The sequence below is a fragment of the Phocoena sinus genome, chromosome 8 (genome assembly GCF_008692025.1).
Source record: "Phocoena sinus isolate mPhoSin1 chromosome 8, mPhoSin1.pri, whole genome shotgun sequence".
Taxonomy (NCBI): Eukaryota; Metazoa; Chordata; class Mammalia; order Artiodactyla; family Phocoenidae; genus Phocoena; species Phocoena sinus.
The window spans coordinates 80,880,728-81,024,906 of record NC_045770.1 but is presented as its reverse complement, the minus strand read 5'-3'; the positions used below and the strand labels follow the sequence as shown (position 1 = coordinate 81,024,906).

The window sequence follows — 144,179 nt, the reverse complement described above, 5'->3', positions numbered from 1 at the left end:
TTTATTCACAACAATTCATTTTATCTTCATAGCAACTCACTGAGACAGGAGTCCATTATTTTCTCTATTTTTTTTTTTTTTGCGGTACGCGGGCCTCTCACTGTTGTGGCCTCTCCCGCTGCGGAGCACAGGCTCCGGACGCGCAGGCTCAGCGGCCGTGGCTCATGGGCCCAGCCGCTCTGCGGCATGTGGGATCTTCCCAGACCGGGACACGAACCCGTGTCCCCTGCATCAGCAGGCAGACTCTCAACCACTGCGCCACCAGGGAAGCCCTCTCTATTTTTAAGATGAGGAAATTGACTCCCAGAATGCATAATTTACCGAAAATTAGTCATCTAGGAAATGGCAAACCTAAGATTTGAATCAAGTTAGATTGGCCCAGAGAATGCCCTTGGTCACTTAAGATCCAAGGTCACTCTACTCCCCTGGACCCTAATTCAAAAACTGCAACCTTAGACACACACTTTTTTTTTAAAACTCTGACTTAATCACCAGGAAGTAAAATTCCAATACTATTATTATTGTCATCATTTTACTAAGTGAACTTTATGTATCAGACAATGTGCCAGACCTTAAAAATAACTGCTAATCCTTAAATTTTTAAAAGTGAGTAGTTTTAATCTTATTTTATAGAATAAAAATCTGAAGCTTGGAGAGGCTGAATGACAAACTGATGGCCAATAACTTGACGTGGAGACAGAACAGGAATCTAGGTCTGTTTGTCTTACGCTCCTGTTCTGCTCATACCCAGTGACTCTTAAAAATAAAATAAACTTGCCCTTCCTAGGCTAAATTGAGGCAATGTCAGGGTGGGGTAGTGAGATAAAACTGAGCTGTTGAATTCTTTATAGAAAACCTGATCTCTACTTGCCTGCAGTCATTGCTAATATAGCGGGACCAAGAAGAGAAATGTCATAACTTTTGATGATAGAATACATCAGTCAGTAATTCAACCATAGGCAATGGAGATACAGCAGTGAAGAGAAGAAAAAACACAAAATCCCTGCGCCTTTGGAGCTTCCATTCTAGTGGGAAGTCAAATAATAACATAAAATACATAATATGCTAGAAGATGGTAAATGCTACAGAGAAACATAATTCAAGGAAGTAATGTAGGGAATTCCATGGGTGTGGGGGAACGCTGTAATATAAGCAGGATGGACACAAAAGGCTTCACTGAGAAGGAGAGGAGCAAACCACTCAGCTAGAGAAAGAGTATTCCAGGCAGAGGAAACAGCAATTACAACTCTTCTGAGTGGAAGAATGCCTGGCCATGTTCAGGAGCAAAGCTAGCAAATCTGGAATAGAGGAAGGAAGGAGGATCTAGGAAAAGATAAAATCAAAGAGGTAATGTAGGTCAGGTACTGAGATGTACAAAACAGTGTGAAGACTTTGGCTTCATCTCTCTCACATGACGTCACTTCAGTTTTAACAGAACATTGTCCCAGCTGCCTTGCTGAGCACAGACTGAACAGAAACAAGAATGGAAAAAGACTGTTGGAGAAACTAAGCAAGAGATGATGCTAAAATGGACTAAGAGAAAAAGCAGTGAAGTTGGTGAGAAGTCATCAGATTTGGGGAATATTTTGAAGGTTTATGTGCAAAGAGTTTGTTGACATACTGGATGTAGGGTCTTAGAGGAGTGGTGGCAAGGATCACTCCAAGCAGATGGAGTTATTGTTAACTGGACTGGAAGGACTGTGGAAACTAGGCTAAGAGTTTGGTTTTGGACCTGATAAAGTTGACATTTCTGTTGGACATCTGAGTGGATGAGCTGGGATTTGGAGTTGTTAAGTCTGGTGGTCAGGGAAGAGCTCTGGAGTATAGATTTAAATTTTGAAATCATCTTCATATAGATGGTATTTATTGATGCTACTAAAAAGTAGGTTCAGATATAAAAGAAAAGGAGCCTAAAGATTGATCCCAGAAAAGTCCACATTAAGAAGTAAGGTAGGGGGCTTCCCTGGTGGCGCAGTGGTTGAGAGTCCACCTGCCGATGCAGGGGACGTGGGTTCGTGCCCCGGTCCGGGAAGATCCCACATGCCGTGGAGCGGCTGCGCCCGTAAGCCATGGCCGCTGAGCCTGCGCGTCCGGAGCCTCTGCTCCGCAATGGGAGAGGCCACAACAGTGAGAGGACCACATACCGCCAAAAAAAAAGAAAGAAGTAAGGTAGATGCATAGAAAACACAAGATGGACAGGATAAAAACCAAGCAGGTAAACTGCTTTTAATGTATGAGTTAGTTTTTGCTTGTTCTGAGAGAAGAATACGTAAGGACATTATTTAAGAATGCTTAAGGGGAAAAATTGGAATCTACTGTTAGGGATATTATGTAATTCAAAAAAAAAAAATTAGAGCAACTAGGTCTCAGAAAAGATGGTGAACTACATACCCCTAGAGCATCCACTAGGAGGTTTCCATGGCTTTCCTTCTAAAACTCTACCAGTTGTACAACTCAACTCCCAACTTTTATTCAGAGATCAAACTTCCAAGATTCTAATATATGATTGGCCCAGCTTCCCTCAAGTGTCTATCACTTTTCCAATCAACAAGAGCTAAGGCCATACTGTACAAGCATGGTTATCAGAAAAATGCTGTCAGTTCCCCAGAGAAGGGGAACTGTAACCATGGTAAAAATTAATAGGAAAAGTTAATTAAAAATTAATAGGAAAAAATATTGTGTATTGTTGACATCCAGGAATGTTGGTTTAGATATTTAAATTTATTAGAAAATTTTATATGGTTCTTATTATAATAAACTTTCCCACTACTGGTCCAAGGATAAACAATTCAGAGTTTTTTACTTAATGAGATTTCCCTTTAATGCCTGCTTCATGACAATTTTCATAATTCTGCAACGATAGTACAAAGGAGTATTTTAGCACCTTGATACATTATTTTAATTAAGATGTATGGCTGCTATGACCCCTATTTCACTTAGTTCTTTCATTAAATATATTAATTCCTTAGTTTGCTCAAAGACAAAGCATTCTTGATTAGTCAGACCTACTGAAAATAAATAGGCAGTGTGAAAAACTGGAAAATGCTAGTTTAGGAATCTAAAGCTTGAATTTTATCCCTGATTCTGCCACTAACCAGCCATCAGTGATCCTTCTTAAAATAGTTAACATTTTATATCTTAGTTTTCTCATCTCTATGGACAATCTTGAATTTCAGAAACGGCAAACTTTCAACTTCATACCAACTCCAGGTGATTTTGTGTTGAAAAGAGCTCATATATAAGATCTGCTGGCAAGGTAAGATTAACCTGATGAGTTACCAAGGTCTACTGGGAATTAGACCTGACCTGCCAAATTTGCCAGGTCCTTACCTTGCAAGAACTAGATGGTTTATTCACTCAAAATGCATTTATTTGAGTGTGCGCCAGTACCTGGCACTGACCGCATCATACATGGATAAAGACAGATTAAATAAGGTATGGTCTCTTACCCTGGTGAAACTCGTTTTCTAGAAGGTATGATAAGAATCATAAGAGATTGTTTCTAGGGCTTCCCTGGTGGCTCAGTGGTTGAGAGTCCACCTGCCGATGCAGGCGACACGGGTTTGTGCCCTGGTCCGGGAAGATCCCACATGCTGCGGAGCTGGGCCCGTGAGCCGTGGCCACTGAGCCTGCGTGTCCAGAGCCTGTGCTCCGCAACGGGAGAGGTCACAGCAGTGAGAGGCCCGTGTACCGCAAAAAAAAAAAAAAAAAAGAGATTGTTTCTAAAAGTATATTCATGCTCTGGAACTGCATGAATTCCTGATATCTCTGGAGGTAGAAAATATGGATATTACAGAGAAACTCTTCAATCCTTTACTTACTCTCAGTTTCCTATTTCCCATATAAGTATTTACGAGGAATAACTACACACAGACAAACAGCCTCATGGCTGGGTGGTGGCTCTGTGGGCAGGAATCTGCAAAGTGAATCAAGTGAAGACAGCACTGATGCCACTGCCTCATGGGGCAGGGCCTCAGCTCTCAGGGCCCACAGCACTGATGCAGGGCCCTAGACAGTAACCTGAAAATTGCTGCCTTTCGACACCAGATGTGGCTCCCACCAAAACTGACATTCTAGAATGGACTTTGCACAATCCCTGTTAATGCACCACTAGTTTCTTATTCAAAGGTGGGCCTAAGTGTGGGTGTGTGGGGTCATAATAAAGTACCTGTGCATGAGCTGCGAGGTGGATGGTATCTTCAGTTTCCACAGTGGGCTTTCGTTACCTGGAGAATCCTAAAACTTCCCTAGCCCTTCCTCCTACCCAATCAATATTGACCTGTCTGGGTCTCTGCTCTCAGCTATATTTTTCTTGTCAGTTAAAGTGATATTGTTTATACATCAATTTCCTGTGAAATGAATTAGCATGATTCAAGACATCCAAATCTAATCATTTCTTTGATACCAAAAAACCCCCAAACAACAACAAAAAAAACCCTGAGTTTAGAAGTATATAATACCCAAACTGTGACGTACAGCAACTGTATCAGGGAAAAATATTACCTTATAAGGTCTCTTGACAGCCATCCAGCTGGACTTCTAGTAATACCTCTGCATTAAAACATGCTGGAGAATGTTTTTCTCTTTTCAGACTTCGAAAATGGACCGGTATCAGTGCCCTTGAATGAAACCAGCTAGAGCCACTGACACCCTTCTTATGACACAAACTGGAAAGGGGGTAAAAGCTATAAAGGAAACACTTGATCGCTTTGCCTACTGGAAAAATTACCTGTAGGCCACGAGTAGAACTTTGTTCCCTCCTAAAAGGCATAATATATGTTCCCCTAGGCAGCCTTTCTTCCATTTGTCTACTCCAAGGAGCCCAATATCTCTGTTTTCTCTGCCTTCTGTTTAGTCAGCAGGTAACTGTCAGAATAATATTCCTAAAGGAGTGCTTCAAGTGTACAAGTCTTCTACACTGAAACCCTCCAGTGGCCCTTCTTTTCCCCTAGAAATTAGGTTAAATCTCTCAGAAGGGTATGTAAGGCCTTTTACAATCTGGCCCCTGCGGTCCCCTCAACAATCCCTCCCATCACCTCCTCTCCGCATACTCTTCCTCCTGCAAGCCCTCACCTGGAACGCCCTCTCCACCCCTTCTGCTTAACACTCGATCATTCTAGCTCCCACATGAATGCTTCAAACACTCTCCTCATCCCCTCAGCTAGACTTACTTTCTTCCCCTTTCAAGTCTTCATAGACACATATACTTTTTAAAATTGTCATATTTTCCATGTACAAAATGCAGAGTTTAGGTGTTCAGCTTCCTGAGTTTTGACTTAGGTAACCACCACCCCAACTGAGGCACAGATTGTTTTCACCACACCAGAAAATTCCTTCATGCCACTTTCCAGCAAGTCCCTCTGCCTCAGAGGCAGCCACTGTTATGACGCCTATCACAATAGTTTTGCCTATTGTAGAATTTCTTATAAATGGAGTTACACAGTATGTACTCTATTGTGCCTGGTTTCACTTGCTTATTAGCATAATGCTTTGAGACTTTTTTCTGTTACTGTTGAGTGTAACAATAGCTTGTTCCTTTTCATTGCTGAGTAGCATTCCACTATGTGAGTATACCACAATGCATTTGCTCTTGTTATAATTCTGATTTTTCATTTATTTATTTGTTCACTACCTCAATCCACCAAAAACTGAGGCATGTCATGTGTGATTTTTACCTTTCTAGTGAACAATTACAATGATCTTGGAATTGTCTTATGTCCTCTCTGCATTATGTTCTCTGTAAAAAAGAAGGAAGCCATTTATTTCATTCCTGCTATACTCCAGGTACCATGCTAAGGTCCCTCATTTGATCCTTACCACAGCCCTATGAGGTAAACATCACCCTACTGTACAAATGAAAAAACTGAGACTTGAGGCTTTAACGGTCCTGCCTGGGGTTATGCATTAGATGGAGGAAGCAGGATTTTAACTTAGATACTCCTGGCTCCAAAGCACATATGTTTATTTCTGTGTCATGCTTTGAGTCTTGTAAAAATCTCATTACTATGGCTAGCATATAATTATCCCTTGAATTGGAGATACAGTCTACTTTTTGTAAATGTCCTTAAGAAGATCCAGTAAGATGCATTATATTAGGCAGATAATAAATAAAATGAAAATACACGGCAAACACATGTGATAAAGAATCTTCACTAGCCAGCACTACCCAGATGGATGGCAGGCTACAAAGCAATGGCCATCAGCTTTCTCAGAAAAGCCATAGACACCTGTTCTTCTTCCAATGGTATCCATGGAAGCTGTTATTGACATTACTGTTATTATAGCTATTTCCCAGATTCCATCTACTGGACTTTCCATAATTTCAAACTCTTCTTCAGTGCCATATTTTCAAAATACTCCTATTTAATATAGTAGAAATAATATGGATTTAGTATCTGGACAGATCTATATACAAATTTCATTTGCATCCATTTACTACTTCTGTGAGCTTGGGTAAATCACTTAACCTCTCTAAGGCTAATTTCCTTATTTTTAAAATGAATACGTTTATTATCTTAATCTGCAAAACAGAGTTGATAGTAGTGGAATCTCTTCATAAGGTTGTTTGAGAATGAAATTAAATCATATATGTAACAGACATAGCATATTGCCTGGCACACTGTGAATTATTAATAATTGCTTTATATTTTTTTATAATGATAATAATTATTATCATTGTCAGTACAGTTGGGTTATGAGTGAGGGTGTGCTTGAGCCAACAGTTAAAATGATAACTGGGAAAGCATCTGTTTGGTCTTCCCTAAAAGATGTGATTTTATGTTTCTTCCCCAGGAGTTAATCTTTCATGCCAGAAATGCACAGGGCAAATGAATTACCTATCCTAATAACAAGGAAAATGGTTGTTTTCCACAGGGAGATGAGTTGACCCTCCACTGAAAAAAACCACAGTGGCTGGACAGCCCCACAATTGGAGAAACAAAGAGTAATATGGTACCTGGTATTAAGTGTGGAAAACAAGGGCACTACCAGAAGTAAGCACTGAGTAAACATACACAAGGTCTCAGAGGGTTTATAATTACCAAGAACCTCCAGGAAACTCACAAAATGAGTCATGAACATTATAAACAGAAGCCATGAACACAGAGGGAACACACCTCAACATAATAAAAGCTATATATGACAAATTCACAGTTAACGTCACCCTCAATGGTGAAGAGCTGAAAGAATTTCCTCTAAAATCTGGAATAAGACAAGATGCCCATTTTTACAAATTTTATTCAACATAGTATTGGAAGTCCTAGCCACAACAAACAGACAAGAAAAAGAAATAAAAGGAATCCAAATTGAAAGGAAGAAGTAAAACTGCTACTCTTTGTAGGTGGCATGCTACTATACATACAAAATCCTAAACACACCACCAGAAAACTACGAGAGCTCATCAATAAATTTGGTAAAGTTGCAGGATACAAATTTATACAGAAATCTGTTGCATTTCTATACACTAACGACTAACCATCAAAAGAGAAATTAAGAAAACAATCCCATTTGCCATTGTATCAAAAAGAATAAAATACCTAGGAATAAACCTACCCAAGGAAGTAAAAGTCTTGTACTTGGGAACCTATAAGACATTGATAAAAGAAATTGAAGATAATACAAACAGATGTAAAGACATACTGTGTCCATGGATTGGAAGAATTAATATTGTTAAACTTACCATACTACCCAAGGCAATCTACAGACTTAATGCACTCCCTACCAAAACACCAATGGCATTTGTTACAGAACTAGAACAAATAATTCTGAACTTTGTATGGAAACACAAAAGACCCAGAATAGCCAGAATAATCTTAAGAAAGAACAGAGCTAGAAGAATTATGCTCCCTGACTTCAGACTATACTACAAGCTACAGGAAGCAAAATCGTGTGGTACTGGCACAAAAACAAACACATAGATCAATGGAACAGAATAGATAGCCCAGAAATAAACACACACACTTTTGGTCAGCTAATCTATGACAAAGGAGACAAGAATACACAATGGAGAGAAGACAGTCTCTTCAATAAGTGATGCTGGTAAAACTGGACAGCTACATGTAAAAGAATGAAATTAGAACATTTTCTCATACCATATACAAAAATAAGCTCAAACTGGATTAAAGACCTAAGTGTAAGGCCAGAAACCATAAATCCCCTACGAGAAAACATAGGCAGAACACTCTGACGCAAATCGTACCAATAGTGTTTTTAATCCACCTCCTAAAGCAAAGGAAATAAAAACAAAAGTAAACAAATGGGACCTAATTATACTTAAAAGTTTTTGCACAGCAAAGGAAACCATCAACAAAACAAAAAGACAACCTACGGAATGGGAGAAAATATTTACAAATGATATGACCAATAAGGGGTTAATTTCCAACCTATATAAACACCTCATACAACTCAACATCAGAAAAACAAACAACCCGATTAAAAAATGGGCAGAAGACCTGAAGAGACATTTTTCCAAAGAAGAAAATGGTGGGCCATACAGATGGCCAACAGGCCCATGAAAAGATGCTGAACATCATTAATCATGATGTTGATTAATTAGGAAGCCACCTAAGTGTCCACCAACAGATGAATGGAGAAGAAAGGTGTGATATACACGCGAGCGCGCGCGCACACACACACACACACACACACACACACTGGAATACTACTCAGCCATAAAAAAGAAGGAAATTTTGCCATTCATGATAACACGGATGGCCTTGGAGAACATTATGCTAAGTGAAATAAGCCAGACAGAGAAAGACAAATACTGTACAATATGTGGAATCTAAAAAATAAAACAAACTAGTGAATATGACAAAAAAGAAAAAGACTCACAGATACAGAGAACAAACTAGTGGTTACCAATGGGGAGAGGAAAGGGGGGAGGGGCAAGATAGAGGTAGGGGATTAAGAGGGACAAACTATGATGTATAAAATAGTAAGCTAAAAGGATATATTGTACAGCACAGGGAATATAGCCAATATTTTACAATAACTATAAATGGAGTATCACCCTCAAAAATTGTGAATCACTATGTTGTACACCTGTAACTTACATAATATTGTACATCAACTATATCTCAATTAAAAAAAAAAAGAAATAGAAGCCATGGAAAAGAGAAGACTGCTATCTGGGGCCTCCGATTCCCTGGAACACCTGGGGCCTTCGATTCCCTGGAACATCAAGGTTAGACTACTTGCCCTGAAGCCTAGAGCAGATAGGGCCTGAACTCCACCTATCTGATATCCATGTGATTAACTATAAACAAGGACATGATTTAACAGTTAATAAAACCTGCAAATAGATCACAAATGTGGTAAAAATTGTTCCTCAATTGATTTCTTTAAAATCTAAATTCAAATGATGAATGTCATTTAAATACTGTTGAGCAGCAAATATCATTGAGTTGGCCCAGGTAATTGTTAAACAAACCTATAGTAAAGTTATCACTTGGAAATAAACTGTTTCAGAATAGATAATGCCATTTTAGGACACACTGCAAACACTTCAGTCATAGGAACTTTGAAGAGAATGTACCTGGACGGTCACTTTCTACACAAATAAAACAAACAAACATAACAGTTCTTCTTTAACAATATGAATATGCAGACTCTCAAATGTAAAAACTGTTTGAGTTTAAAACTAGGTGATAGAGGAGAGCATCCCCTCTCTCATTAACTAGCTCACTGACACTGAAGTGCTCTGGGGAACCCCAAGGCAAAAGCTACTACCTCAAGCCATGAGAATTAGTACCCCTCTGTGACTCTCTGAGAAACAGCAAATTTGGTGGAGTGAGGACTAAGAAAGAAAGGGTCCTTGTCAGAAAAGCCTCCAAATTGGAGTGAAACAGGAAAGGTGCTTATTATAAAGACAATCTACAGCTATGTTAAAAGGGAGACTCTGAACCATGAAGTGCTAAGACTGTACGGGAGAGGGGGAGAAACAATTAAGTATCAAAATCTAATCTTAACAAAAGAAACAATCATATCCAGATAGCGAGGGATGAGCTGAGCTGCAATGAGAATCAGGCCTAAGGCATGCAGGGACTAGCGTTGGGACTAGCGTTTACATTTACTCATTTGCAAACTATTTTTGAGCTCTTATCATATGCAAGGGAGAAACTGGTGTACAAGACAAAGACCCTGTTTACATGAAACCTGCATTCTAATAGGTAAAAAGAGTCAATAAATGAGAAAATAAACAGGATTTTCCCAGATGAAGATAAACATTAGAAGTAAAATTAAAAGGATGATATGATTTATATTGACAGTGGGTAGGGGAGCATCAGAATAGGTGGTCAGGGAAAGCCTCAGGAGGCGATGTTTAAGTTGAGAAATGATGAACAAGTGAAAATCTGGAGAGTGGGTGCTCCAGGCAGAGAGAAAAGCAAGTACCAGGGCCATAAAGTGAGAATGAGATTCCATATTCAAGAAAAAGAAAACTATAATAATATGCCTGAAAAAGAGAAAGGAAGCTTGAAAGGAAGTTCAGATTTTATTCTTATTGCGATAAGAATTCATTGGACTATTTTAAGAAGGAAGTGACTTAGTTTGCATGAAAATCTGTATGACTGCTTAGGTGGCAATAGATTTTAATGGGGCAAGTATGGAAACAGGAACACCCAGTAGGAGGGTCTTCCAGGATTCTAAGCAAGTAAAGTAATATCTTGGCCAGAAGTGGTAGAGATGCAAAGAAGTGGCCTGTTTGAGGCTATATTTTGGAAACACAGAACTTATTGACAAATTAGATGCAAGTGTGATCGAACAGAAAGAATCAATAAGATTCTTTTGATTGGGATTTGAATAACTAGATGTTACCATTTGCTAAATGGAGAAGACTGGAGGAGAAACAGGTTTAAGTAGAGAGGAAAATGAAGAGTTTGTTTTGGGCACCCCAGTGGGGATAACTAAGTCATTGGACACACATATTTATAACTAAGTAGACAGGCCAGGACAGGAAATTTTTTAATTGGAAGTCAACAGCCCACAGGATGACATTTAAAACCACAAGGACAGATGAGATCACCTAGAAAAAAAAAAAAAAAACACTATAACTGAGGAAAAGTAGAAGAACCTAGTCAAGCTAAGTCAAGAGGAAAACCAATAGTTAAAGGAGACTGCAAAGGAATCAGAGAAGGTGCCATGAGAAAGGTGCCTAGAAAACCAGGTAGTGGTGGGATTACAGTAATAAAATTTTAAAAAACCCCTCAGTGTTAGTCTGTTTTTGAAGAAGATGGCATGATCATTGTCAAAACATGCTGAAATATCCTGCAAAGCAGCAGAAAAATGCCACTGGATTTGGAGATGGATCGGTGGCTTTTCAAAGATGACTTGGCAAGGGGTAAAGAGGTAGGGAATGAAGCCCAACCAGAGTGCCCCGAGGAGAGAACGGGACATGAGGAAGTGCAGATATGAACAACTATGATTCTGAGGTTGAAGGAGGACAGAGAAATGGAGTAGGATCTAGAAGAAGATCTGTCAAAAGAGTTTTTTGGATTGCTTGCATGTTATCTGAGATGGAAGTTATACATACTATTAGTTTCTACCACTTCGTGATTACTGTATGCAAGGTGCTCTTCTAAATGCATTCCCTGATTTTAATTCCAAAACTTCACAAAACCCCTATGAGGGAAGTACTAATCCACTCCCCAGTTTATAGATGAGGGGAGTAGGACAGACAGACAGAGCAATGTGCTTCACCTAGTGAATGCTAGAGCCAGTGTTTAAACCAAGGCAGTGTGACTCCAGAGTCTGTAATTTTAATCTCTACTCTGAACTGTCCCTCGCTCTGCTAGTCTGCTCCTAATACATATATTGTTATGCTGATGAGAATCAACCAGTAAACAGAGAAAAAAGGCAAGACTGAAGGAGATCAAGAGCAAAATGGTCCAGATGAGGAAGGGGCCTCTCACTGTTGTGGCCTCTCCCATTGCGGAGCACAGGCTCCGGACGCGCAGGCTCAGCGGCCATGGCTCACGGGCCCAGCTGCTCTGCGGCATGTGGGATCCTCCCGGACCGGGGCACGAACCCGTGTCCCCTGCATCGGCAGGCGGACTCTCAACCACTGCACCACCAGGGAAGCCCGGTCCTGGTATTTTGATACTAGAGGAGAAGTAGAAAATGTGGAGAATTCCAGAGAGCATACCCCAAGAAGCACAGTAGGAGAAGGTGGCACCCTTTTGAGATTGGTGATCCCGAATTTAAAGTTGGTCCACACAGTTGTGTCTTTTTCTCCAGACCTATTTATCTGCCTGGGGACAGATGAAAAATTGTTGGGTTTATCTGGGTGAGGCTTAATCAGGCATGTAGGATGGAGGGATATAGGAAGAAGTTAGGCTTGTCACAAGGTAAGTTCTCTTCATTATCAGAAGAGGTGAGAGCTATTTAACTTTAAGGAAAATGTCACTCGCCTGGGATGACTTAAATGTGATCCAGGTACAAACTGAAAGAATAAATTAGACAAACTCTTAAATTATCTTCCTCTCTGATGATGTTTATGTTTGCACTTTAATCCTTTTTTCACGTACACAAGTTTAAGGAAACAGGAGAAAACATTATGTTTGAAGATGATTTAATTGTGAATTTGGACTCACATTTAGAGAGTAGAGTTAAGTCAGAAAATAATATCAAGAAAGCCTCTTCCTTTCCTCCCACATTATGGTGGGTGATAGAATATGCACCATATCACACCCTCCTCATGAGGGTATCAATCACCTTGGAAATCAATGCTGAGGCTCCTGGTTACAGACCCCATCACCTAATGTGATTTCTGCCCACTCTACCCCCCCCATCCCTCTAACTGGAAAGGTTCACGCAACACATTGTGACTGTGTCGTCTATTAATAAGAGGAAAACCATGCTGTACTGCCCTCTTTATTTTCTGGAAATTACATGGCTAAAAGCAATAGCTTCAGAGTCTAACAAAAGACTGTTTCATCTGACTCTGCGATAGTTTTGCACTAAGGAAAAAAAGAATTACTGTAATGACAAATTTAACAGCCTGGGCTATTAGTGTCTAAGTTTAGACTAAGTCTTTACCCAAGTTACTATATTTAGACCCGAAAATGAAAATACTATTTTAAGATGGAATGGAAATGCTCACCATGCTTCTCACATGGGAAAGAAACTGTTGCTGAAAAGAGTTTGAATTGGTTATGAATACAATGCAATTATTCTATTGAAAACATTGGCTGGGACAGTATTTTTCTAAAGATAGAAACCAAACAGGCTGAAACGACTTCAGTGAGATTCCTCCTCGCTGCCTCCTCGCTGCACACAGACTTCAACTACCCCTAACACGCACACAACCAAATGGAAGAAATTTAATATTCTTTTTTTTTTTTTTCCTGTACGCGGGCCTCTCACTGTTGTGGCCTCTCCCGTTGCGGAGCATAGGCTCCGGACGCACAGGCTCAGCGGCCATGGCTCACGGGCCCAGCCGCTCCACGGCATGTGGGATCCTCCCGGACCAGGGCACGAACCCACGTCCCCTGCATCGGTAGGCGGACTCCCAACCACTGCGCCACCAGGGAAGCCCAGAAATTTAATATTCTTAATCACTCAGTCAATGACAAGTATTTACCACTGAGCACCTTCTCACTGCTCAGAGAGGGGAAATGTACTGAGTTAGGAGTTTGGACTACTCCAGCTACTGTCACATTTGTGACCTTGAGGAAGCCACTTCCTTCTCTTTGAACCTGTTTTCTTCCCTGTAAACTAAAGCCCCTACATATCTAAAATTCTATCATACTCCCATTCAAATAAAATAGCCACCTCTGATATTCTTGTCTGTGACTTTAAAAGCAATACTCTCTTTGTGGAATGAGCAAAGGGTCTATTTAGCCAAAAAGGGGTAGAAGTCAGGCAGGCACAGGACCAATAATTTGGTGTGTTTGCTTTGGGGCGGACATAATCCAAGGCACTTTACAAACCTTAGGTCTCCTTTCATCCTCTCCAAAAACCCATGAGATTGTACTATCAGATGGACCAAAAGGTCAGATTGCCAGAGCACTAAACATGGGATCTACTAGAGCATTCAAACCCTGGGCAGGGTCACATTGATTTTATGATTCAAAGCTTCCCCAAATGTTCTTTGTCACATATACCAAACGTACCCCTACTTATGGAGTAAATTAAGCCATGAGAACTTCACATGAGAAATTCATTCCTTTCTGTTTTAGCCTTTCCAGATATCTCCTTTGGAAATGAGACATTTCAAAATTTTAAATGTAGCATATATTTAAGAGTCAGCCTGAGTTGGAATTCCAACTCTGTGATAATTCACTTAAGTAATCTGAGCCTTAGAGTCCTATCTGTAAAATGAAGAGAGCAACGCTGCCTTCCATTTCCGTGAGAATTTAATGAGCTCGTGTGTGTGAAGTATTTTCTTTGCTTCTCTACCTCTTTCCTTATGGACCAACATACTAATTCTCTACCATGAATTCATTGCTAGTGCACAATATTTGAATATTGTGTGAGGACAAATTTCCAGTCCTTGAGAACATAAAAATGTGGGTTATAGAGAAAGCAGTCACGTAAGCAAGAGCACTAATTTGTTACCGGTTATGTGTAAGAAAGTAATGTTCACCCAGCCTCCTTAGAGTTCAGCTGATGCCTTGTCCTAACTTGCAGACCTTGCAGTTAGGTCGACTGTGGCCAATAGGCCAAAAACAGAAGCGACGTGGTCACTTCGGTCCAGGGCATTTGGAAGCTGGTGTGAATTTTCCATACTTTCTCTTTTCCTATCAAGGTAATGCTAGATGCCAGCTGTAAATACGGCAGCATCATGAGATGGTAGAGCTTCTTTCAGCTCAGGTCCCTGAGTGATCCACTCTGTTGAGGAATGTCCCCCACTAACTGCACCAGAAATGTGAGTGAGTAAGAAATAAGCTTAGCTATGCCAAGTCACTGAGATTTAGGGCCCACCTGCCATAACTTACTCTATCCTGACTCTTACCCTGAAACTACTGTAGTAGTATTGTAATAGAAGTTTCTACAGGATACAGAGGGGGCCAGAGAGGAGGCAGTTCTGCTTGGATTGTCTAATGCTACCTGGAGTACCTGCCTGGGGGATGCTCTTGTTTCCGTTTTGAATGATAAATTGCTATGTTCATCAGGGAGCCCTAGGTGGTTGGGGGGCTAGAGACTGTCATTCTAAGCAGAGGTAACAGCACAAGGAAAGGCATGAGCTGTGAATCTGCATGACACAGAGATTCACAAGTAGTTACTTCTGGCAGGTAGTTAAGTCTTCAGTGTGGTACTGGTAGCAGAGCCCCAGTGAGAAATTACATCTCACAGATGTATGCACGTCCATTCCCTCTGAGAGTAGAGGAGAAAGAGGGAAGAAAAAAACACTGGTAGAGATGGAATCCCAATGAAGATACTCTTCATCTACTTCATAATTTTGCCTCAGGTTGGACCTGCTTAAAAACAGGAAAGAGTTCAATTTCCAGGAAAGAGTTCAATTTCAACACTGGTATTTATTTTTGCTGATACCAATGTAAACTTGCAACACCCATTCAACCTCACTCCAAGCGGTTTTCAAGTTGAAGTGCCAATTACCCAAAATGGCTTCCTAGTATGAAATATCCATATTTCCACTTGGGGCTCCCTTATTCCATAAAACTCATTTAATGTATGAGCTTAATTACATGGAGATAGATTAAGGGCCTCAGAGGTGAAAGGCTAACGAGGGCATTAAATCCAGAACCACTTAACAGCTGCCCCATCACTTGGCAGAAATGTATTTTAAAATAGTGTTTGAAATATATTTAAACTGAAATAAATAAAACATATTTTCCTGTAAATGATGCCAAGTCCTCCCAATTAAACTCGGATCTATTTAAAAAAAAATCTTTAGCTCTCAACAAATGCTGGCTGCTTTTTCCCACTAAAAGCAATTCTGAGCATTCACGCTCGCACTTTTTCCCTGTATCATTATGCTGTGTTCCTCCTGTTAATATTTAAAGCCTCTGAAACTGTTTTTCCCATATGCTTTTGGAGTAGAATGCAAAACTTAAGTTTTCCATTTTTATGAAGCTTTGTAAAAAATAATCTCACGTGCTGCTTATTAAGGGAAGATATTATTAATATCTACAGGCATGAAGTCTTCACTAAATAACAAGAAAAAAAAGACTTGGTAGAAAGTCATTTATCTTTATCATACGGCACTATTCACCATTAAACTTGATTAATAATAATGGTATAGCAATAATCATAATTTTCGAATGTGATACACTAGGTGCTTTTCTAAGCACTTTATATATAGTACTATTTTACTGTATACTCACAACTACTGTACAACTATTTTTCACATGGGGAGACTGAGTATCAGTGATTAAAGAAATTTGCCCAAAATTTCAGAGCTTTAAGTACCTGAGCTAGAATCTGTATCTACATCTGTCTAACATCAGTTGAAATCTCTATTCTATTCTGCCTTTAAATTTTATAGTTAATTTAGTTAACCACAAAACATATATATTTGTTTGGAAACAAATATTTGAAACCACAAAATATATATGTGTATTAGTTTAGCTGTTGCAGATTCAATAAAAAGTGACTATTATTTGAATCATGGATCCCAGTTTATGGGGTGAAATTAAAAAGTAATAAAATCAGAATAACTATCTTCCCTGACTAGGGAGACTGAGAGATTAATACAGGCGATTTTAAGGACAGTGAACACAGAGCAATGAAGGAGATGCATTTTGTCCATCCTGGACAAAGTCAGCTGGAATTTAATGTGTTGGTACTCAGAAATGGCTGGGCATCTTTGGTGTATTGCTAGGACAGTCTTAACCAAAGTTAATTTTCATGAGATGCTTTCTACAAGGCCAGCCACAAAAATGCGGACTCAACCAGAAATCTACAGTTGTCAGAGGAGAGAAACAAATCTGACTACAACACAGTTGTTCCTTAGATTTAACTCTAACCATAGCCCCCTCTTTAGACTCACTCCTCTGTCCTGTTGAGAATGTGGGTGAGGGAAGGAGGGGAGGTGGGCTTTGTATAAAACATGAAAGTCTTATTTCACTTAAAATAAGTCCTGCCTCTTTTTTTTTTTTTTTTTTTTAGGTACGCGGGCCTCTCACTGCTGTGGCCTCTCCCGTTGCGGAGCACAGGCTCCGGACGCGCAGGCTCAGCGGCCATGGCTCACGGGCCCAGCCGCTCCGCGGCACGCGGGATCCTCCCAGACCGGGGCAGGAACCCGCGTCCCCTGCATCGGCAGGCGGACTCTCAACCACTGCGCCACCAGGGAAGCCCCCCCCCGCCTCTTTTTAATCAACTCTCCACAGTAGTCCACAACTGTGACAAAGACACACTGTAACACTTTACTCTTGGAATGAAGACTACAGACCTTAACAAGGCACACTCTGGTCCTTATAGACTTATCCAGCATCAGGCTGCACATTCTCTTCCTTACTCTCTGTACGTTAGCCACGTTGGATTTCTTCAGATCCTGAGAATCACTATGCTTCAACCACCACAGCCTTGGGACAGTTCTTTCTGCTACAGTAACCTACCCCTCATTCCCACTCTATCCATTCCACTTTACCTAGTTACTTTTCACTGATCCCTCCAATCGTATAGTAGCCCTCCTTTTAGAATCCTTTCCATGATTGTAGTCTTGTACTTGCACGTGTCGTTACTGGAATTTATTTGAGTAAGGTCTGGCTCCTCTAAGAAAGTGGCTGTTTTTGCCCATTATTTCATACTCAACTCAACACCAAGTGACTTGCCTAGAATAAGTCAACATTCCACATGGATCTTGGGGCCCAAGGAGTGCTGATTTAGCGCCTTCTAACAGGATATGTCAGAAGAGAATGAGAGACAGGACTTCCTCTTTCACAAGAGAAAATCATGCAGCCCAGTGATCACTTTTTGTATACCATCAGAGCATGAGTCTGGCAAGAGTTAGCCACGCCCTCCAGCCTCACACTGCAGAACTCTGCAGAAGCCACGGAGGTTCCTAGCAGTGTCCAACAAGTGTAGAGATACACAGTGATGAGGGCCCAGTCAGGAGACAAGTGGAATATCAGTAGTACCACAAGGTAACTAACCAAACTCATGACTGATATCTTCCCGAACATATTTTAAACACCTTCTGCGAACTCCCAAAACATAACTCTCTAAAGTGTTGTATGATTTCGTTTTCCTGACTAGGTAGATTGAGGCTCATCTATATAAGCTTTCAAGAAGAAGCACATGTTAGTTTCCCCACTAATCCAAACTAAGGACATAGTCCTGTTAAAAGAAGAAAGTCAGTCATTGCTGACTCACAGCCAGAGATTAGAGTATAGGTGTTGGCTCTTTGCTCATCAATCACATTATTCATGAAAACTACATGATAATGTTGCTTTGGGATTTCTACATTTAGCATCTCTTGTTTTAATACTTCTTAATTACTCTTCTATATTTGTAAATAGGTTTCATAACTTACTGAGCGTCAATATTTAGAACAATGTATTGTTGCTGATCTGGTTTGTAGCCATAATCCTAAACCTTTCCATCTGTCTATTACTTGGATACCACATTAGTTAATGTAGCAATTTCATAAGATTCCAGAGATTTAAGACATCAGGCATATTATTCTAATTTGCCTCTTAGAGTAATACGGTATGCTTTCTCTCCATAATTTTTTTCGAACAACAATTTCAAATGCCCTTGGATGCAATTTGCTATCAAAGGGGCCAGAGTGTGGTGCTGGACCACCAGGATCATCTTTGCTGAGCTAATGTAATGGAAATCAAGTCTTTTCACCACTGTCAGGCCCCAAGCCTTCCATTCCTTTCTCTTTTTCCTTAAATTATTACCAACTCCTGTTGTTCATCTTTCAAAAGTACTTTTATGGGCCCTTCACCTTGTGCTCATCTCTTCCCCCATGTCCTTAATCCCAGCAACATCTGTTGCTCCTGAAAATCTTGCTGGCTAATATACCCAGAATGTTAATATAGTTCTAACATTCAAACACTTGGTGACTCAGGACCAATCAATTTACTTTCAGCTCTTGTTCCTTTAGTTTGAAAATGACAAATTAAAAATGCATCACATGTGAATTCCAGAGACAGGAACAACCTTCTGTTAGGTGCAAACAAATTTCCCTATAGTCTTATTTTCAGTGATGTTCCCAACCTTTCCTTCCTCCAGCCCACTCCCTTTATTCTCCAATTTTTGCCAAGGACTTTTGCATTTTCTTCTTATCCTTCTGAGTTCTCTAATTCATGCCCATGAAGCATCTCAGAAATCTATATTTTCTGTGTAACTCTCACTCGTGAATGCAATATTTGTAGGTTCCATACTAGGCATCCCCACCTGGATGTGCCACAGCAATTCAAGTCAGTACCTTTAAAGTTGAATCCATCGTTCCTTGCATCACAACCAGTTAGCTCCCTTCGCACATTAATTATTTTACTGAGCACCACAGCCTGGTTCTCCAAGACTCTTTTTTTCTACCCTCAATATCCAATCACTTGATTTTTACATTCTGCCATTTTGACATGTGTATCTTTTTCCTCCATTCTACCTCCACTTCTCTCCTCCCACTTACTATCTTCAGTGTTTCATCATCGTGCTCCAAAATGTTTACAGGATACTCAAAAGATTTCTCCCTATACCTGTACAAACCTTATTCAATCTATTCTTCTCAATGCATCTGGAAAAAAAGTTTTCTAAAATGGAAAATATAATTATGCCATTTTCTTGCTTAAAATCCTTTAATCCACCTATATCGTACTCAGGGAAAAAACTCAATCACATTAACATAGCAATCAATGTCCTTCCAAATCTGACCCTTTTCTACTTCTGGAGCTCATATCTTTCCAACCCCCTCCACCCAAGAAAGACTCCTACCATTCTTAACAACTTTCACTTTACTAAATGCACCATGTCTGAAAAACATTCACTCTTTCTTTGCCTTTGTAAATTCTGTTCGGTTCTTGAGATCTATCTCAGGTATTGCTCCTTCCAGAAAGATTTCTTTATTACCCCACACTTCCATCAGATTGCCTTATCCCTGTTTCTCTTCTACCACAGGACCAAGCATAAGTTATTATATTTTCTCACACACATTAGAATCATCTGTGCATGTGTCTGAATTTGAATTGTAGAACATCACCTATCATTGCAAATTCCATGGCTTAAATTGTCTTTAAGTACTTACCAATGATAGCGATAAGCATGTTAGTTTCTTAAATGTAATTTATGAATTATCTGCTATCATTGCTTAGTAACCGGGAATGTCTCCTCTCTGTGTTGGCAGTCCAATGACCTTCTGCTTTTTTCGACTTCTGTGTTTCACCATGCTTGGTGATAAGGTGGGCTTTAGTGGGTTAATGGCTTCCTGACTTTACACAAAAAAAGTATCTTCTGGGGCTTCCCTGGTGGCGCAGTGGTTGAGAGTCCGCCTGCCCATGCAGGGGACGCGGGTTCGTGCCCCGGACCGGGAAGATCCCACATGCCGCGGAGCGGCTGGGCCCGTGAGCCATGGCCGCTGGGCCTGCGCGTCCGGAGCCTGCGCGTCCGGAGCCTGCGCGTCCGGAGCCTGTGCCCCGCAACGGGAGAGGCCACAACAGTGAGAGGCCCGCATACCGCAAAAAAAAAAAAAAAAAAAAAAAAAAAAGTATCTTCTTCCTCCAGAGAAAAACATGAATTTGAGATCTACTCTTTTGTGTCAACACAAAGTATCCTCCACGACTACTTCTGTTTGGCTACCTCCTATTCGTTATTCAGAGATGCTACTGTTATTGACACATGTAACTTCCACTAGAAAGAAGCCTTTTTGATATCTGTACGTCTTTTACTATGAGATGCCTCAAATTTTTCAAAGTACTACTGAATTTAAAAAAAATAATCAATGATATAATCAATTAATATAGGCACACTTAATGAATAATAACCAAATAAATGACTTTACCCTGACTTGATTTAATGCAGTTTTAAAATAATTCTCCTCAATTATCCAATACAAATTAACAGTGTAAAAATGGACTTTTATGCATTTTAATAGGTGTAGAAACATACGAGACCTTTAGGCATCCTTCAAATGATGCTACCTGAGAGCATCATTTTTACACCATAACGATAAAGCTCAATCTGTTTGGGGATCACTTTGGTTCAGATGAATTTCATCAGTGACAAAATCATCTTTTATTCTCCTTTTGGAATGCATTTATTAAAGATAAGAATATCAGAGTCAGGATACATAGTTTGTGTAACACATTTTTTGTTTAAAGGGAATTTTTTTTCCCTCAGTAACACTGTGATCCAATATGATCCTATGGTAAATGTGTAAAGTTGTACAGACTTTTATTTGTGCTTGAGAACAACAAATTTTTAAACGTCAATTATGTCCATTTCCTGTGCTCTTAGGAAAAATTCTTATATACAGTGAGAGAATCTAAAAATGGTATTCTTTCATTGTCCAGAGTATTTGACCACCAAAAATCATTAAGAAAACCCAAAACAAAATAATTGTGATTTTTTTTTTTTTTTTTTTTTTTTTTTTTTGCTGTACGCGGGCCTCTCACTGTTGTGGCCTCTCCCGTTGCAGAGCACAGGCTCCGGACACGCAGGCTCAGCGGCCATGGCTCACGGGCCCAGCCGCTCCACGGCATGTGGGATCTTCCCGGACCGGGGCACGAACCCGTGTCCCCCACATCGGCAGGTAGACTCTCAACCACTGCGCCACCAGGGAAGCCCAATAACTGTGATTTTTGAAACAGTATCTCAGTAACTTCTCTGTCAAAATTTTTTCTCCTTGTCTAAGCTGTGAAGAAATCAATCTTCAGAAGGACACTAACATAATCAATTAATGAGCTAGTAATTTTCCAATCTCCTATTCTTTTTTCTGGTGACATTATACTGCCAATTGAGGACAAATTCCCTTCCAAAGAATGTAGGTCACCATAGATTTTTATATGAAAGGGAAGAGAAATCTTCTCTTTTATGCTCATAAAACAGAATACATACAGTTTTCTGTAATCTATTGTCAAGACAGTGAAAGTGGATGGAAATAAAAGAAAGCAGTAGCTTGAAGTATTAAGAGTGTGGGCTTTGGAGTCAAGAAAAATGGATTTGAATTAGGACTTTGTTACTAATTAATTTTCAAACCTTTGACAAGTTACTTAACTTTCCTGAATTTCATCTATGAAATGAAGATAGCACAGTAGCACATATACAAGCCTTAAAGTGTTTTCTGTCTTCAAGGATTTTTTGAAATGATGTACGTAGAGCACAAAGTATAGTGCCTGGTAGGTACCAAATGCTCATTAACGGATAGATGTCAATCTTCAAGGAGTGGATTCTTTCAGGCATCAGTTGTGTTGGAATGTTACTGTTATCTTATCCTTTCGACTACTATAACATTCCTTTCTAAATTATTACAGTTGCATCAGTAGTACAGCCAGGGGCATAAGCCATCTCTAAAACGAATTTCTTTTTCCAAATAAGCCTGGAGCACACAAAACGGCTAGAAATTTATAATTCCAAAGTCATTCTTTGTCCCCCTCCTCCAAGGAATTTAGGCAAGAGGAGGAAATTAACCCTGATTTATAGTATATTTGCTCAAAGAATGATATCTCAATTTTTGGGTCAGACATTAAGTGGAGTAGGTTATATAAATCTGAATTAAAAAGCACAATTTATAAAGCCTCCAGTGATTTCCTGAAACCAGACAGCATAACTTCATTAAGGATGGAAATGAAGCTCCTCGATCCCGCTGCTTCAGAAAATGTACTTTAAGTGCACAAAATGGAAAAGCTAGAGAGAAATAAACATGCAGAGAAGAAAAAGAAGGGACAGAAAGAGAAAGAGGAAGAGAGAGAGAGAGAGAGAAGTAAGGTCTGCCGATCTCAACAGTGGCCTTTGTTCTACCCAGAAGAATTATGTCACTTCTGTAAAAAATCAAAGAAGCTCAGAGTCATCACACATAGAAAAATAGCTGAGTTTGGAACTGCCCTCTACTTTAAGCATTATCACACTTCTCAAATAGATGAGTGTTATCACCAGATGCCACTAATGGAAAGGCATTTTACAGACACATTAAATTCTACTTAAAATAATATAGCAATGCATCAATTCCAGATTCACTTACATTGAAGTATTTTAGGAGTTAGAAACCTACTTTAGATTTATAGGGGGAAAATGACCTAGCAAAAAACTAACCTTCAGTCTGTAATATGTTAACTACCTATAAGCAATCCATGGTAACTTGGCATATACTAGTTATGTCCCACCCTTTAGCTGGAAAAACCAGCCATGTAAAGTGAGTAAAGTTGACAGTCATCTCATTGATGTGATGTTCAGTCACCTAAAATGTACCTTACTCCCATGAACCCTGTGATATGCCCCATCACAGCATCTAAAATTGGAGCATTTGAAGAGTTATTCTTTTTACCAAATATATATTATATGTCCTCAAAGTCTACCTATTACAACTCTAATATGTTACCTCCTAAGACTGTGACATTTGATATAACACCTTGCTGAAGTTAACTCATCTATTCATGTAAGTATTTATTCTTTGATATATACCAGGAACATTTTATATGACTGGGGATAGAATAATGAGAGAGTCATGGCCCCTGCCCTCAAGTAGAGGTGGTTCCATCCCAAGAAACTCAAATGATATTATTGAAAGAATGACTATTGTCAGGACGGGCACCTGAGAATATGATGAAAGAGAGAAGAAAAATATAACAGTAATAAAGAAGCAAGAATGGTTTGAGGACTTTTTAAACACATTTCTGTATGATTCTAATATGTCTAAATATCTGCCTACTGAAGACATACCCTTGATCTAGAAAGTGTTCAAGTATATAAGCCACAGATTAATTTCTTACCAACACTATGAATGCCTGTTATCCTTGGCACTTTATTTACAGTAAAGTTATGACTTTATGTATGTTTACATGACTTTACTGTAAGTTTAAATACTATTCCCATATTTAGTTATAATTTTAAAAATTAGGCATATTGAACGTACAAATATTTTAATAGACCCCTATGTGCACAAACCACTGAGAATATATGTTAACATGTCATCATATCTGCTTTCTTTCCCCCCACCACTATTTCAAGTATAGTTACAGCTAAAGATTCACCCTTTTATATCCATTTTTGCCTTCTTCTCTCCCTCTCCAAGAATAACCAATATTCTGATGTTATTTCAGTTATTTTACACATTCAACAAATATTTGATGAATGCCTACTATGTGTTAGACATTATTCTGGGTATTTGGAACACATCAGTAAACTAAAGAAATAGAGATTGTTGACCTTCCACAGCTCACTTAGATGGGTGAGACAGATTATAATCAACAAATATAATTAATTAATATGTACATTTTATATTCAGTGAGTGACTAATGCTCTAGAAAAATGAAATAATGGAGCAGAATAAAGAAGATTCAGAGCCGGGGCCGGCAATTCGAAATTGAAAGGTGACACTAAAGTAAAAATCTGAAAGAGGTGAAAGAGTAGGAAGTGAGCTTAAGGGATATCTGGAGGAAGTACTTTCCAGGCAGAGGGAACAGGCAATAAAAAGACCCTGTGGAGGGTTCCAGGACAAGATGGCAATATAGGAGTCTCCTGAACTCACCTCCTCCCATGGACACATGGAATCTACATCTACACACACAGAAGTTTCCTCTGAAAGAAATCTAGAAACTAGCTGAGTGACTCCTACACATCAGGCAAACAAGAACACCCACATCAAAGTAGGAAGGAAATGCTGAAATACACTCTAACCATAAACTCCACCCCAAAAATAGCATCGTACAATTAGGGGGAACTCTCAACTCATAGTTTCACCCTGAGGAGCAAAGAGTCTGGACCCCATGTCAAGCACTCCATCTTTAAAGATTCCCACCTGAGGATGGACCCCAGAGCACCCAGCTCTGAAAGCCAATGAGGCCTGAGTCCAGGAGACCCACAAGATTATTGCAAACAAAGACACAATTATTAAGGGGTTCATGAGGACTGGCTGTGGCTACCCCTCCCCAGGACTCAGTGCAGAGAAAACAGGCAAAAAAAACCCATACCTCCCAGGCTTTCCCTGAAAAAAGCCTATTTGCATACTTTAAAAGCTTCTGCTTGAGGGTCAGTCTTCTAATTTAATATGCATCTAGGAGCTAACTGCAAGCCCCAGAGAACAGGGAAGCCAGCAGACACAACCTCTGCCTTCTCACCTGAGCCTACTCTGAATCACAAACACCTCCCTGGGAAGGAGCTTATACATGTCTGGTGCTCCAGCTTTTCTGGCTGCTGCCCAAAGACAGGCCCCAAAGAACAGGTCAAAAGAGAAATCAAAAGAGAAATCCAAAAATACCTTGAAGCAAATTAAAATGGAAATACAACATACAAAACTTACAGGATATAGCAAAAACAGTTCTAAGAGGGAAGTTTATAGTAATAAACACCTATGTTAAGAAGAAAGCAAACTCTCAAATAAACAATCTAACTTTACCCTACAAGGAACTAGAAAAAGAACATACTAAAACCAAAGTTAGCAGAAGGAAGGAAATAACAAAGATCAGAGTGGAAATAAATGAAATAGAGACAAAATAAATAGAGACTAAATGATTTCAGTAAATTTACAGGATACAAAGTCAATATACGAAAATCAGTTGTATTTCTATATACTAACAACAAACTATCAGAAAGAGAAATTAAGAAAACAATTCTGTTTATAATTTCATCAAAAAGAATAAGGTACTTACAAATAAATTTAACCAAAAAGGTAAAAGATCTGTACACTAAAAACAATAAGACAATGATGACAAAAACTGAAGAAGACACAAATCAGTGGAAAGATATTCCATGCTTATGGGTTGGAAGAATTAATATTGTTAAAATGTCCATACCATCTCCAAACAATCTATAAATGTAATGAAATCTCTATCAAAAGTTCAATACTGTTTTTCACAGAAATAAACCATCCTAAAATTTACATGGAACCACAAAAGACCCTGAATAGCAAAAGCAGTCTTTAGATAGAAGAACAAAGCTGGAAACATTATACATTCTGATTTCAAACTATATTACAAAGCTATAATAATCAAAACAGTATGGTATTGGCATTAAAATAGACACATAGATCAATGAAACAGAATAGAGATCCCAGAAATAAACCTAGATATATATGGTCAATTAATACATGACAAAGCAGCCAAGTTATACAATGGGAAAAGGATAGTCTCTTCGATAAATGGTGTTGGGAAAACTGGACCAGCCACATGCAAAACTGGACTCCTATATTACGCCATACACAAAAATCAACTCCCAAATGGATTAAAGTCTTAAATTTAAGACCTAAAACCATAAAACTCTTAGAAGAAAACATGGAGGTAAGCTCCTTGACATTGGTCTTGGCAATGATTCTTTTGTACTTCGCATTAAAAGCAAAGGCAGCAGAAGCAAACGTAAACAAGCAGGACTACATCAAACTAAAAAGCTTCTGAACAACAAAGAAAACCATCAAAAAATAAAATAAAAAGGCAATCTAAAGAATGGGAGAAAATATTTGCAAATCATATATCTGATAAGGAGTTAATATTCAAAATAAATAAAGAACTCTCAGAACTCAACAGCAAAAACAGAAACAATTCCAATTTTAAAATGGAAAGGGGAACCAAATAGACAATTTTCCAAAGAAGAAATATAAATGGCCAACAGGTACATGAAAAGCTGCTGACATCGCTAATCATCAGAGAAATGCAAATTAAAACCACAATGAGATACAGCTTCACCTCCACTAGGATAGCTATAATCAAAGAGTTGGGTAATGACGTATTGGCAAGGACACGGAGAAATCAAAACACTGCAGGTGGGAACATAAAATGGGGCAGCCACCTTGGAAAACAGTGTGGTACTTTCTCAAAAAATTAAACATAAAATTACCACTTTACCCAGAAATTCAAATTATAGATATATAACCAAGAGAAATGAAAATGTATGTCCATGCAAAAACTTGTACACACATGTCCACAGCAACATTATTCAGAATAGCTAAAAGGTGGAAACAACCCAAATGTCCATCAATTGATGTATGAATAAACAAAAGTGGTATATCCATACAAGAGAATATAATTCAACCATAAAAAAGAACTGATGTACTGATTATACTACAGCATGGATAAACTTTGAAAACATTATTCTAAGTGGAAGAAACCAGTTACAAAATATCACATATCATATGATTTCACTTAAATGAAATTGCCAGAATAGGAAAATATATAGAGATGGAAAGTAGATTAGTAACTGCTTTAGGCTGAAAGTGTGGGAAAAGGAATTCGGGATGATAGCTAATGGTTGTGAAGTACATTTCAGAGGTGATGAAACTGTTCTAAAATTGACTGTTATGATAGTTGCACAACTCTATTGCTATACTGAAACCCATTAAATTATGTGCTTTAAATGGGTGAATTGTGTAGTATGTGAGTTATATCTCAATAAAGCTATTATGAAAAAAAGCAACACATACACATTATTCCTTTATTTTCAAACATTTATATGTTTTCTGTTATCTTTTTATTAATGATATCTAGCTTAATTGGTCTAATTGTTATTTCTTGTCCTCAGTTACATTTAGATTTTCACCTTATCACCTTTATCTTTTTGTTCTACAGATTACACAAAATGTTTTTATTTATTTATTTGTTTTCTTGTTTTGATTATACCTTCTTTTTTTCTATATCTCAATAGATGCAGAAAAAGCTTTTCATAAAATTGAACATCCATTTATGATAAAAACTCTTCAGAAAGTGGGCACAGAAGGAACATACCTCAACATAATAAAGGCCATGTATGACAAACCCACAGCTAACATCATACTCAATGGTGAAAAGCTGAAAGCATTTCCTCTAAGACCAGGAACAAGAGAAGGATGCCCACTCTAGCCACTTTAATTCAACACAGCATTGGAAGTTCTAGCCACAACAATCAGACAAGAAAAAGAAACAAAAGGAATCCAAATTGAAAAAGAAGAAATAAAACCCACTGTTTGCAGATCACAGGAAACTATACATAGAAAATCCTAAAGATGCTACCAGAAAACTACTAGAGCTCATCAATGAATTCATTACAGTTGCTGTATACAAAATTAATATACAGAAATCTGTTGCATTCTGCACACTAACAATGAAATATCAGAAAGAGAAATTAAGGAAACAATCCTATTTACCTTCATATCAAAACGAATAAAACACCTAGGAATAAACCTACCTAAGGGGGTAAAAGACCTACACTCTGAAAACTATAAGATGCTGATGAGAGAAACTGAAGGTGACACAAACAGATGGAAAGATACACCATGTTCTTGGATTGGAGGAATCAGTATTGTTAAAATGAGCTTACCACACAAGGCAATCTACAGATTCAATGCAATCCCTATCAAATTACCAATGGCATTTTTCACAGAACTAGGACAAAAAATTTTTAAATTTGCATGGAAACACAAGAAACCCTGGATAGCCAAAATGAACTTGAGAAAGAAGAATGGAGCTGGAGAAATCATGCTCTCTGACCTCAGACTATACTACAAAGCTACAGTGATCAAACAGTATGACACTGGCACAAAAACAGATATACAGATCAATGGAACAGGATAGAAAGCCCAGAAATAAACACATGCACTTATGGTCAATTAATCTATGACAACGAATATACAATAGAGGCAGGAATATACAATGGAGAAGACAGTATCTTCAAGAAGTGATGCTGGGAAAACTGGACTGCTACACGTAAAAGAATGAAATTAGAATGTTTTCTAACACCATATATAAAAATAAACTCAAGGGTTTCCCTGGTGGCGCAGTGGTTGAGAGTCCGCCTGCTGATGCAGGGGACACGGGTTCGTGCCCCGGTCTGGGAAGATCCCACATGCCGCGGAGCAGCTGCGCCCATGAGCCATGGCTGCTGAGCCTGCATGTCCAGAGCCTGTGCTCCACAACGGGAGAGGCCACAACACTGAGAGGCCCGTGTACCGCAAAAATAAATAAATAAATAAACAAACAAACTCAAAATGTAAGGCTGGATACTATAAAACTCCTAGGGGAAAACATAGGCAGAACACTGTAAATTGCTGTGTAAATCACAGCAATATTTTTTTTGACCCACCTCCTAGAGTAATTGACATAAAAAATATAAACAAATGGGACCTAATTAAACTTAAAAGCTTTTGCACAGCAAAGAAAATCATAAGTAAAATGAAAAGACAACCAATGAACTGGAAGAAAATATTTGCATATGATGTGACCGACAACGGATTAATTTCCAAAATGGGCAGAAGACCTAAGTAGATATTTCATCAAAGAGGACATACAGAAGGCCAACAGGCACATGAAAAGATGCTCGATATCACTAATTATTAGAGAAATGCAAAACAAAATTACAATGAGGTATCACCTCACACCAGTCAGAATGGCCATCATTAAAAAGTCTACAAATAATAAATGCTGGAGAGTGTGGAGAAAAAGGAACCCTCCTACACTGATGGGAATGTAAATTAGTATAGTCACTACAGAAAACAGTATGGAGTTTCCTTAAAAAACTAAAACATAGTTACTGTATGATCCTGCAATCCTACTCCTGGGCATATATCCAGAGAAAACTCTAATTTGAAAAGATACATGCACCCCAATGTTCATAGCAGCACTATTTACAATAGTCAAGACATGGAAGCAACCTAAATGTCTACCAACAGATGAATGGATAAATAAGATGTGGTATTCATGTATGTGTGAGTGTGTGTATGTGTAGATATATATATATATATATTCCACACAAAATGGAATACCACTCAGCCATAAAAAAGAATGAAATAATGCTTTTTGCAGCAACATGATGGATTTAGAGATTATCACACTAAGTGAAGTAAATCTGAGAAAGACAAATATCATATGGTATATGGTATCACCTATATGTGGAATCTAAAAAAATCAATACAAATGAACTTATTTACAAAACAAAAACAGACTCACAGACATAGAAAACAAACTTATGGTTACCAAAGGGGATAGCAAGGGGTGGAGGGAAGGGAGGAGATAAAGTAGGAGTTTGGGATTAACAATATACACACTACTATACATAAAATAGATAAACAACAAGGACTTACTGTACAGCACAAGGAACTATATTCAATAACCTATAATGGAAAAGAATCTGAAAAAAGAATAGCCTTGTAATAACCTATAATGGAAAAGAATCTGAAAAACAATATATGTGTATATATATATATATACATACATATATGTATATATGTATGTATAACTGAATCTCTTTGTTGTACAGCCAAAACTAACACATTATAAAATAACTCTACTTCAATTTAAAAAATGGCTTAAAATGAATTATAACTTCTTAATTGAAGGATTTATATCTTTCATAAAGGAAAATCTATAACCATTCTTTATTCAAATATCTATGCCCCATCTCCCATTCCCTTTTTTATAATCTTTATTATGCATATGTTAAACATCTCATTCTGTTCTCTTTGCCTATATACTATTTTTCTGCTTTTTTTAATTTTTGAATTTCTTTTCTCACTTTCAGGTAATTCGCTTGGTATCATTCGTATTCATTAATTTTCTTTCCAGAGATGCCTAATCTACTTAATCTGTTTAGTTTTTAATATCAGTAGCTATTTTTTTCGTTTTTCAAGGTTCTATTTGCTACTTTTTCAAGTCCTTTTATGTTCTTTTATGTTTTTAATCATTTAAACATAATTATTTTATATTCTTTTTTAGAGTGTTATTCTAATTTTTATGGAGCTCCAATCTTCTATTTTGTTTTGGCTTCCTCCAAGTCTCACTCATGTTGAACTGCTGATCATACATTTCAACTTTCCGACTGAGGGTTGATCTTCATTAGTGGTTGTTTTAATGTGTGAGATTCCCAATGGTCTACATTGTGAAAGTATCCTTCCAGAATGGTTTTTCATTGCCCAGGCCTATTTTTATGGTCATTCCTGAGCGCAAAGGATTTCAAAACCTTTTAATAGTATAAATTCAAATTTTAAACTTCTGTGAATACAGACTTAAGTCTTCAATTTTTCAGGTGACTCTTCCCCCACTCCGGTCAGGAACCAAGGCCTAGATATAGAAGCTTTCTTGCCAGTTCTCTGTGCTGTGGCAAAGTATGGTCAATTTACCTTTTGATGAGGTTTCAGCCTATTCAGACATCTTAGTTTTAATTCTTTACCTCATTCAGACCCAAGACTCCCTTTCCTATTAGAATATTGGGAGTGAGATGCCCACAGCCTTAATAACCAGATTACTCCTACCTCCTACCCAGAAGAGACATTGTCTCCGAAGGCTGCCCAACGCATTTAGTTAAAAGGTAGGGGGGAAAATCATTTAAACCACTCTCCTCCCACAGAAACTGTTTTCACGACCCAAATAATTGATCTTTCTCATTTCATTGAGCAGATGTTGATTGCGTTAACAAAAATATGTGGCTACTTGCAAATCTGGTCAAGACGACCAGAAGGCATCAATCAATACAATCTGAATCACTTTCTCTCCATATTTCAAAGTATGTCAGAGAAATTTCCAGTAGTCTCTCACTCCTCCTTCTGAGAAAATGAACCCTACTTTTTAAAGGTAGATATCTAACCAAAATATTACAATGATGCTAATCATCTTACAAACACTTAACAATAACTTCCTAATTATTTTCAAAACCAATCAAAATGATACTTCTGCTGAGAAACCAAGTTATGCTAACCCTGACCATTTCATTGACATGCTTTTTCAACCTGAAATATAAGGAGATAACTTACTTTCTTTGCAGGCCATAAAAAAAAAAAATTACCATTCTTGTTTCACTTTCAACTTTCTATCAGCACAACCTCCTAAACTCCTTTGTGTGAGGTACTAAGAACAACAACAACAAAAGTACAGCAACTTTAAGCTGTATTTCTGCAAGTTCTTTCTCTTTTACTTAGCCTTGATTAATATTTTAAAGGAGAAGGGAAAGAGAGGAGAAGGAAGAGGTTGGAGGGGAAGAAGTGGCCATTTGTTGAGTGTGTTCATAATAGGTCCTTAGTTATTTCTGTTTTACATGTACTGTCTTATATAATAATCACAATTCAATGAGATTAAATTAATTATTATCAGGGATGTTATGGTAGAATATGAGGGTAAAAAGCACAGATTGTACTGAGACTGACTGAGTTTGAATTCTGGCTCTACCACTTAAAAACTTTGTGATTACTGGCAAATTACTTAACCTCTTTGTGTCTTAATCACCTTTTCTATTAAATAGGAATAATGGTAGTAGTTATTTCAAATGGTCATGATTAAGGATTAAACAATTTATTATACATAAAGAACTTAGAACAGCAAGTGGTTTATAGTTAGTTCTCAATATGAGGTAGCTCCAAAAGCATGCAAGTATTTAAAAACAATAGCAGCTAGTAAGTGGCTAAATTTGTACTTGAACACTGGAATACCTACTTCCAAAAGTAGAGCCCTTTAACACCCTTCAATTGAAACACAGGTATCACCAATTCTATAGTTTTAATAAATATTCATTGGTTTTTAATGTCAGAAAGGAACTTTAAAAGATAACTGTTGCCCAAAGTATGTAAGAAGAGAGAAGAAACCAAATGAGTCTGAGTGTCCTATTGTTTGAGCGTCCTGGTCCAAATGAATTATGTTCCATAGCGGTAAATTTGGAAATGAAACATTTCAAAGCCATGATTAGAGATTTATAAGAACAAAAAGATTGGAGTTAGGAAAATCTTTCCCTAGTTTTTAACAACAGTGAAGATTAAAAACTGCATTATCAGTTAAGTCAACACTGACCCCGGGAAAACCCCTGGATAGCATCATCAAAAAACATGTAGGTTTCAATATGGATTCTATATAAAACACAAACATGGGGCTTCCCTGGTGGCGCAGTGGTTGAGAGTCCGCCTGCCGATGCAGGGGACACGGGTTTGTGCCCCAGTCCGGGTAGATCCCACATGCCACGGAGCAGCTAGGCCTGTGAGCCATGGCCACTGAGCCTGTGCATCCGGAGCCTGTGCTCCGCAACGGGAGAGGCCACAACAGTGAGAGGCCCGCGTACCGAAAAAAAAAAAAAAAACCACAAATGTGAACATGGGCAAGCCCTTTAACAAACCTATACTTCATTTCTCAGAACTAAAAAAAAAAAAAAAAAACACAAATGAAGGAGTTATAGCAGAAGGGTCCAATGAATGCCAGCTCTTAGATTCCAAGATGTAATTCCTCAAGGCTTGCAAAGTTGCTAAGTGCTCTATTTGTCAAGAACAGAAAAAAGAAATACTGGTTCTATCGGTGTCAATAAATGTGTTAAACAACATTTAGTCTGATCCTTTGAATTTTAAAAATAAATACAGAGATAAGACTTCCAAATGAAATATAAATAGGCATGGAATTAACCGTAAATGTGATGGTCAAACTTTATCTAACACTTAAATTCAAATGCTGTCCGTTCAAAGGAGTCTAAAAGAGGAGTACCACTTTTAGTCGTTGCAACTGTTATTTGAGCATTCGTGGTTTAATTTGATACACCCTGATTTCACTGCATAGATCATTATAGTAAATGCAGCATATCACATGTGCTTATTAACTAGATGTTATCTGTTAAAAGATGACAACCTATACATTTTGAAACTATGAAATTAAGATTCACTGAAGACAAATTAGAGTAATTAATCACATTATCATGTGTCACTCAGATAGGCAAGAATAAGACAGCAATGAAAGGAAAGATGGAATCCAGTTACAAATTTGTAATTTCGGTGAAAATCTGATACCGGCTGAGCAACATTCAGATTTCAAACATGACTCAGCGTCACTTTATTCCCTTAATTGAACAGTATTATCATAATGTTTTAGTTAGCAGGAGAAGGTAGTTTTGAGGAAAATACACGGCTGCTAGCAGTTTGGTTGTCTTTACATCTAAAATACATTAGCTCAGGGAACATAGTCATTTCTGCCCTTCATAAGCCTAGTAAAAATATCTAGTAAACTGCCAAATCTTAACTCATTTTTTCATCTTTTCTTCAGTGACTTTTTTTCAAGATTATTTTATTTTCACCCACCAAGCATGTGCCTAGGATGTTGCAACCAACTGATCACAGTGCTTTCTCAATAGAATAATCAGTACATAAATACTTCTGAACCCTTCACCTCCCTCATACATCATTAAGGCCACTACCAGATTGATACTAGAAAAAGCCATTTATCCCTCCTTTGATTTTATAACATCGTATAGAATGTGTAATTTGTTATCCATAGTGCAGTAATTTGAGTCTTTGTGGAGCTATCTACAAAGAATTTTCTTTATTGGAATTAAACTCTCTGAAACTGGCACTTTTTTATCTTAATTATCCTTACAAAGTCTACTGCAATGTATTGAGGATATTCAAAGAATACGTAATAAGTAAACATGGCATGATACATCTGCCCTGTTGCCAAAGAATTCCAATCATGGAATTAAGATTAGACCTATGGAACAATCAGAAGACAAAAATAGTAACTTAGAGCATCAATCTGTGGTATCGAGAATACATTTTGAGAGTTCAATAAAGGAAATGCTCATAATGATATATTATTTGACCCTCGATGGATTAGTAGGATGTGGGTGAAAAAAATAGGAAGATATAAGCAACAGAGAAATTAGCACACTGTGTTTCTCCTTATTGGTGCATTAAGTTTTTACTGGGGAGCAGTGAAAAGCATCATTTGATAAGGGCAAGTGAGTTTACTTTATGGAGGACCTTGATATTCAAAATTATTACATCATGAGAGAGGTGTAAGAGTAACTGGCTAGTTCTCCATGACAGAGCCACTTTCAATTTCCCACTAAACTATATCTAAAGATAGTAAAAATAAAAGCAAAATCTCATAGCAAGACTACTGCTTACTCAACTCCTGTCAAAATCTAGGAAAATTTCTGTAAATTACAAAAATGAAAAATTTTACTGAAAGGGCAATCAATAGTACACTAATCCTGCAAAAAGTAGGCAAGCATATCTTTTGTCTTTCTCTACCTCCTTCTTCAGTGGCTCAAAAAAACAAAATGTGTATCCAGAAAAGTCACCATATCCCATCTGTCACAGTATATTACTTTTTACATTCAGATGGAGATTTCAAATACAAGAAAGGTACGGAAAGGTTTGTTTTTTGGAACATGACACCCTGGGAGGTGTGAAACCTACAAATAAAGGAGTATATAGGGAAATATAGAAAGAGAAGCACTAAGAAGTGTTACATACTTAGGATTCTAGTCTCTTTTTCATATGCACCACCTCTTTCAAAGTTCTAGAGAACCAAACTGTGAAACAAGAAAAAAGCAGATGTGGGCTAGTACTGCACAAGAAGTTCCCATCCAACTTTATCTGTTGGAAAGAGAGTCACCCATCACCGGGATGGAAAGGTATACCAATAAAAATGTCTATACTTGGATGCCAGCCCAAATTTGATCTAATAGATCTACCATTGTGAGACAAAAAGCCATGACCTTTTGAGACAACATCAGAAAGTCATGAAAATAGAAGATGTTGAGAATGAAATGCAACGGAATAAGATAAAAGGAGAGCTGGAATTGATAAGGAAAATAATGAGGAAATTAAAAGTCAAATAATTGAATTAATATATACAGAATTAGTAAAAGCAGGATATAAAAAATAAAATTGAATAAAATCCAACATCAAAATAATAAACAGAATGCCTAGATAAGAATAAAAGTCAGAATTTTTTTCAGATGCTTTTGAAATATTATATGAAAAAAATGAAGCTACATAGCTCTATTTCAAAATCGAGTTTTGAAAGACATAAATGTGAAACTCAGTCAATTTGACTTAAATAAATGTAAAGACAAGAACAAGACTAAGACACTATCAAGGGAACAAGGACTAAGAAGATATACCCATTTACCCTTCCTGAAGAGAGACTGGAGATGGCCCAGAGAGTAATCAAAATTAAGTATTTGAAAATAGAAATTTTTGAATTGAAGAGAATGGAAGTGAGCAGTAAAAATAAATATCTGAGTTGATGCTGTTTTTAACTTAAATGAAATACCAAATTCAAATGATAAAATTAAGATTGGAAGGGAACATCTGTAATTTGAAAAATCAATTACAATAATATGAGGATACAAACTAATGTTATATTTATAAAGATAAGATGTGGACAAAAACAAAGTTTTATTAAACCCCTTGCTTTCTGTAGAGAAGAAAGAAAAGAGAACATTACACTTGTGACTTTAATGATTAGGAAACAATTTGAAAGCTAAGGAAACCACTTATATAATTAAAACCATAAAATACGTTTTACAAAACACTGAAAGTATTAAAAAATATCTTTAATATATAATGTTAAAATATATATAGTTATTAATATTTTAGTACAAATGGTTTAAACTCCTCTCTTAAAAGAACAAGATTTTAATTAGGTCAAAAAATAAATAATCTTATGAGGCACAGCTAAACAATATCATACAGAAAGGTTAAAATAAAAGAATGAATAAATATGGTTTAGGCAAACATAAAGTAAAGCAGCAGTTGAAATATATACATTAAATAAGTAGAATCTAAGGCAAAAAGCAAACTGAAAAATTTTTACATGGATCAAATCTATTTTTAAACATAAGTTGATAAATTCATGGACTTTCATAAGGTTAAAAAAAAAGCCCATAACACTGAAATATGTGCATCAAAAATAGCTTGAAATGAAAGGAGATAATAACTCAATATCTAAGAGAATTTAACAAAATTCTTTCATACATTACCAAAGAAAATATCTGAAAAGATAAATAAGGGCACAGATAATTTAAATGATAAAATAACAATGTCAAATTAAAGCATATATATTGAATTTTGTACCAAGATGGCAGAATAGGAAGCCCCAGATCCTCCATTCCCTAAGGAGAAACCTACTTAACAGTAATACATGGACAAATACCTTTGTGAGATATTCATAAACCAGTTCATCTAAACCAGTGGAATCCAAAAAACCAAAACAAATGAACAAACATAACCAAACAGAAACAGAGTTATAGGTACAGAGAACAAACAAGTGTTTGCTAGAGGGGTAGGGGGAGGAAAGCAATAGGTGAGTAAGATTAAGAGGTACAAACTTCCAGCTGCAAAATAAATGAGTCACAGGTATGAAATGCACAGTGTGGGAATACAGTCAACAACTATATAATATCTTTGTATAGTGACATACGGTAACGAGACACTGTGGTTATCAGTTTGAAATGTATAGAAACATTGAATCACTATGTTGTGTAACAGGAACTAACATAGCATTGTAGATTAATTATACCTCACAAACAAACAGAAAAAGAGATCAGATTTGTGGTTACCAGGGTCAGGGGGTTGGGGGGGAAGGGGAATTGGAAGAAGGCAGTCAAAAGGTACAAACTTCTAATTAATAAGATAAATAAGTATTAGGGATGTAACGTACAACACGATGAATTTATTAACACTGCTCTACGTTATATATGAAAGTTGTTACGACAGTAAATCCTAAGAGTTCTCATCACAAGAAAAAAGTTTTTTTCTATTTCTTTAATTTTATATATAAATATGAGATGATGTTCACTAAATTTATCGTGACAATCACTTCATGATATATGTAAATCAAATCATTATGCTCTATACCTTAAACTCATATAGTGCCGTATGCCAATTATATCTCAAAAACAGAAAGAAAATACAAAATGCACACACACACACACACACACACACACACACACGACAGGATGTCAACAGGATGGCAGAATAGGAAGCCCCAAACCCTCTTTTACCTAAGGAGACATCTATTCAACAGCAATACATGAACAAATTCCCTTGGTGAGATATCCATAAACCAGTTAAGAGGGTCCCACCACTTAGTTGTGTGGAAAACTAGCTGTATCTAAGCTGGTAGGAAAATTCATGGCACTCACTCACCTAGTGCTCCCCTTGGCGCTCTGTGGCATAATCAGGAGAAAACTCCGAGTTCCTGGCTTCTCCCTGGGGAGGAAAAGAAAAGACAAATATTCATGCAACATGCAGACTTTTGGGGAAAGTACCCAAGGGTCTGATTTCTGTCTTGCCTGAATCTAAGCACTAACTGGAAAAGGTGTCAAGTTGCGAGCTGCTGAGAACAAAGGCAACAATTTAGACTAGCACCTATTCACTTGCCATAGTCCCTCCCCCACAGCTCAGCACAGAAGAAGCAGGAAAAAATCCTCAACTCCTGGCTTCTCCCTGAGGAGGGAGAGTTGGAACATGCAGCCAATGTTCTAGCTTTTTCCTGAGGGCTGCTCACGAGACTGGTTTCTGTTTGGCCTATCTCAAGGCCCTAATGGAACCCAGAATATTCTAGGTGCCTGGGTGCCACAGAGAAAAAAACAGAGCTGGGAGCCTCCCTGCTGTTCCTGAGGACCAGTGGTATAACAGGCAGAGCTGACACAACTTGGAGGCCTCTCCCTGGGGGGAAAGTGAAGAGTAGAGCTGGCACCCAATGTTCCTAACTTCAAAACTATTGGAAAAAAAAAAAAAAAAAAAAAATATATATATATATATATATATATGGCCCCGATATAAAAACAGATCTATAGACCACGGCACAGAATAGAGAGCCCAGAAATATGAACAGAAGACATGAGCCCTAAGTCACCAAGAACACCCTGCAGACTCTGTGCCCTGTGCCTTCCTGGGAAATTCCACACTCCACTCACCTGGACCAGGCCCTCAGCTCCTGCCGCGGGCGTCCCTGACGGTGTTCAAAGAAGAAAATAGTTCCTGATGGAGGAGACTGAGTGGAGGAGGCAACTTCCCCAGGCTGCTGCCAGATGGGCTGGTTCAGAAACAGAGAGTAATGCCCTGAAGCTGCCCTTAAAGGCAAATGTTTGAGGGACAGGCACAGTTGGTCTTCTGGCACGAATTTTAGATACCTCCAAGCTCCCAGCAAAAACTGCTTGACTGGGGCTTCCCTGGTGACGCAGTGGTCGAGAGTCCGCCTGCAGGGGACACGGGTTTGTGCCCCGGTCCGGGAAGATCCCACATGCCGCGGAGCGGCTGGGCCCGTGAGCCATGGCCGCTGAGCCTGCGCGTCCGGAGCCTGTGCTCCGCAACGGGAGAGGCCACAGCAGTGAGAGGCCCGCGTACCGCAAAAAAAAAAAAACAAAAAAACTGCTTGCCTTGAGGATAGTGGAAAGGCTTGTCGAGTTGCTGTAGCCTTTACCTTGACAGACTTAGCATGGGAGCTCTAGGTGGCTGGGCCAGAAGCGTCCGCGCTACACCAGGCCCTTTGGTTCCGTTCCTAAGGAGCCAGAGATTTGCCGCCCGCGCATGCGCAATTCATTCCCTCATTCTGGCTTCTGCAGCCCTGCCCGTCCCGGGTGTTCGAGACGTACATTTTGCACAGATGGTCTGGCCTCTGGGGCCCGGCTGGCTTCTGCAGCCCTGCTCGGGCTAGGTGTTCGAGACATACATTTTGCACAGATGGTCTGGCCTCTGGGGCCCGGCTGGCTTCTGCAGCCCTGCTCGGGCTAGGTGTTCGAGACATACATTTTGCACAGATGGTCTGGCCTCCGGGGCCCGGAGCTACTGCCCTGTGGCTCGGATTGGGCGGCAGGGCGGGGCGGGAGGCAGCAGCACTCAGGACTGTGATAGGTAATGTGAGCTAAACTCCTTATACAGGAGTCTGGGAGGAGGTGGGGCCTTAGCACTCCTGCTCCCAGGTGTTTCTCATCCCAGGACTCCCCTGCCTGCCCATAGATTTTTTTTTAAAAAGCAGCGAAATTTGGACAAGAGTGCAAACACTTCCCAATGCGGAAAGGATAGTCTCTTTAAAAAATTAGTGTTGGGAAAACTAAATATTTGCATGCAGAAAATGGAATTGGACCCTTCTCTTACACCATACACAGAAATACACTCAAAATGAATTAAAGACTTAAATGTAAAACCTGAAACCATAAAACTCTTAGAAGAAAACATAAGGAAAAAACTTTATAACATTGGTCTTAGAAATGAATTCTTGAATATGACACAAAAAACATGGGCAAGAAAAGCAAAAATAGACAAGTGGGACCACATCAAACTAAAAAGCTTCTAGGTAGCAAAGGAAATAAGAGTAAAAAGTCAATTCACAGAATAAAAGAAAATAATTGCAAACCATATATTTTATAAGGGGTTAATTTCCAAAGTATATAAGGAACTCTTACACCTTATTAGCATAAATAAATAAATAAATGGATTAAAAAATGAGCAAATGACTTGAATTGACATTTCACCAAAGAAGACATAAGAATGGCAAACAAGTATATGAAAAGGTGCTCAACATCACTAATCATCAGGGAAATGTAAATCAAATCAGTGAAATATCACCTCACAAATGTTAAAAGGGCTATCTATTATCAAAAAAAAAAAAAGAAGAAGGGAATAGTAAGTGTTGGTGATGATGTGGTAAAATTGGAACTCCTGTGCGCTGTGAAAAATGATGCAGCCACTATGGAAAATAGTGTGGAGTTTCCTCAAATTAAAAATAGGACTAGCATATGACCCAGCCATCCCAATTTTGGGTATTTATCCAAACATATTGAAAACAGAATCTTGAAATGCTATTTGCACTCCTATGTTCATTGTAGTATTATTCACAACAGTAAAGAGATAGAAACAACATAAATGTCCATCAACGGGTGGATAGATAAAGAGAATGTAATTTTCATTTATTCAGCCCTAAAAAAGAAGGAACTCCTGACACATGCTACAACATGGATGAACCCTGAAGACATGGTAAGTAAAACAGGCCAGTCACAGAAGGACAAATTCTACATGATTTCACTTGTATGAGATATCTAAAAGTAGTCACACTCATAAAATAAAAAAGTAGAAAGGCGGTCACCAGGGAATGTGAGGAGGGGGAAATGGGAGTTGCTGGTCAATAGATATAGAGTTTCAGTCATGCAAGAGGAAAAAGTTCTAGAGATCTACTGTAAAACAATTTGCATATAGTTAACAATGCTGTACTGTATACTTACAAATTTGAATTGACTTCATGTTATGTGTTTTTTACTACAATAAAATATACATATATGAATTTATGTATCACATTTATTTTGGGGAAATTTACAAAATAAAATCGGTCTCAAATAAATTTTAACTGATCACCTAAATCACAAATTTTACAGAATAATTTATCTGGCCATGCCATTATAAAACCAAAAATTTTAAATAAAAGTCTAAAAAGGGAAAAGTATGCTATCCCGGATAAATACTGCTGTAAAAGCATAAAGAAAACACAACTAAAAACTAAGGTGTATTTAATAATGTAAAGGAAAATTATATATATATTTTAAATCTTATATATGGGAAAAACTTCACTATTCAGCAAATTCCTACCCTTCAACCTCTCACATTACAGAAAGTTATGAGGACAATAAAGTCCAGTTAAGAAAATAAGGAGAACAGAAATTTGTTGAAAAAAAAGTTGTAAAAACAATAATTTAAAGGTTTTATCTTAAATACTATAAAAATATGTAAATCAAACATATCTAATAACAGTACAAAATAAAAATTTAAATAGCCAAGATATAACAACAGATGTGGGATTTTTCTTAATTTACAAAGAATTACTGTAAACCACACTTGTCCTCTCATCTTCGGAGCCTGTATAGTATATCATGGAGAAGTTATGAGCAGCCAGGCCGAGAGGCCAGTAGAAGAAACCTAGATGTATGAAGATCCTTTGGGAATTCCCAGAAATATTCAGGAAGGACTTGGAAGGATCACAGTTGTGAATAAATTGCAACATGGAGCCAAGGTGATTTGAGAAATGGTTCTTTGGTGGCTTTGTTCATAAACATTGATTGATTTGGTTGATAACACTGAAATTAATTTGAGCATGGGGGCATATCTCATTCAAGATGAAATTCTGAAAATAAAATGCAATTTTTTCTAATAGAAAGGATATTTCAATATAATTGTCTCTATAATTTTCCATCACCATATCTCTAAGACATCCATTTTAAAATTTATATATAGAAAGTACCTGAAACCAGGTTTGACTAACATTAATATTGGTATTTTCTGGATCATTGAATTCTGTGTGAATTTTGGCATATATCTATACACTATTTTTTTCACTGTGTAAAATTTTTATAATTACAATGTATCATTTTTATGAAAACCATAGTTTTTACTGTACAAATGCTGATATTTGGAACACAGGCATTTGTCTTCTCTCCCTCTCAAGACTCCATTGTAATGAGAGTGTACAATTCTGAAAAGTAATACATTCATAACACAGAAGAAATCACGTCAGAGACATCAACAGGGCAAGGTCTATAGCATAAGAGAATGCAATAAATTACTGGAAAATGGATTGTAGTTGAAGTGGGTTGACAAAACAGTTGAAGTACTTGCAGTCCAGAATAAATACATGGGGGAGGTTCAAAGTTGAGAATGGAACACCATGGAGTCAGTAGATAAGAGGAGATGTGAGAGGGAAATGTTAAACAAGAGAATTTGTTATAGTTCTGAAAACAAAACTGCCATATGCTAGTCAGCCCTCTGCCTATTCCCCATAACCCACACTTCAAAATGAAGGATTGTCAACCCATTATTTTCTGTCTAAATGAAAATCAAAAGGCTTTACTCAAAAGGAAAGAAAGATGAAGGGAAGGAGGGAGAGAAAGAGAGAATGAGAGAGAAGGAGGGAAGAAGGAGGGAAGGAAGGAAGGAAGGAACCACCCTGGGATAGCTAAGACTTGAGGTTGAGACTCTCATTCCAGCATTGGAAGCCAACTTCTTATCCACACACCCTACCTGAAAGCCTTCCTATCCATAAACCCTGTCCACCGACAATGAACTTTCAGTAAACTTTCCCATTTTGGAGAAAAGGCTATGGTTAAAATTGATCTCCATACCCAGCAATAGAAGAAACTCAGATTAGCTACTGAGAATATTTAAACAAGTCCTTTATTCTTAAATATGAATATCCATGAGCCAAAAGAAAATATGAGAAAAATAGTAGCACAAAGGAATAATATAAAATTAAAAATAAACATAACAATAAATCCCAAAGGAAATATAATTTATATAGTTTAAGGGAACAATTTTTACTGCGTCCTAAAAGAGATTTAAAGTTATACCACCAATAAAATATAAATACAATGCTAACAAAAATTATCAATCTGAAAAGAAAAAGACCTTTTGGAAGTCAATAGATTAATTGTTAAAAAAAAAAAAAAACACAAAGACCTGGGAGATATATATATTTTTTAATCTCTGATCTCAGAGCAAAGAAAACAAAACAAAAAATAAATAAACTATGAAAAAAACAGGGAAGAGACATAAAGGACCATTCAGGATGTTCAATATCCTACTGACAATCATTCCAACAAGAAAAAGTAGGTGAAAATGAAGGGGAGGAAAGCAACAACAACAGTGACAATAGCATATTCAAAAGTGTTAAAGGAAAGCATTATTATTTAGAATGAATGTGTCCAGGGAGTGAAGTACTAGACACCGCCACAGATTTTCAAAATTAAACATGAGACAATAAAAGTTTACAGGGAAGAGAGAGAAAAGCAGGTCACCTATAAAGGTCTAAAAGTCAGTTACACCAAATACTAGAAGATAATGGAGCAATGGCTCCAAGGAATGAGGGAAATGCCTTTGAATTCTAGAATTTTATACTCAATTAAATAATCATTCAAGAAGAAGAGTAAATTAAGGTATTTTTGACATGTAAGGTTCAGAAATTTGAGCACCCACGATTCTTATTTGTGTGTATTTGAGGATATACTCCAGGAAAATTAAGGATAAAACCAATATACAGGAAGACATAGCTGGGAAACTGTAGGCAGAAAGACTAGAGCTTAAAAAGCCCAAAGAAGGGGGAGGGGATTTCACGTAATGGAAAACATGGTTGAATTGGATAAATCTGACTAAATTGCTTAATATTAAGTAATTAATATTATTAATATATGACTGACCTATCTGAATCTAAGCTAGGTTCAGAATATAGCTGAACCTGTCCAGCCCACAAACTGGTGGCTCCCAGACATCCCTTTGACTTGAAATGCATTGTGATACTTCAGGATGTAAGCAATGTTGCTGCAGTGTCCCAGAGACAGTGTTCAGAATCCCTATTTCTTCATGAAATTCAATATAGAACTGGTAGTGTAGAAAAGTTTCAAAAATTCACAGAGATACTTAGTGTTTTGAGGGCTTTCATCTGTAGGCATCTGTGGTATGAATCCATAATAAACTTTCTCTCTTTCAAGAGTATCATTCCTATAAAAGGAACTGCCAGTAGAAGAGAGAGGGTGACCACACACCTTTCTCAACATCAGCAAGGAGACCAGAGAGGAAAGCCATGAGATTAATTCTTCCTAAACACCCACTAAGTACCTTCTGAAAACAAGAAATCACTAAAGTTTGGGGTAGGGTAGTATCAGGTTAGAACTATCAGTGAAGCAGTGTTCCTGATCAATGAGCCATCAACCTTTAGATTATCAATATGAACATAGCTTAAATCATACTCACAAGCTCATGAAAATAAGGAACATTCATTTTACATTAGGGAATTTATTAAAGATTACATTGCAAGAGTAATTAAAAGGAAAAAACATATTTTTCCTTCTCAGATGATGGTAAAAAAAGCATTTGATAAAAATTAAACACCTGCTCCTGGCTAAAACTCTTAGAAAGCAAAGAAAAGGATACTTACTTAGGAACAAAAATCATAAATCCATACCTAATATGATACTTAATGAAACACTGGAGTCATTCCCACTGACATCAAAAGCAAGACAATGATGTGGACTATTTCCATTATTAGTTAGCATTTTCCTGGAAGTTCTATCCAAATTTAATAAAACGTTGAACAGAAAGGGGTAGAAAAATTATCATTTTTTGAAGAATATAAGATTATGTGCCCAGAAACTCCAAGAAAAATAGACTTAAAATTCCTAGAATCAGGGCTTCCCTGGTGGCGCAGTGGTTGGGAATCTGCCTGCTAATGCAGGGGACACGGGTTCGAGCCCTGGTCTGGGAGGATCCCACATGCCGTGGAGCAACTAGGCCTGTGAGCCACAACTACTGAACCTGCACATCTGGAGCCTGTGCTCCGCAACAAGAGAGGCCGCGATAATGAGAGGCCCGTGCACCGCGATGAAGAGTGGCCCCTGCTTGCCACAACTAGAGAAAGCCCTTGCACAGAAAGGAAGACCCAACACAGCAAAAATAAATAAAGCAATTAATAAACTCCTATCCCCAACATCTTCTTTAAAAAAAAAAAAATTCCTAGAATCAGTGAGCGTTGAGCATGTAAAAAATTTTTTAAATTAACAGATATCTACATTTTTATATAAAACAATGATAACCAGTTAGGAAATACAAAAGAAAAAGTTTTGAATTACAATAGTGTCAGTACTTTTTACTTTTTCTATGAGTAGGCAAAACTCTTATAATGAAAGAAAGGTGATAACTATACTGAAGGAAAAATAACTCAGTGAGATACAGTTGTGATTCATTGTGTGCTCTGCCCAAAATGAATGATGAACAGAAACTGTGATGTAGGAAGATCATCTAAGGGTGTATGCATGGTGAACCCGAGGGGGAAGAGACCAGAGTATGAAATGCCAGCAAGAGTACAGCTGTGGCAAGAACTAAGAAAAAAAAGAAGGGGGAAAGTGAAAAGGAGAAACATCTTTGAGAAAGAATTGATAGAATTTTATGAGAATAGAATAGAGACTGAAAGGGAGAAAAGGTCTAAGATGACCGCAAGTATTTCTTCTCCCTGATGGACTGGAGTATGGAGTGGGAGAAAACCAATGTGAGGACCCGGGAAGAAAAGCAGATCATGAGAACCAGTTCAGATATAGTGTGTTTCAGAAGTGGTAGAGTGTTCTTAACAAGTTCAGGGTATTAGATATGCTGTTTATGTAGATGTGTAAGTTAGGTACGATGATAGCCGCACTTAAAATACAAACCTCATGCAGCAAGTAAAGAGCCTTCAAAGAAAGAGGGCAATAGACAAGATGGTGCCTAGATGCTAGTGATAATGAGAAATAGAGGACTGTATACTCAAATATTATACGTTTCAAAAGGAAGAAGCAATTGTGGTCTGTAAGACAAATATGGGGGCTATTGATTAATTTAACAAAACAATTGTTATTTCAAAAAATATTGTATTTTAATACAAAATACATTATGATTCTGGTTTAAAAATGTAATCTCCGTATGACCCAAACAATTGTAAGTCTCAAAGTCAGTCTGTTTTATACTTCTATTAGATTAGACACTCCTAGAGGGATAAGGGTAATTCTATTTGGACTTCATAAATTCTATATTCTATAGCGCAGGGCTACGTTTCCTTCTGAATCGTAATGAAGAAAATCTGGCAATGCAAAGTCCCACGTACTTATAATATCTTTGAGTCATCACAGCAAAAACTCACAAAGTTATTTAGCACAGGTGCTTCTGAAGTTGAGACACGTTTGGGGAGTTCAAAGGGCCTGTGGTCCTCAGACTCTTACCTTCTCCTGGAGTGATTTTGTTCTAACATTAGTACACAGAGATATAACATTAATTGTGCCATATTTCTGGGTGACCCATTAGCTGCTAGGAGTTTGTTGTAGAGAGCCAAAGCTTTCCAAAATGTCTATATTTATTTGGTAGTTTCTATATTTCTTCATTTAAAGAAAATTTAAGAGAATATGGAATCACATGGAAATCATATGAATGGATTAAAGTCTTATACACCACATACTATTTTGATATACTCCTAACACTGAAAGTAGAAACTCCTTGTCTGTGTTCCTAAAACCTAAACCTATCTTTGCACTTAGATGATACTATATTTAACCACATCTAACTTTTTTACTATACTGAAAGACCCTTGGCACAGAGACCATGTTTCATTCATTTCTATATTATTGTTTACAAAAACACTGTCTTGTTATCATAAGCATTCATTAAATATTTCTCAACTCAGTGGTTGAATTAATCAAGTTGATAATTTTAAAGTTGCATTCTTATGAAGCAATTCAGTAAGAATCCCTAAGACAAACTATATTAATTATTCAATTTACTGAAATGTAGAGTTTGATTAAGGAGTTTTCTGGCTACCTCATCATTCTAATTTCCAAATATCATTTGGTTTGAATCCCAGTTTAGAAATTCTTTTTGTATCCTGCTTTCTTGCCTTGAACTCTTCAAGCAAGAGCAATGTATTAAGGTGTTTACTTATTTTATAACTACTAATTTTGTTCACTATTCTTGGCCATAACTTTTAGTTGTAAATGATATGAGATAAAGATACAAATTGTGAAGGAGAAAGAGATTTGAGTGAGATTCTATACTATGTGAGTCATGAGAGTCAATGACATCAGATTTTTGTAGAAAAAATATTATATATATATATAATGAACTTATATAGTACTGAATGAGTTTTCTTGGTATTTGTATCACTCTGAATAAATCTGACTGTCCATATGCACAAAATGGAGGACTTAAGGTTGAAATTCAGTTCAATAATCGTTCATTCAGCACCCATATGGGAAGGTCTGTGCTGGGTGTCATGGTGTGCAAAGATGCAAGCCCTGTTAGAGCTTAATGTTTATTGGGGAAATCAGGCATGTGAATTACAACTAAAACTAATAAGTAATACAAAATGTTCTATCTCTGTGACTATGAGTTGTTTAACATCTATGATCCTCAATTTACTCATTTACAAAATAATGCAAGTAGTAGAACCTATTTCAGATTATTTTTATGAGAACAAAGTAAGATAATTTATATAAAGCTCTTAGCATAATACATGGCACATTAAAATCACTCAACAATGATATCTATTACTAGTAATTATTTTAAATGATGCATAGAGAGGTGTCATAGACAAGAAAATGATTAGCTCTGTTTGTAAGATTAGGGTTTGGGGATTGAATCAAACAGGGAAGAGTTTATGGAAGAAGGGATATAAATTTTAAAAAGATGAAGAGATCACAGACACCCAGGTACTAACATTGGGTTTCCCACTTACTAGCTATGAGGTTCCACAAACTTTCTTAGACTGTTTCCTCACCTGTAAAATGAAAATTATATTTTATAGGGCTGAATGAGGGTTAAATAAGACAATGTATGTGAAAGTACTGCGTGACTTATAGCAAGCATTGACAAAAAGGAAAGAAAGAAAGGGAAAATAGGGACTTCCCTGGCAGTCAGTGGTTAAGACTCCACGTTTCCAATGCAGGGGGAATGGGTTTGATTCCTTGTAGGGGAACTAAGATCCCACATGCAGCATGGTGCGGCCAAAAAAAAAAAAAGGAAGGAAAATAATAAATAATAAAAGTGCAGAGTGTTGTATGAGGTCTCTATGACTGTGTAACAAATCACTCCAAAACTTAGTGGCTGAAAATATCTATTATTTCACAGTTTTGGAGAGGAATCCAGGTGCCATGTATCTGGGTCCTTTAGCTCAGGTTCTCCCACAGGAGAGCACAATTGCAAGGGAGCGATTACAGTGTTGGCTTAGTCTGCGGTCTTTACTGCAGTGGAAGGATCCACTTCCGAGCTCACTCACATGGTTGTTGGCAAGATTGGGTTCTTCACTAGACATTGGACTGAAAACGTTAGTTTGTCGATGGCTGTTGGCTGTAAGCCACCCTTAGTTCTTTGCCAAATAGGCTACTCCATAGGACTGCTCACAACATGACAACTTGCTTCATCAGAAGGAAGAGCCATAGAAAGAGCCAGAGAGAGAGAATAAGATGGAAGTCACAGACTCCTGTAATCTGATCTCAGAAGTTATTATCTCCTCACTTTTACCATATTCTATCTATTTGAAGCAAGTCATTAGGTCCAGTCTTTACACAAAGGGAAGAAATTACAGAAGGGTTGAGTGTCAGAAGTCAGGGATCATTGGGGGTCATTTTAGATGTTGCTTACCACAGGTGTTCACACTGATGAAGGATGTTTATAAACATAGTGGTTAGGTGCATGGACTCTGGAGCCATACTGCCTGCATTCAAATCCTGCCTCTATTACATGATAATTTGTTATTCAGAACAAGTTATTTAACCTCTTTATTCCTCTGTAAGAGAAGAAAATAATTCCTACAACGTTAGGAATAAATAAGTTAATACATGTAAAGTTTCTAAACAGTACCCAAGACAAAGTAAACCCTCATAAAATATTAGCTTTTGTTGTTGCGCTCATTACTGTTCTAACTGTAGAAAACAGAGGCAAAACGTACCAAGTCACAGAATGATGGAAAATAAAGGAGAAAAATGACTCAAGTGAGTCTATCTGCTCTCGTAACACATCTCCCCAAGTCATCATGGGAAGACTTGTTGTGTGGATCAGGCTGGCTGCTTGAAACAAGGCCTGCAAATTGGGAAGTGCATTATGTTTTGTTGTAACAGGAACTCATATGGGGGCAAGGAGGCAAAACTTCCCCACTACCGGGTAATGGGATGAGCCATATCACCATAGGCAAAGGAGAGCTTTCCTGGTAATACCTCTGAAGCAAGTCCACAATTTTAATTAAATAGATCAAATCAGAATATTGCACACTCCCAACCTCCTCATTCAAAATAAAAAAATCTAGAAATATGGGAGAAGAAGTTGCAGTTTTTATAAATGGTAAAAGCTGTTAATTCTGCAGTGAATTTTATACATGTTTTATCACAGCAGAGAAATCGTGTTATTTCCAGCTCTCCTCTTTATTGCTAGTAAGCCTCACAGAATTACAACCAGTGAAATATTCCCCATTTCTCTTGGGTGGTAATGAATTTCCCAGTGAAAAAGGAGTAATTTCTTGTTCTCACTACATAATAACTCAAATATTTGGCCATGTTGTAGCATAATATTTTTAATTGTCTAGTCAAGATGGTGTCTTATATGCTAAAAAAAATCTAGATATAGTTCTTCTCTACACTAACAGAGAATTGTATAGGTAAAGCAGACTCTTCACATGAAATAGCCTAATGCTCTCATTTTTTAAAAATTAATTAATTAATTTATTTATCTTTGGGTGCATTGGGTCTTCGCTGCTGTGTGTGGACTTTCTCTAGTTGCAGTGAGTGGGGGCTTCTCTTCGATATGGTGTACGGGCTCCTCACTGCGGTGGCTTCTCTTGTTGTGAAGCATGGGCTCTAGGCATGTGGGCTTCAGCAGTTGTGGTTCGTGGGCTCTAGAGTGCAGGCTCAGTACCTGTGGTGTACGGGCTTAGTTGCTCTGTGGCATGTGGGATCTTCCCAGACCAGGGATTGAACCCATGTACCCTGCATTGGCAGGCAGATTCTTAATGACTGTGCCACCAGGGAAGCCCAGTTCATGTACTTTTAATGATAACATCAAGCCTGGGTCGGACCCTCTACCAGATCCTTCCCATTTCTATAATATCTCACCTAAATCTCACTCCAAGTGTTATTATTATCACCTTTACAGATGAAGCAAGTGAGGCTGGGAAATGCAATTGTCCAGTGATTTAATTAATATATATATAGGGGGTGGGGTCAATATGGCAGACTAGGAGGTTGTGGAATTCGGGTCTCCACACAACTAGAGCACTTACCAGGCACTGGTGGGGGACCACAGACACCTAAGGGGATGGGAGGAACCCCCAGCGACCAGGTAGGACGTGAGAGGGAGTGAGGGGCAGGAGAAAGGGACATGAGGTGGAACAGGTCTGGCACCCTAGAGGGGCAGCTAGGGGAGGGGAAGGGATCCCATGCCTGGAGGGGAAAAGGGCAGGGGGGACCATTGGGAGGGCAGAGGATGAGAAAGGAGCAACATGGCCAGCTTTTACCCTGCCCACTTGGGCCCTGGGAGGCCTGCTGAGATACTCTCCTGATCCTCTGCCCACTGAGGTCCCCTCCAGCTGTGGGGGGTCCTGCGAGAGTGGGAGGGAGGGGAGCGGGAGCAAAACTAAAGGCTGGACCAACAGGACCAGCAACCCTGAGGGGCAGGGGGTGGAGGGGAGGAGTTCCCACACCCGGTGGGACCCACCCACAGTTCAGCAGTGAGGAGGGAGATACTCGGGAAAGTGGAAGAACAAAAGGGAGCACAGCCAGCACTTTCCCTGGCCACTTGGGCACTGGGGAGCCTCTTGGGCTCCTGGGCCTAATCCTCTACCCTCAGAGGCTCCCTCCAAAATTGCAGAGCCTAAGCCCCGCCCCTACACACCCACCCAGTGCCCTGTCTCTGCAGGCGGCACTCTAAGACTCCCTCTGAGACCTCTCCAACAGGGCTGGGCCTAAACCCTGCCCACACACCCTCACCCAGGGCCTTACCTCCAAACTCAAGAACTCCACAATCCTGAGGCGCCCCCCCGCCCCCGAATGTGCTGCCTTTCCCCTGCCATACAAGTTCTAAGCCTAGGCCCTGCCCCGTGCTTAAACGTCACCCCCACCTAGGCCTCATCCCCACCCTAGATCCCACCCCTGCCTAAGTCCCACCCCCAGCCTAAGCTCTGCCCCCCACAGCCAATACCTTTTCTGGCCTTGCTTTTTTTTCTTCTTTTAGGTTGTGGTTCTGCTTTACCTTATTGCTGTTTATTCATTTATATTTTTATTTTTTCTAATAAATCTTTTATTTTTCTAATTTTATTTTATTCTTTATACTTTGTTATTGTTCTGCTCTTTTTGGCATGCTCCCTTTTTCTTCTTTTCTTTTTTCTGTTGTGGTTCTGTTATACCATGTTGTAGTTTCAATTATAATTTTATTCTTCCTAATATATTTTTTATCTTTCAAATATTATTTTATTTTTTATTCTTTGTTATTGTATTGCTCCTTTTTTTCTTTTCTTTTGTCATGCCATGCGACTTGCAGGATCTTGGTTCCCAGACCAGGAGTTTGGCTTGAGCTCCTGTGGTGGGAGCACTAAGTCCAAACCACTGGACTAACAGAAGGCCTCAGAGCCCAGGGAATATTAACCAGAGTGAGGCCTCCTGGAGGTCCTCATCTCAGCACCAAGACCTGGCTCTACCCAGCTGCCTGCAAACTCCAGTGCTGGATGCCTCAGGTCAAACAACCAGTAAGACAGGAATACAGACCCACCTATCAAAAAAATAAATACATAAACAACAAAAAAATATGTTACAGATGAAATTGCAAGGTAAAAATCAACAAGACCAAATAAATGAAGAGGAAATAGGTAAACTACCTGAAAAATAATTCAGAGTAATGATAATAAAGATGATCCAAAATCTTGGAAATAGAACGGAGAAAATACACAAAATGTTTAACAAGAACCTAGAAGAACTAAAGAGCAAACAAACAGCAATGAACAATACAATAACTGAAATTAAAAATACTCTAGAAGGGATCAATAGCAGAATAACTGAGGCAGAAGAACAGATAAGTGAGCTGGAAGGTAAAATGGTGGAAATAACTACCTCAGAGCAGAATAAAGAAAAAAGAATGAAAAGAATTGAGGACAGTCTCAGAGACCTCTGGGACAACATGAAATGCAACAACATTCGAATTATAGGAGTCCCAGAAGAAGAAAAGAAACAGAAAGTGTGTGAGAAAGTATTTGAAGAGATTATAGATGAAAACTTCCCTAACATGGAAAAGGAAATAGCCACCCGAGTCCAGGGAGCACAGAGAGTACCATACAGGATAAACCCTAAGAGAAACACACCAAGACACATATTAATCAAACTGACAAAAATTAAAGAAAAATATTAAAAGCAGTAAGGGAAAAGCAGCAAATAGCATACAAGGGATTCCGCATAATGTTATCAGCTGATTTTTCAGCAGAAACGCTGCAGGCCAGAAAGGAGTGATAGGATATATTTAAAGTGATGAAAAGGAAAAACCTACAACCAAGATTACCTAGCAAGGATCTCATTCAGATTTGATGGAGAAATTAAAAGATTTACAGGCAAGTTACGAGAATTCAGCACCACCAAACCAGCTTTACAACAAATGTTAAAGGAACTTCTCTAAGCAGGAAACACTAGAGAAGAAAAAGCCCCACAAAAACAAACTGAAATCAATTAAGAAAATGGTAACAGGAACATACATATCAATAATCACCTTGAATGTAAATGGATTAAATGTTCCATCCAAAAGACACAGACTGGCTGAATGGATACAAAAACAAGGCCCTTATATATGCTGTCTACAAGAAACCCACTTCAGACCTAGGGACACATACAGACTGAAATGGAGGGGATGGAAAAAGATATTCCATGTAGATGGGGATCACAGAAAAGCTGAAGTAGCAATACTCATATCAGATAAAATAGATTTTAAAATAAAAACTGTTACAAGAGATAAGGAAGGACAAAACATAATGATCAAAGGATCAATCCAAGAAGAAAACATAACAATTGTAAATATTTATGCACTCAACATAGGAGCACCTCAATACATAAAGCAAATGCTAACAGCCATAAAAGGGGAAATCAACAGTAACATAATAATAGTGGGTGACTTTAACACCCCACTTACACCAATAAAGAGATCAGCAATACAGAAAATAAATAAGCAAACACAAGCTTTAAATGACACAGTAGACCAGATAGACTTAACTGATATTTATAGGACATTCCAACGAAAAGCAGAAGAATAGAGTTTCTTCTGAAGTGCACACGAAACATTTTCCAGAACAGATCACATCTTCGATCACAAATCAAGCCTTGGAAAATTTAAGAAAATTGAAATCATATCAAGCATCTTTTCTGACCACAGTGCTATGAGATCAGAAATCAGTTATACGAAAAAACTGTAAAAACACAAACACATGGAGGCTAAATAGTGCACTACTAAATAACCAAGAGATCACTGAAGAAATCAAAGAAGAAATTTAAAAATACTTAGAAAAAGAAAAAGAAAAAAAATACCTAGAAAAAAATGACAATGAAAACATGACAATCCAAAATCTATGGGATGCAGCAAAAGCAGTTCTAAGAGGGAAGTTTACAGCAATTCAAGCCCACCTCAAGAAACAAGAAAACTCTCAAATAAGCAATCTAACCTTACACCTAAAGTAACTAGAAAAAGAAGAAGAAAACCTGAAGTTAGTAGAAGGAAAGGAATTGTAAAGATCAGAGCAGAAATAAATGAAATAGAAACAAAGAGAAGAATAGCAAAGATCAATAAAACTAAAATTTGGTTCTTTGAGAAGATAAACAAAATTGGTAAACCTTTAGCCAGACTCATCAAGAAAAAAAAGGAGAGGACTCAAATCAATATAATTAGAAATGAAAAAGGAGAAATTACACCTGACACCACAGAAATACAAAGGATAATAAGAGACTACTACAAGCAACTATATGCCACTAAAATGGACAACCTGGAAGAAATGGACAAATTCTTGGAAAGGTACAACTTTCCAAGACTGAACCAGGGAGAATTAGAAAGTATAAACAAGCTAATCACAGGTAATGAAGTTGAAACTATAATTAAAAATCTTCCAATAAACAAAACCCAAGGCCAGATGGCTTCACAGGCAAATTCTATCAATCACTTAGAGAAGAGTTAACTAACTCCTATCCTTCTAAAACTCTTCCAAAAAACTGCAGAGGGAGGAACACTCCCAAACACGTTTTACAAGACCACCATCACCCTGATACTAAAACCAGACAAAGATATCACAAAAAAAGAAAATTACAGACTAATATCACTGATGAACATAGATGCAAAAATCCTCAACAAAATACTAGTAAACAGAATCCAACAACAAATTAAAAATATCATACACTATGATCAAGTGGGATTTATCCCAGGGATGCAAGGATTCTTCAATATAGAGAAAACAGTCAATGTGATATACCATATTAACAAAATAAAGAATAAAGACCATATGATCATCTCAACAGATGTAGAAAAAGCTGTTGACAAAATTCAACACCGATTTATGATAAAAACTCTCCAGAAAGTGGGCAAAGAGGGAACATACCTCAACATAATAAAGACTATATATGAAAAACCCACAGCAAACATCATTCTCAATGGTATAAAACTGAAACCATTTCCTCTAAGATCAGAAACAAGACAAGGATATTTGCTCTCGCCACTATTATTCAACATAGTATTGGAAGTCCTAGCTATGGTAATCAGAGAAGAAAAAGAAATAAAAGGAATACAAACTGGAAAAGAAGTAGTAAAATTGTCACTGTTTGCAGATGACATGATACTATACATAGAAAATCCTAAAGATGCTACCAGAAAACTACTAGACTAATCAATGAATTTGGTAAGGTTGCAGGATACAAAATTAATGCACAGAAATCTCTTGCATTCCTGTACACTAACCACAAAAGATCAGAAAGAGAAATTAAGGGAACAATCCCATTTACCATCGCAACAAAATGAATAAAATACCTAGGAATAAACCTACCTAAGGAGGCAAAAGACCTGTACTAAAAAAACTATAAAACACTGATGAAAGAAATCAAACATGACATAAACAGATAGATATGATGCTCCTGGATTGGAAGAGTCAATACTGTGAAAATGACTATACTACCCAAAGCAATCTACAGGTTCAATGCAATCCCTACCAAATTACCAATGGCATTTTTCACAGAATTAGAACAAAAAAATTATATAATTTGTATGGAAACATGAAGGACCCTGAATAGCCAAAGCAATCTTGAGAAAGAAAATTGGAGCTGGAGGACTCAGGCTCCCTAACTTGAGACTATACTACAAAGCTACAGTAATCAAGACAGTATGGTACTGACACAAAAACAGAAATATCAGTGGTACAGGATAGAAAGCACAGAGATAAACCCACTCACCTATGGTCAACTTATCTATGACAAAGGAGGCAAGAATACACAATGGAGACAAGACAGCCTCTTTAATAAATGGTGCTAGGAAAACTGGACAACTACCTGTAAAAGAATGAAATTAGAACACTCCCTAACACCATACACAAAAATAAACTAAAATAGATTAAAGACCTAAATGTAAGATTGGATACTATAAAACCCTTAGAGGAAAACATAGGAAAAACACTCTTTGACGTAAATCACAGCAAGATCTTTTATGACCCACCTCCTAGAGCAATGAAAATAAAAACAAAAATAAACAAATGGGACCTAATTAAACTTAAAAGCTTTTGCACAGCAAAGGAAACCATACACAAGATGAAAAGACAACCCATAGAATGGGAGAAAATATTTGCAACAAAACAACCAACAAAGGATTAATCTCCAAAATATGCAAACAGCTCATGCAGCTCAATATCAGAAAAACAAACAACCCAATCCCAAAATGGGCAGAAGACCTAAATAGACATTTCTCCAAAGAAGATACACAGATTGCCAACAAACACAAATGAGATATCATCTCACACTGGTCAGAATGGTCATCATCAGAAAATCTAGAAACAATAAATGCTGGAGAGGGTGTGGAGAAAAGGGAACCCTCCTGCACTGTTGGTGGGAATGTAAGTTGATACTGCCACTGTGGAGAACAGTATGGAGGTTCCTTAAAAAACTAAAAGTAGAACTACCATATGACCTAGCAATCCAACTACGGGGCATATACCCTGAGAAAACCATAATTCAAAAAGACACATGTACCCCAATGTTTATTGTAGAACTATTTACAGTAGCCAGGACATGGAAACAACCTAAATGTCCATAGATGAATGGATAAAGAAGATGTGGTCCATATGTATAATGGAATATTACTCAGCCATAAAAAGAAATGAAATTGGGTCATTCGTACCAATGTGGATGGACCTAGAGTCTGTCATACAGAGTGAAGTAAGTCAGAAAGAGAAAAACAAATATCGCATATTAATGCATATATGTGGAATCTAGAAAAATGGTACAGATGAACCTATCTGCAGGGCTGGAATAGAAAGGCAGACATAGAGAACAGACATGTGGACTTGGCAGGGAAGATGAGGGTGGGATGAACTGGGAGATTAGGTTTGACAAATATACACTGCCATGTGTAAAATAGATAGCTAGTGAGGACCTGCTGTATAGCACACCGAGATCAGCTCAGTGCTGTGTGATTGCCTAGTTGGGTGGGATGGGTGGCGGGAGGGAGGTCAAAGAGGGAAGAGATGTGTGTGGCTGATTCACTTTGCTGTGTAGCAGAAATTAACAGAACATTGTAAAGCAATTATACTCCAATAAAAATATATTTATATATTTATATATATAAAAATATATATACAAATATATATATATATTTGGCTGCCCCATGTGGCTTGTGGGATCTTAATCTTAGTTCCCCAGCCAGGGATTGATCCTGTGCCCTCAGCAGTGAAAGCACAGAGTCCTAACCACTGGACCGCCAGGGAATTCCCTTTAATATTTTCGAGCCCCTTCCGTATGTCACTATAAGAGGCATTGGGTTTAGGGTTGTGAGATAGACCTAGTTTCTGTCCTCAAGGAGTTTGTCTTAGTGTAGAGTTTGGGAGGGTAAATAAACAAATAAACCAATAAATACGTTCATTCAAATCGTGATAGGTGAAGAAAGCAGCCAGAGAGCAGTGGTTAACTGAAGGAGGAAGGGAGGTCAACCCGAAACCTATCTTTCTGAAAGAGTAATACTTAAGCTGAGCCTGGAAAGGTGAGAAATGGTCAGTCAGGAGAAGAGGGGTGGGGGGCGTTACAGAGAAGGAACGGAGCGGACAAAGGACCTAAGACAGGAAAGAATCTGACTGTTCGAAGAACTGGAAGAAGTCTGCTCTGGGCTGAGTGACTTGCCTGAAGGCACTAAGATACGTAGCATAGTGGGAGACACCCAGGTGGCCGGGCTCTGATAGCCATGCTCTTCCTTCACTGTGTCCCCAAGTGAACTAGATCCCAGGCAAGGGGGGTAGGGAGTAAAAGGACCATAATCCTAAACGTCTGAGTGCTCATAAGTTTACCTCCTAAAAATCTTAAGAGACAACAGTGATCCTAACAAAAACCTTCACTTTTACAACTGACCGAGAGGAACAAACAGCCATTAATGTGGTTTCCTCATGAACACAAATTCCTAACATGACTGTAAAGGAGAACGGGCTTCCTTTTACACACCTCAGAGTAAGACCATACAAGAGGTGACAACAACAGCAGAGTGACCTTCTCCTCTCTCCCTGAGGCACACCAGTTCAAGATAATGCTAGTTGCTCAAAATTCAAGGCTGGGGCGACTGCTATCAAAAAAATTTTGGTGGGCTTCCCTGGTGGCACAGTGGTTGAGAGTCCGCCTGCCGATGCAGGAGACACGGGTTCGTGCCCCGGTCTGAGAGGATCCCACATGCCGCGGAGCGGCTGGGCCCGTGAGCCATGGCCGCTGAGCCTGCGCGTCCGGAGCCTGTGCTCCGCAACGGGAGAGGCCACAACAGTGAGAGGCCCGCGTACCGCAAAAAAAAAAAAAAAAAAAAAAAAAAATTTTTTTGGATGCCCAGTGGCAGTTTTGGTTGCAAGAGTAACAAGTGAGTTTTAACACCGAGGAGAGAAGAGCATGAATATTTCTTGACTACCTATGCTCATATCATCTCATTTTCTCCTCACAGCAAACTTAAGATATAGGTCTTTTAAAAATGTAGCTCAGAAAAAGTAAGATTTATTTTACTCAAACTGACACAAGTTAAAATTTAAACTCATGCCTAATTTACTCCAGGTTATAGTTTTTACATTTTCTCAATACAACTGCATTTCCTGAGGTAAAATATTGGGGTAACATGGCAGAGTTCACAGCATGGATGAGGGAGGATTACATTGCATATTACAGTAGACAAATAGCCTCCTGTTTAGTAATCCCTTTGTTGGGAACATTAACAAGAGAAGGTCAGTGATGGATTATATTCCCCCTAATTGGCTAACAACTGGATACATTTGATATATCATGATTATTGGTGGGTGATTATATCTGGGCAGTCATAGATAAAATGGAGAGAAACCGTGTGCTATAACTTAGCATTGAAATAAAGGCTCCCTAAATTCCAATCTGCAAGCAAAGGCAGATACAACAAATCTCTTAGGACAGCCTCTGGTGTAGGCAAACAATCTGGCACTGATGCAAACACCCCCATACATCCTACATTTGTGTGCTGAGTCAAAATGCTATGGGGATATAAATTCCTGCCCAGCAGACTCTGGGGCTCCGTGCTTGCTTTCAGAGATCATTTTATAAGGTGCTGTCCCAATTCTCCTTTCCTACACTAATGGGCAGATTGCCTTACAAGTACAAATCATTATCAAAATAGACCAGGGATTTGACAGTACCTTTCATCAGCAATTTCAAATGCACTAGCTGGATGCTAGTAAAATGAATCAACCTGTTCCTAAAAGCAGGTGAGCTGAGCTACAAGTTACCTTCTGGAAAAGGCAAGTGTAAATGAGGCCCACCGTCCTCTGAACTGAAGGAAAAAAAAAGTATTTTAATGTAGAAAGGTGTTATTTTTCTCCATTCCACCAAGCAGTTCTTAAAATTTAGATTTACTTTTTTTTACCCTCTTTTAGCTTTCTTACTCATTTAAAAAATGCCAGAATATGAGTGTTAGATTTAAATAACCCCTTAAAAAGTTATATAAGTAGTTGCATTACAGGAATACCCAATTGAGAGTTTGCAAGTAAAAGTAAAAACAAACAAAAAAACCCAATACAATGAACATTTCTGAGTCCCATAATATGCCAGGCACTGTGCTATGAAGTTCACATACGAGCCTGAGTGTAAAATGGAATGTTTACTGTTATCTGAGCATTTTGGCTAAAATTACATACTATTCATTAACAGACAATGGGAGACAAGTCCCTCTGCATTCTGAAGGGAGCAGTAAAGGAGGCATATTAGATAGTGGCCACACCAGCCCAACCTTCAACTTATCACTCCATTCAACTCATGTAAGGTCAGGTGGAGGAGAATTGCCAGGCTAGTTGGCAGTGTGTCCACTGCTTCTCCCTAGTGGGAGAGAGGAGGTAGGTGGTTCTCGAATGCCCACCAGTTAAGAGATGCAGAACAACAAAATGTAAACTCACAGACACTGGAAAAAAAGAAAAGATGGACATCTCCCTCCAAGACTGGATGCTTGATGACCTAGATAAATCCTTAGGCCCAGCTCAGTGCTGTCATGAGAGTACAGTGTGGGGATAAATGCCTTAGGATCTTGACATGTATCCTCTAGAGTTTTGTCCTAAATCAAGATTAGTATCTTCTTTCCATCAGAAAATTCTGACTGTGGGAGGATGACTAGAGATGCTTTAGAGTCTAAGACAAGAAGAGAGGGTAGCAGTGATTGTGCATGTCCACATTTGTCATGGAAGAAATGAAGGAGTCTCTTTGGGTCAGCTGGATCCCACAGAAGATAACCAGCTTGAGCTGTGTTACTGAGACTCCCCAAGACAAAGGGGTACTATAAGTATCTTGGGGTGAACTGCTATACAAGAGGTAGACTGGTTAGTGGATATGACAGGCCAGGTGTCAAATGCGTCATCTACATCAGTAGCTGCCCAGTACGGAAGTCTAGGATGGGCATTTAACCACTCATGTTTAAAACCACTCACGGTTTTGTGCCTTACACAAACAGGAACATTTAAACATTTGCCAAGACAGAGGGAATGACAAGTAATATAAGCCAAGATAGAACTTCAAACAGGACAAGATAAATAAAAAAAAAAACTTTGACCATTTTCCTCCTCTTCTTCTTAACCCTGGAGGAGTTGGAAGGTGAAAAGTGGGGGTTAGGGAATGAAAGAAATATTAAGGAATACTAAAAGTAGAAACCATGCTATCTCCCCAATATAGATGGAATGGAATTGAGACTGAAGTTTAGAATTTAGATTTAAGTCTAGATGAAACATTTTAAATGCCTGAAATTTAATCTTTATGATCAAAATGGAATTGATTCCTATTAAAATGAGCTAAAGTTGTAACGTCTTGCCTAAATATTGTTGGAATAAGGGAAGTACAACAGAGCACATCTGAAGACTGCAGAAAAATAAAACATTGATAGTTTCTGATTGATCCAAACCATCTTCGGCCTACTCAATAAATGTCATGTGTTACCTTATATTGACTTTACAACATTCCTACTACATAGGGTTGAAAGCAATACAGAAATTCATTCAAGGTCACATGCTTTGTCAATGATTGCTCTAGGGTTCACACTTAGGTCCTTCTTATTCCCGATTCTCTTCTTTTCCCATTACACAGTGGAATCCACAAAAAGAGATATGAAATAAAACCTGGTATATCTAGAATTTAGGTCTATGTGGGCAAGTGGTTAAGAGATGTATTTGGAGAAGTAAGCAAGGAAAATCATAAAGAGTTTATACATCATGTAAGAAGACTTTATTCTGTCCTCATCTTATTCTTTCAATAAAACAGAAATGGAGATTTGACAGGTGGCCTAGGAATGGGGACAGGAAGAGAGAAGGGTCAGATATGGCAGAAGGTGGGGGGACACTCCAGGAAGAACAAACAGCAAGAGCCAACGAGACATGGGGGTCTCCCCTTTCTACCTTTTCTTCATTTTTAACTGAAATGCCATCCCCACCCTGCCCTTACCCATCACATCCAAAGTTCATATTTGCAGTGAAGTTTTTCTGACCTTCTCAACCAGAGTTAGGGCTTGTCCCTCTAATTTTATAGTTCATAGTACTTTACTTTAAACCATATTGTTATTCTTTTTTGAAATTTATTTATTTATTTATTATTATTTTGGTTGTGCCAGGTCTTATTTGGTCTTTGTTGCGGCATGAGGGACCTTTTTTAATTTTTTTTTTAAGTTACAGCATGATGTGGGCTTCTTAGTTATGGCATGCATGTGGGATCTATTTCCCTGACCAGGGATAGATCTCCAGCCTCCTGCGTCGGGAGCGCGGAGTCTTATCCACTGAACCACCAGGGAAGTCCCCATGTTGTTATTCTTTAATTTTATGTCCTCTTCTCTGTCTTCAGATCCTGTTTAAGCGGATGACTATGTGTTCTATCCATCTTTGAATATCCTGTACCTAGCAGAGTATCTGACACATGGTGGACTTGTTGAACGTGAGAATGAATGTATAGGGATAGGGTGGGAGGAAGGGTGAAGACATGAATTTAAAATTACTGAGGCAATTGAATTCATTTTTAAGAAGCAAAATCTCCCTTAAGAATTCAAAACTAATGAATTCAGATATTTTTCCAGGAAAAGCAGGCATATTTTTGAGAAAGAGGCATTAATAGGTTTAGTTGGTTGATTGGTTGGTAGATTAAAGTTTGAGAATCATGGAGTAATGCAGCATCTGCACATGTCCTAAAGCTTGGATGATGTGGTCTCCTCTGTCAAGACACATTTGAATTAAAAATGCTCTGCATGTAAATAAGTTAATTTAATATTCAGTTATATGTTGTGCTGGTCAAAATGATTCTCTTGAAAGATGTTCATGTCTTCATCTCTGAGCCCTGTGAATATGTTATGCTACATGACAAGAAAGGATTAACCTGACAGATGAAATGAAGTTTGTTAATCAACTGACCTTAGAATAAGGAGATTATTCTGAATTATTCAATGTGCCCAATATAATCACAGGTGTCCTTTGAAGTGAAAGAAGGTGATAGAAAAGGAAGTCAGAGTCAAAGAGATATTAGAAGATGCTATGCTGCTGGTTTGAAGGTTGGGGGGGGCGGGTGTCTGTAAGCCAGAGGATGCAGTTAGGTTCTGGAAGCTGAAAAAGGCAAAGAAACAAATTCTCTCCTAAAGCTTCCAGAAGGAACTTTGGTTTTAGCTCATTGAGTCCCATTCGGACTTCTGACCTATAGAACTGAAAGATAATAAATGCGTGTTGTTTTAAGCCACTAAATGTGTGGTAATTTGTTACAGCAGCAATATGTAACTAATAGAGACAGTAAATTCCACATTAATGTAACTAAATGGTAATGCTTGATGGAAACCTAAAGACAAGAAAATAGTCATTTCCTGTATTACTAATTGATTTACAAAGTTAATCACGTAAGAGATTTTGCACCGCAGGTGGCAATGTGTGTGTGTGTGTGTGTGTATGTGTGTGTGTGTGTGTTTCCTTTATCAATGGTTGGCCATTGCCTATCCAGAATCCTCCTCTCTTCCTTATCTATAACACCGAATCTAAACTTGAGGACCTGGCTATGCTGATTCCAGATAATGGTATCCTTTTCTTTGCTGTACATGCAATCGCTAACTCACTTGCTGTTTTGGGATAATTCTTTCATTATCTCCAAATCAAAATCCATATTTTTAGCTGAACATCAAAGCCATTTTCCAGCTAGCTAGGCCTTTTCTTTGTTTGGCTCTAAAAGACAATTCCTGGAATAATTGGAATCCATTGTGTATATAGAATAATGTGAAGAGATGTCCCCAAACTAGGTCATGCTTTATTACCACGTGCATGAAGCTAAATTGACTGGCCTACTCCCATTCCATCCTGAGGACAAGTGTCCAGAGAAACTGGAGGAAAAATGGCAAACTAAAGCACATCTTGGTAGAGTGCACAACTAGGCTCAGACTCTATCCCATTTCATAAGGGGGCCCTAGGAGAGCTAAAGGAGAGCTAAAGGAACTGCATTACTCTTGCAACATCTAGGTACATAATAACTGTTTCTGTTTGTTCTGATTACCTAAAATCCAACCTATCCCAGCACAAACTGGATATCCACACAAAGCGTGCTGACTCATTTCTTTTCCTTCTGTGCAGTATCTCACTGATGTCATTTTAAGTCCTCTATGGTCTTTCTTATTGTCATTATAGCTCCCTGAGAACGTTTGTTCTCACTCTAGACAGTAACCTGTAACATTTTGTCATGGTTTAGGTTGGTTTGTGGTCCTGTTGGGAAGACTTATTAATCATTTAGGTTCCACAAAGCATCATCTTTTTTTTGTTTTCCTTTTGCGGTACGCGGGCCTCCCACTGCTGCGGCTCCTCCCGTTGCGGAACACAGGCTCCGGACGCACAGGCTCAGCGGCCGTGGTTCACGGGCCCAGCCGCTCCGTGGCATGTGGGATCTTCCCGGACCGGGGCACGAACCCGCGTCTCCTGCATCGGCAGGCGGACTCCCAACCACTGCACCACCAGGGAAGCCCCACAAAGTACCATCTCTTGAGTTGGGTTGAATAAAAATGTTGGCAGGAAACGACCTGAGCAGAAACATTCGATCCCGTTCCTGCCTCTCACTTCACACACATGGCCACTCTTTTTTTCCCATAAGCATCTCGAATGTGCAACTTACAGCTGCCTCTCCATCTCTTTCCACCGATGAAAGACGCCATCAAATTTAAAACGTTAGTATCTTCTATAACCAAGTGTCCACATTCATTCTACATGCAATAAATGGTGAACCCACAGAGAGTACCCGTTCTAGAGTTTGTGGGAAGAGAACAATTTCATGACAGCAAAATATATGAGCATTTTCCCCAACACGCTTCTGACCTTTACACTGAGAAAGGCATTTTGGTGGTAATGAAATCCTTAGTCTCTATTGACAGGAAAAGCATCTACAAATGACAGTTTTTATGACACAGTAAATTGTCCCAAATGCAGCTAAGCTAGTAGTACTCTTGTCAAGTAGAAGTCTCAGAATTGAGCTTAACTGCCAATAAAATCTTTAAAAATAAAGTAAAAACAGTAAAGCCATCCTTGGCACTTATTTAGCTTTATGCCATCTGCTCTGAGGTTCAAATACTGAAAGATGCTTTATGCCTAAAGAAATTGCTCCCTTGCCATGAATGGGATGGCTGAGTGTAACAAATTCCATTTCGTTCGTAAAGGCCTCTATGAGTTTCCACTGAAAACAAGTCAGTATAACATCACTCTATCTGTGTCTCCCATACTGCACTTTATACTTTGGTTATTTATATTATGTCTTATCTCTCCTGTTAAACTTAACCTTCCTTTTTGGCACAGGGACCTAAAGAGTGATAGTTGTGATGGAAAAATAGTTTTGGCTGTATGCTTAAGAGACACTTTCGAGACTAGGCTGAACAATTAACTGAGTACTTGGTCTTCAGGAGATCACTGTGACTTCTGAGACTCACTTTGTCCTGTTTCTGTTATAGGTTATTTTAGTCAGAATTGGGGGAGCTACTCTGGTGTCCCTTACCACTCAGTGATGATTTGCATTGACTTTTCATTAGAATGTCTTGACTTAACTTTTGTTTTTCTAGTTGACCTATATAATCTGTACTCTTCTGTTGCTACAGGACATGGTGGAAGACCCCATTATACCTTTTACATGATATAATTAAATATGAATTAAAACCTGGATTCCTTAATATTTTGTGGTATATGCTGGTGGTCGCAGGATGAATCCCCAAGGAGAGAGTATCAGAGAAGATGTCTGGGGAAGAATGTCTCTGGCAGACATCCTAGTGAAAGGACTTTAGCCCTATTACTTCCAGTTGTAATGCTGATAGGACACAACTAAAACTCAGAGAAGACCAAGGAATGTTACAATGAGAGAAATTGCTGTTCCTATTGTTCTTGCAATTATTTTAATCACATATGCTTTGTTCATAATTGAGCCTTTGGACTGGGCAAGGTGAATTCTTAACTTAGTTCCTATGGTTCAGTTGACTGTTAATAAAATTGCTTTATCCTCCATAAGCCAGAGAGGTCTCTGCCTTTATTCTAGTTCCCCCAAAGGCCACGGTTTTCAAAAAGACAGTCCTTATCATCCATGTAAGATATGTTTAAGGATATCTATTTGCAGAGTCTTGTTTTTTGGTGTAGTTGCACTAGTATCTGATTTTTAAAAAATGACTTATAAACTACTAAGTGCAAAATTAATTTATTGGAGGTATTATATTACTTGTTTCTGTTTCTCTCATAGTGCTTCAAACCTCGAACTTTAATATGTTGGATAAATAAACAAACAGATATATACAAATGTTGTTTACCTTTTCCTATAAACAGGCATTTTCACACACCACAGAGCACTTAGCATCATTTGAGCTACTTACCTTAATTATCACTTCCTTGACCTCCCTGACTAGGTTAAGTTTCCCAATTTAAATGTTGTCATAGCAAACTGCATTTTTCCTTTCTAGCACTTTACACAGATCTAATTAATTACTTTGCTAGATTATCAGTTTAATAAATTATCTTTCCTACTAGATTGTTTGCACCCAAAGTACAATAATCATATTTAGCTTGTTATGACTAATAAGATTCCAATATACTGTTAAATATTTATTGAATGAATAAATACATGTACAATTTGACTCTGCAAAATAGTGAAAGAAACATATGGTATGCTGCTTCTATTTTTGTTTTGGGATTTTATTAGTCTTTGAAATACAATTAATACCTCTTGTACTTACCAAGATGTTCATCACACCTGCATGAAGTCCTAGTAGGAGAAAAACAACCTCCTAGCATGGCATGTAAATCTTCATGAACACATCCTGAACCGGCCTCTGCAAACTTTGACTTCCCATCCTGCTTCTAATTTTCTAGCCACACTAGGCTATTATTCTCTAAACACTTCACACTTTTTGTCCTTCTGTGAACTACTTCAAATTCTTTGTGAAATAAGGAATATAAATAAGTGAAGTTATTTAGATAAACTGGTGCCCTTGTTAAGCCATTTCCTCTGCTTTCCTTCCCCCCTTCTCTCCGCTAACCTTGAAGGTCTAGCTCAGATACCCTCTTCTCTGTGAAAGCTTTTCCTGATATTTAGCCCACACTGCCCCTGGAAAACCAGGCAGAATGATTCATTCCCTTTTACTTTTCCATGTTTCCATGGCACTAAGATGCTTCTATGTTTTAACACATCATGTCATAGTCTGTTGTTAATTAATCAATTTCTCTCTCTCTCTCTCTTTTTCTCTTTCTCGGTTGAGAAAGCCAACGACAAGAAGGTGTTGTATCTACCACCACAGTACCAACCACAGTCATGGGCACATAATGTATGCTCAATAAATTACTGAAGCACCATCATCCATCCAGGACTAAAGGCAGAAATGTGTTCCTCATCCTTAACCCCTCCCTTTTCCTTATCCCAGCTGTTTCAGCACATCCAGTCATTCTTCCTCCACAATAGACCTGTCATCTATCCATCACTCTATCTCCTCTGTCTCCACCCTGGTCCAGGCCATCATTGTCACTCACTCGGCATACTGCAATTACCTCCTCATTGGTCTCTTCTTATCCACTTCTATCCATTTCAGACCATTCTCTGCACAGCAGCCAATGCATTTCCCCGTGTAAAACACCCTGTGTATTTCACTAAGAATAAAGTAAACCTCTTTGAATGATCCGACCCTCACATCCTGCTCCAATATCACCAGTGCTCATTGAAGTCTGGTGGCACTGGCCTTCTGTTGGCTCCTAGAATATGCCAACTTTTTCTCTATTAATGAATTTTTCCCTTTTGTTCATTCTTCCAGAACTGCACTTCCCCTGGCTATTTGCATCTTTGGGTTCTTCTCATCTATCACATAATAACTAAAGTTAATCTCAGAGAAGAATTCCTGATCACCCCACCCAAAGTAGGTCCCCCTGTTTAAGAACATAAACTCTGGGGCAAGATGGCCAAAGCTTAAGTCTCAGGTCTGCCACTGACTCACTGGGAAAGCTTGGACAAGTTGTTTAATCTATCAGCCCCTTAGTTTCTTCATCTATAAGATGAAAGTGCTAATAGAAATACTGTAAAAAAAAAATGTATTAATTTACTTAAAATGCTAGAAATTAATTTACATTCCTAAAATAGAGTACAGATTAATATATTTTTTGAAAAAAGTACTCGACATAAGTACTCAATGATTATTAACTATTATTATTGTTATTTACCACCATATCCTATTTATGTGTTCTATAATATTTATTGAAGCCTATGGTTATTGGCTTTGATTATTATTAGCATTTTCACAGCCTATTAACTATTACTCCCTCTTACTGAATTGTTCAAACTGGACAGTTCACTTCCTTCTTTGTGTGTCTACTGGACATGCCCAAACTCCGTTCATAGTACCTATATGACATGATGGTATTTCCCTCATCTTCTAGACCAGGACACCTTGCAGCCTTATACATCACAAGACCTTTATAAATATTTGTGCAATAAATGACTAAACAAATGAACCCTGATATAAGGAACAAACATTCTAATAGAGGCCACTGCTTTAGTGATCTATTACTAGTGGCAATATTACTACAAACTTGTCTGTTTAAGACAATACATATTTTGGGGTTTCTTTTTTTGTTTGTTTGTTTGTTTTGCGGTACGCGGGCCTCTCACTGTTGTGGCCTCTCCTGTTGCAGAGCACAGGCTCCGGACACGCAGGCTCAGCAGCCATGGCTCACGGGCCCAGCCGCTCCGTGGCATGTGGGATCTTCCCGGACCAGGGCACGAACCTGTGTCCCCTGCATCGGCAGGCTGACTCTCAACCACTGTGCCACCAGGGAAGCCCAACAATACATATTTATTTTCTCACAGTTTCTATGGGTCAGGAGTTCAAGCACAGCTTATTTGTGTCTTCTGCTTCTGGGTCTCACAAAGCTGCCATCAGGGTATCAGCTAGGGCCGTGGTCTCATCCGAGACTCAAATGGGGAAAAGATCCACTTCTATGCTCACATGATGTTAGCAGAATCCAGTTCCTTGCAGGCTGTTAATGGATGGTCTCAAGATTCTTGCTGGTTGTCAGCTAATGGTGGACCTCAGTCCCTTGTCACAGGACCTTCTCCATTTAGCAGCTTGGAGTATTGCATGCATCTTCAAAGCCAACAAGGAATAAAAAAATGTCTCAGCAAGGTAGGGGTTACAGTCTTATGTAATGTAATTATGTACACATCATCATATACACCCCTTTGTCTTTGCTGTATTCTATCATTTAGAAGCAAGTCATGTCCTGCATATACTCTGGAGGAGGGGATTATACAAGGGTGTGACCATCAGGAGATAGGAATCATGGGACAACCCTAGAGACTCTCTGTCACAGCCTCCCTGGGAAAGGAACAGCATGGGCCAGAGGAAATGATTCTGGAGTCTGAATAATTCAACATAATGAATCTAAACCAGGCCAAAAAAGAGATATCCCAAACCAAACAAGCTAAAAGTCTTTCAAGTTCATTATCTAGTGCTCATATCTGTGTAGATAATCATGCTTAATTTAGATACAAACAGTACCCAGTTTTCATTCCTTAGTGTGACAGAGAAATCATTATTATCAGTTTTAATCTATAATAAAATTCTGTATTAATCTATAATTGTTTTATTTTTATATGTATATTTTATATTTACTATTCATAATTTTGTTTTAATTTAATGAAAAATAACTTTATAGTTTCTGGTGTGGAGCTGTAAACACGTAATTTTCTCCCTTAAATTAGTTTTTTTTAAAAAGAGCACAAACCAGGTTCATCTCGGAGAGAAATAATTATTTGGCTGCTCCTTAATGGGTCCACGTAGATATAGTTCAGAAGTACCCTGGCATTTTAGGGATGGACCATACAGACACAAGAAGCTCCCAGTCTCCCCAGCTTCCCACCCCGGCCTCCCCGTGTCCTCAAGTCCATTCTTCATGTCTATATCTCCATTCCTGCCCTGCCACTAGGTTCATCAGTACCATTTTTTTTTTTTAGATTCCCTATATATATGTTAGCATACGGTATTTGTTTTTCTCTTTCTAACTTACTTCATTCTGTATGACAGACTCTAGGTCCTTCCAAGAGGGAGGGAATATGGGGATATAGGTATGCATATGGATGATTCACTTTGCTGTATAGCAGACACAAACACAGTACTGTGAAGCAATTATACTCCAATAAAGATGTATTAAAAAAAAGGAGGGCTTCCCTGGTGGCGCAGTGGTTGAGAGTCCGCCTGCCGATGCAGGGGACACGGGTTCGTGTCCCGGTCTGGGAAGATCCCACATGCCACAGAGCGGCTGGTCCCGTGAGCCATGGCCGCTGAACCTGTGTGTCCGGAGCCTGTGCTTCACAACGGCAGAGGCCACAACAGTGAGAGGCCCGCATACCGCAAAAAAAAAAAAAAAAAAAAAAAAAGGAAAAATAAAAAGGAAAAAAAGGTCACAGTCTCTAGCAAACATGTAGGCACATAACGGTCTCAATCATACCTTTCAAACATAACCTTTGTGCCTAAATGCCAACTACTATGTGATGATCAAGTTGCAACTGCTAGTTTCTATATTAAAGTCCAGAATTTTAAAATAATTCAGGGGAGAATCCAATGACCAAATAAATGAGAACTTTTGTTAAAAAGAGGTATTTTCTTGGGAGAGAGGAATTTAGTTTCAGGACTTCTAAAAAGATATTTGTCCCCAGAAACCTCTTACTAGGGCAAGCACGAAGTTAAATATCCCTTCAGGTATTACTAAAAATAGAAATAACACCAAATAGTAACCAAATAGCTATTGCAGTTCAGAGGATATGCTGAGGATGAACAATACTGGATAAAGTGTGCATGTTTATATTTATGGGTGTATACTTACGGGTGTGTGTTTTAATGGTCATTTAAAAGTCTTAATTCCATCTAGATATACCATGTTAAAATGACTGAATTTTTCATAGTATGTCAAGTCAGTTTAAACATCCTAAGATTTCTTCCCTTGGTTCCCTGGATATTGAAATGATGTTTATACTATAAAGAATGGTGGCAACATAAAATGTAGAGTTGAAAATGCCCCGGGCTTAGAATAAGGAGCCTGGGATGTGACTTCTAATGCTTCCACTAATTAGTCTTCTGATTTTATCAAACTCCTCCTCTGAAAAGTAGATGAAGAATTGAACTTCAAAAATCACAAAGGCCATTTTCTGCTCTAAAAGGCGACTGATAACACTTTATACCAAAAGTTATCTTGGAAATACTCAAACATCATATTTTGAAATATGTCAATATTTATGAAACTGCAGAAGTTGTCCCACACATGCATTTTAAAACCTCCTTATCTGATAAATTCCATGACTCACATTTACTGTAACAACACGGTAGTAAGAATTCTTTTTACTTATTTATTTACTTTTACTTTTTCCCAAGTAAATTTTCTTTCCCTACTGCTGGCTAATCCTTTCAAATAAAGTATCTTAAAAGGAGTTTTCCTTATAACCAGCTCAGAAACACTTTGGCATCAAATTCCTTGGAGAATATCAGATATGGGATTATTATGTTTTACTTTCCTCCCCACAAGGCCATTCCAGGGTAATTTAGTAGAGAATAACGAGCAATGCCCATGTGAGTGGGTGTTTTCTTGGCATCTTCACTGTGGAGTAAAAAATTGTGGAGGCCCATAACAGCCATCTTAGGAATCAAGGTGCACAAAAGGCTTATCATTAATGTATTGAAAAAGCATTTTATTTCATCCCCTAAGAAAACAGTCTTTTTTTTTTTTTATGTACTTGTCATCTGCTTCAGAACAGAAAGCCAAATAGCAGAATTTGACATAAAGCCACAGAAAATTAGTCCTACTAATTGAATGGCCTTTGACACACAGAAGTAGGGCAACACTTGATGCTCAATTTATAAACGCGAAAATTATATGTACAACCTGTGAAGAGACACAACCCAATTTTTCTCCTATTCTAAGGTTGCTTAGACTGTATATTCCTAAACAAAAGAAACCACTAATTGATACACAGGAAATTTACTCTTGCTTCAAATAAACTATATGACTAGCAAGCGAGACTTAAAAATACTGAAATGCTTATGGTGTACTCTCAAGATAGACACCGAAGATCAAGTAACTTTGAGAAAATGAGTCCCATTTAACTTAGGAACATTAAATTCACAGAGTCTAAATAAAATGTAGATAGGTCAACACTGATAATATGCATTTATAGTTAGAGAGATCAAACATCTCACTTTACACCTCCTGCTGAGAGCACCCCCTTTTCTCCCCAGATGTGCCCATGTTTGATTGCTAAAATATATGGTCAGCCTGTTTACAGATACCAAAGTCTTACACGCCAGTAGCTAGCAAAGGTTAGAAAACATTCTTAGGCATTGATTAGATGTTTTCATGAGCTACTTCTTCATTTTTCCAATTGTTAACCTTTATGTATAGTAGCACAGAATGTCAAAATTATTCATCCAGGAATCTATGGGGAGAATCTACTCATGAATATGGAAATGGAAGATTACAGTAGTGGGTCCAACCAGCGATCCTCCTGGTCCAGGACTCTTCTCATCATGGATGCTAAAGCAGATGTTGGAAATTGGCAGCCTGTGAGCTGAAAAAATCCATAGACGCTCTTCGTGAAGCTTGGAACATTTTAAAATTGGCAGATTTCATATAAAATACATATTGATATCTGGCAACATTGACCCAAATTCCCACAGGGCAATAATAGGCGGGACCTAGATAGCAGCTTCGACTTGTGGACAGGGTGCTCTCTGCCATATGACAGTCCCCATGTTTATCCTACACCCAAGCTTCTCTGCTCATTAAATTACATGCCTGGTTCCTATGGGTCATTGAATTTGCTACTTCAGGGTTAGAAAACGAGAGTAGCAGTTGCCGCAATGTTTGCTTCATATCCTAAAGCTATTCCCTTATTTCTTCCTATTTTACCAGGCTTTAGACCTTTTAGTTGCGTGTCTTCCTTTTATTTTTAATTTTTTTTCCTCTAAAGAGTAATATTCTGTAGACATTCATACTAAACTATTTTACTCTTCTTACTTCTCTTGGACGTATCTAATCATACCTATGGCCTCAATTCTTAGTGAATATCTAATAAATATATATATCTCTATGCCAGGCTTCTCTTCTGACCCCCCAGGCCAATATATCCAACTATATAGATGACATTTCCATTGCAATATCCTATAGGTACTATCAGCTAAATAAGTCCAAAAACTTATTCATTATCCTTTTCACAAAAACTGCCTGTTTTCTTATATTCCCCATTTTAGTCACTACATTATCATCTACCTGAAATAAATCCTTGACTCTTCTCTTTTACTTCACTTCTCCTGTTTTGTTGAACCTACATCCCTATCTTTATTTTGCCACACATTCTCATGCCTATTTCTATTCTCTTAGTCAGTATCCTTATTACTTAATTGAACTACTGCAATAGTATTTTAGTTAGTTGTTTTCCCTGTATGTAATCTCTTTACCATATAATCCAGTCTTGATATGCCACCAGATTGATTTTTTTCAAGTCACAGATATTATTTTATTCCTTATACTTGAATTCATTGAATTCAGAATGAAAGTCCAATTCTCTAACACAAAAAGTCATTCTCAACTTAGTGCTAGTTGGCCTCAAAGCCTATCACTCTATCTTGCCATGTGAAATAGTTCCCTGGAAAAATTATGCCAGTCTATACTTTTGACAGTGATGTGAACTCTTCTTAACAGAGGCAATTGCTACTTTTCCTTGAAGTCTCAGGCCAAGCAGTACACACAGGAAGCCCTACCTTCTTGTCCATTTTGAAGTTAGGTGTTCTCATACTATATATATTCCTCCACCATAGTACATATTATCATTGTATACTCTTTTTTTTTTTTGCTTGTTTATTTATATGATTTTCAACTGGACTCTCAAAAGTCTTAAGAGACAAGAGTGGTATCTTATTTATATCTGCATTTCAAAACATTTACCAGAGTGCTTGACACAGAGTAAGAACTCAATATAAATATTTTCATTTGATTGATGAATAGGTATTTTAATATTAAATAGTTCAATGGTCTTCGAAAATTGGAGGAACTTACTTGACGATGCTACTTAAGTCTGCCAACCCATTCTCTGAAAATGCTAGCCTATTTAGAGTTCCCTTTTAGAAAAACAAAAATCCTAAAATTACGTCTTTAAAATTTTAGGAGTGAGGATGGTGCCTTTACTCATGTGATAATATTTTTCAATAATATTTATAGGTCCCCTACACATAACAAAAGTGATTTTATAGAGATAAATCATATATCCATTCTCAGTTCTTATTTTTACTGACTGAATAGCTCTAACTAGTTTTTTTTTTTTTTTTTTTTTTTTTTTTTTTTTCAGTACGCGGGCCTCTCACTGTTGTGGCCTCTCCCATTGCAGAGCACAGGCTCCGGCCGCGCAGGCTCAGCGGCCATGGCTCACGGGCCCAGCCGCTCCGCGGCATGTGGGATCTTCCCGGACCGGGGCACGAACCCGTGTCCCCTGCATCGGCAGGCGGACTCTTAACCACTGCGCCACTAGGGAAGCCCTTTTTGTTTGTTTTTAATTTTTGGCCATGCCCTGCGGCATGTGGGATCTTAGTTCCCAGACCAAGGATCGAACCTGTGCCCCCTGTAGTGGAATCACGAAGTCTTAACCATTGGACCACCAGGGAAATCCCAGCCCCAACTAGTTTATGTTCACCAGTGCAAGATGATCTCTTTACAGTCATGCTTTTTCTCAACTCTGGCTTTAGAGTGGTTATGGCACCTGCAACCTTGGATTATAAACTTAATCTGGTGCACTTTCTTTCTTTATCCAAAAAATGTCATTATATAAAACGAATTTAAGCTGAAGCAAAATTGCTTTTTACTCTCATTGTTTTGTAAAATAAAACTTAAAATATGGGGTTGAGGATAAGTGGTCATCTGAGTACATTTTTCAAAACAACACTTTGAAAAATGTAGCTCAAATTTGATTCAGCCAAAAACGTTAAGGAATATTTATTCTTCCCCTTAAAGTTCTTATCATGGTTTTCCTTTAACCCAGTAATACTTACAGTCTAACATTTGTTGTCTTGAATCTCTTGACATGTTTAGATGAGTACTGTATCCTAAGTAGGCATCTTTCTGGCAATAAAATTGGTAATTAACAAATATCAGATCTTACAGCAGCCTTGGTAAGCAAGTATTTGGGTAGAGAGAGTGAAAGATGAAAGGGTATCAAGAGTTTTATAGAAATTTTCTCTATGTCCTTTAAATTTATGCTATTTAGAACGTTTTCAAAATAACATGACTTAGTATCTTTTAATCTAAACATTGTATTGTAGGCTGACTAATGCCTCCTTGGTGATGTCCATGTTCTAATTCCCAGAAACTGTGAATATGTTGCCTTACAAGGGAACTTTGCAGATGAGATTAACTTCAGGATCTTGCTACAGGAAGATTATCTTGGATTATCCAGGTAGACCCAGCATAATTACAAGGATCTTTATAAGAAGGAGGTAGGAGGGTCAGAAAGCGTGAAGGCAATGTGATGACGAAAGCAAATATCTGAGTGATATACTTTGAACACACAGAAAGGGGCCATAAGCCAAGGAATGCAAATGACCTCAAGAAGCTAGAAAAGGCAAGAAAACAGAGTCTCCCCTAGAGCTTCCAGTAGGATCCAGCCTGCAGACACCATGTCTTTATCCCAGTGAAACTGATTCCAGACTTCTGGCCTCCAGAATTGTAAGAGAAATAAATTTCTCTTACAAGCTGCTAAGTTTATGGCAATTTTTACAGTAACAATAAAAAATTAATATATCTTGTTTTTTCTTAAAAAGTGTGTTGAAATAAAACTTGTATAGCTTGTAACTTAGTATAAAAATTATAAATAAATGACTTAGAATAATACCATGACCTGATTTTTTTAAATTAAAATTTGAACATTAATTCAAGTGGCATTGAATGTCTAATGACATAGGTGGCACACGCTAACAACGGGAGAAACTTCAAAACAGTATCATGTAGAATACATACTTTGGAGTGAAAGTCATAGTGCTTTATGCCTGGCCGTACTGCTTACTAGCTGAATGACATTGTGCAAGTTATTTGCCTTTTGTAAGTGTCAATTTTCCCATCTGTAAAATTAAAACATTAGCTACCATTAATAATGTTATAGGAATTAAATTATAATAATGGCAACTTAAACATAAATAGTAATTTTTATGTGCCAGGGAGTGTTCTAAGCTCTTTCTATCTATGAACTCACTTGATATTAACAAAAACTTTATCAAGTAGGGACTATTTTTATTCCCATTTTACAGAAAAGGAAACTGAGGTGTTTAGTAACTCTTCCAAGGTCACATAACTAGTAAGTAACAAAGGGAGTATTCTAAACCAAAGTTTGGTAGCATACTCCATGCTATTAACCACTGCATTAAACTTGAGCCAGTACCCATAGAAAGAGCATAACTAGCTGCATTATTAAAGTTCCTTATGTCTGAACTTAAGAGTTCTTTACCTTTTTCACCTAAACCCACTTTAAGGAAAACATTTTCAGAATCACAGAGATCTTTAAATAATCCCTGCTAGGTTGATCTCCAAGGTACTTACAGGCTCAATGAGCCTATAAAATGGTCACTGTCAGCTCTCAAAGGTGTTGGGTGGTCAAAGTTCCCTATCCAAGGAGATAAAACTCTTGTATGTCCAGATGTTTTGATTAACTGACCACTTCTATCCTTTCCAGGCCACTGAATCTATAATTAATCTACCCAGAGAAACATTTTTAAAAATCTTAATTTAAAATATCATTGTTCCAAAGGATAAAAATGATTTGTCATTGGAAAAATATTTGGTCATGAATTAATTCCACCTTGTCTTTTCTAGAAGTATGCTTATTTTAACATAAGTCAAAAGTTCCACTTCAGTACAAGATGTAGAAGGAAAAATACAACCACCCCTAAAAAGGTCTTAATGGGATTTTTAGCAGTTTATTTTTATCTTCAAAGGAACTGAGAGAATATTTCTAAAGGAAAGCATAAAATGTTTCCCATTCTACCCAAAGCAGTTGTATTTTCAGAGTGGCACTTTAGCCCACTGTGTTCGTATTAATTTTCAGTGCTGTGAGCAAGAACGGCAGTGTATATTAACACCTCATCTATAAAGGGAATGCTGAAGCCTTTCTCAAGGTATTAGTCACCGCACCTTGGGAACACTGCTTGTGCTTCTGCTGTTGGCTTCAACGCGGAAGGATGCACATGCTTTGATTCTTAATGAAACATGCATATGATCAAATTCGTCACCAAGAGCCCTGAAGCTTCAACAACTTTTCCCAAGCTCAGAAGGATTTTCCAGGCATCTTCTGTTGTTTAAACACCATTGTTCTATGCTGTATAAAACATCACTTCCCATATAGAATGTTGGAAAGAGAATTATAATGTGAAGGAGGGAGGTCTTTCTTAAAGGGTTTTGTATGTTTAGCACCCTTATCAAGATCTTCAAACCTGATATTCCCTAAGGTTTAGTTTTCACAAATCAGAATTAAAACTTCAGTTCAGCTTATTTGTCTCTCTTATTTTCTAGGTTGTAAATTATTAAGGGTAAAGACTATACCATATTCATTTTTGTAACCCAAGCACTAAGAATTAAAGATTCCACCATAAAAGTCATTCAACGACATTAAGTGTAAAGAAGAAAGAAACCAGAATCAAAGAAATCTCCTTTCCTTAGGTATTTGCTATCTATTAGATATTGATTTATATATTCTCTGCCTAAATAAATATTCAGATCTTTCCAGTCTAAAAAATATTCATAAGCTTTCCTTAACACTGACAACTTTTTGGTTGACTCAGTTCCATTTCCTTTTCCTTTCACTATCGAATTCCTGAAAAGAGTAGTCTCTACTCTTTGGTTTTTTTTCTTCAAAATGTGTTCACTTCTTAGCTCCTGCCAACTGTTTCCTTCTCTCAATTTTCTACACAATTATTCTACTCAAGTTTACCAACTACTTCCTGGTTATTATTTTTATTTCTACTCCTTAATCATTGTTTCATAACATTTCACACTGTTGCTCACACATTTCTCTTGGAACTATTTCCCCTTGGCTCTTCATCTTTGCTATCTCAGCCCCCCTCACCCTGCAACTTTCATAAAAGAGCAATCTTTCTACTGATATCTTTAAAGCTTTTGTTCTTACTCTGTAATCTCTCCCTTGGCAATCTCATTTATCGTTGTCTATCTCCTGACTTTTTCTACCAAGTTTCAATGCCATATTGTGAACTGGCTACTTCTCCCTTGCCTCTCCCAATTATAGAAGCTTAAACATTAAAATATTCATCTTGCGTAGTCCCAGTGCTGGTTTTATAAGTGACAATATTTGCTGACACACCTTTTCAGCTTTTTGTTTCATCCTTCTCCCTTTTTTTGCTCTAAATATGGATGTGATGGCTGAAGACACAGTGGTCATTTTGTGGCCATGGAGACAAAGGCTAGGAATGGTGGAACAGGAAGACATATAGTACTTGTGTCCCGATGTAAAAGGTGAGGATCACTCAGCTTTTAATCCAATTCATGTATTTCAAAGCCTTTCAATCCATAAGGCTAAAGCAAAGGCTTGAATAACAAAATCAGATTAACACTGAAGCACTTACACCAAGCGCAAAGAATTTTTCACACAAAGAATACAAAACTCAAAGATCTTTCTGTTTTGGATTGGCTACCCAAGCTGGGGATTGTGTACTGCAAATGAGTCCCATGTCATTAGTCCAGTACCCATACAGACCAAGTGAACATTTACATATGAAAAATTGTATGCTGTATCTTCAGATTAAAGCCATATCCAAGCTTGTCTCCTTCTTTTTTTTTTTTTAATTTCTTCACTGATCAAACTTGTCTTCTTCAAAGGTTGTGCCACTTACTACAATGAATGCTACAGATTATTTGTATGTCTCTGTTTTATTAGTTCATAAATTCCTTCAACAAACATTGAACACATGCCATTAGACTATATGCTAGGTAGTGAGGATACAGAAATGAGTAAAGCATGGTCTCCTCAACCACAGCGGGCAACTCACTTTAGCTTATGTAACGTATTGATAAAGTGGTGAGGAGTATTATTGACTGAACGTTGATGTGCTTGTGTAAATTCTGGGCTTAGTGGATGACCATACATAACCCAGTACTGCTAAGGGAACTTCATATTTCCCCAACTACATTGATTCAGCCCAGATAACTTTAAATTTACTATTTCTGTTTAGTTGTTTGATGAGAACATCAAGTTCACATACCAATAAAAAATAAAGAGGTGGGTTGGGAACAGATTTGGGTCCGAGGAGAAAAAGCAATTGTTATTTATGAAGATTGATCTATCCATTTATCTATCATCTACATATCCTGTAATTTCTTGGGGTGAGTGTATTCCTTTACTCAGTTCTGAATATGAAGAATTTCAAAACTTTCCACTACTATTCTTTTCATTTTCTTCATCTCTGTATGAAATAGATTTGCTGTCTCCACTGAGTTATTAGATCTTGCAGACAAGCTCACTAAAAAAATGTTGTCAAGAGAGGGGAACTTGACTATACCATGAACTCTCTCTATATATCCTCAGCCTGTTAATATAGTGGCTCATACTCTAGGGGGAAAATGGCCAGATTGATATGCTATCTTCCTTGCATAGTTGTCCATGTATGAATTTATCTGTCTTCAAGTATTAGATGTTGAATCAGAACAAGAATGAGTATTGCATAGTAATTAACAATTGCAGGTGAAACTTCATTTTTGATGATGGAGATGACAATGATGGTCATCCCTAAAACAAAAGACTTATGATTTGTGATTATATAACCATCTCATTTGTTTACCTCTTCCATAAAGCTTGCCCAATGATGTCAGTTCCAAGTATTATTTCTCCTTTCTGACTTCACGGCACTGATTTCTTATAACTCGTCATTGACAACCATAGTTATTAGCACTTCTCTTCAAAACAATGAATATATATTCATTGTCAGTTTTAAGCAAGGGAGTTTGCTAGGCACTGTGGGGAATGTGGGTTGACCAATTAAGGAGTAAATTGACATATTCATAAAAGATTAACCTAAAATGGATTATGAAATATGATATAAAATATACAAAAGGGGGCTTCCCTGGTGGCGCGGTGGTTGAGAATCTGCCTGCCAATGCAGGGGACACGGGTTCGAGCCCTGGTCTGGGATGGGATCCCACATGCCGTGGAGCAACTAGGCCTGTGAGCCACAACAACTAAGCCTGTGCGTCTGGAGCCTGTGCTCCACAACAAGAGAGGCCACCATAGTGAGAGGCCTGCGCACCACGATGAAGAGTGGCCCCTGCTTGCCACAACTAGAGAAAGCCCTCGCACAGAAACGAAGACCCAACACAGCCAAAAATAAATAAATTAATTAACGAAATCCTACCCCCAACATCTTCTAAAAAATAAATAAATAAATAAAATAAAATATACAGAAGGGGCACTTGACTTTATAGAGAAAGACACTGCAGAGTCAAAATGTACACTTAGAAAACACATTCATTGTAGATATGATTCCATTTCCTGAGAGCTTTACTCCAAGCATATTTAATCTTATGTTAAACACAGTCATAAGTAACTGGTTCACTTGAAATTTGGACTGGCGAAAACTCATGATATCTAATAATACTCAAATGCTGTCCCTTTCTAAGGGTTTCTATTTCAATGAATAGCCAAGTTGGCACCAAGCCACTTTCTCATCTTTTATTGCACCATTGTTGGTAGATTCCCTTAGGCATGATCATCTGGGAGATGTTTCTGCCTTTGTTATTTTCACATGCTCATAATGAAAAATCCTCTAGAATTTTAGATATAACAAGTGTTTCAGTTCCTTGAGCTAAAGGAATCCAACAGACATATACAAATACATACACACACACACACACACACACACACACACACAGATATACTCATACATTTATATATAAACACCCACTCCCACACCACACCTTATTTCCTAGTCCAAAGAAGAACAAGTAGAAAATACTCAAGGAGCACATCAGGAGACAGAGAAAACGCAACAACAAAAAGAGACACAACCACTAAAATATTGTCATTAGGAGTTACTAAAGATAAAGGACATACCATTCCCTGTTTTATAACATTGACATTTACAACCACAATTTTGAATCACCAAGGAAGATGTAACTTATGGTCATTGTTACGGTTACAAAGTAAGGGAGAGGTATGTGTATAACACTTCAGCTAGAACGCCATCAAACTATTATAAAATTAAGAATACTTCACTACTCAAAATAATAAAAATCACTTATAATATTTAGGAGATTATTTCCCAAATTTTCCACAAAAAGGAGGTTTTAATATACTGCCTTGAGCTTATCTTATCATTTTCAATTTTTACTGCTCTCCTGTGTATTTATAGCTTGGCTCTCTGAATTAGATTTTGAGATCTCTGGGCAGGAACTAATATATATTTACATCATTCCTCTTTAGGAGAAAGTATAGAAATGTTTACTTTTTAATATTCTCTTACAGAGATATAAAAACACAAAACCCATATGTTATATTATTTTAAAGCACACAACTCTGAAATAAACTCTAGTTCAAACATAACAACGAATACTTTTTAATCATTAGATTAAGCCTGCTCATTTTCAATGACATGAGGGTGAGATTGGAAATAGAATATCATTAAGTCAATGATTTAGATGAAGCATAATAATTTGCATTTGTAGTGCAGAGCACATCTCATTCACGAAGAGGATGAGTAACTAGATTTGTTTTCCTTCCCCATAAATTACTAGAATTCAAGTGGCATAGTAATTATGAGTGGACTGACTGCTTTTCATGTTTGCCACCTTGGTTTTCAGAGCTACTTGCAGCATTTAATATAGCACTTATGTGAGCTCCCAAATTTGGGTTTCAATGATACTTTTCCACGTTTTGAAAAAATCCAACTTTAAGTCAGTTGTACAGTAAAATATTTGGTCCCAAGTATCAACTATGTGCTTTGTTTATATAGTTTAGGCTGGGCTTTTTAAAGGCCTGAGTGCTTAAATAACGTAATTTATGAGATAAGTTTCTCTCTACCTCCTTAGTACAGTAAGGAATGAGTGAAATTAGAATATTAACAGAGACAAAAATTCGGTCATCAATGCATAGATAACCCCTTTTGTAATCCAAAGACATTTTCCAAAAGCAATCAGAACATGTTAAGTTTTGAACTGAAATCAAATGGCTTGATTTTCCAAGGTGAATTGAATGTTTAAGAGATATTTGTAAAACTCTGCCATAGTTTTTCCCCTGTATATTTTACCAGAATTTTACTTTGTATCCCAAAATTGAAAAAGCTTTTGGATTTGAGTTCCTGGCGTCAGTGAGGTGGCATTATAAAACATATGTGCAACAGTGGCATAAACTGAGGTGCACCTGCAAAAGGAGGTAATCATCTCTTGCTGCTCTTAGGTCTCAAATTATTTCTCAGCTTCTCTGAAAAATAAAGAGCAGCTCCATGAAGGTTTGTTTTAATTTCCACTTTAGTGTCCAATGGACATCCTTCATTATTATGTTACTTACACATACGATATACCACATAGCATGATTTAAAAATACATTAATATGGAAGCTATTGTTTTACTAAAATAGGGCTTTGTGACATGGGCATTTCTCATTATTTACTTCTCCCTGTCTAAATATATTATACATAATTGACTCCTTTTATAGAAACACTATTTTCCTCTTTGAAGCCTGAGATAGTAATTTTCAAATCTCTCTGAGATCTGCACATCTTAGTTAATGGCTGATATCAGTTAAAGTCATTATTGGGATAAATCTAAAGATGAAGACCTAAACTTGAATAAAAGAAAATCATTACAAGAGAATCTGTTCTCTTAAATTCACTGAAAAAAAATACAAAATTTACATTTTCCTATTTTTTTTAAGGTTTGGTGAGAAAAGAGAAATACATGAGTCCAAGAGGAAAATCTTTTGAAAATAAAATTTGTGCCAATAGGACAATAATTTGAATTAAGTAGGATTAACACTATCAAAAGGTGATGTTTAAATGTTAGTTTTTAAAGTGTTATGTAAAAATCATGATGTATCGACCCTAAGAAACCATCCAAATCAAAAACAATAAGAAAAAATAGAATTGTAATTTCATCTTTAATGAAACTAAAACAAATTTATAACTCTCAATATATAAAAAAGGGTTGCAAATGCAGTGAAGATCAAACAGGTAAGAAAACTGTACCTGCAGCTGCAGATTTCAGAAAAACAAAGGCATCAGAATATAATTCTCCAAAGTTGATGGCACACCATGAGGGGATGAAACTAATGACTCCTTGTTTTATACAACAGGAATGAAATTTACCAGTCAGCAGTAGAATCCCCAGAAGCTCAACTTGATACCAACCTAAAGCACAGGGAGATGGGCTGAAAGAGAACTCAAAACTACTCCCACTATTTGCCCAAAACAGTGTCAATAGAGTGAAGGTTAGATACTCTTTAAGCCAGCATCTTTGGACTGAGAGGGAATAATGGCTTAAAGAACTCACTAACGGTCAATGCTCTGTCTTGGAGAAGTTAAGTTTAAATACTTCCCAGCATAGAATACAGTCCTGGTTTTGAAATAACACAAAAGCCAGCCCTTTGCTGTCTATAAGAAAGACACCTAAAACAGAGTAACACAGAATGACTGAAAATAAAAGGCATATCTGGAAAAGGAAAAACACTCCTCCCCCCAAAAAAGCATGGGTTACCCTTAATATCAGTTCAAGGTAAACAGTAAAAAACAAGTCAAAGAAAGGTTCTATAAAATGATAAAGAGTATAATCTCCAATAAGTACTTTGGAATATTTATTCGCCTAATAACATACGATCCAAATACATAAAATAAAAACTTAAGAAATGTAAGGATAATTGTCAAAAGTACCTTAGAAGTAGGAATATTTAATTTACTTCACTTTGTCTGAGATAAATCAATGAGTTAATATATAAGTTAAAAAGCAGATGATCAAAAGCAAACTTCACATGCAGATGTCAAAAATGTATGTGCTCTTAAAATTAAGGCCTCATTTTTAAGTGCTCATGGAATATTCAAACACACACACCTAAATTTTGCCTATATATGAGTAATAAAAAAACCTATAAAGGATTTTTTGAAATAGTACTAAGATAGTTATGGTAAGTAAAGTAAGTCAGACAGAGAAAGACAAATACTGTGTGATTTCACTTATATATGGAATCTTAAAACAAAATATGTAGAGTCTTTAAAAACAAAATAAACAAACAAACAACAAAACAGAAATAGACTCATAATACAGAGAGCAAATGGGTGTTTGCCAGAGGGGAAGTGGGTGGGGGGATGGGCAAAATAGGTGAAGGGGATTAAGAGGCACAAACTTTCAGTTATAAAATAAATATGGGGGCATAGTGTACAACATAGGGAATGCAGTCAATAATATTGTAAAAACTTTGTATGGTGACAGATGGTAACTAGACTTATTGTGGTGATCATTTTATAATGTATAAAAATATCAAATTAATATGTTGTATACCTGAAACTAATATAATGTAAGTCATTTATACTTCAATAAAAATAAATTTTAAAAAACCTCATCAACCATGAATTACAAACCAGATAATAATAACAAAATAATATCTTGACATTTTATTACTGTTTCTTAAACAACTCTTCTGTCAAAAAGAAGATAATATTAAAATTATGACATATTTCAAAATACTTATAATGAAATAATAAATATCAAATGATATGGGTTATAGCTAAAGAAGTATTAGAAGAAAAATCATAGCCTTAAAACATATTTATAAACAGTACAGGATAAAAATAAATATAATAATCATCCAACTTAGAATGTTTCAAATAAAGAAACATAAATAAACTAAGAAAACAAAGTGAAGGCATTAACACCAATAATTAATAAATGAAGAACTGAAAATATAACATATCTAATAATTTGTCTTAAAAATACTTTGCTTAACCTGATCAAAAAGTGAGCAAACACAATGCATAAAATCAGTAATGGGGAGAAAACCACAAATGAAGAGGAAATTAAGGGAGTCATAAAGGGACTAATTTATAAACTTCATATATATAAGCTCTAAAGTAGATAATTTTCTAGGAAAAAATAATTACCAAAACAGACTTTATACCTTATTTCATGGGAAAATATAGCTGTCAAAGATCAATACCATCTCCAACACACCCTCTCATGCCAGGACTAAAAGTTGCAAGGAAGATTTCTACCAATTATTTAAAGAACAATTAATGGCAAAGTCATTTCCAGAACACAGAGAAAGAAGCGATACATTTTCAATTTTTTAATAAAACTAACATAACATTAATATCAAGACCACACACACACACACACACAAACAACTACAAGGAAATTTCATCTGTGAATGTCAATGTAAAATAAAATAAATAAATAAAATAAAATTAAATAAAATACTGACAAACAGAATCCAACAGAACATTAAAAAATTAACATAGGGTCCCTTTGGCAGCACGTATACTAAAATGGGAAACATACAGAGATTAGCATGGTCACTGCACAAGGATGACATGGAAATTCATGAAGCATTCCATATTTTTCTTTTACAAGAGAACTCCCATAAGTGTATCAGCAAATCCCTCAACAGAAACTTTGCAGGCCTGGGGAAGGTGTGATTATGCCTTCAAAGTGCTGAAAGAAAATGACTGCCAACTAAGAATACTTTACCAGAAAAGCTGTTTTTCAGAAATGAAGGACAGATAAAGACTTTCTCAGACAAACAAAAGATGAGGGAATTCAACACTGGACCCACCTTACAAGAAATGCTAAAAGGAGTTGTTCAAGCTGAAATGAAAGACACTAATTAGTAACATGAAAACATATGAAAATATAAAACACACTGTTAAAAGTAAGTATATAGACAAATTAAGAATATTCTAATACTCTAATATGGTGGTGTGTTAATCACTTAACTGTAGCATAAAGGTTAAAGGATAGAGTATTAAAAATAAATATAGTTACAATAATTTGTTAATGGATATGTAATATAAAAAGATGTAAATTGTAACATTAAAAACATAAAAAAGGGAGAGGAAAGAGTAAAAGAGAAGAGTTTTTGTATGCAATCAATGTTAAGCTATTATCAGCTTAAAATAAACATATCTATAAGATTTTTAATGTAAGGTAAACCATAAAGCAAAAACCTATAGTAGTTACACATAAGATAAAGAGAGGAGACTCAAAGCATACCAGTAAGGAAAATCATCAGTTCACAAAGAAAGACATGAAGGGAGGAAAAATGAGAGAAAGGAATTACAAAACAGCCAGAGAACAACTACTAAAATGGCATTAGTAAGTCCTTATCTATCAGTAATTACTTTAAATGTAAATGGATTAAACTCTTCAATCAAAAGGCATAGAATGACTGAATTGATATATGACAAGCATCATATCAACAGTGAAAGGTTGAAAGCCTTTTCTCTAAGATCAGGAACAAGAGAAGGGTGCCCACTATCCCTACTCCTATTCAATGTACTACTCCTAGTACCAGAAGTCCTAGCCGAAACAATTATGTAAGAAAAAGAAATGAAATACATCCAAATCAGAAAGGAAGAATGAAAGTGTCTGTTTGCAGTTGAAATGATCGTATATATAGAAAATGCTAAAGATTCCTCAAAAAATGTTTTAGATTCAGTAAAGTTGCAGAATACAAAATCAACATACAAAAATCAGCATCATTTCTACACACCAACAATGAACTATCTGAAAAAGAAATAAAGAAAACCATTCATTTACAATAGCATCAAAAATAAGAAAATATTTAGGAGTAAATTTAACCAAGAAGGTGAAAGATCTACATATCAAAAACTATAAAACACTGATGAAAGAAATTAAAGAAAACACAAATAAATGGAAAGATATTCCATGAGCATGGATCAGAAGAGTTAATATTGTTAAAATGTCCATATTACCTACACCAAAGCCATCTATAGATTCAATAATCCCTATGAAAATTCCAATGGCATTTTTCACAGATATAGAAAAAACAATACTACAATTTATATAAAACCACAAAAGACCCTGAATAGCTGAAACAATCTTGAGAAAGAACAAAGCTAAAGGCAAAACATTGACAGGGGAATGGATAAAGAAAATATGTATACATTATATATATGTATACATATAATACATAAATTAATTTAAAATATATAAAATACATTTGGACATGTATATGTGATATAAATACTATATATATAATAATTTTATATACACACACAATGAAATATTATTCAACGATAAAACAAAAGGAAATCCTGCCCTTTGTGACCTGGATAAACTTGAGGGCACTATGTTACATGAAATAAGTCAGACAGAGAAAGATAAATACTGTATAATATCACTTTTATATAGAATCTAAAAAAGCCACACTCATAAGAACAGAAAATAGATTGGTCAATTCCCGGGGCTAGGGGCAGGGAAAATGAGATCTTGGTCAAAGGGTACAAACTTCCAGTTATAAGAGGAATAAGTTCTGGGGATTTAATGTACAACACAATGACTGTAGTTAACAATGCCATACTATATACTTGAAAATTGCTGAGACAGTAAATCTTAAATGTTCTTACCATAAAAACAACAAAAACATGGTAATTATGTGAGGTGAAGGTTGTGTTAACTAAACTTATTGTGGTATTTATTTTGCAATATATATGTGTATCAAATCATCACATTGTACACCTTAAACTTAAACATTGTTATGTGTCAATAATAGCTCAATAAAGCTGGGGGAAAAAAGATTAATACACGATAATCCACGACATGGGATTGATACACTCAAAAAGAATATCACAAAACATCATGACAGATGCTAACAATATATTTGATAATGTTTAAAAAAATATATGCTTTTTTTTTTTGCAGTACGCGGGCCTCTCACTGTTGTGGCCTCTCCCACTGCAGAGCACAGGCTCCGGACGCGCAGGCTCAGTGGCCATGGCCCACGGGCCCAGCCACTCCGCGGCACGTGGGATCTTCCTGGACCAGGGCACAAACCCGTGTCCCCTGCATCGGCAGGCAGACTCTCAACCACTGCACCACCAGGGAAGCCCTTAAAATATATTCTTTTTAAAAATTTGATAAAGAAGGAATAGAAGAATACCTTGTTAACATTATAAAAATGCATATCTGACAAAATAAAGATCATATTTACTGATGCAGCTCTACCAGTATTCTCCTTAAGGTTCAGGGAGAAATTTTTGCCCACTATTATTTAACATTTTTCTAGGTAAAATATGGAAGAATACATAATGGGTTGTTGATATGGGTTATTTAGGATGGAGAGACGCTGTGGAATAGGGGAGAAAAAAGGGGGAAGAAGGAAGGCAAATAGAAAAAAATTTTTTTAAATCTACAAGGAGCATGCATATGATTATGTTTATGTAAACATGTATCAGCATATCTATGTGTGTGTATATATATATATATATGCACACATAATCAAGTTAAGCTATCCTCAAAAAATAATAATAATAACCACAGAAACTGCTATCATGTTTTGTAGCAATGCTTCTCAAACTGTACTGGTGAAAGGCCAATCTTATTTTCACTTTATCATGGTTAGATAATTTTAAACAACACAATAAAAATGAATTGCTAAAAGAGTGTCACAACAACAATGGATGTCACAAACGTGTCAAATTGCTCTAAAAGTTTCTAAATGTTTGCTTTTAATTTTTATTCTTATCTTACTAGAGACCAGTATCAGTCTATGGGCTGTTTTACACAAAGGAAGACTCAAAAAATGCAAAAACATCCTCTTCTCTTGCCCAGAAAGATTCAACTTCAAAATGAAGCTAATTCTCTTTAAATAAATCTTTATATATTATTAAGTCACCTTAAAAGTTCCCAAGAGTTTTTGGAGCTATATAGATTCCAAATTCACATGAAAAAATAAGCCAACTGATTTTGTCAAAAATAACTCTGGAAATGAAGACCAATGATGAGGGATTAGACCTACCAGCCATGAACATATTTTAGATCTACAATAATTGAAATAGAACAATAATGGTACATGAATAGACACACAAATCAATGGAATTATAATAGAAAGTCCAAATATAGATGCAAACATTTTTAGAAATTTAATTTAGATAAAGTTGGCCCTTCAAATAAGGGGATATATTAAAGACTGGATTATTAAAAATTAATGTTGGGACAATATGGAAGAAAATAGACTGGATTTGTATATCAATTATTATAGAAATTATATCTTTATACAAAATATTTTAATTTAAAATATTAATCCATAAATTCTCTAGAATAAAACATAGGGTTTTTAAAAATAATCTCAGTGGGAAAGGCCTTTCTATGTAAAATACATAAACTAAGAGGTGATTTAAGAAAAGGGTGGTAAGTTTACCTACACTTTAAAAAATTTGCATAGTAAAACAAATACCTTAAACAAAATTAGACAGTAAACTGCAAACTGGGAAAAAATTGCAACTCATATCACAAAAGTTTCAATTATTTATATGTAAATAATATCCACAAATCAATATAAAACATAATAACAATGGAAAAAGTAGTCAAATGCTATTAAGAGTCCACAGAAAATGATAAATGAATAAATCTTAAACATATGAAAAAATGCTCATCTTTACCCTTACAAAGAGAAGTGTAAATTAAAATAATAATGAATTACCATTTTGATCTTTGGCAAAAATGAAAAAGTTCAGTAAGGCATTGTGTTGAAAAGAGCATGGGAAAAACAGTACTCTTATTAACTGTTAATGGAAATATATAGCATTATATAGATAAATTGTCAATATTTATTAAAAATTTCAAGATTTACATACTCTTTAAATCAGTACTTCGATGTTTAGGAATATCCTTTAGATAGAATCCCACATGGTAAAAATAATATAGTATAAATTATATTTATTGAAATATTTTTATCATGAAAATGTTTGGAAAAAAATAAAATCCCTTAGACAGTGAATTAATTAATTTAATGAGGGCACATCCATGCAATGGAATATTATATGGCTAATAAAAAGAATGAGGCATTTCTCTCTGTATATATCCATATGAAATAATCTCAAAAATATATTGTTCAATGATAAAGCAAGGCAAGGTAAAATATGTAGATAATGCTAACATTTATGTCTCACAATGTGTACACACATATGTAATATATATTTGCATATATGTAAGATGTATCTTGACAGATTACATAAAAATAGCATCAGGGGAGGGAAACAGTGTGGCCTAGCAAAAGAGGTGGAAGAGAGACTTAACTGTAGACCCTTTTACAACTTTTGGATTTTTACACCATATTTATGAATTAACAATTTTAAAAAACAATTTATTAAAACACATAAAATATATAAAGTAAAAGTAATAATACTATAAGTAAGGCTTGTATATAATATAAATTAAGTGATATTCTCTCTGAAGGTGGCAGTTTCCTCATCTGTATAATAATTTTGATCCCTGTGGACCTTTCCAACTATAAAAGTTCATGTCTATGTTATGGAATGTTCTTGAGAATGACACACGTATATTATATTTTTGGATAACAACATATATTATGCTGAGGGAGTTAGTTATGAAATAATTAACTTCTTGTTGTATTTTGTAAATGTCAACCAAAGCAGTTCAAATGCAATAAAAAGCTCAAGTGAGTTAAAATTAAAATCAAAATTGCAGTCTTGAACTTGGTACTGTTTACCCCGAATTTTTAGCTGGCCTCTAATTATTTGGGTTCTAAGAGAAACAAATCTTATCAGATATTTGAATTAAAAGGATTTATTTGGACATGACCAGAATATGTTACCAATATTATATATCTGTTGGAGAGTAAATGAATGAGTGAGTGGGTGAGTCATAAATAAATGTACCTTATTATTAGGAAAGGCAAGGTAATTAGTTGAATCAAAGAACAGAGTTAAGGGGCCATTCAGGATCAAGATTCTGAATGAACAGAGCTCCATCCGGCCTCCCTTCAGGCCCCTGGGGATCAACCTCAAGTCTTTTCCAACACTTTAAATTCTTTTAATGGTTTCTGTTTGTCGTTAGGATAAAGTCCATATTTCTTAACATGGCATTCAGTGCTCTTGTGACATTACTAGTGCTTACTCTGGAGACTCATTTCACATTACTCTCCTTCTTCCAATCCATACTTTAGCCATTTTAAACTTTCACTTCCTTGAATGTACCATGTTCTCACTTCCTTCTGAATCTTTGAACTTATTTTTTCCTGTGCTGACCCTCAACCCACTTCATTTCTCCTCTGGCTTATATTATAGTTTGGTTTCAATGTTAACATCAATTCACCCATGAAACCATTCCTGATCCCCCTAGACTATTCAAAGTCTCCTTTTCCTGTGTCCTCATCCATAGCATTACATATACCTCTTATCCTAACGTCACAATTTAATATAATTACCTGTATAATCATCTTTTGTCTCCACCAGTCTAAGATCTATGAGTACGTGTCTCATTTATTACTCTTTCTCCAAAATCTAACACAACTGTCTGTCACTATTCTATTTCAAACTGCTGCTCCTAACACACACACACACACACACACACACACACACACACACACACACACACACACAAATAACCCACTTTCTTGCCTTATTTTTCTCCATAGTTTTTTTTTTTTTTCATTTAACTTAATGTATTTTAACTTCTTCATTTTATCATCTGTCTTCTCTCACTGTTATGAAAACTCCATAGGGCAGGGATTTTTCTCCATTTTGCTCATTGTTCTCTCCCCAGAGACTAGTACAATGTCTGGCACATAATAGACACCCACTAAACTTTCTTAAATGAACAAATAATTGAATGAATGATGACAGATGCTCAAGAAAACAACTGTGTTTTGAATGAATGCATCATGCCAACAGGCAAGACTGAGAAGTGGTCTATACTTAAGATGAGTTAGTTTGGATCCTCAAGGTTAGCAAATACCATATTCCCACTTAATCAATAACTAGACCCTCCTGGAGAGCTAAAAGATGGTTCTACTCCATATCTTCACCTGATTCCACTTTAAGGTTAAAGCTTTGGTCTTATTCCTTTTGAACCCTCAGCTGCACCAGCACAGTGCTTTGCATATACTACACAAGATACTCAGTAAATACACGTGGAAAAAAGTAAATGGAATCACCAATACACTTTTGGTATTGTTATAATTTTAGGAGTTACTGAAATAGAATGATTGCCTATAAGAAAGTTCGGTGGGGAGGAGGTAATTCTAAACTTTGGCCCTGGCTGGAAGGTTCCTTGAGGGCAGCTCATGTCCTCATAATTCCCACACAAACACTGGAGAGGCTTAAAGATAACATAAATCTGATTTTGACTGTATATAGTTAGGGATACCTATAAGCAAACATCCCACTGAAGGTTACAAATCATGTTGAAATCCAAGGCTGTTCCCATTGACTGGTGAAAGAATTAGGGAAGAGGAGAAATCGATTCTGAGCTACCACACCAGGCACAGTCAAGACTCTTGTTTGATTCTTTAACCAGTTTTTACTGGACACTGAAAAGAGAGCATTCATCACTAGAACCCAGGTTTGGAGTGTCTTCTTAGCAATGGGCAGAAAAGAGTTATTCTTCTCACACATCCTATCAGCTCATTATAGTCAGCTGGAATCTCATTCCAAAGTTCCAGATGCCTTCCCTCTGAGAAGCAGAAGGGAAATTGGAATTTTACAGGAATTTTAACCTGTAACTTACTAACTACAGGTCAAAATTCGCTTTATCCACAGTTAAAACAGAATATCCTTCTCTTACTCCTTTCCCCTATTGATACAAGCAGTCCCAACTGAGAAAGAGTTAAGACAATATATTCCCTTGAGACATCTCTGTTTCCTGCCACCTCTATTTCAGAAGTCAATGGATTTCATAAGACGTTGCCCAGAGTTAGCCAGTAGCACTTTCAGTAAATGCTAGGTACATTTATTTTGGAAGGAAAAGTTTGGAGAGAATTTGAACTGAATTGCCCAGAATAAAGGGATTCACAGAGTCTACTGACTTCTAAGGAAAACACTACATGTTATGTATCATATCCAAGGGGTGTTGAACTAAAAATGATGAGACATTTGCCTGAGTCTTATTCTTGATAGTTTAAATTTTTCAATCTATGGAGAATTCTTACCAGTAACTATTCAAAACAAGCTACCGTAGGAGCCATTGTGACCCTATTCCCACCCTTGCAGGGAACACTGGTTCTATGTTGAATCTGGATATTTGCTTCTAAAGAATGCCACACCAGTACTGCTTTATGCCTAGTCATGAAACTAGCACTTTCTGTCAACTTCTCCACAGTTCCTAAGATGCGAAAATTGAAATAATTGACATCACAATACCAGACCAAAGAACTCCAGAACTGAATAAATTGCACATTTATGTACCCCAAAGCACTATCACATGACTGAAATATGATGATAAAAACAAAGAAGAATTTTTATAAGTACAGATATGATATATAATTAGGCACGATCTTTCTGACCATAGATTACCATGCTTTGCCATTCTTCCCAAACATGTCTCTGGCCAATTTTCCACCAGAAAACCCTTTCGAAGGCATAAAGGAGAAACAGCAGAGCAGTAAGACATAAATACATGCATGTGTATGTACATATATAAACTAACTAACTTTGAAAGGGGTTCAGGTAACACAGTCAAACAGATGAAAATCCTGGAGAGAACTCTGTATGTGAGGACAATTCCCAGGAATAACAGACGATGAGTTGTTAGAAATAGCCTGAAGGTGGAGGAGAGAAGACATTAATCTATTGGCCCTGGGATGTAGTATAAGATAAAGCTGAGAATGGTAGGATTTAGAGCAAAATGTCTCAAACAAAGAACTTTATAAATTCTAAAAGTAAATTGACCTTTAGCTCCCATCAGGAAGATATTGTGTAGCTTAAATGTTATGAGGTTCCTTCCTTCTCTTAGACAATTTTGGTCTCTTTTGCATTTTTTTATTCTTCAATGCCATATCAAATCCATGTGGCAGATTAACCCTGAACAGTTGAGAAATTATTTCTTTTGCAAGTTTGAAATTCACTGATGTCATGAAGTTTTCAGTATATATGTTAAGTGTTTAACACCTGTATCATTGCTAGATCTAAAAAAAGAATGTCAACATCTGATGTTTTCATTAAAAAAAAAAAAAATTCCTGAATCTAAAATAATGAAAACCAGAAAGTCCAAAGTCAGTTTTATTTTAACAACCATGGAAAGGGTGTTAGTAGTCTTTCCCAGTGAATCTAAAGGTTCATTCAATTCATTGACAATGAGTGGGGTAAATCTGAGGAGTTTCTATAGATTACCCTCTGAGGGTAAGCAAACCAATACCGGGTGAATGATGATGCAACTACTGGGACATATTTTGCCATTTAAAAATCCAGCCCAAGACTTAATGTCTTAAAACAACAAAGATTTGTTATCTGTCATGATTCTGAGAGTTAATTGGGCAATTCATAGTGGGCCAGTTCAGATGGGGCTGAATGGTGTTGGATGGCCTCACTGACATGACTGATGATTGAATCCATGTTAACTACAGTGATGGAGATAACTTGGTCATGCTTCTTTCATCATCCAAAAGGCTAACACAAGCTAATTCATGTGGTGGTGGGCTCAGTGCTCCCCAAAATAGCAAGAAGATAAACTCCAAAGTGAAAGCACTTTTCAAGACTCTGCTTGCATCACATTTGCTAAGAACCCTTTGGCCAAAGCAAGACATGTGGCCAACCCAGAAGCAAGGGGTAGAGAAACAGACTCCACCTCTCTTGATAACAGTTGAATTGTTAAAGGCATGCATACAGGAAGGAGAAAAATTGGGGGTCCTTTGGCAATCTACCATAGGAACAACAGAGGAAGGATGGCTTGTGAAACTGACCTCGTTCTAGGTACCCTACAGAAAGCCAGTGTCCAAAAGTTGTTTTAGAAGACTTTTTATGGTTTCTTGGTACTGGAAATTACTCTAGAATTAGAAAGATATTTTCCTGCCGTGATTCAAGGACATTTAACAAGTCATCATCGTTCCAAAAACAAACTTTGATGTGTAAATGAGTACAAACATAGCCCAATGGAAGACAATGGAAATCTCCTGGGTAGAGAAGAGATGCTGTTAGCTAGTTGGAGCCTAGCAACTCCTGGACTGTAGTCTTTCCATCTGGTGTCACTTGCCCTACATTGTGAATCCATCTAGTTTAGGCTTGAGATGTTAAAGAAAGCTCTAAATACAAAGTCTCACTAATAAAATAGAAAAACAAAACAGTACTAAAGAAATATGTTTATTTGGTCACAACAGCTGAAACTGCTATTAGGTTTAGTAACATACCCTAATGAATTTAGATTTTTGACCCATTTAGGATCCTGTATTTTATAAATTTTAAAAGACTACTTAAATAGTAGTTCCTTTACCGTTAACAAAATAATTCATGGTTAATGGTAATTTCTTTACCATTAATAATATAATGTTATATTCATTTACCCTCTATAATATAATTCACAGTTTTAAACCTCAGACTGATATCATGTTTTGCTGTTGTTCAAAGAATAGTCTTTATGAGCTCAGGACTTTCTTGGATTGATGACAGAGGGTGATCAGCACATTCTACAATGAAACAAAGAGATCCTTCTACATCTCAACATTCATAATGAAAGCCAGTCAAATTTGAAAATACTTTCTTTCACTTCATTCAGATTTTACTGGATTTGCTGCTTTATGAGTCTATTCCCATCTGGTCTAGGTTCTTTCTAATTTTCTAACATAATTCCACTAACAATACTTTTCAGTCCCGGAACTTCAAAGAACATTAACACTTTAAGAAAATGTAATTAACCTCTAGTTCAGAGATATTTGAAAGGTTTATCTCATTTGTTGACTCAATTTAGTAGTTGCTGCCAAAACACTGTATTGAGAAGGATTCTGAGGTCATGTCTGGTCTCAGGAGAAAAGAATACAGTGATTGATTAATGATGTCTGCTACCGAAACTAGCATAAAGACAATGGAACTTATCTTGCTCTAAATCAAACTTGCCATTTTAAAGACTGAGGAACAGGCAGCAAAAGGGACTTATCCAAGGTCTCACAGTATTCAATGATAAAAAAGTCCAATCTAAGAACCCATCATGACTTCAAAGCCAATATTTATTTGGACATTTGTCATTCTTCAGCTGACCATAATCCACTTCCCACTATTTTTATCAGTTCCTCACTGTGTGCCAACATAGTTGGAAGACAATACACAGTGCTTGCTTCCTATGGTTGTTCCTCTCTCAAACCACAGTAGCTGGGACCTTCCTCTACCACTCCTGGCTGTACCACAGAAGAAGGCAATGAGTTAGGCTTTGTTGATCTGGCCTTTGTTCTTGAACTCTAAATCTTGGATGGATAGTGCAAAAAATGAGGAAATGTAGGAGAAAACAGATGATTCCAACCATCACAAGAACCCATGAATCACAGAGTTGCTGTGGTATGACTTTGACTATGCTTCCTGCAGCCTGGCCTGCAAAGCTCCATTTTCTAAGCCTAAGGCTACCAGCCAATTGTCAATTATGGGCATCCCTGCTATTTGTCCAATGCATCTCCTTTTGGCTAAGGCCAGAGATGGTTTTTGTTGCTTCAAACCAGGGACTCTGAATGATGTTTTACTCAGCTCCACAGTCATGAGGAAGTATTAGCTTTCCTAATACTTTCCTCAGTCAAGTCATACATTTACCCATATAACCTCCAAAATTAAATAAAATGTGTTCCATTGAAAAAGATGGAAAATATGGTCATTTGACAATTAAAAACATCTACAACCATGTCATCTCAGAGGTGGAAACAGCACAATTATTCCATGGTGTTGATCTTCAAGTTTCATCAACATCATCTTATTCTTTCAAAAATAATCATGAAAAAAAGCAAAAATTAAATAACTGAAATGAAACAAAGACTTTCTACATTTAAAGAGAACTGCCTGGGAAAAATTCCCTTACTTTTCTCTACCCTATCTATGTTCATAATATATCACATTTGTTAACTATAGGCTGTAAAGAACATGTGTTTCTAAGATTAAAGGCTGGTTTATAGACCTTTGTTCATGTAAGATGTAGCAAACTCATAAAACTCTTGCTACATACAAAGTCTGCGTTAATGTATTTTTGGCAAATACTATACTCCTAAGCCCTGGTTTACTTATCTGCTGTCAGTAAGAAAAGGTAAGAGGACATGCTGTCCTGGAAACTCATAATGTATTTCCATCGCGCTGGTATCACTTTGGGGCCAATTCATAGAGTATATATTACTCTTCTTGGCTATTTACATTAAGACTCCATTTAAAAAATTTTTTTCCTTTAGCCTTTCTGTCTTCATTAATGAAAAATGCTACATTAAGAAATTTCTGCTTGGTTTTCCTTCCTGTTTCACATAGAGATTCATGTGTAATCTGCAAAGCAGCCTGAAAAGAATGGCATAAGCAGTCAAAATATTTACATATTTTCCTGTAAAATATTTCATAGAAAGATTTAACAGGCATAAGTAAGCTATGACAAGCATGTTCACTTATCTGAATAGAAATACTTTGAGCTAATTTCTTGGCACTGAGAGGAAAGCTGGTTAAGTGACATCTCCTTTTATGGAATGCAATGATTAAACCCATGAGTTGTGCTTACCTTCTCTAAGAGGGTCAGTTTGATATGGAGTTGTTTTCAGTAGAGCTCAGTGTACTATACCTGAAATCATAGAATATGTCACTAACATCAGCAAGTAAAGCAAAGCTAAACATTGAAATTAAAACAAAAGAAGAAATGAAAAAAAGAAAAGCAAAAGCAATAAACCATCACTACCAAAAACAAACATAAGTTTGTATGAGAGTGTAGTAATATATAGATGAATAATTTCATAGAAAACTGAGAAAACAGTGAGTGCTCATATATTAAGAAATATCTTACATTTGAAGATGAGAAATAGGGTATCTCAAAAGAGGGTTTTAATGAAATGATTTTTCTATAGGCTAAATGTAGGGTTTTTTTATTGTTGCTTTTTGTTCTTCATGAATTGTGAGAGAAATATAACTGGAGAATATTACCATGATCTCTTGCAAGATCTTTCTTCAATAAAGAGAGGAATGAACGGGGACATTTATTGATCCCAAAAGGTAAATGCCCAAGCTCAGAAACCCCTGTCTACTTCCCAGAGGAGCGAGCTGTAATTTCACAAGCTATGTAGAAGGCTCAGAGATTCTCCAATGCTGAAGTCATCAGCATTTCACATCAGAGACTACACTGAAGGGTGTAAAATGATAAATACTGGGCATCCAGAAGCCCAGATTCCTAATTCACCATGATGACCTGAATTTCACCTCTATTTCCCACTCTTCTTTACCTGGCAGTTGAAGATAAGTCCTTTCTCTCAACATTGATTTCCGAAGTGAAATGAGTAAAAAGTTGATAGCATTTGCACGGTACCCTACTTTGGTGAGGAGTGGTAACTTGGAATAAAAATGCTGGATCCACTTCCTATTATGCCAGAAAGAACTGGATGCCACAGCCTCCCCACCAAGACTACCATAATATATAGCTTATTGCGGGCTTCCCTGGTGGGGCAGTGGTTGAGAGTCCGCCTGCCAGTGCAGGGGACACGGGTTCGTGCCCCGGTCCGGGAAGATCCCACATGCCGCAGAGCGGCTGGGCCCATGAGCCATGGCCGCTGAGCCTGCGCGTCCGGACCCTGTGCTCCGCAACGGGAGAGGCCACAACAGTGAGAGGCCCGCGTACCGAAAAAAAAAAAAAAAAAAAAAAAAAAAATATATATATATATATATACATACATACATACATATATATTGCTTATTGGTAAGAAGCCTCCTTGTTAGCAGCTCTGATCACAGAGGTTTCATTCTAATCTATCTCAAATTGCTCAGCTTGGAAATACATAGGCAATAATTCCTGTCTAGCAGGATTTCAATAGCCTCATAAATTCTACTTTTGGAAAATATTCAAACTAAGATATCCGTTCACATTGTTCACCACCTTATACTCATTTGCACAGAATAAGATGTCAAACTGAGTATCTTAGAAGATACAGTTCTGGTTGCCCAGCATTTGGATTGATTCTCTGCCATTAAAAAAAAGAAGAAGAAAGAAAGAAAAAAAAGGGTGGTCAAGTGAGACAGGGCTTCCATCTTAACCCAACTGCTAAGGATTTAGAGGATGACAATCTGCCCATTCCAACATGACTCTCAAAGGAGTTGATGGCAGTTGTCAATTTGTGTCTTCAAATTAATTTGTTTTTCAAGGCATTTTTTTTTTTTTTTTGCGGGACGCGGACCTCTCACCGCTGCGGCTCCTGCCGTTGCGGAGCACAGGCTCCGGACACGCAGGCCCAGCGGCCATGGCTCACGGGCCCAGCCGCTCCGCGGCACGCGGGACCCTCCCAAACCGGGGCACGAACCCACGTCCCCTGCATCGGCAGGCGGACTCCCAACCACTGCGCCACCAGGGAAGCCCTTCAAGGCATTTTTAAACCAAATGGAGTTGTCCCAATTTTTAAAAGTTTAAATGTGCTTTTCTTCCTGAGTTTAGAGATATCTGTTAAATTTTTTTAATAAAAGAGGATATTAAAAAGCAATATGCAAATATTGAACTGTGGTCAAGATTTTTTAAAAACTGAGAGGAAAGAGAGAATCATATTTCTCCGAACTTTTCCCACCTAAAATCCTGTATTCTGCCCCAGAAATAATGAGATGGATGGACTATTCTGGGCTATAAAAGAGAGTCGACTATTGGGAGACATTTCAACTCTTTGTTTGAACAAGATAAAATATTTTTATAAAAAAATCTCTATCTATCAATTTGAAAGGCAGTATGTATATAGGATCAATTTAGAACATGGAGCATAGAGTTTGAAGTCACAGAGACTGGGGCTCTAATCCTAGCTTTAGCAAGTCATAGCTGTGTTACTTAATTCTCTGAGCCTCTTTCTTCATCAATAAAATGGGACTAATAATAGTATATATTGCATGAACTTGTTGTGAATATTAAATGAGATGTCAAATGTAAAGTGCCTACTAGTTTATTTTGGATAAGGCACTTAAAAAGTTTTAGTTTTATCAGATAGCTAGATGACAGATAGCTGAATAGGCCAATAACTGTTCTCATGAACCTTTGCCATGGCTGCATACCTACTTTCCCTGGGTACCTAGGCTTTATTCACTTTATCTCTCCTGGATTGCTGCCCTCCAAGTGGTAAGCTCATTTACTCTTTTGACATTTACTGCCAGCCCTCTGTGTACCAAGCACTGTGATATGTGCCCAGAAGGCAGAAAGAGCCAGATGTAGTTCCTGTCCTCAAAGAGCTTTCAGATGCATATATGAGAAGGGGCCAGTGGTGGAGGGATGTTGACAGTATTTACAATGTATACAACGATGAGTCATGATAGGGATGTATAGGAGTGACTAATCTGCCTTCTTTGGGGTGGGGTGGAGGACATAGCTAACTATATGGAGAAGACTTCTACTGAGCTGAATATGATTTAGGAATTAATTCTCAGCATAAGGAGCAGCAACACACAAAGACAGTGACCTCCTGCAAGAACAAGGGGGTGGATGTGCTTAGAATTCAGGGAAGGTTCAGGAAGGCAGTAGCAAGTGTATGGATGGGACATCATCTAGAATTACTGAATTCAAAGCTAGAATTAACTTCATGGATAATAATAAAAGCAATAATAACAGCAATAATTATAAACCATTTGTTATGTGCCTGGACATTTTTACATATTAACTCCTTGAATACTTAGAAGCACTCTGTGATATAAATATTATTATGATCCTTATTTTAGAGAAGAGAAAACCTGAGGTATAGAAAGGTTAAGCCATTTCCCAAAGGATATCCCATCTAGTAAAAGTAGCAGAATTGAGATTAAAACCCAGTCAGTCTAGGTCCTGAGCCAGTCTCACACACCATGGTACTCTGGTTCTTTGTTTTTGTGTTTTCAGTTAAAGTAGCTTGTACACAACAAGATAAATGATTGGAGCCCTTGGTGAGTGAGTGACCTCCAGCTAGAGTGGCTTTATCAGCACTACCCTGACAGGCTGCCACAAGAGAAACAAAATTACCTAATTGCCTAGCTGTCTGTAGTTAACAGTAACATTGAACCCTTGTGGCTAAAATTAGACCACAGAGTGTGCTCATGATGGTTAACCAGCAAAGACAGGAAATACAGCCCAAAACAAAAACCAGTGAAGAAACAAGGTGTGAAGGCTTTGGCATAACTTCATGCTCAGTGTATCTGTGACCCCTTGGAATCAAACATTCCTTCTATGGACACCACACAGGTATGCATCTATAAAATGGTGGAAATTCCTAACTCAGAATGCTGTGAGGATCCAATGTCAGGTGTTAACCCTTAGACTGAGACATAGTAAAGAATGGTTGTTAATATTTTTCCTTCCTTTATTCTTTTTTTTTACCTCTTTCCATTTTTTACTTTTTTCCTTCCTCCCTCCCTCCCTCCCTTCCTTCCTTCATCTTTGTCTTTCTCCCTCGCTCTCTTCCTTCTTACTTTCCTTACTCTTATTCTTTCTTCTTAATTACCATCAGGTAACTCTTCCGCTTCCCTGAACGGTCTTTTGTCATTCCATCTAGTAATAAAACTTCAGTGACAAAAATAGGGAGAAATACACTAATTCTGAGAATGGTTGATAATTATTCACTGGACAACTGGATGACTTAGAAAAAATTGTGATGTTCTAATGTTATTTTAAAAGCTCAGAATCATGGTCGTTATTGAGCTACAGACATTCCCACTATGAAATATGTTAGCCTCTCAAGATATCAGTTATTGTAATACCACATCCTTGCCCTACCACTCAAGGGCAACTGTTTGTTAACTCATATAATAAGATTACTCTTTAAAAAATAATTTCAACAGTTTTACAATCATAGATTTCAGGGTTGAAAGGTATCATGATAGGAATGCATCCCAGAACTTAGACAAGCTAAGTAGTAGGTCTGAGCTAGAAAAAAATATACATTCATTCTGAGAGGACCTCTCTTTACCTTAAATTTATATATACAATTTATTCAGGGAAAAATACTTTTTATGCTATGCTTCCTCCTAGTTTCATACATACTTATTTAATGAGCCATGAATATACATTGCATCCATATTTTCATTTATATACACATGATATCAGCGGTAAGAATTTTCACAAAACTAATCTTTCCAAGTTTGAAAGAAACTGTTTTGATACCAAAAGAAGTCATAATTTATCTTTTTTTTTTTAACATTCTATCCATTAGCTGTTTGTCTTATGAATGAAAGTATGAAGCAAGTAGGTTATGTATTCATGTGCCATCTCCTTGGGTATATAAAGGTTAAGAAAAATGGATTACAAACAAATGAGATCTATGACAAAGGCAGAGGAGTAAGGTGAGCAGCCCTCCAAATTAATCAGCATATAAATTAATCTTGCTCCCTGACAAAAAGTAGAACAGGAAGCACTATCGTCAATAATCTACTATGCCAGGACAGTCTCCAGGACGAATACTAATGCGTATAAGCAAATAGTAGCTAGATGAGTAATATAAATACTTAAAAAGTTAAAAGTATGTACATTTTCTAGTCTGTAAACTATACATATTAAAAATATCTTATTATTATTACCAGCAAAAATGCTATCACAGTAATTGATTACCATTTACAGAGTACCTACAGAGTACTATAGCCCCATACTATACAAAGAACTTTTCACATGTTTTTTTTCTAGTTTCCACGTTCCTTTTGCAAGGTAAGTATTATTACCTTCGTCTTAAAATTCCAGCAACTGAACCTCAAGGAGTTTAAGTGTTGTAACTGCAGATCTGTGACAATGAATCTAGGTCTCTCTGATTTCAAAGGCTATACACTTTCCACAGTGTAGAGAAAGACTGAAATATTTTTCAAAAGCATATGATTTTAGCGACATAGTCTGTTTTTACAATCCTGGTGCTCACTGACCAATTGTTATCTTCAGTTTATCTCAGAAGTTATACATATTTCTTCCAGAAAGTTCCATACTATTTAACTACCTAACTTAAGGTATTCTAGAAATGACCTTCTATAAAAAGATTTGGACATGTGAAAGATAGAGATGATAACCTGAGGTACAAACAGCTTCTAAGAGGATGAACTCTCTTAAGGAGGAAAGATTCTTTGATGGTGACCTCACCCCATTTTACTTTACTTTACACAAAGGGTGTTTTCCACAGCCCCTTTTATTCTTCCTCTCTGACTGCCCCTCAATTCTCTTCTTCTGTTAAGAACAAGAATACATGGAAATTCTATCATTTCAAGCCGAACCAACATGTATAATTATAAAATTTTCTCAGGAAAAAAGTAGCCATGCGTGCCTAATTCTTAAATGGACTATCATGAATTAGGGATGTGTAGGAAATTTGCAACGTTTTGAAATATTGACAATAAAATTGCATATGCTATGATTGAGAAAGAAAAGGAAGAAATTAAATATTTGTGTGACTGTGAATAATCTTTTCTCTCTAAATCAGTAAAATACTTTGTAAATTTCAGGTTGCAAAATTATTCAAAACATCCTTGAATAATGTTTTTAAAAAAGTGTTTAATAGTTAGAAACTCAAATAACTTAAATTTCCAACATGACACATTACGCAGGCCCCCTCTAGTTGCAGCGAGTGGGGGCCACTCCTCACCACGGTGTGCAGGCCTCTCATTGCGGTGGCCTTCCCTGCTGCAGACCATGGGCTCCATGTGCCCAGGCTTCAGTAATTGCAGCATGCATGCTCAGTAGTTGTGGCACATGGGCTCAGTAGTTGAAGCATGCAGGCTCTAAGGCACATGGGCTTCAGTAGTTGTGGCACGTGGGCCCAGCAACTGTGGCTTGCGGGCTCCAGAGCTCAGGCTCAACAGCTGTGGCGCACAGGCCCAGCTGCTCCGTGGCATGTGGGATCCTCCCAGACCAGGGCTCGAACCCATGTCCCCTGTGCATTGGCAGGCGGACTCACAACCACTGCGCCACCAGGGGAGTCCTGGGAACAGTCTCTTGTGGGTTCTCCAAGGTCTCTCCAAGCATCTTCTCAATGTTTCTCATTATGGCCACTTTCTGATGGGCTTTGAGAGGATATTCAGTTCTCTTAGGGATGGGGGCCCCCTTATACCAGAAGTACACAGTGATGGTAATGTCCCCATTTAGTAATGACTCTGTGTGATGCCACCAGTACATTGAGATGTAAAGAACATCACCAGGGCCAACCACTCTTTCATAACCAACCACATTCTGGAAATTGAGGAACCTCTTGTAGTCAGGATTGTCAAAGTCCACCTGGCTCTGTCTGTCACATGCATGATGAACAGGATATGGGTAGAGACACTCAAACTGACCCGGAGGGAACAAAATGCATCGCTTGTAGCCTTTTATCTGAGCAAAGAAGTTCTGTTGCTCATCATAGTGAGCAGGTGTCACATTTCCTTCCATGCCAATAAGCAGCAGGTTACAGGTCAGCTGCCCCCAGCCACGCTTTCCCTGTTGCTTATTAATCCAGTTCCAGTTGAAACCCAAGAAGTCCATGACAATCTTCCTGCTCACAGTGTCATTGAGTGTTTGCTGCAGATACGACCTCTCTTCACCTCCTCACTGCTGTATATTCTGCCGTTGCTCAACAAACTCGTGAAATTTCATTTCTTCCCTATTGGACCTCAGCTTAAAGTTCTGGAAATTAGCCATCTTCTTTTCATCATAGTGCAAGAACTTGTGGGTGCTGGGCACTGTACACAGAGAAGTCTCTGTTGTCAATATTTTCTTGCAGTTATTCAAGGCCCCATTTTAGGGCAGGAAAAACAAGATTTGTGTCTGTCAGTACTACAGGCTCCTCATTCTCAATAAGCTCCTCTGCCCCAGGGTTGCTCTGACTGAGATGCGGGATGGGCCAGGTCGGGAAGGTATAACTGAGTAGTTGGGACTCATCCCAGGCGGGGCCAGGGGCTTTGGCCTCTTCCTGGGGTTCTCCAGAGCCTGAGGCTGCAGCCTCCACCGCAGTCGCCGCCCTCAGTAGCCATTCTTAATACATAATGCATATTAACATTAAATTTTGGCTTGCAAAACCCAAAAGGTGATATTCAAATCCCCCCTTCCCAACAGCTGACAGACTCTTAAACTACATTTATGTTATGTTATGTTATGTTATATATTATATTTAGGGTGAGGGTCCAAGTAACCCAAAATAAAACAGCAATTGGTAAGCTTAATTTACTGTGACTGCATGAAGAATTCAAAAATTTAAAAAGAAACTGGAGAGATTATTTTTAAATACATATGGAAAAAATAAATATGTAGTAATTTCTAAGAAACTTTTTGAAAAAGAGATGAGAGTAAATACCCTACCACTTATAAAATTTACTATGCTGGTTATTGAAATGAAAACAGTATTTCATTAACATAAGCAAAGACCAGAAACAAAGTAAAAGAACAGAAGATAACTGAAAAATAGAAGATGGAGTTCAGGGCTGCCCAAAGAATTAGCATTTGAAGAGGAAAAGCCTGGAGAGTGAGGAAGTTCAAAGAAGAAACCCAAAATTCTACATTCAAATCCCCCTTTCCCAACTGCTGACTGATTCCTAAACTACATAAATATATAAAAATAATATATGTTATAAATATATATACATAATATGTAAATTCTATTATATTATTTATAGAGTGAGAGTCCAAATAACCCAGAATAAAACAGCAAATGGGAGGCTTAAGAATGAATCTCAGTAGCCACACCAAGAAAACAAAAATTAAAGTTTAATCCCTATGGAAGTAAAGAAGCATTTGCAAAGGTTTTAGTATTTCTCAGCTTTCAGCTTAGAAGGGTGCCGTCCTAGGATTAAGTGCCATATTCTAGAAGTGAGGACTATGTACTACATGTAAGGGCAAAATTTAAATAGACCTATCTTGACAAAGCCTAAAACTAAGTCTGACCAGGACTGTAGTCATCTGTTAGCCATCTGTGTACCAGATGAAAAAACCTTAACATGCTTTAGAGAAATGTCCATCAAAAGAGTCCCTAAAATTGGGCTTCCCTGGTGGCGCAGTGGTTGAGAGTCCGCCTGCCGATGCAGGGGACATGGGTTCGTGCCCCGGTCTGGGAGGATCCCACATGCCGCGGAGCGGCTGGGCCCGTGAGCCATGGCCGCTGAGTCTGTGCTCCGCAATGGGAGAGGCCACAACAGTGAGAGGCCCGCATACCGCAAAAAAAAAAAAAAAAAAAAAAAAAGAGTCCCTAAAATGTTTCATCCATCAAGCCAAAAGTTATGAGATATGCAAAAACAAAAACAAAACCCACAGAATCAAATGATTGAAAAGTTAAAAAAAAAAAAAAAGAAAATAGGCAATAGAAATAGACCTACAGATGATTCAGATATTAGAGTTATTCAACAGGGACTTTTTTTTTGTATTTTTTTTTTTGAACATCTTTATTGGGGTATAATTGCTTTACAATGGTGTGTTAGTTTCTGCTTTATAACAAAGTGAATCAGTGTTACATATACATATGTTCCCATATGTCTTCCCTCTTGCATCTCCCTCCCTCCCACTCTCCCTATCCCACCCCTCCAGGCTGTCACAAAGCACCGAGCTAATATCCCTGTGCCTTGCGGCTGCTTCCCCCTAGCTATCTACCTTACTACTCAACAGGGACTTTTAAGTAACTATGATCCATACGTTTAAGAAAGTTACAAAAAAATTGGACAAAGTAGAAGAAAAGAGAAAGAATTTTAAAAGAGGATTATAATTTATAAAAACTGGCCAAATGAACATTCTAAAACTGAAAAATAGAAAATAAGAAATGAAAGATCATAAGAAGTAACAAGCTCAGAATTAATGTGTTAAAACTACAAATAACTGTTAACTACTGGCAGACACTCTTCTAAGAGAAAGGGGTAAAATAGTGAACAAAACAAAATCTCCTTCCCTCTTGGATCTTATGATCTAATGAGGGAAACAGAATATGAACAATATAAGTAAATAAATCTCTTTTAGAAGATGACAACTGAAGGTGATATTACAAGTGAAGGAGACACTAAAAAGTTAACACTTGAATGAAGGAGGTAAAAGTAAAACACATATAAAATCTGAAGAAGGGCCTTCCTGGCAGAAGGAATAAAAAATGTAAAGGCCCGGAGAAGGTGGTGGTTTGTCTGCTAAAGGAAAAATAAGGAGCTTAACGTGGTTGTAATAGTAGGAGATGAGATTATTAACCACTGCAAGGACTTTGGATTTTACCCTGAGTGAGATGAGAAGGTAATACAGAGCTTTTAGTGTAAGTGTGACATGATTCAACATCTTGCATTAGACTGTAGGAGTTAAGAACAAAAGTAGGTAGAATACTTTGGAGTCTATTATAATAATTCAAATAAGAGATGATGGTGATTGAACCAAGATGGCAGTGGTGAAGAAAGTGAGAAATATTTATATTCTGGATATATTTTTAATCAATGGCCAACAGGGGATATAAAAGATAGAGGGGACTTATACGTGACTCTGAATTTTTTGCCTGATCAACTGAAGGAAAGGAGTTGCCACTAGCAAATGGAAAAAACTGAGCATAGAAGGTTTAGGGATAGGGGAGTATCAGGAGTTGAGTTTTGGAAATGTTGAGTAGGAGATAACTGTTAGACATCTAAGTAGAGATGCCAAGAGCCAAGTAAATATTTGGGTACATGAAACAGGAATTTGGGGAAAAGATCCAGACAGGATCCAAATCCAGGAATTTGGGAATTATTGACACATAAATTGTATTTAAAATAATGAGACTGGGTGATATTTCCAAGGTACAATAAGTAGAGACATGTAAACGATTTAAAATTATTGTTCTCTGAAAAAGAAGAATAAAACAAGGATAGAACATTTGTTTATGGAAAATGCAATGGCTTGCTGTTAGGAGTCTCTTTTTAGATACCTTCTCTCATTTTATCTAATAGTACAGATCATCTAGATAGAATGTTAACACTGAATGATCTTTTAAAATTGAGAGTCATCTTCAGAGGATGCTAGTGAATCAAATTATTTGACAACTGGCAAGTAAAGAGGGAAGTAAAAACCAGGCATCTATTCTGCTTTTCCTATCAAACTTCATCATGCAGTAACCAAATGAGAAGTAAGAGGAAAGTTTTCCTTAATAAAAGTATTCCAACTAATAATACAGAAGGAAAACTGAATTAGAATATCATCATTTGACATCGCCTAATTATTATGGATCTAGGCATTGAGAATCAATTACAGCTAAATTATAAAAAGAGAAAGAAAATGATAACATGGGCCTCCTGATCCAAATAGCCCCATCAAAAAATAAAATATATCTAACCTAAATCTTCTCAAACCACAAGGTCCAACTACCAATTCACAGGAGATTCAAAAGTCTGAGGGATGAGCTAAGTTGATTGTTTACAGGGGAGGAAGGAAGAATTGGGCTCTTCTGAAATGACATGAGCAATTTTGATAAAGAAGGTAGCATTTGAGTTAGACTCTGAATAGTAATTATGATTTCAAAAAGAGAAGGGATTTAAAGGGTTTTTTTTCATGTTGCAGGAACAATCTGAGCAAAGACAGGGAAAGTGTAATATATCTGTGACAAGGCCAATCAATTGTCCTGGTGGCTGAGGAAGAATCTTAGCAGAATAGTGAAACCTTGCTTGAAAGTGAAGATGGGAGTGCGTGAGTTTATGTGTTTCCCTTAACTGTACTTTCTAAATTTTCTAAAATGAACAAAGGATTGTTATGTAATTATATTTCTATACTTACATAAATTCAAGTTTTTAAAAATGTAATTTAATAGAGCTTTCAGTCAACTAATGGAAGACTTCAAATGCCATGATCAAGTTATTTTACTTTTCCCCTCACCAATCCTGGTTGTGCAACTAAAGATACACTTGGCTGTAACTCTGTTCCATTAAATGTTGATGCTAAGGGTGTCACCAGTCATAAATTTTAGAAAAAATCAAGTAGCTTTTTCAGGAATGTAAAAATCATTACCATTACTGAAATGTTCAATTTGAAGCCCAGTTTGAGAAATACAAAATTTCTACTTTATCTTCAGGGAAGTCTTCCAAGCATACTTAATGTTGATGCCAATAAATTTTAAAATACACTGTGAATATAAACAGAGTAAATACAATTTGTATAGGCTCCAATTAAGACAGATATTAAAGCTATAGCTTGATTTCCAAAGTGTTTTTCGTCCTGCAGATTGGGGACAATTTAAAACCTGACAATTGATAGAACATGGCAAGCTAGTCAAATGGAATGAGCAGAGAGAGATGTGGGAGAGAGGATGAAAATGGAAGGAGTGATCATCTAAGAAGAGGGATAATTTAAAAGACTTGAGAACTGTAAGGACTTAAGAAAAACTCAGGGCTCTCAGTCTCTGGTTGCTGGCAGAGGGAAGCTAAGATAGGGCTCAGGCAGCCAAAGCAGGTCTGCTTAGTCCGTTACCCAAATTGGCTAAGAGCAGACACACTTCAAGGGGTATGAACAATTTTTAACTGAAAAATGGAACTAAGATGTGTTCAAAGAAATGGTGTCCAACCCAAGAATAGTGTTTAAAATCAAGAAATCTGGGACTTCCCCAGCAGTCCAGTGGTTAAGACTCCACACTTCCACAGCAAGGGGTGAGGGTTTGATCCCTGTTCAGGGAACTAAGATCCTCCACGCAGCACACTGTGGCCAAAAAAAAAAAAAAAAAAAAAAAAACTGGGTTCAAGGAGATGTCAACTAGATGGAGAAACAGGATAGGGATCTCAAAAGGAGACAAAAGAGATCATCCAACCTTTGAAGCCAGCAAGGATGCCAAGAACTTATTCTTACTGGGTTTTTCTGTAAGGAAAGCAGTTCTGCTGATATAAAGAGGCAATGCCAGAATAAACCCTTACATTTTACCTTAATATGTTCTACCTTGGGAAAATCCACCCCAATTTTATGCTTTTTCAACCTTTCTTACCGTTATCAATCAACACAAACTTGATGCCAAGTAATTAATATGTATCTATATTTCTCCAAACATATGTTATTTGCATAATATGAAATTATTCATGGACATTTGCAGTGTATTTCCTGTTGAGGGCACCATACATTCATTCATACAACAAATATTAATTGGGTACATACTCTTTGTAAGCTCTTGTAACTGCTGGGTATAGAGAGGTGAGTAAACCTAACTTAACCTCTGCTCATTATGGAACACATTCCAACTGAGAGGTGTGAGCATTAAATAAATAAGATGGTAACAAATTCAAGGTAGAGATTTGGAACAATGGGGTGTGACAGTTAGTGACTGAGTGGCTACGTTAGGTTGGGGTGGTCAGGAAGATCTTTGAAGAGGTGGCATTCAAGCTGCATCCTGAATGGTAAGAAACAGCCCTAAATGAGTGGGTTTCAGTGTCTAGATGAAAGAAAAGGAATAAAAAAAAAAATTAAAAAAAATTAGGTTTTGTGATAGGATACCTTGGAAAATGTTTGGGAAAACCACAGGTGTTTGAGTCAAATCTCATATTTACTTTGAGCTCCTCTTTTCAGAAGCATTTCTAAAAGAAAGATGCCCAGAGGGAGATTTTTTTAAAGTTTGGAATCTTCTCTAAGGGAGAAGTATCAAGAATGACTACTAACTTGAAATGAAAATGTAGATTCTGCAGAGCAAAAGAGATGAAGCCATCATGTTTTTATTGTACAAGCTGAGTTTCACAGGCGAATTTGATACTTGCTAACATCCCCCGCATGCCCGAATGAAATAAATGAGAAATGCAGGAGATGAAGGTACAAATCCAATTTCCCTTTTGCAACAAGACAGAGTCAGTAAGTCTTTGCTGCTTTCTTCATTTGAAAACTCATCCATATTTTATCTTCCTTCATAAACAATGTTTAGATAAACCCAGTGAATAATGGGGTTGAAAGGAAATTTTAAAGGTCATCTTGTGTATACCCCTGGCTTCAGGCAAGATTGCATTCATGCCCACCCAAGAGGCTGTCGTCTTTTCTGTCAGGTTTTGTTTTGGATAATGTTTATTTTTTCAAGGGGGGAGTTGGGTAGGGAGGACAGTAATGAAGAGCATGTTTGCCTTAAAAGTACAAGCAGAGTTATTTTTAATGTAGGATCCCTCCTCTCCCTGTTATGCCAGGGGCAGAGTATTCTCCAAATGCCTTATACACTTACTTTCAGCTCTAAATGTATTTGTGCAAATCTCATGAATCATCAAGGCTTTTGAAAATATTTATAGGGAACGAAACTCTAGCCTTTTCATTAGAGTGAGTTAGACTCACATTTGTATCTCGCTATTGTTTAAGGAGAACAATGGATGGGTGGATGAAAGAGAATGTCAGCTGGATCAACAAACAGCTGTTCCAACAGAAGTCCTGCTACCCTATACAGCAGAGCAGTACTAACTGCTGCCCTCCCTGGAGTCTCTAAAGATGCTCGATCGGCACTTAGTACCCTGTTTACCTGAAATCAAAAGTTAAGGCTGAAATGAGACTTTCACCATTATGACTACTTTACCTCCAGAGAGAAAGCTGCAGCCCTTTAAATCTTTCTTTATTTGATCTCCCAAGAAGACTCCACCACATTCCAAGGCAATATATTCTAGTGTCCTCTTCAAATGACCTAACTGAAACTTATAACCGGGTGGTCTCATGTCCAGGCTTTGATGGAAGCCGGGACTCTCATATTATGTGTAAATATATACTCCTTATAATATTCATAGGCCCTCGTAATATTATTTTCTCTAGGGCACAGAAATCAAATTTCTTCTGAAGGCAGTGTGGTACTGGGTAAAGGTTATAGGAATTGGACTCAGTTCTGGATGAGAGTCTTGGCTCTTCCATTGACTAATTGGATGAGCAACTTATTTGAGACCCAGTTTACTCAACCTTCTCAAAGGGTTGCTGTGAGGATCAAATGTGACAATGCATAAATCATTTATAACAACATGCCTAATCCATATTAGATGTCAATTTTTATCACAGCTTACCCACCTTTTTCCTTTATCAATGGGTGTTTTTCAAGTTTTTATATGTTGTTTAAGTCATAGACTATAAATAGAGGTTCAGTCATCTAAGAACCACAAACAATCCAGATAACTTTATACTTCATTACCAATTCACATGTGTTTTACTTAATTAACAATAGAGCATGGGGATTTCCCTGGAGATCCAGTGGTTAAGATACCCCGCTTGCATTGCAGGGAGCGCAGGTTCGATCCCTGGTTGGGGAACTAAGATCCCGCATGCGTGGCACAGCCAAAAAATAGAAGGAAAAAAAAATCAGTTAAAAAAATGAAAAAAAACCCAATAAAGTATGAAGATTATGAATTCATATTTTGCTTATGATCCAAAATGATCTACAAATTCTTTTCTGGGATCTTCTTAAAGCTTGTCCTGTGTAATATACATTCAGAGATTATTTTTCTTTTCTTTACATAGTAATTATAAACAGTATTGAATCACACCTTCACATTTCTCAAATTCCTAAGATATTTTAAATATAAATCCTTTTCTTTTGAAGTCAGGCAAAATATTATTAGCTATAACAGTATTGCTGGTCACCATTCTGTCATCTAGATTATAAATAAAAATAGTAAATAGGGCCATCCTAAGTACCAATTTGGGTAGAACACAATATATTTTGTGGATGCAATGATGAAAAAGTGCTTTCAGACCAAGTTTTCTTCTACTTATGAGTCATGCCACAATTTTTTTTTGTCTTGCCTATAATGTGCCAGGCACTGTGGCAATAAACTTGAATGACATATTCTTGTAGACTTCAACTTAAAGAGGGAGAAAAAATTGCAAGCTTGTAAGTTACAACACCACTTGACAGATGTTAAAGCACCTGCACAAGCAAAGTGTCAAGAAACAGTTGAGATGGGATACTTGAGGTAGTCTAGATGCAGCATGGTATAACGGATTTACCAGTCACAAGATTCTAGGCACAACTGTGTGGTTCTCAGTCTCCTCATTTGTAAAGCGGAGATTTTTTTTATCAGGGGAATTATAGCACTGTGTTGTCAGGGTCTGTTATGGAGTCCTTTTCTTTCCAGAGATCCCAGATCCCTGAAAAGAGAAAGAAATTCCAGACAGCTATCACCCCAAGTGTTCTGATTCAAGATCATCTGAGTCTCTAGTTTCTGACCTTAGGATAAAGTGCAAATTCTCCACCAATACTTAACAGCTCTCCACTACACTCTTCCATGTTTCTCTCCCGCCTCAAGATTCACTACCTTCCCCAGACGAAGAAGGAGGCAAAAACACTCTAATCAGAGGAAAAACATATGCAAATAAAATCTGAGACATGAAAAATTGTGACATATTAAGGAACATTTGGAAATGTAAGGTAGCTGATGAAGATGGGAGCCATGTAAAGAGCAGGGAGAGGTGGTACAGACAGGTAGGTTGAGGTGAGATATAATATCAGGATAAAGAAGAAAACTTTCTAGGCAACCGAAAACGAAAAGAGAGAATTGGCTCCTCCGTTCTTGTTTTCTTTTCTTTTGGATAGAAGCAAGTTCTCATAAGACTTTTTTTTTTTTTTTGAAGATCATGCTGATAGTGGTGGGGAAAGCGAACTGGAAGGGTTAAGAGATGGAGTCTGAGAGGTCAGACAGTCGGCTAGGGAAGAGCTCCAGGTGAGGCATGATAAAGGTCTGATGAAAGTCTATGCTAAATTAATCTCCTTATCACAGGGCCAAATAATGAATTATTTTGGCAAATGTCTGCAATCACCAAATTAACATTATAATCTGTCATAAGAACATGTCTTGGAAACACAGGTCTGGGAGGGGCCAGAAAATGTTTCCTTCAACTTGCCATGTCATCTCTCAATCCTACTTTGGGAAGTCAGTTTTCAGAACCCAATTCTTGGGTTAAATGTGACTGCCTAAAGTTACTGTCCAAATTTCCAAAGATGATTCATAATCTGATTAAATTTTTTAATAATTCCTTTAACTATTACATTTTCCTGGAGAGCCCTGCTCCATGCATCTCTTGACAATGAGACTGAATCCAATGATACTATAATCTCAGCTCAGTTTTAAGTGCCCTGTGCTTTGCTAGCAAATTGCCTACTCAGAAACCAACACCAGTTTTAACCCTATTACAGTCTATTGTGGAGGCTCTGTTATCTTCACTTGCTTTACAGTGGATGACTATTATACACCACGGGACTCCAGAACCTGGGACTCCTTTCAGATAAAGAAATATAACCTAAGGTGTCTGCCATATTCAAGGCTCTGTCAGTTGCTGATAAAGCTAAGAGGATATACAGATCATCACAGCCATTTCACTCCTCCTGAAGTAGTAGTCAAATATTATCTAACAATAGGCTACTGGGATTAGACTGTAGATGGCTTGCTGTGATGGTCCATCTTTGCCCTGGCCCAGGAAGTACCTCTTTTGGCAGTTTCATACCAGTGGTGTGAAAACACTGCATGAGTCTGTTAAGATTTACCCAAATATTTACTGTTTGCTATTTATTAAAATGAAAGCCTTCTTTTTTAACCTTTCCCTCTATTTATCTGACATTCTCTCTCAATAAAACACCTACACACTCCTCAGGAACAAATGTCGATTTAACATTTTCCACTACTAACCTTCAGGACAGCTATAGATGTCTGACAGCATGTAACTTAAACATTTCAGAGGCACTTAGCATATTTTCTCAAGGAGCAATTGGTGGAAGTGAAAAGGAAACAATATACTTTTCAGTAAGCAGTCTATACCTAACTGCCTACATCTGTCCCTCTCTTGCCTCCTTCCTCTTCTGGGAGGTTGCCAGACTACGTGTATTGTGAGTGCTGCCGTTTACAGTTTAAAATGAAGCTTATACCTATTACAGAAAATCTGGGAGGGAATACAGAAATGTAGGAAGATTGAGAGAAAAATTGATCTGTAATAAATCAATAATCATTACTTTGGAACCGTTCCATACAGTATTTTTCCTATGAATAAAATTTTGGAATTTTGGTGTACTTTAATTTGTTATAAGTGTGTTTGTATTGGTAGGATCCATATTAACTTGTTATACTCAGGAATCTTTTACTTGCTAGTGACAAAAATCCAAACTGAATAAGCTTAAGAGAAAAAAATATTAGAAGAAAAAGGCTCTTTCATGTAACTTAGAAGAACAGGGGTTGATCAGGTATTTTTCTCAATTACTACAAATAGGAAATATTCACATAATGTGGTAAGAAGAGGGAGAGTACTTTGACATCCTCCCACTTAGAATCCCAGAGGAATGAGCTTTCTTGGCTCCCAGGGAAGGACTCTGGTGGATCTGGATCAGTCGCTATGTTGGGGTAGACCCCTCTCTCCCTTAAAACTATAAGAAGTTGGGGAAGAGCAATTTCCCAAAGAAAGGGAAGCTCCTCCTGTTTCTAAGAGCACAGCCAGGAGGAATAGTGGATAGTCGCAATCAAGAGATGAGTATTTTCTAATGTCAGGAACCATGAATTTTCTACAAAGTAAGAATATTCCTTATCCCAGGCAGAAGGAGAGTAGCAGAACTTTATGAGGTGCATTTCAATGTATACCTTCTGTCCTTCATAAAAGATTTTTAGTTTTATTTCTTTTTTCTTGCTACTTCAGCTGTGAATCTCTGTATTGGTGAGCCAATGCTATAGATAAAGATGTTGTATTCCCTCAAGTGTGTTGGGGTAGAAAAAAGATTAAGGATCAATTGTTCATCCACAAGTAATGAATCAAAATTTAAATACCAATTGATCTATTGCTGGAGATTTAGATTGTCTCCATTCTTTTACCATTTTAAATAATGCTACTTAGAACATAAAGAGCTTTCTAGATTTAGAATTATATAAGACCAATTTTTAGCAGTAGAATTACCAGTTCAAAGGGTATATATAGTTCACTTCAAGGCCCTCAGTCCATTAAGTATTACTGAAACAGTATTTCAGTGATGCAGTTTCCTAATGCTGGCTGGACCAGCTGATTTACTTTAGTATTAATTGTTCAATGGTCTGCATGTATCAGCTCATGTATTTACAGTTGTTAGCACTAAGTGCAGTGCCTTGCATATGAAATGCATTCAACAAATGTTTCTCAATGATGAACAAGAAGATGCTGGTGTTGAGAGTCCAGGGATTTTCCTAATTAATCTGTATTTAGGATGAAAGCATGAAAAGGAAATTCCTTTTATACAAAAGAAGGGCGCTGAGACAAATGACTGGGAGAGTAAAGTAACTCACCTCATTCATTAAGTATAAAGGGTAATTCAAGTTTTACCTGCCTGTCTGCTGCTTGCAGGAGCTTAGCCTACTCCATGTGTCCAAAGAAGATTAAACAAACCAGTATTTATGGAAAGAAGCCATTTGGTGCATATAGTGGAAAGAACTCCAGCTCTGGAGTCATGAGACTTACTCTCCAGTGGAGGCTCTTAACCACCCTGAGTGTTGGTTTCCTTATTTGATCAATAGAGGTAAGAATGTCTGCCACGGCTGCCTCTCAGGGCTGCTATACAGAATGAATAGGTAATGCATGAGGAAGTTCTTTGTAAATTGTAAAATCCTGCACAAATAAATTATTCTTACCATTATTATTACAAATTCAGAAGAGTTGCTCTTAAATGATTTGAGGTTGTACATCTCTTCGGAATGTAATTCAAGTTATGAGCTCTCTCTCCCAAAAAAGGGGCACATACTTTTTTTTTTTTTAAATATCTTTTATTTTATTATTTATTTATTTATTTAGGCTGTGTTGGGTCATCGTTGCTGCACGTTGGCTTTCTCTAGCTGCGGCAAGTGGGGGCTGCTCTTCGTTGTGGTGCGCAGGCTTCTCATTGTGTTGGCTTCTCTAGTTGCAGAGCACAGGCTCTAGGCACGCGGGCTCAGTAGTTGAGGTGCACGCGGGCTCAGTAGTTGTGGCACGCGGGCTCAGTAGTTGAGGCGCACAGGCTTAGTTGCTCCGCGGCATGCGGGATCTTCCTGGACCAAGGCTTGAACCCATGTCCCCTGCATTGGCAGGCGGATTCTTAACCACTGCACCACCAGGGAAGTCCAAGGGGCACATACTTTTAAAAATTATATACAGTTTCAGGCTGTTTATGAAATACCACAAACTCAGGGGTACATGAAAATAAAACACAGTATGCTCTCCCTGCTCAGAAGCTACTTGCACTCTAGTCAGACAGACATACATTAAAAAAAAAAAAAAGAAAGAAAGAAAAGGAAAGAAAGAAAAAAAAAGAGAGAAGCAAACAGGATGTGGTAATTATGGATGACTGTAAAGAAGAGCTATCACTGGAAGTCTAAAGCCATGCAGAAAGTCATCATGGAGGGGGCTTCACGTGGGATGGTTCTTGACAAAGGACAAACTATGTACGGTGAAGAGCTATCTGGTACACAATGGAAGATGAGAAATATACATACTCTATTATGTCCAGGCACTATGCTGGGTCTTGGACAATAATATAAATAAATTAGACATATTTATTAATCTTAAGAAGCTCCTGATATAGAAAAATATAAATGAAGAACAAATAAAGAGAATGTGATGTGATAAAGTGTAGTACTTTTTCTGGGAGGGTGAAAAAAGGTTTTCGAGAAAGTGTCATTTGAGGTCGGTTTAAATTGTGGATAGAATTTAAGTAGAGATAATAGCATTTGGAAAGAAATAGCAAAGAGAAACAGTATGTTACTATTAGTGGATCGTTATGGGGGTACATGGCAAATGAGGCCATGTACAAGAGAGTGGACCTAGAGAGCTTTTCTAAGGAAAAGGCACTTTATCCTGGAGATAAATCCAGACTTGCTTAAGGATAAGAATAACCAAATGTTTTATTAAAAAACAGACTTTCAACGCCCACTTCCCAAGATTCTCATTCAGAGGATGAGCAGGAATCTCTGTTGTTTATAAGTGTCCTGGGGGAATTATTATTTTCAGGCAAGTTTAGCAAATAATACTGGAAGTAAAAAATATTCAATGAGGGGTTTTCAGCTACGAAAAGGTATCTTCAGTCCTGGAATTTGGAATCATTCCTTTGGCGGCAGTGTGGACAATTATTAGATGAAGTTTGAAGCAGGAAAATATTCTGATGCCCCATAGTAACCTATCGCAAGATGTAATAGCTTTTTTATATCTTGCTTAATCCTTACTCTATTTATTCTTGCTTTATCCTAGTGGAGATAACCAATAACTGGTCATGACCCTCTTTATCAAAGCCCATCATTTCACATCTAAGTTTCCTTTTGGATTACATTTGGTCTTCATAGACTTAGCCTCTGTTTTCTAAAGTTTGATTTTAAGAACAACTCATTTTAATTCATTCTTTGGTCTCCTCAAGTTTTCTTCACATTTACCAAGTTCTGGAGCTTATTTACAACACTAAGCCAATTTCTTAGGAATTTCTGCACTCTTTTTATGGCTTGAAATTCTATTTACACTCATGTCTCAAACAGCTAAATAAAAATGATGACACACAGTCAACCAATTCTGTCATTTATTCATGCAACAAATATTGCTTGACTATTACATGGTAGGCACTATACTAGGTTTTTGAAACACAAAGATGAATACAAATAAAAGTTTATGCCTTTCTGAAGTCCACAGTGCAGGAGTGGGGGGAACAAGAAGTAAACAAAGTTGCCCCCCAAAAGTATCTACTTTTATAATAGATGGAAATAAAATATTTTGGAAGCACAGAGGACAGAATTATCTAATGCTAATTTGTGGGGTCAAGGAAAGTTTCACAAAGAAGATGACACCTGAAGGAATAACAGGAAGTTTCAAAGTGTATGGGACTGTAATGCCTGCACCCTCAGTGTTCTATAGCATCCTTGGGTTTACCAGCTTCTTTAGTTTATCCCTGATCCCTGTTAAACATTTCCCTAGACATTCATGATCATGTTTCCTTTTTGTTTCATAGTTTTATGTCATAGCTAGGTAGGATGACAAACATTTCCCTAGGTTTAAACCAGGAGAATTATATAAACTCACCCAGGTTCAGTTGAATATTCTGTAACTATTGCCTGAGTCTTGCTTTGGAAACCAAACCTGAAACCAGATAATTTTCACATGGTTTCAAGTTTCACCATCAACAATTCACATGATACCAGGCTCAATTCATGTATAATATAAACAGGTGTAAAATTTCAGCCACAAGTCACTATAGACATATGTTGGATGGGCCTTGAGCTTGGCTTCACAAAAATTATTTGAGCTTCCAGAGAGAAAGTATTTCCATTTGTCATCATCACAGGTATTCTCCCTTCCAACACATATACCAATAGCCACTGGTCTAATTGTGGAAATAACACTTCCTGATTTGCAAAGTTCAGACAACAGATGACTGTCCTCAAAATGACAGCCTGGTATGTCGAGGCATAACAATGGCCAGCCACAAGTTTGGTGGAAACTAACAAAACGTTTTAGAATAATGGGAGATGATGAAATGGATCTGCAATGAGGACTTAATATGCCATTTTTAAAAACCACTAACATATGAGGAAACTTTCCAACTTACAACAGTGTGGAAAGTAATGCAATAATATGTTTGATTAGAAAGTACTTCAGGATGTATTAACATAAGCACTTAGCAAGTCTCACAAACATACCATTCTGCAGTGAGCATATAGATTTTTTCAAACATCCAGTTCCACTTAAGTTGTGCTCTAGCTGATTGCTCTAAATGCAAGGGCAGTTCTACAAGCTCTTTCATGTACAGTAAATTCAAATCCTTTGATCCCATTTTGTTTTGATTTTTTAAATGGAAATAAACACAAAACACTTATATCTCTGTATTTCTTCATAAGCTGTGCACATTAGCCTGGTTCTGAAAGTATCTTTCCCTTTTGAATCCTTATAAAACAGTCATTTAACACTATATTCTTTCCCTCTGATTCTCTGGGGATTTTTATTTGCTTTAAATTCAAAGTGCAAAAGACTTCATCAGATAATAAATCAAGAGTTAACCTGGAAAGACTTATGTTTAACTAGTCTCTTTGGCAATGTTTGAGTTCAGCCGTTCTGACATGGGAAGCAACATTTGAGAGCAAGGTAGAGTTAAAAAAAAAAAAAAAAAAAGCAAGACCCAGAGAAGAAAAGGAAAGGAAAGGAAAGAAAAAGTCTTGTTTCCTTAAATAAAAATAATAGGAAAGCATGGTAAACCTCAGAACTTTTATCAGGACTAAGTACCACAGGTGAGTTTGGGAAAACAGGAAGATAGGTAAACAACAAAAATGAGAAAAGTTTGCAATTGTAAAAGTAAACATAGGTTTATCACCCTTGGACAGAGCCTCATCAGAAAATGCACAAGGAGGCCTGGATCATTCCCAGTGCAATCTAACCATTAGCAGAATGCACACTGAGAAGAGAAGACAGGCTGGAGGTAGCCGGCATCACCCACGCTGGGGCTTACCTGCAGCTTTTTATAAAAATACACATGCCTGGGGAGAGCTTAAAGATGGCGGAAGAGTAAGACGTGGAGATCACCTTCCTCCTCACAAATACATCAGAAATATATCTACATGTGGAATTGCTCCTACAGAACACCTACTGAACACTGGCAGAAGACCTCAGACCTCCCAAAAGGCAAGAAACTCCCCACGTACCTGGGTAGGGCAAAAGAAAAAAGAAAAAACAGAGACAAAAGAATAGGGATGGTACCTGCACCAGTGGGAAGGACCTGTGAAGGAGGAAAGGTTTCCACACACTCGGAAGCCTCTTCGCGGGCAGACACTGCGGGCTGCGGAGGCAGGAAGCTTTGGAGCGGCGGAGGAGAGCGCAGCAACAGGGCTGCGGAGGGCAAAGAAGAGAGACTCCCGCACAGAGGATCAGTGCCGACCAGTACTCACCAGCCCGAGAGGCTTGTCTGTTCCCCCGCCGCGGGGGGGGGGGGGGGGGGGGGGCGGGCTGGGAGCTGAGGCACTGGCTTCGGTCGGAGCACAGGGAGAGGACTGGGGTTGGCGGCGTGAACACAGCCTGAAGGGGGCTAGTGCGCCACGACTAGCCGGAAGGGAGTCCGGGAAAATGTCTGGACCTGCCGAAGAGGCAAGAGATTTTTTCATGCCTGTTTGTTTCCTGGTGCGCGAGGAGAGGGGATTAAGAGCACCACTTAAAGGAGCTCCAGAGATGGGCATGAGCCACGGCAATCAGCGCGGACCCCAGAGACGGGTATGAGACGCTAAGGCCACTGCTGCTACCACCAAGAAGCCTGTGTGCGGGCACAGGTCACTATCCACACCCCCATTCTGGGGAGCCTACACAGCCCACCACTGCCAGGGTCCTGTGATCCAGGGACAACTTCCCTGGGAGAACGCAAGGCGTGCCTCAGGCTGGTGAAACGTCACGTGGGCCTCTGCCACTGCAGGCTCGCCCCGGATCCGTACCCCTCCTTCCCCCCGGCCTGAATGAGCCAGAGCCCCTGAATCAGCTCTCCTTTAACCCTGTCCTGTCTGAGCGAAGAACAGATGCCCACAGGTGACCTACACACAGAAGTGGGTCCACATCCAAACCTGAACCCTGGGAGCTGTGCTAACAAAGAAGAGAAAGGGAAATTTCTTCCAGCAGCCTCAGGAGCACCGGATTAAAGCTGCACAATCAACTTGATGTACCCTGCACCTGTGAAATACCTGAATAGACAAGGAGTCATCCCAAATTGACGAGGTGGACTTTGGGAGCAAAGATATATATTTTTCCCCCTTTTTCTCTTTTTGTGAGGGTGTATGTGTATGTTTCTGTGTGTGATTTTGCCTGTATAGATTTGCTTTTACCACTTGTCCTAGGGTTCTGTCCATCCGTTTTTTTATACATTTTTTTCTTAATAATTACTTTTTATTTTAATAACTTTACCTTATTTTATTTTACTTTACTTATTTTATCTTCTTTCTTTCTTTCTTTTTCTCTTTCTTTCTTTTCTTTCCTTTTCTCCCTTTTATTCTGAGCCGTGTGGATGAAAGGCTCTTGGTGCCCCAGCCAGGCATCAATGCTGTGCCTCTGAGATGAGAGAGCCAACTTCAGGACACTGGTCCAAAAGAGACCTCCCAGCTCCATGTAATATCAAACAGCGAAAATCTCCCAGAGAACTCCATCTCAAGACCCAGCTTCACTCAACTACCAGCAAGCTACAGTGCTGGACACCCTATGCCAAACAACTAGTAAGACAGGAACACAACCCCATCCATTAGCAGAGAGGCTGCCTAAAATCATAATAAGGCCACAGACACCCCAAAACACACCACCAGACGTGGACCTGCAAACCAGAAAGACAAGATGCAGCCTCATCCACCAGAACACAGGCACTAGTCCCCTCCACCAGGAAGCCTACACAACCCACTGAATCAACCTTAGCCACTGGGAACAGACAACCAAAACAACAGGAACTATGAACCTGCAGCCTGCAAAAAGGAGACCCTAAACACAGTAAGTTAAGCAAAATGAGAAGACAGAAAAACACACAGCAGATGAAGAAGCAAGGTAAAAATCCACCAGACCTAACAAATGAAGAGGAAATAGGCAGTCTACCTGAAAAAGAATTCAGAATAATGATAGTAAAGATGATCCAAAATCTTGGAAATAGAATAGATTAAATACAAGAAACATTTAACAAGGACCTAGAAGAACTAAAGAGCAAACAAACAATGATGAACAACACAATAAATGAAATTAAAAATTGTCTAGAAGGGATCAATAGCAGAATAACTGAGGCAGAAGAATGTATAAGTGACCTGGAAGATAAAATAGTGGAAATAACTATTGCAGAGCAGAATAAAGAATAAAGAATGAAAAGAACTGAGGACAGTCTCAGAGACCTCTGGGACAACATTAAATGCACCAGGGGTCCCAGAAGAAGAAGAGGAAAAGAAAGGGACTGAGAAAATATTTAAAGAGATTATAGTTGAAAACTTCCCTAATATGGGAAAGGAAATAGTTAATCAAGTACAGGAAGCACAGAGAGTCCCATACATGATAAATCCAAGGAGAAACACGCCAAGACACACATTAATCAAACTTTCAAAGATTAAAAACAAAAAAAAAAACATATTAAAAGCAGCAAGGGAAAAATAACAAATAACACACAAGGGAATCCCCATAAGGTTAACAGTTAATGTTTCAGGAGAAACTCTGCAAGCCAGAAGGGACTGGCAGGACATATTTAAAGTGATGAAGGAGAAAAACCTGCAACCAAGATTACTCTACCCAGCAAGGATCTCATTCAGATTTTATGGAGAAATTAAAACCTTTACAGACAAGCAAAAGCTAAGAGAATTCAGCACCAAGAAACCAGCTTTACAACAAATGCTAAAGGAACTTCTCTAGGCAGGAAACTACAATAACAAACCCAAAACAATTAAGAAAATGATAATAGGAACATACATATTGATAATTACCTTAAATGTAAATGGAGTAAATCCTCCAACCAAAAGACAAAGACTGGCTGAATGGATACATAAACAAGGCCCGTATATATGCTGTCTACAAGAGACCCACTTCAGACCTAGGGACATATACAGCCTGAAAGTGAGGGGATGGAGAAAGATATTCCACGCAAATGGAAATCAAAAGAAAGCTGGAGTAGCAATTCTCATATCAGACAAAACAGGCTTTAAAATAAAGACTATTACAAGAGACAAAGAGGACATTACAAAATGATCAAGGGAATGATCCAAGAAGAGGATATAACAATTGAAATATTTATGCACCCAACATAAGAGCACCTTAATACATAAGCAAATACTAAAAGCCATAAAAGGGGAAATCGACATAACACAATCATAGTAGCGGACTTTAACACCCCATTTTCATCAACGGACAGATCATCCAAAATGAAAATAAATAAGGAAACACAGCTTTAAATGATACATTAAATAAGATGGACTTAATTGATATTTATAGGACATTCCATCCAAAAACAACAGAATACCCTTCCTTCTCAAGTGCTCATGGAACATTCTCCAGGATAGATCATATCTTGGGTCACAAACCAAGCCTGGGTAAATTTAAGAAAATTGAAATCGTATCAAGTATCTTTTCTGACCACAATGCTATGAGACTAGATATCAATTACAGGAAAAAATCTGTAAAAAATACAGACACATGGAAGCTAAACAATACACTACTTAAGATCACTGAAGAAATCAAAGGGGAAATAAAAAAAAACCTAGAAACAAATCACAATGAAAACATGACAACCCAAAACCTATGGGATGCAGCAAAAGCAGTTCTAAGAGGGAAGTTTATAGCAATACAATCCTACCTTAAGAAACAAGAAACATCTAAAATGAACAACCTAACTTTACACCTAAAGCAATTAGAGAAAAAAAACAAAGAAAACCCAAAATTAGCGAAGAAATCATAAAGAGCAGAAATAAATGAAAAAGAAATGAAGTTAATGATAGCAAAGATCAATAAAACTAAAAGCTGGTACTTTGGAAAATAAACAAAATTGATAAACCATTAGTCAGACTCATCAAGAATAAAAGGGAGAAGACTCAAATCAATAGAATTAGAAATGAAAAAGGAGAAGTAAAAACTGACACTGCAGAAATACAATGGATCATGAGAGATTACTACAAGCAACTCTATGTCAATAAAATGGACAAGCTGGAAGAAATGGACAAATTGTTGGAAATGCAAAACCTTTCGAGACTGAACCAGGAAGAAATAGAAAATATGAACAGACCAATCACAAGCACTGAAATTGAAACTGTGATTAGAAATCTCCCACCAAACAAAAGCCCAGGACCAGATGGCTTCACAGGCGAATTCTATCAAACATGTAGAGAAGAGCTAACACCTATCCTTCTAAAGCTCTTCTACAATATAGCAGAGGGAGGAACACTCCCAAACTCATTCTACGAGGCCACCATCATCCTGATACCAAAACCAGACAAAGATGTCACAAAGAAAGAAAACTACAGGCCAATATCACTGATGAACATAGATGCAAAAATCATCAACAAAGTACCAGCAAACAGAATCCAACAGCACATTAAGAGGATCATACACCATGATCAAGTGGGGTTTATCCCAGGAATGCAAGTATTCTTCAATATACTCAAATCAATCAATGTAATACCCCATATTAACAAATTGAAGGAGGAAAACCATATAATCATCTCAATCGATACAGAAAAAGCTTTCGACAAAATTCAATACCCATTCATGATAAAAACCCTGCAGAAAGTAGGCATAGAGGGAACTTTCCTCAACAAAATAAAGGCCATATATGACAAACCCACAGCCAATATCTTCCTCAATGGTGAAAAGCTGAAGTCATTTCCACTAAGATCAGGAACAAGACAAGGTTGCCCACTCTAACACCTATTATTCAACATAGTTTCGGAAGTTTTAACCACAGCAATCAGAGAAGAAAAAGAAATAAAAGGAATACAAACCAGAAAAGAAGAAGTAAAGCTGTCACTGTTTGCAGATGATATGATACTATACATAGAGAATCCTAAAGATGCTACCAGAAAACTACTAGAGCTAATCAATGAATCTGTTAAAGTAGTAGGACACAAAATTAATGCACAGAAATCTCTGGTATTCCTATACACTAATGATGAAAAATCTGAAAGTGAAATTACAAAACACTCTCATTTACCATTGCAACAAAAAGAATAAAATATCTAGGAATAAACCTACCAAAGGAGACAGAAGAGCTGTATGCAGAAAATTATAAGACACTGATGAAAGACATTAAAGATGATACAAATAGATGGAGAGATATACCATGTTCTTGGATTGGAAGAATCAAAATTGAGAAAATGACTCTACTACCCAAAGCAATCTACAGATTCAATGCAATCCCTCTCAAACTACCACTGGCATTTTTCACAGAACTAGAACAAAAAATTTCACAATTTGTATGGAAACACAAAAGACCCGAATAGCCAAAGCAGTCTTGAGAATGAAAAACGGAGCTAGAGGAATCAGGCTCCCTGTCTTCACACTATACTACAAAGCTACAGTAATGAAGACAATATGGTACTGGCAGAAAAAGAGAAATATAGATCAATGGAATAAGATAGAAAGCCCAGAGATAAACCCACACACATATGGTCACCTTATTTTTGATAAAGGAGGCAAAAATATACAGTGGAGAAAAGACAGCCTCTTCAAAAAGTGGTGCTGGGAAAACTGGACAGCTACATGTAAAAGTATGAAATTAGAACACTCCCTAACACCATACACAAAAATAAACTCAAAATGGATTAAAGACCTAAACGTAAGGCCAGACACTATCAAACTCTTAGCGGAAAACATAGGCAGAACACTCTATAACATAAATCACAGCAAGATCCTTTTTGACCCACCTCCTAGAGAAATGGAAATAAAAACAAAAATAAAAAAATGGGACCTAATGAAACTTAAACGCTTTTGCACAGCAAGGAAACCATAAACAAGACCAAAAGACAACCCTCCGAATGGGAGAAAATATTTGCAAATGAAGCAACTGACAAAGGATTGATCTCCAAAATATACAAGCAGCTCATGCAGCTCAATATCAAAAAAAACAAACAACCCAATCTAAAAATGGGAAGATCTAAATAGACATTTCTCCAAAGAAGATATACAGATTGCTTACAAAGACATGAAAGGATGCTCAACATCACTAATCATTAGAGAAATGCAAATCAAAACTACAATGAGTTATCACCTCACACCAGTCAGAATGGCCATCATCAAAAAGCTACAAACAATAAATCCTGGAGAGGGTGTGGAGAAAAGGGAACCTCTTGCACTGTTGTTGGGAATGTAAATTGGTACAGCCACTATGGAGAATAGTATGGAGGTTCCTTAAAAAACTGAAAATAGAACTACCATATGACCCAGCAATCCCACTACTGGGCATATAGCCTGAGAAAACCATAAGTCAAAAAGAGTCATGTACCACAATGTTCATTGCAGCACTATTTACAATAGCCAGTATATGGAAGCAACCTAAGCGTCCATTGACAGATGAATGGATAAAGAAGATGTGGCACATATATACAATGGAATATTACTCAACCATAAAAAGAAACAAAATTGAGTTATTTGTAGTGAGGTGGATGGACCTAGAGTCGTCATACAGAGTGAAGTAAGTCAGAAGCAGAATAACAAATACCGTATGCTAACACATATATATGGAATTTAAGGAAAAAAAAAAGGGTCATGAAGAATCTAGGGGCAAGATGGGAATAAAGACACAGACCTACTAGAGAATGTACTTGAGGATATGAGGAGGGGGAAGGGTAACTTGGAAGAAAGTGAGAGAGTGGCATGGACATATATACACTACCAAATGTAAAATAGACAGCTAGTGGGAAATAGCCGCATAGCACAAGGAGATCAGCTCCGTGCTTTGTAACCACTTAGAGGGGTAGGATAGGGAGGGTGGGTTGGAGGGAGACGCAAGAGGGAAGAGTATATGTATATGTATAACTGAATCAGTTTGTTATAAAGCAGAAACTAACACAGCATTTTAAAGCAATTATACTCCAATAAAGGTGTTAAAAAATAAATAAATAAAATTTAAAAAATACACATGCCTGGTCACTAATCTGAAAATCCAATTCTCAATTTTAAAGTGTAGACTGCTCCCAATACTTCTACCACAATAATCTGTATCTTTAAAAAAAAAAAAAAACCTAAATACCCATTTATGGTAAAATATCTAAATCTTTGTCCCTAGATGTATTAGTTTCCTAGGTTTACAGTAACAATGTACCACACACTGAGAACCTTGGAAAAACAGAAATTCATTGCTTCACAGTTCTGGGAGTCTAGAAGCCTGAGATGAAATTATAGGTAAGGAAGTATCCTTCTGGAGCCTATGAAGGTGAATCTGTTCCATGACCCCCTCCTGACTTCTGTTGGTTAGCTGGCAGTTGTTGGCATTCCTTGGCTTCTGGCAGCACAAATCCAATCTTCACATGGCATTCTCCCTATGTCTCTCTCTCTGTGTCCAAAGTTCTACTTTGTATAAGGACACAGTCATATTGGAATTGGGCCTACCCTAATAACCTCACCTTAATTTGATCATCTGCAAAGACCCTATTTCCAAATAATGTCACATTCACAGGTACTGGAGGATAGGACTTCATTATCTTTTGTGTGTGTGTGTGTGTGTGTGTGTGTGTGTGTGGGAGTGGGGGACACAATTCAACCCATAACACTAGTTCATTTATTCATTCAGTCAACAAGTATTTATGAATCAAAGTCTATGCGCTAGGAACTGTCCTAGGCAATAAATGTGCCAAAATTATCAAGACAGCTTCAAGATAACTGAATTTTCTATAAGGTGTTGATATGAGGATATATTATAAAAATAATAAACACACTGCATTCCTGGGAAGAAGTAGCTTATTCATTTCATTAATTCATTGATAATTTCTATCATGTACAATATTGTGTTAGGAGTCATATATGGAGAGATAAAGTACACACACACACACACACAGAGGATTGTCTATTACTGTGTGATACATGCTAGAAGACAGGAATATGTATTATGGGAAAACAAAGAAGGTACATGTAACTGAAGCAGAAGGAACCAGGAATTGCTTCCAAGAGGAGAGGATACTTGAAATGTGTCTGGAAAGACATGTTGGGTTAAGGGATGAAGAATTAAGGGTGTTCTATGAATAGAGGCATAGAAAAGAACTTATATTGAATATAAAAGCAAGAAGACGGGAAAAAGCATGAAATATTTGGAGAACAGTGAATGAATCCATTTGTGAATGTGGACATGGTGACTTGACAGGAGAAGAGGCCCTGAACATGGAGTCTGACCTTCATCCAGGAGGTAATGGAGTCAGAAGAAGGGAGTGATGTGATTGGATATGTGTTTCACGAAGCTCATTTTGAGAAAAGTGTGAATAATGGGATAAAGGAAGGTAAGGCTGGAGGTATGAAGGCTACTGTGATAATCCATAGAAGACAAAAGGAGGACCTGAACTAAATCAGTGGCCACAGGCAGAAAAGATAGGAAGGAAGAGCTTCAGGAGATGTTGAGATCAAATTTACAGTGACTAGTTAAACATCTGAGGAAATTTTCAACTGGGGGAGGCATGAGGGAAAAGGATAAACCTATATCACATATGTTATCAGAGAATTTAAATTTTGTTTCCTACTCATGGATGCTTTGTATAATTGCTCTCTGCCTGAAATGTATTTTCTGTCATTAACAAGAAAGAGCTCATCATTAAAGTTCAGTCCAACATCATGTCTAGAAAGTTCCCCAGTGCATCTCTCCCTATACCATTCTCATATAACTTTTCTGCCCATATTCTTGTGAACTTTGTGTATATATTTCTTGAAACAGTACACTCTTACCCCACATGGTGATTCAATCACTTATAGATACTCAAAAAATGTTGATGGATGAATTTATATGTTTGATATACTTTCCGCCTGGGCCATATAAGTTTGGCAATTTAGACGGTATCCCATTACAATGAATAAATTAATAAAATCTAAACCCTGTATTACTGGAAGAGTTAAGCTACAGTTATCTGAAAAGCTGGATAATTCTAGCTAAATGTAGCATCGCTCACTCTTGTATTTGACAGAAATTAATTAGTGTTATTACTTAGTTAGCGTTAATCCTGGAAATAATTATAGCAAGACTTTCGCATCCCAGTCCCTTAGTCTTTATACTGCAAGCTGGAATGCAGGAGTAGGAATACTTTAGTACAAATGCAAGTGGACTGGACACACTCTTTCAAAATATAGCAGTAGCAGCCACAGCACCATTCTCCTTTTTAAATATTTTTCCTAGCACACCATCCACAGGACAGTGGCTCCCTGTGTGCCCCCATGTTTCTACTTTAGTTGGACCTTCACTGTGTTTATGAAGTTAGTTGTTGAAGAAGCTACAACACTCTCCCAGTGGTTAATGCTCGAAGCACAGCCAACCCAGCTTCTTTAAACTTTGGCTCCAAAGGCATTACAGGAATCTATGAATGAAATGAAAATGTTTTGAAATCCTAGTCTCTTTAATAGCCCAAGCAATCATCAGTAAATTGCAGACTTTACAGGTACAATTTTCAGTAAGGGTCAGGGAAATTCATTCATTAGAATTACGGGAGATAAAAATTTAAACGTCTCTGTAATATTTATAGGAAAACTGTCATCAGTATAAAGCGGCCTTAAATCACATTCATTCATTATTAAGCACTCCTCTACATTTCTGAGTGAAGTTTCTAATGGGATGAAATCTCCTCAGCTGCAATAACATCATGACTGTCTATTTATAGCCAAGCTGTCTTTGGTTATGGAAGTGCATTTTTAGGTTGGGTATTAAAGCAGGTTTTCCCTTTGAAGGGAGATATCTAACTTTCAATGACAGTAACCCATTACTTGGTAAATAGGAGAGTTCACTAAAATTGGAAATACCTACTAATTATAATTATGTAACAACTGGCATGCAAGCACAGTACTAAGATTTGTCTGAAGTCCAGTCTTTGAGTTTTATTATGTTTTGTTTCTAAGGGCTATGGTTCCACTTTCTATTTTAAAATGGAAAACAAAACAAAACAAACAAACAAACAAAACCCACAGAAACCAAAAAGATTTCTACCTGTATGAGGAAATCAGTTTGAATGTGTTTCCTCTTTACCATTAAGCACTCTGAAGGTCAAGTAGACAATCCTCTCTTTATATCATTAAAGATCAATTATCACTCTTGATGTAAATTTCCTTCCCATGCACACCTAAGACTCTGACAATAGTAGCCTCTCATAACTGTCACTAATAAATTGAGTACATGCTGTTTAAATACCCAAATCTGAAGACACACAATGTATCTGTTCATTTCCTATTCATGAATGATATCACCTATGTAATTATTTGCTATTCAATTTGCAAATTGTACCTTTTGCTAAGAAAGCCTCAGGGTTCAACCAAATCATTAATTATGATAAGTAAAATATTTAAAGCCAGTGACAGGCTAGTGAAACATAAGAAGAACACAGCGGGAGCAGAGTTTAAAAATAGCAATAGGCAGCATTCTTTGCCTGTAATTCTCTGTCCCAATTACACAGATAATTCAGGCATGAGTAAGGATAATTGAGTCGTTCCTCCACTTTGTTCTAAGTTGTAGATCTGGCCAAATATCAGCATCCATCAGGGCTGATTGGGATCTTCTTTTAAATATGCCTAGAAGCTAACAAACGATAAGTGAAAAGAATAATAAAATGTACCCTCAACAAATGGTAGGAAACATTCAATTTTATACAATAGGTGTTTATTCAAGATATAACTTTCTTTCTTAGACCAATTTAGCAAGATTCTGCTAAAACTTTTATCTCATGGAAGAATTTAAGAGCCAGCAGCCCAATTCAAGAAATTCCAAAATGTGTAACTATAAAAGAAGAGAAAGGTAGATTGACTGGCCAGATTATAATGAAAAAAATGGGAACCAGAGGATCTAAACTATAAACTTTGGAGAAGCGAGATCAGTAGAAGTTAGACAAAACCCTCATGAGGCTTTTGGAGTTTGTTGATCAATCTGGATCTCATGATTTTATTCCAAATGATCTGATGACTCAAAACAAGAATCCTATGGACCCTCTACAAAAGAAGACATCTATACAACAGTCTGGTCAAGTTGCCTCAAAATAAGGCCCATGATGGGTGAACTGAGGAGGAAAGACTGCAAGTCAAGGAAGATGCAAATAAAATCCCTTTTTTGCATGTAACCTTTTCTGAAAAATAAAATGCGTGGGTAATAAGACCACTTGCCTGTGGTAACTTTTCACCCTTTACACTCGAATGGTTCCTAAAACTAAGTTAACAGGAGTTCTTATAAAACCAACAAAAATGATGTTAAAGTGAGAATTTTTGAAAGGGGATAATCCTTTAACAGGCATTGAGCCTCTACTGGGCCTAAGCATGAAAATCTTATATAATCATCGCAAAAACCCTGTGAGGTGGGTCTTATACACGAGGAGCTAGTCAGAGCACTGAGAAGATTTAAATCACAGGATTCCAGAGCCCTCTATGCTTAAAGTAATGGCTTTTATAAAAATTAGTTCTCTTTTTCTATCTAATATCTGACACCAGATTTTTATTGGCAGTTATTCCCCTGGCAAGGGATAACTCAAACATACTATATCAGTAATTAAATCTCAGAACTCAGTATGTCAATGTTCACTGCATTTAACTTTGGTTTTCTACCACAGTCTGCCATCTCCCCATGAGTGCAACCAGGCACACAGGCACTCAGGCCTCCACGCCCACCTTGATTATCCCCTTCTGTGCATGCAGCTGTCAGCACCCCTCACTCATCTTAGCATCCTAGTACATCATCCTAATACTGAGATGCTTTTGTTGGTTTATCATAATTCAGGTCTATAATGTTGTCAGCCTTTTATTTTTTTTTTTTTTTTTTTTTTTTTTTTTTTTTTTTTGCGGTATGCGGGCCTCTCACTGTTGCGGCCTCTCCCTTTGCGGAGCACAGGCTCCGGACGCGCAGGCTCAGCGGCCATGGCTCACGGGCCCAGCCGCTCCGCGGCATGTGGGATCTTCCTGGACCGGGGCACGAACCCGTGTCCCCTGCATCGGCAGGCAGATTCTCAACCACTGCGCCACCAGGGAAGCCCTGTCAGCCTTTTAAAAAGCTCTTTCTCTAGAATGAATCTTCTTCCCTTTTCTTAATAGATTCTTTATACTCATTGTTCAAGGATCAGCTATCAACTTTTCATAGAGGTTAGTCTCTCACACACTCTGAGGGTTTTGCTGGAGGGTTAGTGGATGAAAGGTGGGGTGTGCATGGGATAGGCCCTGAGGTCCCGTGTTATATAAGAGAGAACCAAGAATCCATGCAGACTGGGGTCTCTGTACCATAACTTTATTAATGCTTTGCCCACAGCAAAGGTTTATAAATTTAAGTAAAATATAAAGTTCCAGGATTATATCTCTATACCAATGTGAATCTACAGACCATTTAATATGCTATCTTCCTCCCATGTCTTACTCTCCATTTGGAATTAGTCCCTCACCTGAAAATTTCCCTATATAAATGTTTCTATGTTAGTGCATTCTGCAGCTTTTTTGTTTTTGGCATTTGAAAATCAAATCATAGCACACTGTAAGTCTGGGAACCATGTGTTTTAGAGAACAAACACTTCTAACTCAGGGTACATCAAGTCACAGCTACAGCTGACCCACAGTACATAATTGTCAAATGTGTTTCACAAAACCCATTATTATTCACTATGTAATGTGTGAGCAGTAAATCCTAAAAAATGTTTTGAGCCACTTGTTTTTTAACTTAATGCTGGGAAAGTTTAGATGGAAATGAACTATTCACTACAGAGATCTTGTGTATTCCAGCCAAGTGTAACTGGGGCCTTTCATTCTTTTCTCATGGTCGTGCTGTTGGTCAAGCTGATTCAGAGTTGGATATCTCTCAGCTCTCTTGGTAGCACTGAAAGAGGTATTTAGTCTCCAGTTACAGAGCTTGGCTCCACCACTGGCAACAGAGATCATTCTACAAAAGGTGCTACCTCTTCCACCTACCAGCTCTTTTAAGTCCCCATCGGGGCTGGCACATTTCACTCTGGCTCTGAAAGTATGTTTAAAGTCTTTAAGTGAGAATCTTTGCAGGTTTCATAGGATGGATCTTAGCTTCCTTGATATACAATGGCTTCCTTGGTGAAGATACAGTCAGAGAACACAGGCAGCAGTGCCTCACAAGAGATACAAAAGGGTTTGGTGACAACTGGAGCCAATCACGTGATAGGCAAACCAGAAAGAGAACTGAGCCTGACACTCAGGCTAGAAGCAAAAGCTTCTGAATAGGCCTGGGAAGGGTGGCAGAGGGTTTATGGCGAACTGTACAGTGACTGGAAATAAGTAAGACAGGTGCACTTGATGGTACGTGCATCAAAAGGCCAATGATCTGGTGTGCCTGAAGAAGTATCAAGAAAGAGCGTCTATTTGGAAATATTGCTTGGAAACTGTTTTCATCTACCATGAGTATGAGAAAGTGCCTGAAAAGCTGGCACTGGTTGAAAACTTTTCAAAGAGTTTTGCCAGTTTAGCCAAAATCAATTAGAATTAACAATTTCTCTCAAGGTAAAGCCAAATTGACAAGGGAAATGTAGGAGAATCTAGGCAGAACAAGAATTAATGTATTGAAAACTTTCTCCACACATGTACACACACATAAATATTTATGAGACTTGAGAACTAAAAAGCCAAGTGATATTTTTAAAATAAATATTTTAGGCAAAGAAATAGTCTGTATTCTGATTCAGCTTTTACATCTTTTGAAAACCATCCTATACTTTTCACCACATGATATCAAAATTTCTGCCACTCTTCTAAAAGACACCTGTAGCACTGTCCTGTCGATTATAATATTTTTATTCTCCATTTAGACCATTTGTATTTTTCAAAAGAAGTGTTTATGAAGTCTATTATATAAAGATATCCTCCCTAAATACTATATCTATGTTTATTCCTCAAAAATAAAAGATATATTTGAGGAATTTTTTACACTTACAAATTCACATCTCCAAACAAAACCGTAGCATATTGAGTCTTCCTTATTACTCTCACTTCAGGTTTATTAGAAAAGCAAAACTACATCAGACAAATGTTAATGCAACTATAACATTTACCATTGTGAAAAGTCGTGTTGACCCTTAATTATTTTCTTCTAGCCTGCTCTTTTCTAGTATATATCCAAAGAAAATCCTCAAAGCCCTCAAGTACACTCTTGAGATGGACGTCACAAAGAACCAGCATTCCCTTTCACAACCCATTCTTTCACATCCAATGAGATAATTTCAATTTTATAATATTGTAATTTCATACTATAGACCTCGTGTGATTTCACCAGTGTTCTGGTTTCTACCTAGGCAAAGTACAGAAATATATTGAAATCAGAGAAAAAGTAAATAAATAATAAATGTGAAGATAGCTACCCCAAGAGTCATGAGGATTAAATAGGATTACCTACGAAAACACCTTCCACGATGTTAAGTATATTGAAGGTATTCCATAATTTCCCTCCCCATTATTTGCTTTTAACAATGTTCTCTATATGCTTATTACCAGAGGCAGCACACCCTAGTGACTAAGAATATTCACTTTGAAATCAGAGAAATCATATCAAACCTTGATTCTGCCAGGTGACATTGGACAAGCACTTAATCTCTTTGAGGCTAACCTTTATTTTTCTTGTCTATGAAACGGGATAATGCTTACTGCCCAGAGTTTTAGTGATTATTGAATGGAATAACACACTTAAAGTCCCTAACCCAGGCACTTGCCCATGGTAGATGCTCAATAAATTGTACCTATTATTTTTATCTTCATTTTTACCCCTAATGCCCCTGAGATCATTATCTGCATTTTATACCTAAGGAAACTAAGGGGAAAGAAGTTAAGGGACTCCCCAGTTGCTAGAAAGAGGATGAGGAAGACAAGAACAAGCATCTTTTGACCTCTAGCTAAGCCACCCCTTTCCCAAAGGAGGGATGCAATCATGGTGGTCAAGATACGTAGACATCATCTGGACCACAATCTCTATTCCTGGAAAAACCAAGGGACTCCAGGACAGTAAAAAAAAGAGCCTGAACTGCATTTAACACACTAAGTTCAATAAGTGAAAGCCCACTACTCATTTAATGAATGGATTTCAGCAAGGTACATATTGAAGGGGAAAATTCACTATAACTTTTAGTCCACTGTGTATTTAGACTTGAGGAAGAGCCATGTTGACTCCTTTAGACAAACTTTACAGTCAGCTAATGGAATACCCTCCTCAATGTCATTCAGGTTGATTGCTTGATATTATGGTGCTGAATATTTAGATTTTCTATAATTTTTCTCTTGGTGTGCTTTTTTCAGAGTTTCTTATTTAGTTCTCACCCCAACTAATGTGGATATGAGAAGCTGTATGTGAATTATTTCCAGTACAGCCTAAAGGTGGACAAGCAAATACCATTCCTTAGGCTTCTACTATGAGCTGATCCCATGCTTGGCTTAATTATAATCACATCCATTTTAATGAAGTAGCATATGTAAAACACTGATTTTCACATCATTTCAAATTTGGTATTAGCTGTGAGTTCACTGAGTAGGCAGATAGTAAATTTCCCCAATGAAGATGTCAAATAACAAATTATATAATGGCAAGATCCAAGTATCTATTGATTCAACAAAACTACCCAAGCATATCTACACATCATTCTTTAACACAACCTTATCCCTTTTTATCACAAGCTCGTAAATTATCTTAGCATGCACCAGGGTCAAGTAAATCACTTTTCTAATGGTTGGTTTCAAAAAACTATCAAGAACACAGACTGAAGTTAAGATATATGTATCCATTCCTACTAAGTTACACCACAAGTATTTAACTCCCAAGAGTAGATTTAATCAAGCATGCTTGGCTATTTTTAATCCCAGACTGATAATTACTTTAAATTGTGTTCATTTCATGCTACCAATAGATTTTTTTTCTGTCTTTCCAAAACAGTGAACACCCTGGACTAGCTCTGCCACAACTTACCTGGACGACATTGGGAAAGTCCTATCATTGCTCGAAATGATACCTATCATTGAGGAAACCTCAGTTTCGTCATCTCTAAAAGGAAGACATTAAACAAGATGACCTTTAAAGACATTTTCCAGCTCTAATGCTCTTGGATTTTGCCTCTATTGAGGAAGTCAAGAATAAAATATGGAGGTTACTGGGAACTCTAAATCTACTTTTGGCTCTCTATATCCTCTTAAGGTCTAAGTACAGTTTCTCCAAGGCTTTATAGACATGCTTCATAGGCTCGTTGAATCAAAAAATTTCTCTTTTGTGTAATATGATATAGAACACATAAACAAAGCAGTGCTTTGAGTAGCATTGATGAGAAGGATAGGTTTGGGGGTCAGATAACCTGAGATCAGAGTCCAGGCTCTGTCTTTCAGTTGGTCTATGATCTTGGGTGAGTCAATATCTCTAAACATCAAGTTCCTTATATGGGGCTAAAAATATAATTTACTTTATGGTTTAAGTCTTAAATGAGAAATTGGGCATAGAGTTCTTAATATGGTTCCTGGAACAAGAACTTAATTCAGAATTTTCTTCATTTAAAAAAAAATTTAATACCTTTTCTTGTTAAAAAGAGGATTTTTTTCCAAGTCTTTTTCAATCAAACTAGTGAACACATTCCTTTCCAATTGGAAGCCCCCACAATGTATCTCCAAAAGTAAAGTGTTCTGGTTTCTCCCATGTTATGCTTTTATGCGGAGGCTTGTAATACAGAAGATGTTGGGGGAGGACTCAGCTTCAGAAATGGTTCTAAACATGGTAGAGAACTGTCCCATAGACCCTTGAATTTAGGGTAGAACAAGAAGTTATTTGAGCTAATTATGGCTTGGAAAACCTTCCCCCATTTCACAAAGACTTAACATACATCCAGCAGATATTTAATGAGCTCTTACTCTGTGACAGCAATCCTGGGTCCTGCCCTCATAAAACATATATTCTAGTAAGTAATTAAGAGAATTCAGAGGAGTACGATGCATGTACCAAGGTGAAGTTCACTGTAATAGGAAAGTGCATGGAAGGGACACCCATTCCCAACTTCATGGATCAGGTAAAGGCTCATGGAGACCTAAAGAATGCATAGGAGTAGTCAAGGAAGTAGAGAAGGATTGTTCCTGGGAGGATAATTAATGTATCCCCTATTTTTACTGTCCCATATTCCCATTTTTGAAAGAACTAAAGTCAAAAAATTTCATTTGATTATCTAAACAAATGATTGTCCATTCATGTATTTAACATATATTTTATCAAGAATGTCCTACATTCCAGACTCTGTACTCAGTGAACAGAGCAAAACAGTAGTGAATAAAGTAACAAATGTCTTGTTCTCTTCAAGCCTAATTTCTAAAGCAGGAGTCAGACAAAGCTTAGGGACTAGACCAGATAGAGTCTAGAAGACAGAGACATATGTTAATTGAATAATAAACAAATAATAATATAAGTTAAAAAAAAACTACATGGGAGATAGGCACTTAGGACAATGACTGCACACGGTAGGGTAGAAATGACAAAGTGAGAAGATTCACAGAAGACATTGCTAAGGAAGGTAAAAATTAACTTTGCCTATTTTGTCAGAATTATGGGATCACAAAGACACAGAATACAGGGACCAAATCTCTGAATCAAATGGCTCTCTCTTCCCTCTCTCTCTCTTTCTCTGAAGATATAACTATATATATGTTATAGACTGAAATGTGTCCCCTCGAAATTCATATGTTGAATTGTATTGTGATTGTATTTGGAGATAGAGCTTTTCAGAAGATAGTAAATAAGTTAAATGAGGTTGTAAGGGTATAATCTTAATTCAATAGAACTGGTGTCCTTATAAAAAGAGGAAAAGACACAAGAGCTTGTTCTCTCTCTCTCTTTCTTTCTCTCTCTCTGTGCACATACAGAGGAAAGGCCCTGTAAGGATGCAGTGAGAAGGTGATTGTCTGCAAGACAGGAAGAGAGACCTAACCAGAAACCAACCTTGATGGTACCTGGGTCTTGGACTCCAGCCTCCAGAACTGTGAGAAGATCAATTTCGATTATTTTAACCACCCAGTGTGTGTATTTTGTTATGGTAGCCCCAGCTGACTAAAACACTGTGTATGTATCTATCTGGATATATAATTTGTCTCCTATTCCCCATGCCTTTGCTTGACTTCTCCTGTTGGCTGCTTTAATGGGCTGGTCTGCTTTGGGTCGACTGATGACCTGCTCTTCCATTAATGTGAGTAACAACCTGTTCCCAGCCCAGACTGTGGCCAAAGCAGCCACCAGCAGCTGCAGGAAGTTGTCTTCAAATTGAAGTCATCTGAGCCTCTGTTTACTTACTACCTGAGGGTGCATAAAGGGAAAAGGGGAAAAACGAAAATAGGCGAGGAAGAACACCATGTCCTGTGTCCAGGTCAAAGTGTGGACACCAAAGGATTGTTAGCAGAATTATTTTCTGAAGTCAGCACGTTCTCTCTACTAAGGCAAGAGAAAGGTAGGAGAAAACCTTCATCTTTATATACCTCCAGAGGGATGAGGTAAAATAGCTTTCTTCAAACCAAAAATACTCTTGAAAAGTTTAAAAATAAAATCTTCACTTCCTGCCAAAGACAATAATAATAAAATGGTTGTGTTCAGTAGATCCTTTCTATGTGCCAGGCACTGTGCTGTGTACATTAACAGAGGTTATCTCATTTAAAACAACAACAACAAAAAAACCAGCTAATATTTATAACACTTAAAATGTTTCCAGAACTGTTCTAAACACTTCTCACGTATGATCGCATTTCATTACATACCTACAAGGTAGGAGGACAAGTCCCATTTCATAAGGGTACTGAGGTTTATGGAGAGCACAAGTAATTTGTCCAAAGTGCAACAGCTGGCAACCTGCAGAACCAGCATCCCGTCCCAGGGAGCCTCTCCAATCCATGGCCTCCATGACTCAGCAGAAAGTGGGAAAGGTAAAGAGAAACTCAGAACATGGTCGCACCACTCCTTGTTAGGAGGCTAGATCCAGAAAGAACTACCAAGAACACCTCATTGAAACCTCTCATTCTACAAGAGAACAAACGAAGGGCCAAAGTTGGGAAAGTGACAAAGCTAGGAATGGCCCCCAAGTTTCCTGATGGGTTTACCTGTCCATGTGAAACACACAGCTCCTTGCAAGACAGAACCTGACTGGACTCACAGTACACAGCAGGAAAGGCGGCGTGGCTCAGTGAGATCAGAGGCCTGAGGAAGTGCCATCAGTTTCTCTTCTCTATCTCACATAAAATAGCATCCCCAGCCATATTATCTAGGACCTGAATACTGCCACATGATCCAATCAGTGGGAAGCATTGAAAGGACTTTATTTTTTGAAAGAATCTGTGTTGTCTATTAACATGAAAAGATGGGTTATTGTGAGCTCATATCCACAAAATACTTGTGAGCTTGGAGGGACAGGAAATTAAAGACAAGCCTGTTTTTACTATTTGAAAGCAGATGCCCTTATATCATTCCCTCCTTTTCAATTCTTTGAGTTTCTTGGGTACAGAGGTGTTAGCAAGTTTTGCTATCTGTTCTGATGTTATGGGGCCCAGAGTTAGTGTAGCTCAAGTGAAATTCTAGGGAGAATAGCCAGGAGAACACTTCACTTTATTTGTTTGTTTGTTTGTTTTGGTGTTTCTTTACAAGCCCGAGGCCTGGGGATATAAACAAGAGGAACACCCATTCATTGTTGCTCCCAGCCCTGGCTTTCTAACTTGCCAGTGACTCAGCACCACCCCCCTTTAATAGACTAAGCCAGAATACACTGGGGCTTACAGATGGTCCTAAGACTCGCCTCCCTGAAGCAGCTTTCCTGCCCTGGTTCAGGGAGGTTCTGGGTACTGCATAAATGCACCAGTATCACTAGGAATTTGCCACTTTCGATCATAAAAGCCATAAAATATTTCTTCTCTGCATTGATTCCGAAGACAGATTCAAAAGTACATTTAGAAACAGACATGTAGCTTTTTTCTGCCTTTAATAGCTCCCCCAAACTGGGGGCCAAATATAAGATTTCCTTTCACACTTGGCCAAATATAAAATGACATAAACAGCTGAAAATACTTTGGAGAATTACATGAGTCCCTTGAGGATGGATGTCAGAGTTTGCCACTAATTGTGTCAAATTTTCTATTGCTTTGCAAGAAGAGCATTTTCAAAATAATGAACATTTGTATTGAGGGTTAGCTGGAAGAACGTTTATTGTTGTTGATGATGATTGTTTTTTTTGTACTTTTAATAAGCAGAAGGTTGTGTACATCCAGTCTGTTAAAGAGACCCTTTCTGACCTCAGTATATCTTTCAAAGCAGACACATCAACCCCTTTCAAAAATATCCTTGTTTACTTTTCTCGGTAATCCACTCAACACTAGCCATGCTCTGGAAACATGTTTTTGAAAAAATAAACTAACAAGAATGAGTCAAATTGATAAAAGCCTACAAAATATAATTTCAGAAGGCAGAACAGAAGTTTGAAACTATATCCTCAAAGGCTGTAAAACAGTAAAGAGAAAACCCTCTTTGCACAACAAAACAAATTAATTTACATACTTAAAGGATATGTTAGGTTCAGAATATAGATAATCTCTGTTCTCCATTGCCTGGGGACAAACTATATGAAATGTAGAAGCTCTCTGGTGAGTTTAATACTTTTTAACATCTTATTTGCACTAAAGAAATTTTGAACACTCCCCAAATCCTGAACATTTGGTGGAATTTGGTGTGCTCACAGCTGTGGTTGAGTTCTTGTTTTGCCAAGTAATGCCGTGCAATTCCATATGTTGTATATGTCAAAATTGAAGATAATTTTTCTTTTGATTGAATAAACAAACAAACCCTTCTTCTCAAGGAGGGAGTTTTACAGAATTGGGCAGACTGCAGCTTTGTGTGTGTTGAGAAGTATTAATAATCTGATAAAAACACACCTGTGGATTCTGAGTTGCAGCACACAGCACGCAGATGTATGAAGCACCACCACCCAAGGTATGTTTTATCGGCTTAGAAAGAGCAAAGTAGATGCTGACGAACCCTGTGTATGGAGGCTGAGAATGGATTTCATCTCAAGAAATCAAGATCCTTCAGATTGTGGAAGTAAATGAAATTTCAAATGTGCAGGTAGACATTACAATGAATATCAGACTATCCCATGACCTCTTCGTGTGAGCCTATGGAAAATAGTGTGGAGAAAAAGAAATCTAAGTTTGGTTTTCTAAGGGCTCATCCTAGCTCTGCCCCACCAGCTGTGTCTTTGTGCAAGTTTCTTACCTTCCTCAACTAACTACAGATAATCATAGTACCTATACTCTGAGATGAGAGGAAGATTAAAGGATACTTTTATTTTAAAATGTTCATCATGGGGATTGGTTCAAGATGGCAGAATAGAAGGACATGCTCTCACTCCCTCTAACGAGAACACCAGACTCACAACTAACTGCTGAACGATCATTGAGAGGAAGACACTGGAACTCACCAAAAAAATACCCCATATCCAAAGACAAAGGAGAAGCCACAATGAGATGGTAAGAGAGGCGCAATCACAATAAAATCAAATACCATAACTGCTGGGTGGGTGACTCACAAACTGGAGAACACTTATACCACAGAAGTCCACCCACTGGAGTGAAGGTTCTGAGTCCCACATCAGGCTTCCAAACTTGGGGGTCTGGCAACAGGAGGAGGAATTCCTAGAGACTCAGACATTGTAAGCTAGTGGGATTTGATTGCAGGACTTCGACAGGACTGAGGAATACAGAGACTCCACACTTGGAAGGAACACACAAAGTACTGTGCATATTGGGACCCAGGGGAAGGAACAGTGACCCCACAGAGACCATACCTACCTGCTAGTGTTGGAGGGTCTTCTGCAGAGTTGGGGGGTGGTTCTCTCTCACCGTGAGGACAAGGACACTGGCAGCAGAAGTTCTGGGAAGTATTCCTTGGCATGAGCCCTCTCAGAGTCTGCCATTAGCCCCACCAAAGAGCCCAGGTAGGCTCCAGTGTTGGGTCACCTTAGGCCAAACAAATAACAGGGAGGGGACCCAGCCACACCCATCAGTAGACAAGCGGATTAAAGTTTTACTAAGCTCTACCCACCAGAGCAACAACCAGCTCTACCCACCACCAGTCCCTCCCATCAGGAAACATCCACAAGCCTCTTAGATAGACTCATCCACCAGAGGGCAGACAGCAGAAGCAAGAACTACAGTCCTGCAGCCTGCAAAACAAAAACCACATTCACAGAAAGATAGACAAGATGAAAAGGCAAAGGGCTATGTACCAGATGAAGGAACAAGATAAAACCCCAGAAAAACAACTAAATGAAGTGGAGATAGACAACCTTCCAGAAAAAGAATTCAGAATAATGATAGTGAAGATGATTCAGGACCTCGGGGGGGGGGGGGGGGGGGGGGCGGGGGCGGAAAAAATGGAGGCAAAGATCGAGAAGATGCAAGAAATGTTGAACAAAGATCTAGAAGAATTAAAGAATAAACAAACAGAGATTAACAATACAATAACTGAAATGAAAACTACACTAGAAGGAATCAATAGCAGAATAACTGAGGCAGAAGAACAGATAAGTGACCTGGAAGACAGAAAGGTGGAATTCACTGATGTGGAACAGAATAAAGAGAAAAGAATGAAAAGAAATGAAGACAGCCTAAAAAAACTTTGGGACAACATTGAACGCAACAACATTCACATTGTAGGGGTCCCAGAAGGAGAAGAGAGACAGAAAGGACCTGAGAAAATATTTGAAGAGATTATACCCAAAAACTTCCCTAACATGGGAAAGGAAATATCCACCCAACTCCAGGAAGCCTAGAGAGTCCCATACAGTATAAACCCAAGGAGAAACATGCCAAGATGCATATTAATCAAATTGACAAAAATTAAGAACACAGAAAAATTATTGAAAGCAGCAAGGGAAGAATGACAAATAACATACAAGGGAACTCCCATAAAGTTAACAGCTGATTTCTCATCAGAAACTCTACAAGCCAGAAGGGAGTGGCATGATATAGTTAAAGTGATGAAAGGGAAGAACCTATAACCAAGATTACTCTACCCAGAAAGGATCTCATTCAGATTCGATGGAGAAATGAAAAGTTTTACAGACAAGCAAAAGTTAAGAGAATTCAGCACCAAGAAACCAGCTCTGCAACAAATGCTAAAGGAACTTCTCTAAGTGGGAAACACAGGAGAAGAAAAGGACCTACAAAAACAAACCAAAAACAATTAAGAAAAAGGTAACAGGAACATACATATTGATAATTACCTTAAATGTAAATGGATTAAATGCTCCAACCAAAAGACACAGCCTGGCTGAATGGATACAAAAACAAGACCCGTGTATATATGCTGTCTACAAGAGACCCACTTCAGAACTAGGGACACATACAGACTGAAAGCGAGGGGATGGAAAAAGATATTCCACATAAATGGAAATCAAAAGAAAGCTGGAGTAGTAATACTCATATCAGATAAAATAGACTTTAAAATAAAGAATATTACAAGAGACAAGGAAGGACACTACATAATGATCAAGGGATCAATCCAAGAAGAAGACATAACAATTATAAATATATATGCACCCAACATAGAAGCACCTCAATACATAAGGCAACAACTAACAGCTCTAAAAGAGGAAATCGACAGTAACACAATAATAGTGGGGGACTTTAACCCCTCGGTTACACCAAAGGACAGATCATCAAAACAGAAAATTAATGAGGAAACAAAAGCTTTATATGACACAGTAGACCAGATAGATTTAATTGATATCTATAGGACATTCCATCCAAAAAGAGCAGATTACCCTTTCTTCTCAACTGCACACAGAACATTCTCCAGGACAGATCACATCTTGGGTCAAAAATCAAGCCTCAGTAAATTTAAGAAAATTGAAAGCATACCAAGCATCTTTTCTGATGACAATGCTGTGAGATTAGAAATCAATTACAGGGAAAAAACGTAAAAAACACAGACACGTGGAGGCTAAACAATATGTTACTAAATAACCAAGAGATCACTAAAGAAATCAAAGAGGAAATCAAAAAATACCTAGATGCAAATGAAATGAAAACATGATGATCCAAAACCTATGGGATACAGCAAAAGCAGTTCTA

At 37.6% G+C, this 144,179-nt stretch overlaps 2 pseudogenes; one reads left to right on the top strand and one right to left on the bottom strand.

Annotated features, from left to right (window-relative positions):
• Positions 1-39,278: 39,278 nt before the first annotated feature.
• Positions 39,279-136,042, bottom strand: LOC116758363 (annotated as a pseudogene).
• On the top strand, positions 84,999-85,099 carry LOC116758925 (annotated as a pseudogene).
• Positions 136,043-144,179: the final 8,137 nt, after the last annotated feature.